The sequence below is a fragment of the Canis lupus genome, chromosome 23 (assembly GCF_011100685.1).
Source record: "Canis lupus familiaris isolate Mischka breed German Shepherd chromosome 23, alternate assembly UU_Cfam_GSD_1.0, whole genome shotgun sequence".
NCBI lineage: Eukaryota > Metazoa > Chordata > Mammalia > Carnivora > Canidae > Canis > Canis lupus.
Window position 1 is genome coordinate 14,479,373 of NC_049244.1, and position 144,179 is coordinate 14,623,551.

Below are 144,179 nucleotides of genomic sequence, written 5' to 3' on the forward strand. Positions count from 1 at the left end.
TGCTCATGGCCATGAGTTCAGACCTGGGAAAAAATGATGGAGAGAATGAAACTCCTATCTACTGAGAAATAGCCAAGAGGCAGAGGTGAGAGCACAGGTGGAAGTAAGGGTAGAAGGATGGCAGGAGGGAAGGCATAGGGAAACCCAACGGTGTGTACTTAGAGACGGTTCTTTCTTCTTACTCCTTCCCATGACTTGCTTCTGAAATGAACACATTCCTTGTAGTTGCTTAAACTGATTTATATTATACATCCTGACCCATATATCATTGGGATTCAGCATGTAAAGCGGACAGCATTTGGAGCCTCAGCTGGGGTGCTTGGAATCCTGACTTAGGGCTTATTAACTGATTAAACTTAACATCTTGTAGCTTTGGTTTTCTCATCTGTTAAATTTTTTTTCTCCTATGTTATTGAAAAGATTGCACAATGTAATGTACTTGGTATATTTGGTAAAATGCTCACTGACAAAGGGTTTGATGCAATAGACTTTTTTTTTTCTCTATAACCCTCAGTAGCTTTTTCCTGTGTCCCTCGCAGCTTTCCACCATCCTTTCCAATTGGCATTCTTGAAAAACATCTGTTTAGCTAGAAGTTACAGAGTGACTTTAAAAGTTTCTGTGCCAGTGGTGACCAGGCAGCTTTCCTTAATTCAGACCACAAGCAGCAGAGGTCAGCTACATGCATGAGAATACACTGTGATATTTCCCCCTCGCCATCTTTCCTGTTGGCCCTTATTCTCCCATTATTCGTGAAATTTTACAGGAAACTCCACCAGGAAAGCCAACTGAATATAAAACATGTTTCTGACAATATGAATCAGCTACCATAGAACTATAAAGTTGGAAAAACCTTAGAGAAACAATGGCCAACCAATAGGCAGTTATTTTACAACGGAAGAAGAAAGAGGAGAAAACACTGAGCTGAACCTTTATATATGCTTGTTCCTTCAACTCCTCACCATGAGAAGTAAATATTATTACCTGATTTGGTAGGGGTGGAGACTGAGGGTCAGAGAAGGGAAGTCATCTGCCCAAGAACACAGCGGAGGCATGTCTTACTCCAGAGAAGGCCCTTCACCTAGGTGTGTTTTTTCCAATAACAGAAGAGCTGATGAGTAGGAGTAAACAAGCCTTAGGATAAGTCTCAGAAAAAGAGTTTTTGTTCACAAAGGGGGCTCTGAAGGAGTAGGACTTTTTAGGATAAAAATAAAACCTGAAATTTCATTTTACTCTCTCTGAGCCATGCACTCACTTTCCACATGTGGATTGTTCTTTTTCTTTTCCTTTTTTTTAGGACCTGATGTTCTATCGTTATGCCAACTTCTTTGAAAAACATTCCTGCACACAAAAAACTGGAGTGGAGGAGGGCTGAACAGACTCTTCAAAGGAAAGAACTAGAATTTGGTCTTTTAGCTTTTTTTCTCCCTCTTCCTTCCTTCTCTTCTTTAACCAAACCCTCCCCCAGAATACACACATTCATACTTTTCTATAAATTATAACTAATAATAAATTTGATTATGCAAATTCTCCAATGTATCTCAATATTTTCCTTATAATCTGTTTCAACTCCTTCTTGTGGGGACAGGCAGTATTCCATGGATAGACCTGTAACTGAAATGTTACGCCCATATCTCAAGCCAAGATTTCACCCTCCTTTGAAAATTGAAATGCCCTCTCCGTGTATTTAGTCTTGTTAACAGCAATAATCATCATCATTTAGATGCTTTTAGAATATAGAATTTTCTTTGTATGTTTTTGAGACGGATTTCTTTTTAATTGGCATAGTGTTGTAAAAGCTTAGGCTCTGGAGTCTGATTTTTCTGGGTTTGAATTCTAGCTTTCCCACTTCTAGCTGTGAGTCCTCGGGCTAATTGTTTAATTGCCTTAATCATCAGTTTTCTCATCTGTAAAACAGGAAAGAGTAATATAGTTCTCATAGAACTATGGAAAAGTTAAATGAGCCTATGGTTGGAAAATATTTAGTAAAATGGATGGAACATGGTACATGCTGCATAGTTAGCTATCCTCCATCATTATCTTCTTCTTCATCCTCATTTTAATGTGGGATATTGATGAAAGAGCTACATAAAATAAAAGAATAATATGTACAAATCATTGTGAGGAAAGTTTCCCAATACTGACTTTTAAGTAATTTAAAGCAGTCATAGGGGCAGCCCCAGTGGCACAGCGGTTTAGTGCTGCCTGCAGCCCGGGCGTGATCCTGGAGACCCGGGGTCGAGTCCCACGTCCGGCTCCCTGCATGGAGCCTGCTTCTCCCTGTGCCTCTGCCTCTCTCTCTCTCTCTCTCTGTGTGTCTCTATGAATAAATAAATAAAATTTTTTTTAAAAAAGCAGTCATAGGGATCTATGTTATAAGACTGCAAATATGGCTTAAAACTGGTACCCAGAACTTCTGATTCAAATAATGCTGCAGTGCAAATGTTTTTGACAAAGACATGGATTACCTGGGGTATGCCATCCCTTTCAGAAATAGAGCATGTCAAACAATGGCCAAGTCAAAGCATGTGTTGGATATTTGAACAGGATATATCCACACTATAAGTTCAACTTTTAAACACCACTACTTTGGCTGTTGAAGATAGAGGAATTGAAACCTTTCTAGAGCACAGTGGGTTGTGAGCAGGATTGAGAAACCATGATCTCCACACAACTGTTGAACAAACAGTATCCTTAGTATCTTCTCCATTCCAGCATGGTGCCTGGTTATGACGGGGCAGTGGAGCACAAGGCAATGTTCTGGCTCTCCAGAACATTGTGATCATGACAGGGTGGGTGGAGAGAGGCCTTTAAAAAAGGCATATCAGTCAGGTTCTGCTGTAGTAACAATGAGCCCAAATCAACGACTTAGGCTAAAAAGTATGTACAAGGGAGATAAAGAAGCATGTAACCCAGAGTTCCTCAAAATTTTTTTCATTAATGCCCTCTTAAGGAGAATTTTTATATGTTTTCTTCTAATGCATTCCCAAAATGAAAGTTTCATACCACAGATAAATTGTATGTCTATGTACTATATGTATATCTGTACATATGTACTATATGTATATCCTTATATATAAAAATTGTAGGAGTCTTTTGCCTACCGAGAACAAATTTTCATCCTACTGTGGGCATTATCTCCCCCATTAAGAATTCAGGATCTAACCCACCTTGGAAGGTTTACAAGACACATCAAGAGTCTATAATACTTGGGTTTCATCTCAGAGGTAGCAGGAGGTTCTCCAACAAAGAAGAGGGAATAAGATTCCAGTCAGTGGGAAAGGCAATGGTACCAAAGGTTGAAAGAACCTTCTGTATTTTGGAAACTGTTAGAGTGCCTGGACTTTTGGGCTGAAGTCAGGGCATGGTGTGACAGAGAGCTGGGGAGGTAGGCATGTAATGATTCAGAGCTATGGTAAGGTGGTGAGGACCTCACCATAAAACCAACATTTCAGTTTTTCTTGACCTTCCTTGCCTGCTGACGCTCTAGTCATGGAAACAACTTTATTCCCAAGGGCAACTGTCCCTCACTTTAGCCTTTAAAATACTCCCACAATTGAAGGGGAGGGCTCCTAGCAGCAATGAGGCTAGCAACTGAGGCTTGAAACCTGCTGTTCGCCTTCCGAATGGGTCAGCTGGGAAATCAAGGGAAATGAATCATTGAAAACAGCTGTGTGGGTTGACCATGCTTTGGCAGTTGGCCATTGTTTGCCAGTAAAAGTAGCAGCAGAAGTCAACCTGTACTGAATCTTATTCACACATTTGGCTCAACCTATGGTGAATTTCTTAAAGGCTGATTTAAAGATTCTTTCTGAATTTCACTATTAACAAGAAAGCCATATCCTTATATCACAGAGGCATATTCAGATTGCCTATCAATTTGCAGAATTTATGTCAACTTTTCTATCTTCTTCTATCTTTGCAGCTTTAGCAATTAAAAAAAATCATTCCAGGAAGTAAAGCACACATTATTTTTTGACAAACTTTTGTGTGTTCATATTTTCAAACCAAAGACTGGGTCACAGTGATGTGATAAACATGAACCTCCCTAGGGGTGGGGAATAAGACAAAAAATTGAAATATGGACTGTTTCAAAAAAATCTGGACATAAATTCACCATGTTTAAGGCTAGTCTGGGACTTAGTAAAAATGATCATGTTACAAAACATTAAAATAATTCCCTGACCTATACCTAATTACTTTACTTCAATTTCCACTGAGACATTTTTAACCTCTATGGACAGCAAAAATCCCTCCACTGACTATTTGCAAAATTGAATTCCAAAGCCTGTCTTTTAGGCTTGGTTTCTATAATCTAGCATGGATTACATTTGTGGAATGCTCTGATTTGTCTATATTTCTGTAACATATGGAGAAACAGGAAGCCCAGAACTGCTAAGTGCAGGTCATCATGCAGATACAATGTAATTGTGTTCAGATGTGATATTATTCCTTCTTCTGGGTCTTATTAGAGGCACTCTAATTAATTAAAGGATGACAGATGTCCTTGTTGAATTCTTTTATCCCTTATAGTTAAGGCTTCATTTTTGGAGAATGGTACCATCTGAGTGAAAATAATCCATTAATACCAGGTTAAACAGAGACAAATAATGAAAATATAATTAAGAAGAACTGAGCCTCACTATGATTCAGAGGTAAAATTAAGTCCAACTTGTGACACTGAAGTTTCCCTGTGTCAGAGGCCCCAGTCCAGGTGGGTGCTCCAGCTTTCCCAGCATAGTCACCCCCTCCTGGAGCCAACATCATGAGCATTATTTAGATATTAGCACTGTATCCAACTTCCCCTTCACTATTAATGCTCTTTTGACAGTGGGAACCTCCCTCTAGTTCCAGTTCAAGTGGGTAACTTTGCAGCTGTAATTCCACAGCTGCTGAATGTACTAAAGATGTTGAATGCACTAGAAAAAGAATCACAGAATCATAGAAACTGAAGGAGGCTGCAGGGACAGGCTGGTCCATATCCTGTTCTTCCCCCTAGAAAAGATGTAGCCACACAGTGAATCCATTTTTTAAATCAAGACTAACTTTAATTATATTGAATTCTGAAAATTAAAAGATCTGTTCTGTATAGTACCATATGGATTTTTTTTCCCTCTTTGGCTTGTTTTTGTCAAGAACCGAGGTGGATTTATGAAGAAGCTAATGAAGCTTAAACATTAAGACTTTTCCAAAATGATGGAAAAAGTTTTGGAAAGTCCATGTCTTTAGTAATGTTTCTGTAACAGGACTCTAAAAGTGCTCTGTTTTAACTAAAACCTCACCACTGTCTCTTTCCACTCTGACATCTCCATCATATTGTCTCTTATATCAAGTGGCCACAGATTGGAGTTCCAGCTAGAAAAATGTTAGGTAACTCATATTTATATAATTTGCTGACATAGTTGTATATTTATTGATAGTGGTACCATTGTAGGAATGGCCTCTAGAAATAACTCCCAATTCAACTGTGCTCACTTATCCAGAGCCATGTCATGCAGGTGTACAGGCTCCAGACGTTGTATTATGAACTGAGGCTATCTCATGGACACATGGCACAAGAAATAAGTAAGTAGTGGAGCAGAAACAAGGCTTAAAATGTCCAGTGCTAGAAATGAGTCTATATAAAGAAAAATCTTCCAAATCTTACATGTCATACAAGAAGAACACATACATTTTCTCGAATTTGGTGTCCTGAAATTTGATGACTTTGCCAATACAAAGTTGTATAAAGTTGAGAAAAACTTTTCAAATACCAAAAATAAAAAATAAATAAATTTTGATCAATCATGCCAGATGAAAGACATTATTTTTACTTTCTATCTATAGAAAGATATATAATAAAATTACTATCATAAAAAGAAATGATCAAAGATTTTACCTGTCAAAAATGTAAGGAAAAGTGCTACAGTCTCCAGCAGTTAATTGATTAAATGTATCATTTTTTTTAGATTTTTGGCATTATTATAGTTGCCCATTTTATTAGATTTATAGGTTATTGTAATTTATCTTCTTATTCTAAATGTTTATTTTTGTTCCTAATTTGTGTTTGTGATTTTGTGCTCTTTTACTTTAAAAGGGCCTCCAAATGGTATAAGTTTCAGCATGTGTGGAGGTTTGGAAACAGAAGAGGTTGGGTGTGATTAGCAGCATCCAAAGGGCCCCTGAGAAGTCCTAGTCCCCTGGTATTCATGTTTCTAGGGAAGGAACTTCTTTCTCTTGAATGTGGCTTGGACTTGATGACCAACTTCTTAAAAATAAGGTAGGACAAGGTGATGGGATGTCACTTGGAAATTACAGTATAAAAAGAAAAAAAGACTATACTTTTCTATTGGGTGTCTCTATCTCTCTGAAGGAAGCAGCCGACATGTGACCAGCCATATGGAGAGATGCACAATAGCCAAGACCTGATGTCCCCAGCCAATAGACAGATTGGACTCAAGGCCTGCCAACAGCCACGGAAGTATGCTTGGAATGGAATCTTCCCCTTCTGAGAACCTTGAGATGCAGCCTGACAAACAGCTCCATCATTCAACCTTGTGCAAGACCTGAGCCACAGGCATCCAGCTAAACCATACCCAGATTCCTGAGGAATTTGTGAGATAATAAATGCTGTTTTGAGGAGTAAGTTTTCAGACAATTTGTTATGTACTAATAGATGACTAATATGTTGGGGAAAGATAAAGATAATTTAATCAACTTATTAAATCCTTCTCAGCATGGAAGGAATATTGTCTTGTTTAATGAAATATCATTTCCTGATACTGTTGAAAATCCATTTCCTTGCTTCTTTCTATGTTCTGATACAGGACTCTGGTGATACTCATGAATTAACATAATATTCATGTTTGCCTATTGGAGTTGATGAGCAATTCATAATATTAAAAAGTTTGTATTATTCTTAAACCTGTATGTATGTGAGTGTAGGTGAAACATGTGAAATGTGATAAACTTGTTTTCATTGAAAATTAGACAGATATTGAATGTTAGAATTAGGAAATTTTACTTTTTATAAAATATTTTACATATTTAAGAGGGAGAGAGAGAAGTAGACTCTCCACTGAGCAGGAAGCCTGATGTAGGGCTTGTTCTTAGAATCCAGAGATCAGGACCAGTGCCCAAGGTAGACACTTACTCGACTGAGCCACCCAGAGGCCCTGGAAATTTTGTTTTTTAAAAAACATTTTAAAAGATTTTGTTCTGTATTCAATAACATTTTTAAAATTCAGCTTTAAATAAATTTCAGGGTAAAATCAATATTCATGATTTCTAATTATACTTTGCTTGTTAAATTAGTATATAATTTTTAATATTTTATAATAAAATATCTTTTTAAAAGCATTTGCATAATCATTTTATTTTTAAAGTTTTTACGTTTATTTTACTTTACTTTTTTGATGAAATAATATTTAAATGTGTTTATTTGGAACACAAATACTCTTAATTTTTGCATCTTGTATTTTATTTAAGCATCCATAGATGCTTAAGATTATGTTGGGGCACCTGGGTGGCTCAATTGGTTAAGCATCCAACTTGAGATTTTGGCAGATTATGATCTCACGGGTCATGGGATGGAGGCTCTGTGCTTAGCAGGGAATCTGCTTGAAATTCTTTCTCTCCCTCCCCTTCTACTTCTTCCTCATTTGCACCAGCATGTGCTCTCTATCTCTAAAATAAATAAATCTTTAAAAATTATGTCAAAATGTGATTATTTACATAGAGATTTTGCCAAAATGAAGAAAAATATGATAAATTTCATGGAAGAAACATATCAAATGTTATGAACTACACATATCTCTATTTTATCATCCACTTTAACATGACTGGTCTGTCAATAAAACACACAAAACTACATACTGATAATTAAATTCAGTAACATTTGATATCATCTGTCATATAAAAACCATAACTTTATATATAATTTTCAAGTTTGTCATTATGAAGATAAGTTTCAGAGTAAGAGGATGGAATATAGTTTAATTAACAGTTTGTTATTTTGATTTATAATTTTAGAGTATTTAGCTGTATAGCATGTGGACATCATTGGTACTCTTGCTCCAGGTCCTGCAAATATTAGGGGTAGGTGTGTCCTTTCTGACAACTCTATTTAAAATTTCAACATCATCTGTACCCCCCAAGTATACTTCTTCACCTTCTTAGATTTACTTTTCTTTAAAGCTCTTATCAATATATTACATGCTATACATTCTACTTTTTATTTATTGTTGTCTTTTTTTTCCTTACTGGAGTGTAATCAAGCTTGATAAGAGGAGGGATTTTTGTTGTTTTCATTGCTATATTCTTGGCACATATAATAATGTCTGGAACATACTTGGTACTCAGTAAATTCACATATTCATTCATTCTTCAATCACAAAAATATTTATTGAGTATCCCTTATGCTTCAGACATTGTTGAATTCTATTAGTTGGCACTTGAAAAGCAAAGATAAAAAAGGGCAGAAGTTGTACTGTGCTTTTAATTAGAGAAATAAATAAATGAGGTTATCTCATCCCAGGGCTACACCGTTTTCTTGAAAGGCGAGAGAGCATAAGCCACCAACCACTCCCATATCTCACTATGGGATTCCTTTCAACTACTGGTTTCAATTTAAAAACCATGACATTATTTCTTTGTCACCTGTTTTAGAATACAAGAAGTGACTCATAAATTCTTTAATCCCTCTTGGCAGCAAGGTTGTTTCTGAGTCCACATAGTTAATTGTTGCCTCAGGAATCATCCCAGAGTAAAGATGGATGTGAACCAGCCTTAAATGGTAAGTTTTAGGCTACAAAGGCTTTTATGTGGCTCAATTCTTTTTTCCCTACAAGGGGAATTCACACACACACTGCAAACATCAAAGGCTACCTGCAATTAAGATCTTATTGTAAGGCTACTCATGTACTTTTGTCAAGCAAAATAAAAACTGAGCTTGTTTCTGAAGCTAAGTACAGTTTTGTCATCATCTCCTGTTTTTACAGCAATGCAAGTAATACTGCTTTTAAAAACAACGAGCAGACTTAGAATCCTGAGTTTTATTTTCTGCACTGCCACTAAGCCATGTGACCTTGGGAAGGTTACTAGAGGTTATGTATGCCCCATAAATGGTAGAGAAATTTCAAGAGCTTTCAAAATTGAAATACATATTTACAAATTAACTTATACTTTTTATTGAATATATCATATATTTAATATATTTATAATTCAATATATTTATAATTTGTATTCAGTATATTTTTTTACATATATATTTCCTACTTTATGCAGAGAAAGGAAAGAGGGAAGATTTAAGGAAAGCAAAGTCTGCTTATAAAATGAGAATCAATTGTTTAATCCATATTGATTGATAGTAAATCAAATAGATGAGAGGAAAAAGCCAATCTAATTCTGTATCTAATTGTCCATTCAGTTTAGTCAAATATCATTTGACCCCCACGTATGGACACATAGAAGACCATCTGCCACAAGGTCTGTTGAATTCCCTGATTGCCAGTAGTGCCGGGCAACAGCCTCTGCCTAAGGACAGAAATATGTGCAAAGAAGGGATTTGGGAGTCTGATAGTTAATCAAAGGCCCAGATGAACGTGCAAGGGTTTTCAACTTAGATTGCTTATAACAGCAAGAAATGGAGAATAAACTACCTACCTATTTAAAAGAGTTGGTTAAATACAATATAATAATGAGATATATACATATAGGTTGATCATGAAGGATGATGTGATAGAAATAAATGTGTTTACATGGAGAGATGCTTATAACATATCAGATGAAAAATTAACATGAACAAGGGTTTAGCTGATGTGGTTCTGTCTTCATAGTAAAAAATTATATATGAATACATGTAAATATATTTCCTGTCTTCTTCTCTCTTATTCTCTTTCTCTTCTCCTCCTCTTTGCATGTGTGCATGTACATGCACACACATGCACACACACACATCTACAGAGATATACTGAAATCTTTACAGCATTTATCTTCAGGTGGTAAGATTATGGGTTATTTTAATTTTTTTCTCTATGTCTATAACATGAAATTTTTAAATAATGAAGATTATTATTTATACACTAATATTTAAATAATAAACAAATAATAAAAGCAGTCAATTGCTCTGCCCTCAAGCCTTGAAATTTGAGAAATCTTTAGAGTTTTCCAGATCAAGATTTACAACCCTAACAGAGAAGACCTGATTCATCCTCTCTTGCCAATAAGGTGTGACCACTTAGGGATTCTCCTGGTAATCTGGTTACTGGAGAAGTTCAATACTACCTATATAATAATTATTCCTTGACATCTTGTTGAATAATTCCAAACACTCATTCATACCTCATTCCTGATTCAACCTTCCAGTAAATATCTATTAGACACTAGGCATGTATTTTATTATCATTTTATTATTTTTATGACTTATATAGTAATATTAATAATCCATTATTTGATTATTATTATCTGATCTTTATGTATTGAAAGCCAGGCACCTTATTAAGCACAAGCCTGGCTCTGTGCTAAGCAATAAGGTTATAAGGGATGAGGAAAAAAAAGAAAAAAGCTAGGCATGATCTTTTCTTCTATGGGAAGCTAACAAGGTCATTCTTCATTTTGAAAAAGATTAAATTCAGTACAGGAAGTTTAGGTGGGTGACCTGCAAAGTTGTTCAGCATTAACCAGATCACAGATCTTCTAAATCTTATGTCAGGACATTTTCCTTTATACCACACTTAAATAAAACAAACACAACCAAGATAAAATCCAAATAGTCAAATTTCTTCTACTGTAAATTGGAATAAAATTAGGAAAATAAGAAAAATAATTCTCATCCAGAAGTTTACCACCTTGTAGCATTATCAACAATAGCTAAACTATGGAGAGAGCCCAAATGTCTATCAACTGATGAATGGAAACAGAAGTTCTCCACCCTAAGCTTACTGTTGACAAGGTAGCATACCAGAAAATTTTTATACTTCTATATAGACAGTGTGATTTTTAAAAAGAAAAAAAAGCAAGCAACTAATTAATTAATCTTAGGTATACAACAAAATATAGGCCAATTCACCTTGTTTCCATTAATTTTAGACTAAGTCTTTTTTTTTTTAATTTATTTATTTAATCATGAGAACAGAGAGAGAGAGAGGCAGAGACAGAAGCAGGCTCCATGCAGGGAGCCCGATGTGGGACTCCATCCTGGGTCTCCAGAATCACTCCCTGGGCTGAAGGTGGAGCTAAACCGCTGAGCCACCCAGGTTGCCCCTAGACTAAGTCTTAATCATAGATAATCCACTTAATTTTAAAACTTAATGAATTATTAATAGTTAAAAAGCAATGATAGTTACTTCTCATACATAAGAGGGTTTCATACATAAACTATGAAATGTATCATTTCACTACTCATATTTTTATAATTAAGATGAAAGATAAATATTGCCCATAAACCACACAAATTCTTCATTATAACTGGAATCATATTTGGCATCTAGGTTTCTCTCTACACTCTTCATGTTGACAAGGTTATGAGATCTTCATTCTTATAGGAATCAACTTATTTTGTAATAAAGAAGCCATAATAGTTTAAAAAATTAAAACAGACCACCATCTTCTCTCTTCTTCCTCCTCCATCGTTTCCTCAGTACCACTGACAAGTGAATTTGCCTCCACATCAAATAATAAAACCAAAGGGTAGATGCATGATAATTTGAGAAAAGTGACAAAAATATAACCCTTACTCCAAAGGAGATATAACATGCATATTTATTTTTAAATGCCATCCATATGTAGTATGTGTTTTTATGAGCATTTTATTAAAGACAAGAGGTTCACCATAATGTTCTAAGACAGATGGTAAGCAGCACACACACACACATACATACATGGATGCCATATTTCACTTGGACCTATAATAATAGATACAACTGGCTCAAATTGCTTCCAGTTCCCTGGGTTAAGGAGGTAGAGTCCTCACTGCATCGCTGCTGTGGGCTCTGAGGGTGGAGTTGATAATCTCAGGGCCACAACAGGCTCCCAGGTCCTCTGACCTCATATACTTTCTCTGTTCTACTTCCAAAACCATTTGACTTCCATCTCAGTTCATTTTTTTTTTTAATCTCAAAAAAGAATTCAAACTCATCAAAGTATTTGTGAGCATAATAGACTTTCTTGGGGAAGGACATCATAATTCAGAACACCAGAGTAGGACTTCGCTTTTCAGCAATAAAAACAGCTTTGCCAGGAATAAGAAAGCATCATTCCTCTATAGTGGCATTTCACTGGCCACACCAAGTCTCAACCTCTCTCCATCTATTCCACTCCTGTCTTTCCTTCTCAAATTTCCTTCTCAGGTGCTCCCTATGTACAGCCTTGGCATTCAAATTATATCTGCTATCACATGGAGCATCCCACTCTGGTTTTAGTATCTGGCCATACCCACATCACACCCAGTCTCCTGTTTCACTCAGCCTTATTCAAGTATTTCCCAGATGAAGATACTTCTCTCCCCCCAAAGACTTTTGTTGGGCAAACATTTTTAAAAAGGAAAAGAAAAGCATTTCTCTCTCTGCAGAGATTTTCCCCCTTTTTATGCTAAGATGCACAATTCTCATATTTTAGCATTTCTGAAATCCAGATGAGTGTGTTTATATAGTAATAGTCAACTATTTTGAGACTCAAAAGAATATGGGCCTGGGATAGAAGGTTGTGATAATGACTCAAATAACATTTTTCAAAGAGAAAAATAAGTTTGCTTTTGTCCTCTCTGCCTCAAAATGGCCAGTGAACTTTGTGCAGACACAGTCTGGTTTCTCTGTCCCAGGAAGATAGTTACTTCTTATGTCAGAGGTTCATCAATGGTAGTCTTGTCAACTGCTGAATCTTCAGTACCAACAGGTCTGATGGGGCCACTGCATCTGTACACAGATGCTCAAGCACTATGTCTTGATAAAAATATGAGACCACTTGGACTATGGTTCAGATTTCCAGCTGTCTGATAACACAGGTTTGACACACCTTAATGTGTCCTTTCAGAGGAGAAAGGGGATTGGACTTCAGGACAGCAAAGCTTCTGTAAAACTATCAGAAATATGGTGCAGAAAATCATTTTTTAAATGTCAAATAGATTGTAGAATCCTGTTGGAGGTCATCGAGACGACGTGACTGCTGGTTGATACTCAGGCTAGATCCAGGCAATCAGAGACCCCTGACTCCCTCCGTCCTTAGAACGTATGTTCCACCTACTGTTTCCACAATAGGAGCTGTTTCAAGGACACAGCGTTGAGAGAGCAGTGTGGTGTTGAGAATACCTGCAGAGTATAACTGGCAGAGCACATGTAACATGGTTAAAACCTCTTTTTAAACTTTAAGATCCTAGAAGTGGTTCAGACATCTACACATCTTGCGGTCACTCAAGACAAATCTGATACATAAGTTTCTTGACTTGTTCTACCTGCCACCTACCAATCTGGAGTGGCTGGTCTCTTTTTTCTATCTCTCCCTGCTCTCAGTGAATGGGAGCCAGTTTGTGAACCAACAAATCCACACATGCCCAGAGCTACTGTAAAGAGATTTTGAGTCTCTACTGCCAGGCAATTTGTAATACTGACAATAACACGGAAAACTAGTAACGATATGGTCCATGGAGTAAAGAGATGGAAAACCAAGAGGTGAATGTTGTGAGAAACTTTTACAAATGGTGAGAAAGTAATTTGCTATATGGCAAACATGATCAGTGCTCTAGCCACATCCCTCATACCGGCCAGTTGCTCATGACAAAGTTCATCAGTGTCTGCAGCTTTTACATGTGGGCTTATTTTTCACCAGACCACAGAAGACTGCTCTGTCCAGAAGCATAAGTAACAAGCCAGAAAAGTCAGAAAAATTAACAATTCCTAGGACCAGTGCTCAACCCATAACTCTCTGGAGTGAATGTAATTCCAAGGTATGTGTTTTTCCACACCCCAATGTTTCCTCATGGCATTAAGTTTCAGCTGCCCAAGTAATGGGTAGCTCCATAACCACCCCTTCCCCAAGGCCTGCTAGTCCTCCCTGCAACTCCTTGACAACTACTTGCACTGAATTCTTGCCTCATGTCTGCTTCTGGGGAACCAAACTCTGGCACCCAAAATCAGACTTGGAAATTTTTGGTCTCTGTACATATGGTTAAGATTCTTTGTTGATGATCTTGGCTATTAAAAGTGATTTGTCATTAGTCTTTGAAATTCCCATGTGCAATACCAGACAGCCATGTTATGAAGAAGTGAAGTGGAAATTAGCTGCTGATGTCATTTTTTGTCACATTATTTGTACTTGGCATTTGGGTTGGTTTAAGAACATTGTTAGGAGACTACAGCATTTAAACATATTCATTTTTGGTTATTTATTTCAGTGTCTGTGGATTTATAACTTTGGCAAGTGATTTGTGTTTATTTTTAGTGGCAGATATCCATCTTAAAGTTAAAATTTTTAAATGTTGACATATCCACATTGTGTAGAAAATGATCATTAACTTGTAACCAAGGTATGATCTCATATTATTACTTCTCCTTTTATTGAAAAAAAAAAAACCTACATTTTTATTATTTCCTCCAAGAACAAGTCATACATTTGGTTGAGATAAAAAATAATATATAGTAATATAATAATAGTGAATTTTTTTAACTAAAAAGCTCTTAACTTTATGGTGCTCCTATAATCAATGATGTCTTAAAATTCAGGAAATACGTACATATATTGTGTTAATAATATGTGCTCATTATAAAATTTCCTAAAATAAAACCTCAAAAGTATAAAGAAAAAAAAGCCATAATCTCAACAAATATAAACCGTATTACCATTTTAAAATGTATTTCCAAACATCTCCTTCTCTGTGTTTATACTCATATATTTTGGCATAAATAAGATTATACAATATGTATTGTTTTATTGAATACTATTGTTATGTGATAATGCTTCACAAATGTTTTTCCACTTATTCAAAATGCCAATATCTTCCTTGACAAGAACAGATGCTATGCAGATGTTGACTACGTGACCAGTGTATGGTACCGATTGAGAGTACTTCCTACTTTGAAGTAGCAATATTTGCCAAGAGCATTTGAAATGGCCTTCACTGTATTAATTATTTTTAGTTGCTACCTTTTGGGAGACTATCCAAACATGTATATGAAAATGATACCCAAAGATGTATATCTAACTAACTCATTAATGCATCAATCCTGATGAAGAGAGCAGGATTGTAGCGAGGTAAAACAAACCTATCCTGAACTTGGGGGCAAGCAAGGCAGGCTCAGGCAAGTCACCCAAAGTGGGGGACCTACAACAGATAGGAAACATAAAAAAAACAAAGGTGGGACCGTTTTTCCTTTAAATTACTGTGTACCGGATGCCTGGGTGGCTCAGCAGTTTAGCGCCTGCCTTCAGCTCAGGGCGTGACCCTGGAGTCTCGGGGATCAAGTCCCACGTCAGGCTCCCTGCATAGAGCCTGCTTCTCCCTCTGCCTGTGACTCTGCCTCTCTCTCTCTCTCTCTCTCTCTCTGTCTCTCATGAATAAATAAATAAAATCTTTAAAAAAAATAAAAATTAAAAAATAAATTACTGTGTAAATCTGGGCAAATTTCTCAACTTCTCTATGAGTTAGTTTTATTCACTGCACCTGGAGGAGACTGATTCTTCTTCTATATGACAATTTTGCTGGTTAAGATTTTATTAATTGATCACTTTTTGAGTTCTGGCACACTGTAATAGACATGTATGGTTTCTATCAGCTTCCCTTCTGCTGTTAACAAAACCCATCCTTTCCTTTTGGGGAACCACACCTTCCCCAATGTCCGCCAGAAAGCTTATGTGGGGCTGACCCCACCTCTGGATCCATAAGTGGGCGAGTCAACCAGTCTTGGCCAGTTAGGATACCAAATCCCTTGAATCATAATGATGGGTTCAGAAATCAACATATGATTCAAGTCAGCCAATGAGAATCCTACTTGGGAAAGTCTCCCCTTGTGTTGCAAATCTGGTAGAAGATAAGTCTGGAGCTGCTGACTGGCTATCTTCTTTATTGCTTGGGGGGAGTTTATAGAGGATAAAGCAAGCAACAGGAAAGATAAATAGGAAAGCAGATCCTTTCTGTACTTGTTTCTGAAAGTTTTTCAACAGAGGAGGTCTAGGGGCTCCAAGAGCAACAGTGATTCATGAACCACACTGTGGCAGTCATACAAGGTGGTAAATAAACTTCAGGGAGGCAGAACCCTGGGCAGGAAGTTTCCAGCTTCAGTGATGATTCCCATATTTCAAGCCTGCCATGGAAGTAGAGATCCACCACTGTGGCCTGGATAATAAGGGTGTCAGTACATTTGGGAACTGGCTATTAGAAGTCCTGCTTCTGCTATCCAGACACCACAGAAACCTCTTGGTTCTGGTGGGAGCCTGAGAGAAAGGAAAGACTCTAAAATGCCCGCATCTATATTTCTTATCCATTTCAGTGCAGGCTTGATGTTAGACTTTATTTAAACTTTAAAAACTATAAAAAATATTGAAATGTGATATGTCTCGCAAACGTGAATTATTTAACTAGAACTCTGCGAACTGCAGGGCATGCTCCTTTTTCTCTTTTCCCTACATTGCTTTTTTTGCCTCCGTACTTGTGTGACAAGTTGTCTTGCATAAAGTTAGTCTCAGTGCAGGGCATGTGTGTGTGTGTGTGTGTGTGTGTGTGTGTTTAAAGGAAATGAGAAGAGCTTTGCTATTGTTAGGAGCAAGCTGCTAAGAGAGGAGAGCATGGGTGTGACAGAGCCAGGGTTTCTACTTAATAGGAGGAGGAGTGGTGCTTGGCCTGTTTCTTAAAGCATTTGTGGGACCCAGGCAATGATGGTGGAAGAAGACACTGCGTGACAAGAGTCATGACACTGAGAGATCACAACACTCTGGGGAAGGAAAGTGGTGGAAAATGGGTTGATTTTAAAGGGTCTTAAAAGTTGTTCTAAGATTACGAACTTTGTTCAGTAAGTAACTGGAGTCCATGAACGTTTCCTAAGGAAGGAGTCACATGAATAATCTTTGGCTTATAATAACTTTGATCATGCAGTAGAGGATAGTGGTTCTTAAACAGTGAGCCCAGACCAGCAGTATTGCCATCACCTGGCTACTTGTCTGAAATGCAGATTCCTGGACCACACCCAGGCCTATGATCTGGGTGTTTAATAAGTCCTTCAGGTGATGATGATGCACACCCAAGAAGCAGTATGTGAAGGGGAAAGCACCTTTCTTATGAGTCACCTGACGAAAGTTGAATGTATTGCCTTTAGATGTTTTAATCCAAAGGTAAGTCAGGCCACAGCTTATTAACAGGCTGTTCACCCCATAAGGAGAGAAAGTAGAATTTATTCCTTCATGTAAGGAACATATTAAAGTGCTGCATTTTTCTCCTTCTTTGCTGAATTCCACACAAACTATACAAAACACACCCCAACCTCAACTATTGTCTAGAGAAATACAATAAAATAAAATTTAGCCACAGGCTCCTCCCCTCCCCAGATTCTCCCACTGGCTAACAGGATTTCACTATATTAGCCCCTGTTCTAGAGATGGGTGGATACCTTCGAGATAGTGTTCATTCATGTGAATGTCACACCTCAGAGACATCAGCTTTGAATTTCTTCAGAGCTGGATCCAAAGCTATTTCTCAAACCCTTCTCAAAATGTTCTTGATTTAATGCCCAAGAAATATTGGCAAGGATAAGGGAGCACATTCAGGGCTGTTGGGACTGCCAGCAGGCAGACAGGCTTACAGAAGACCCTTCTTTGGGTCCTGCCAAGCCTTGAACATGCTTTCTGGTGCACAGTGCTGCTGCTTTAGATCCAGGAGCCTGGAAGTCCTCCTACATGGGGAAACCATTCCATGCTGTAGGGGATAGGACCAAGGAAGAGAGAGCCTCTATTCCCTTGATAAGAGTCAACCAGCACTGTGGTCTCTGACCACTGGTTTTCCAGCTCGTTGACTCATGCACATTTTGTTTCATAGATGTCTTATGAATGCAATGAGGAACTCCTGGAGTTTGGAGTTTAAAGGGATTCCCTAAGCCATGAAGGTCTTTTCTTACTTTCTTCCCTGATGGATGCTCCTGTGGTCTCTTGAACACTTCCAAAGATGGGCCTCACATTATTTTGAAGACTGTAAAGTATCAGAGCGTGAACATGTCCATGGTGTTAGACCACCAAAGCAGGACTGCAAAGGAGTTACCCAAGAATCAGTCTTGAGATGCAAGAGATCATCCATCTCACCCTATAAAAGGGATTAGAGGTAGCCAGAACGATGGGGAGCATTTCTTTAGAGAGGATTGGTGTTGCTATGCAGGGAGTCCCACCTCCCTCTGTAAAATGGCAAAATATATTAGTGTCATTGTGAGTAGGATTCTTTGCAGAGTCAATTATATTATGTGTCTAAACCAGGGTTTCTGAACCTCAGGACTGATGACATTTTGGACTGGGTAATTCTTTGTTGTTTGGGCCTATGTGTACATTGTAGGGTGTCGGGCAGCATCCCTGGCCTCTCCTGTAGATGCAATAGCACCCTATCCTCAATTGTAATAATCAAAAATATCTCTGGACATTGCCAATGGCCCCTGAGGACAAAATTGCCCTTGGTTGAGAACCATTGAATTAGACTCTAATGTCCCTGAAAATTATTATATGCATGTATGTAGGGTGTGTGTGTGTGTGTGTGCATGTGTGTTTGGTAAAATAGCTACCTCCTTACTGCCAGGAAAATGAGGAGACCTATCTTGACTTCACACAACTCATGACTCATGATTGAAAGACTTTGAAAAGCTAGTTGCTGGGTTAGAGTATCAAAGAACACTTTGCTGTGTTTTCTATACTGCATCCTTTGCCTCAAGCCCCAGCCCTTTGTTATGCTAGGTTTAACTCAGACATTCAGAACCACCTTGCCCAGGAAGTATGGGGAGCTCTGTGATCTACAGATTATACCGGTGAGAGTGGGGGAGAGAAGACAAGACTGTAGGGCCAGACCTCCTGGTGGCAGACAATGGTCTCTAAAGTGAGGACTGAATTCCACATTATAAAAGTTTTTAAGGGGGATCCCTGGGTGGCTCAGTGGTTTAGTGCCTGCCTTTGGCCCAGGGCAATCCTGGAGTCCCGGGATGGAGTCCCACATTGGGCTCCCCGCGTGAGCCTGCTTCTCCCTCCTCCTGTGTCTCTGCCTCTTTCTCTCTCTCTCTCTCTCTCTCTGTCTATCATAAATAAATAAATAAAAAATAAATCTTTTTAAAAAAAGTTTTTAAGGGGAGACATTCTATGGGAACAAAATTGAAGGTTGGGCCTCCACTCAAGGGCCAGGTACAGTAACTGGAGGCCTGATGAAGAATTTAATTTTACTTGTCTCTGAATTATTTCTCCTTTGTTTTGGGAACTGTCAAATTCAATATAAACAGTACATGTTTTCTATACCTTAGTTCTTGTTGGTTACCCTGTTCTCCTAGATCCATTACCCCTATATGGCTTGTAGGTGGTGCTGTGGGGAATTATTGAATGAAGCAGGAAAGGGTGTTCTGGTAAACAAAGCCATCATCTCTCAACTTCCTAACCTCCTTTCCTCCACGGCACTGAAGCTGAGATCTTACTTCTGCTTTGCCAGCTCCTTCCTTGTTAGCCTCTTAACAATAGGGGTCCTAGAGGGATTCAGGGAGAGTGCAAGACTGGAGAAGGGAGGAAGGGCTTGCTTCTGTTTGCTGCCTCCTCACTGTGTCACCTGGGCAATGGTTCACCATCAGCAATGGCTGACTTCAGTGGTAGCAATTGGGTTCCCTCTGCAATTTTTCCCTTTTCCTGTAGGGGAAAGCTCCTAAGGTCTTGGTGCTGGTGGCAGTGTCTCCTCTTCAGGACTCTGAACCTCAAGCTTCCAATAGTCTGATTCCCTTGCTTCATCCCCCAGTCCTAAGAAGGGGGCAGCTACTTCCTATGGGCACTATATCTGTGTGGCTTAGAGGACATTTTAGTCCTCTGTACATATTTAACCAACTCCTTATATTACATTCTCTTTATTAAAGCAACTGGTAGGATTCCTGTTTTGTTGGCTGGACCTCAACAGAGGTAAGGAAACAGGGGTTTGTCTACAACATCTCTCTGATGAGATCAGAGTAGTGACAGCAGTTCTGCTCTGAGCCATTTAGTGATTCAGAGTGTTTCCAGCAAGACCAGCGGCAGAGCCAGCAAAGGACTTCAGAGATAGGCTGACAGTGGCAGGAAGAAGGACATGATGCCCAGAAACAACTCCCAAGAGGACAGACTGGGAGTACCCGTGCAAAAATCCCCCTTGTATCCCAAATCTGCAAGAAATTATAGGCTAGCTTTTCTGTTTTTCATAACAAAATAGAATTTAATCAGGTAGAGATGAAACTATCAGAGCATACCACATATAATCAGGAAAGATAGTACCTCATGAAACTTTTGTTCAGTTTTGTATATATGCATGCATGTGGATACTGGTATGTAATATGAAACACCTTTTTTCTGTGGGTCTGGAAAATAATTAAGAGCAGAAGGGAGGCTGACATTTAGGATTCATGTAAAATCATGAGATTTCTGTGCTTTTTAAGTTCCAAGACAACTGACCTGGGCAAATGACTATACCATAATTCAGTCTTAAGGACTCTTTATATACCTAAAAGACTCTCAGTAGGTAATCCCAGGACTCCCCCAAACCTGGGGAATGGAAGTCCCAGGAAGGCCTAAGGATACATGGTCCCTGGATCCTGCCTCCATTTCGTGAGGCTGCTATACCAACCCTGGCTCTCCTGATCTCTTCTCATTCTTGCTTTACATTGGAACCATCATGTACTCATCCCACCCCTGCTCACTAAAATGAATGCAGTCAGAACCCATCACAGTAACTGAAAGTTATATCAGCTTTTTAATTTAGAGACATGTTCTTTGAAATGCTTTAGGCCCTGTGTTAAATATTATTAGACTTCACCCAGTCCAATGTTTTCTAGACTTTTGGGATTAGTATTCTCTTTCTAAAACTCACCGTAGTTCTACTAAACACACACACACACACACACACACACACACACACACACACACACACGCCTTTTATTATAATCCCAGGGACTGGTATCTGAGATTATGATGCAGATAACTCCTCAGATACCAGCACCAGCTGGACCACACTCCCTCACCTCATGGGTCTGAGTCTTGTCTAAAATGTCTATTCATAAACTGGCCATGTTTGGAGAAGGAAATGAGAGGGAGGTCTCAGAATAAAAGGGCCCAGACAAACCTAAAAATTGGGAATGGGCTATTCTTCTAAAGTTTATTTTAGAGTAATACTGTGACAAAAAGACTAGTGGCATCTCAGGATGCAGGCTTCTGCTGTTGTATGATTTTTTTTTTACCAACAAGCTCCTCCTCAGGGAACCTGCCTTAACTTACCAGCATCTGGCCCTTTGATTATACTGTGCATTCCTTGGAGAGCTTCTGTACCTCCTTGGCATTCCATCATGCACTCTTCATTGTGGGGCTGAGTCACACTATGTTGCTGAGCTTTTAGAAGCTCTTTCATGCTAGGGATAAGAAAAGAAATAGTTACCTTAAGTGTAATTAATGAAGGGCTCAGGAGATTCCACTCACAAAAGAATGCAGGGGGAAAGATATTACTTGGCTGCAAATTCACTTTGTTCTTCCAGACTCTCTAACTCTACAGTAACTTTTAAAATTCCAATTCTGGTTGAAACTTGGATGAGCTACATAGAGATTACCTGATCTAAAATTACAGGCAAGGAAAATAAGAACCAAGGCATTTAAATGACTTATCTGAGCTCATTTTAACTGGTTATCAGTAAAGCTATTTGACATAGCATTGATTTCCAATAGATAATTTGTCTTAGGAACATCAAATATAATCCATTGTTAAGCAGCACACCATATGGCAGGAGGGCTGCAATTTCACAAGCACTGACTTGGCATTGAACATTTAATTTAAAAGTTTGCATCAACTGGAAAGCCCCTAATGGAATATCTGGCTCAAGCTTCAAATGGCTTACCCCCACAAAACACCACACTAATGAAAAGGGACATTGTTACCCAAACAGGTAGAGACACACAGCATCATTTCCTTGCTTAGGCGGTGGGCAAATAGGCTATTGTGGATACAGTTGTATTAGTATTAAAAATGTTATTTTCAAGAAGTGAAGATGAAATTATAGAGCTTAAACCTGCATAATATCTGAAGAAATGGCGTGATCTCTGCTATCCTATTGGTATTTCACATACATGATTTCAAATGTCATGTGTGTTAATATGTTGTTCAGTTGGAGAAAGGAAATGCTATACTTGTAAGTCACTGGTACAGTGCTTCTCATACTTCAATGTCAACTAGAGATCTTGTAAAAATGTAAGTTTGGATTCAGTAAGCCTGGGTAGGGTCTGAGACTCTGTCTTAGTAACAAGCGCCCAGCTGATGGGGATGTTGCTACTCCTCAGCCCTCACTTTGAGTAACTCAGACCTAGAAAGAGTGTATAGGAAGATGGAAAGATTACAGGCCGTAGATACAAAACTATAAGCACCTTGTTTCTACCACTCATTAGATGAATAATTTTACAAGATCCTTGATCTATCTGAGCAGTAGTTGTCCAGTGAATAAAATGAGATAATAGAAATGATACTCATTCTAGATAACTGAGAAAATACAGTGGTTTTGAAAAGCCAGGCTGTATATGTAGTTACTGGCTGTGGATATCATCCTACTATGTACTCTAACCTGAAGTCTTAAGGGAAAATATGGTTACTAGGTCAAGAAAAGTTCCTCAGAAAAACTCAGGATGGATTTCTCTCCATCTGTACTTTATAATAAAATTTCCAATAGCTTGGTGGAGAAACAGTGTCCTGCAGGAAGTGGCTAATGTGCCGACAAGTACAAGAACACCTTTAACTATCATGCGTCGTGTTTGGTCTTGTTGAGATTTAATTCAACTGGTGACATTCATAGGCTGCACTATAAAATCAGCCTGGCAGGAATGGCTGTGCATGCTGTTGACTTTATTATAGAGTCAGGACTCTGATGGGCTTTCCAGCCGACGGTGGGTTTTGAAAAGCTGCCACTGCGGGCTGTGCAAACACACAGTGTGCCCAGGCGAACCTCTGTTTGGTTAATGGGAATCTCACAGCTGAGCAAATGCGAGAGCTCTATTTGTAAGATCTTCCTTCCCTTCCATGGCAAACCAAGCAGGAAAGTGAATTCCTTTGGGCTAACCCGCAAGATGCCTCTCTTAGGTAAATAGCAGATTTGTGAAAAGCTGTCTGTCCACTCCTAACCTATTTACATCACAGATAGCTTTCCTGGTGCGTTTTCAGCTGCCAATGAATGCTAATCTAAAGGATAGATTTATCTGTTAGACAGTGGTCCCATTTCTACTCCCTTTCCTTCCCCATCCGCCTACCCCTGACTACACACTAGGATATAGTCTAAGTAGAGACAACACAATCATTTCGATTTACAATCTGTCCTGTTTAAATGGAGTGGGAATGATTTCATAGTAATAGTTTTCAACAACCCATATAACTAATGGAACCGAGGCTATACTTTATTCTGAGTATCTAGATAACAATTTTTTACTCACAAGAAAATAGTGATGCGAGCTCACACTCAGTGCTTATTCTATAGAACTACACAAAGACTTAAAGTAAGAATGATAATCTCCCTCAAATTAACAGAGATTACCTCTAGCAAGGGCTTTACAAATATTTTCTCTTAGACCTTATCAGGGAAGAGAGTATCCATAGAGATTTTTAGCCCTTTGCTCCACCTCTTTCTAGTTATGTGATCTTGGGCAATTAACTGGTGATTATACTTCAACCCATTCATCTGTGAAATGGGGATAACAATAGCTCACAGAGTCATTGTGAAGCTTGAAAAGATATTGTGCTTGTACGGTATTTAGCGTAGGATTTGGTACATTAGTAAATGTTCAAAAGTACTAATATTTCTTACCATCATTGTCTGTATGCTAACCTACTGACATCACAATATTACCTAGCAGGCACAATATTGCTTAGCAGTACATATTTTCTGGGTCCAGGAGTCTGTAGAAGTGATTTTTGTCGTCTTATAGATGTCTGGGCTCTGTCAATGCTGATGCTCATAATCTTATCAGCCACCATTATTTGGGCAACACAGAGCCCATGTATGAATTACAGGTATGAATTCTCAAGGTAACCCTAAGATGTATTATCTTCACACGCAGATAAGGAAACCAAGGTTTAGAGAAATATTTGGTAAGTTATAGAATTGGCATTTGAGCCCCTGGGTGTCTAACATTTGTGCCCCATGATCTGACATACTGATTATAACTAGCATGTGTGCTGAAGTCCAGGTGTCTCACACCTCCTTCTACTCACTCATATCCAACAACTGTATATATACTGCTGGAGCATTTGGGGACTTTTTAGGAGATGCATAGTTTTCTCCTCAAAAACAGTAGCATTTGGGAAAAAATTTTAAAAATCAGTAGAATTTGAGATGGTTACAACATTTGCATATGCAAAGAATTCCTTCTTTCTAAAAGGGAGCTTTCTAATAGTCTCTCAGATATGCCTTGACTCGTAAGAATAAAAATCCACAGGCAAGTTTCATTTTGGCATGGAAGATGTCTCTGTCTTCTTCAAACACTTGTGAGTCTTACCTTCATGTATCAGGGTAAGTATTCATATACCCATCTTGGAAGGCTCCCATGGTCCCGGGATCAGATGACCTCAACCTATTCATCAATGTCCAAGTCCCTTCAAGGCAGTGAAAATCCATTCTGTCATTGTAGATTATGTCAAATATAAATGCTCCTGGAAAAGCAACAAAATGACATGTCATAGAGGCAGCATTTGTGAAATTAAATGAATCATGGATTTTGAGTTCAACAGACCTCCATATGCAATCTAGATAAGCATGGGCAAGTTTCTTTCAACTTTTCTAAGACTTTAAAATAAGTGTAATAATAATCATCTCACGGACCATTGCAAAGATTGGATGAAATAACATTTCTAAAGCACTTAACTCAGCACTTGGAGTGTACTAAAGGCAATAGAGTAACTACTGTTATTGCTAGTTACTTTCCAAAGAGTAATTTGGAATGAAACATAAGGACTCTGGATACCTGTGAGATATAGGGCATGCTGTGGGGTGGATGAGATAGGAAGTGACAGAAGGATAACCAAAGGGACAGGTAGGGTTCGGAAAATAGTTCACCTTCCTCCTAGGACAGCTTAGGTTAGCCTTGCTTTATATGATCCTCAACTTTGCGAACATTTTCACAGTGTGCAGACCTGATCTCCCTTCAGGAGCATCTCTAAATGACCAAGAAATATTAATCTGTTTAATGAATGGAAGTTCGTCTTGCTCAGCTTCTGAACTGACATTTTCCAGAAGTATTAGAAATAAGAAAACTTGTTTTAAACACAGATGATCTTAAAAGAAAATGGAATATGTGGGCCCTAGAAAAGATGGTAGGCATGAGCAAGAATTCCTTATAATTTAAAGAGTGGCTTTGCTTGTTCTTGGGTCTGCTGCTATGGACCCCATCAAGTGCTTAGTAAATGTGCACTAGGTGAGTGATTAACCTAGTGGGTGACTCAAAGTTTTCCTCAACAGTCAATGATGTGGGATGTTAAATTTTGGATTGTTCTCAAGCTTTCTGTAAAATTCCTTTCCCAGATGGATGCATAGGCAAATACCTCTGACATCAACTTTTTCTAGTAGAATTTTTTTTTTTCAAAGCATGGTTTAAAAGCAAGTATTCCCTAAAGAAAAACACTCTAGATCATTCTTGGTTATTGACTTGGTTGTTTTTCTGGGAGTATCTGCTAATATCATGTTGGGACTCAGAAGAAGGTCATTTCTGATTTGGAAGGTAAGAAGGAACTGAATTAGAGAACACGTGTCCCTAATTCCAAATGTTTTCAGTGGTGGGTACTGGGAGGGGCAAGGGAGAGATGAGAAAGCCCCAGGAGGCATTGTGTTAAGGAAGACACTAAGTTCGCTTCTCAAACTTTAACTTCATAAGAGTCACCTTGAAGTTTTGTTAAAATGAAAGTTCCCAGGCACTATACTCAGAACTTCTCATTCAGTAAGACAAGGATGGGGGCCAAGAATATGTACTATTAAAATGCTTCTCGGTGATACTGATGCTATTTGTCTGAGGACCACAATTCAAGAGGTACTGATGAAGATATCAGGGAGGTGAGTGAGAGAGGGCTTATGATGGGGGGAAGGAAGGATTCCAAACACTAAGGAGTATGTGTAGAACCAGACTTTAGTAGAGTTGGGGACAGATTTATACATCCTATACATTCAGCAATGAAAATCATGCTCTCCAGATTTTGTAGATGCCATATCCTTCACCAGAAATGCCCTGAGGTCCTGAATCACATGCTGAACCCCAATCATCTTTTAAAGATCTGTCCCACCATCATCTCTATGAAATATTTCCTGACCAACTATGACTTATCATGACCACTTTTTAGCATGCTCTCCCAGTACTTTAATTGGACCTTTGTTAACACTGCTCTGTAATCTCTTATTTGCATTGATCTGACCTCAAAAGCAAGTGCTCAGCAAATTGGAGTATATATTTTTTAAGATTTTATTTATTTATATTTTTTAGAGAGAGAAAAAGAGAGAGAGAGCGCAAGCAGGGGGAGAGGCAGAGAGAGAGGGAGAGGGGCAAGTAGACTCTCCACTGAGTGTGGAACCCAACCCAGGGCTCTATCTGAGAACCTGAGACCATGACCTGAGCTGAAGTCAGATGCTTAAGTGACTGAGCCACCCAGGTACCCCTGTATCATATCATATTATATTTGTCTTAGTACCCATTGCACCTAGTGTCATGTCTTTTATATAGTTAACATGAAGTAATTTTTGTGACATCAATGGAGACAAATTAGTGACTAACTTGGGCTTACTTTAAAGAGCTAATCAGCTATCTTCTCTACTTTATTGTAAAACTCTCCAGGCAGTCACCTATACTTGTGCCTCTACCTTCCTCCCATTCTCTATTGAACTAACTTCAGTTAAACCTTCATCCACATGTCTCCATCAAATTAGCCCTTGAAAGGTCACCAGTGACGTCCACATTGCTTAATCCTTGGTCTTTTGGGAATTCTCTACTTCCTCAACCAATCAACAGCATTGAAACTTTGATTTCATTGGCTTCTAACTGAATTTGTCCTTGAATCATCTCCTTCCTCTCTGGCCTTCTCAGTATTTTTTTTTTTTTTTTTTTTACTGATTATTCCTTATCTCCTTGACCCCTTAATGTTGGACTGTTCCAGGGCTCAGTCTTTAGACTTCTTCTTCTTCTTCTTCTTCTTCTTTTTTTTTTTTTTTTTTTTTTTTTTTCCCTTTTCAGTCTGCGTTCATTCTCTTGGTAGTTGCATCTAGTCTAATTGCTTTAATGCAATCTCTATGGTGGTGACCCCCAGTAGATCTCCAGCCTCAACTTCTCTACTGAATTCCAGATATATTTCTCCACCCAAATGACTAATAGACATTTCAAATTTTCATTTCAATTCAAAACCCACTCCACCCTGAATTCCACAAGCCCGACACCTGCTACTCCCATAGACTTATTTATATCAATAAATATCAGTTTATTCTACCAGCAGGTCTGCTTGAAACTTCAGAGTAGTCTGCCTTTCTATTACATTGGAACTTCAGCAAATCTCTCCTTTACCTTTGAAATATATTCAAAATACATCCAATTCTTACTAACTTCACTGTATCTACACCAGTCTATCATTTCTCACTTGGAATATTGCAACAGCCTTGGGATTGAGCTCTTGCCTTTCTCATCTATGGTATATACTCAACAAAGCGACACAAGTTTTAAACACCTGACTTTTTATCATTCTTTTGTTCAAAACACTCCAATAGCTTCACATCTCAGAGCAAAAGTCATAGTTCTTATAATGGCCTACATCTCTGCCCAGTACTTCTACCACTTCCAGCCTTGCTCACCCTGCTCTGACCACCCCAGCTTTCTTACTATTCTTCACACAAATGAATCCTTGTCATAAGGCTTGCACTTTTTGCCTCTTCTGTCTGGAATCCTCTTTCCTGGATGTTCTCACTTCCTTTAGGTTTCTACTCAAAAATCACCTTAATCAGAGAGGCCCTAACAAGTCTAATACTCACCCACATGAAATCTCTATCCCTATACACTACTTTATTCTTCTGCATAATACTGACGAATTTTACATTTTTAAAAATATTTATTTATTTATTTTAGAGAGAGAGCTGGGAGGGGGGGAGAAGGAGCAGAGGGAGAGAATCTTCAAATAGACTCCCTACTGAGTGCAGAGCCCGATGTGGGGTTCAATCCCATGACCCATGAGATCATGACCCAAGTCAAAACTAGGAGTTGGACACTCAACTGACTGAGCATCCATGATTAATTCTGATTTTTTCTATATTTATTTTATTTGTTTGCTTGTTTTATATCTTTCTCCCCTAGAACAAAACTTTCCAAAAGCATAAACTTTGTCCATTTTGTCCACTACTCTAACTCCAATGCCTAAAATAGTGCTAGGGATATGAATAACTGAATGGAAGAATAAAATGAGAGCATGTGACTAGAGACCCATGGATCCTATTTCTTTGTTCTGGCACTATGATTAGTTTAACATTCACTAGCACCTTGAGTCTAGGTGGTAACCATGACTGGATCTTACCAATGGGACGGGTGTATTTTATTGTTTAGTTTTATTGAGATCATATTTTGAAAATGACAAAGCCAGGTACAAAGTCACCTCCATCCCTGAATCACCTGAATCACCTATGGAAGGCAGACTGTTGAACCCACTGGATGTGACATGAGCAAAAGATACCACAGGTTGTATTAAGCTTGTAACAAGTGGGGAGCACTTGTTATAATGGTTAGCCTTTCTTAACCATGAAAAATCATATTAAAGCTAGAAAGTATTTAGATAAAAGTTAATCTAATAGGGAAATGCTAGGCTCAGAAAGATTATGCATATGATTCTCTGAGAGAGAGTTGCCAGATAAAATACAGGATGGTCAATTAAGTTTTTAAATTTCAGATAAACAGTGAGTAATTTTTAGTATAATATTGCATGGGACATACATATACTAAAAAAACATTCAGTGTTTATCTTAAATTAAAATTGAACTGAGCATCCTGTATTTTCATTTGCTTAATGTGGCAATCTTAGTCTAAGGAGACTTTGTAGCAGAGACCTGAACCTAATTTTAATTACCAATCCAATTCCTTTCCACTAGTCTACCTAGAAAATCACCAGTACAGAGATGTCAGGAGGCAAAAACTCTCAAATTTTTATTTCCTATCTTTCATTTACAAAAATACCTAACAATATTCAGAAACCTTGAGAAGCCATTCTTCTAGCTCCTTCTCCCCAGAGATAACTGTGGTTTGAATTTAGGATGTGGCCTATGGCTATATCTAATTCTGTGTTCCGTACAGCTCCACTGAAGTATTAATATCCAATGACTTTTCATTACTAGCAGAAGTAATTATAACTAGATAATCCCAGTGATAATAGGATAGGGTCAGTTTAGAGGTTAGTTCTGAAATTTAAAAGGGCTATAAAAAATTCATTTGTTCTTGATGCTCATTTCCCACCAGAAATCACAGACCTCAGTGGAGCTTTGGTAATCATCTCCATGGCAACTAGTTATCATCTTCATCATGGAATAAAGATTGTGGAATACTCAAGAATAGATCCAGTATTTAAGAATGCCTTGCTATCTAACAAATAAACAAACAAAAATGGAAACAAATACTTGCAAAATATATATATCTGAAACTGGATGGCTTTCAAAATATTTTCTATTTTTATGAGGCCATGATCACTAGGACTAATGAATTGCTTTATGAATCTCAGGGATCCCCAGTTTTCTTTTATAGCAACCTGCACTCAATAATGATGATTTTAATTTATTAAAAGTAAAAGAGTGTAAAATATGATACATAAATTAATTTAGAGTCAGAGGAGTAGAATTTTGAAATGACCAGTTGCTAGAACATACATTTCTTTTTTAATTTCAGAACTTTTCTTGTATACATTTAAGAAGTAAATGTTTTACTTGAATTTTCAAGTATCTTTAAAGTACTGGGTTGTGCTTTAAATCAGCCATTGGCAAACCACAGTACACAGGCTAAATGTTGTGTACTACCTTTAAAAAAAAGTTTTAAAAAATATAACCACAGCCACTTACTCATGCATCCTTTATAGTTGCTTTTGCTCAAGAAAAGCAGAGTGGAATAGCTATGACAGTGACCACAGGGCTTGCAAAATCTAAAATATTTACTATCTGGCCCTTTACAGAAAAAGTTTGCCTTCTTTAGAAGCAAAATCTGTTGCAGGACACTCTGTTTAAAGTAATTTCACTTCAACCTTAAGGCCTGCATTTTTAAGGATATGTTAGATGTGACGAAATACAAAATACCCCCCTAAAGTTGTTTTGAACCTACTGAAGCTGCTGGATGACACAATCAAGTGCTGTTATGAACTCCTGAGCTAAAGTGGGGAAGGGACTTTTCTCACAAGGATTCTGAAAATAGATGATTAATTCTGAAATTTTAGAAGTGGGAATCACCAAGAGAGGATGGAAAGGGACAAAGATGGTGAATGGGGAAACCGAATACACAGGACTATAGTGAACCTCCAAGCAATGTTTCACCACTTGTGTTGAATCTGCTACCATCCCATTAACCAAAGCAAGTTTCATGGTTGAGCCTAAAGTCAAGCAGCGGGAAGGTAATGGGAGGAAGTGCTAAATTACATTGCAAAGGCACCATAGAGAGGGTGGAAAAGAAATGAAGCCAGTAACAGAATCTTCCAAACTAACACAACCTGTTTGCTAGTGAGTTCTATGGACAGATCTCTTGCTGAGCTCTCTGCTCTAAAACCTCTTAGTCTAAGGAGACTTTGGATAGATCTCTATCCAATCACAGGGAGATGAGAATTTCCATCTAACTCTTCCTAACTGGATAGAGAATAGCAACCCTCTGATTATACAGTAAGAATTTATTGACTCACTGACAGCGAATTTGCCAAAAATTCAGTGTTAGATTTAAGTTTTTCTTGACTTTATTATTTTTTAAGTCTGAACCTAAAAGCCTTAGAAATTTTGACTTTATTGCACCTTTGCCAGAGCTTTAGGAATTCAAAAAGTAAGTCACATGGCTTATACATTCCTGCATCATGAAATTGTAAAGACTGATACACCAGTGGAGGTTACTGTAGAACACATTTCAGATTTGAAAATGGAGCTTCTTCACAAGTACTGTTCCCCACACTTGTGAAAATGTCAGGCTACATGTGGAGGGGGGAAGGGGAGGGGAAAAGAAGGGAGGAGAGGGGATAAAGAAAAGGAATACCTACCTTCATTTAGCTTGGGTGAAAATGCTAATTTTTACATGCCTCCCAGGCAGTGGCAGTCTTACAATCATAATTTACTGTGGGACTCCTACTGGCCTGGCCAAATGCCAAATGACTCCAAAATTATGTAGTTATCTTATCAATTTATCTCTGCTTTGTGCAGTTCCTTTCCATCAGCTGCCATGCTGCATTGATTCTCATTTGGAATCAAACCAAAGGCGATCATCTGTCTGTTGGGTTTGTCCAAGTTTTTGCCCTTTCTTGAGCTGAGAGCTCTGTGGTCTAAATTGTAAGTATCCCGCCTGCCCAGCCAGGAGGCATGACACAGCCCACCACTCTCTGCGTAGAACAAAGGGCAGGAAGCTGCTTGAGTGGCCCTGGCAAAGTGAACCTGAACGCTGAGAAGCCAGGCTAGATGATTCCTCTGCCTGCTGTCAAGGAAAATGAGCCTTTTGTTGTCATTTTAAATTACTCATGTAGTTCAAGTTCAATAAGCCTTTCGCTGTCCCTGTATAACCACAGTATTCCACGATTTTACTGGCCCTGGAGCTGAAATTTAATCATTTTAACTCTCTCAGTTCTTGAATGGCCCTCTGGCAAAACTACTGCTGTTCAAGTGAGCAGCAGGTAAGGACCTTGCCGAATGCTAACATGAGATTTCCTTGAGGTTGAAACAGAATTAACTATTTTTTTCACCACCTCCTAATCTTTGGGATTCAGCTGCTGATGCTGACTGACTATATTCAGGGCAAATGAAGTTAGGTCCCCCTAATTCTTCACTGATTCATTCAAAGCCACTCTTCTGGGCACCTGGATGGCACAGTTAAGTGTCTGACTCTTGAATTTGGCTCAGGTCATGATCTTGGAGTGATGAGATCAAGTCCCAAGGTGGGCTCCATTCTCAGTGCGGAGTTTTGCTTGAGATTCACTCTCCCTCTTTCTGCCCCTTCTACTCATGTGCTCTATCTCTCTCTCTCTCTCTCTCTCAAATAAATAATAAGTAAAATTTTAAAACAAAAGCAAAACCCCTCTCCTGTGTGTGGTGAGGGATGAAATGAATCTAGTATTGCAGACCTTGTCTCTGGGGAGCTCAGAATCTCCCACAGGGTTAAATGCATAGTATACACTGAAAGAAAACCGACACTACAGAGGCTGTCCACGTGAGAACAAATAAATACTCGGGGAAATGACTTTGTAAAAGTTGGATTATACCAAAGTTTTTCACATACTTATTACTTTATATTCTGTAACAGTGTTTTTAAGTGTAATATTGTGGGAAAGCACTAATACAAAAATAGATAAAAATAGCTTTCCTTGAAATATCTTTAATCTTGCCCTTCAAACTGAATTATTGAGGCACCCTCCCTTCCAGGGTCCAGTACCACTTTGTTACGCTCGCTCAACTGGTTATAATCCACAGATGTTATGACTACATTATGAGTTCTAAGAAGGCCAGCATTTTCACTTAACCTGTACTCCTAGGGCACGGATACAACAAATAGGAGACATATGAATTAAACCCCCACCCCCCGCCCCAATCAGGAACAGACATTGCTTACTGACCCCAAAACTTTTTAGTCTGAGCCCAGATTTAGCATCCCAATGCTCCAGGCAGCTGTAACCAATCTACTGTGTTGGCAAAGGAGAATAAATTGACTTGCCTTTCCTGTCCTATCATTGAACACAGTTCTGGAAAATGGTAGGAGCCCAGCAAATGTTAGGTGAAGTGATTTTAAACAATACACTTGTTATTCATGGAACTGTAAGTAAAATAGAGCCAAAACTTACAAAAGATCTAATGTGATAAGAAATAAACACAAAGCATTGCTATGTCTCTATACTTTCTCTGCCTCTGAGACCTTGCATATCCTTCAGATCATTTCTCCTGAATGCTGAGAACTGGAATCATCCATCTGCATTGAAGAAAGACTGCATATAGATGCTTGTTCACATAAATGCTCCCAACATCCATTAAGAGGCTTCTTTGCATAATTATAAGTGTGCACAACTTTTTTTTTCAGTGTTAAATCCAAAGCCATGTCAAACTAACAAAGCAATGGGTTTCTTTTTAAAAATTTTTTTTTAATTTAAATTCAATTTGCCAACATATAGTATAACACCCAGTGTGCATCCCATCAAGTGCCCTCCTTGGTGCCCATCACCCAGTCACCCCATCCCCTACCCTCCTTCTCTTCTGCAACCCTTTGTTTCCCAGAGTTAGGAGTCTCTCATTGTTTATCTTCCTCTCTAATTTTTCCCCACTTAGTTTCCCTCCTTTACCCTATAATCCCTTTCACAATTTCTTATATCCCATATATGAGTGAAACCACACGATGATTGTCTTTCTGCAATTGACTTATTTCACTGAACGTAATACCCTCCAGTTCCATCCACGTTGAAGCAAATGGTGGGTATTCATCCTTTTTTATAGCTGAGTAATATTCCTTATATATATAGACCACATCTTCTTTATCCATTCATCTGTTGAAGGACATCATGGCTCCTTCCACAGTTTGGCTATTGTGGACATTGCTGATATGAACATTGGGGTGCAGATGTCCTGCTGTTTCACTACATCTGTATCTTTGGGGTAAATCCCCAGTAGTGCAATTGCTGGGTCATAGAGTAGCTCTATTTTTAACTTCTTGAGGAACCTCCACACTGTTTTCCAGAGTGGCTCTTCCAGTTACATTCCCAACCAATAGTGCAAGAAGGTTCCCCTTTCTCCACATCCTTGCCAATATTTGTTGTTCCTTATCTTTTAATCTTAGCCATTCTCACTGGTGTGAGGTGGTATCACATTGTGGTTTTGATTTGTTTTTCCCTGATGGTAAGTCATGTGGAACATTTTTTCATGTGTTTGTTGGCCATGTGTATGTCTTCTTTGGTGAAATTTCTGTTCATGTCCTCTGCCCATTTCATGATTGGATTTTTTGTTTCTTGGGTGTTGAGTTTGATAAGTTTCTTTATAGATCTTGGAGCCTACCCCTTTATCTGGTAAGACATCTGTGAATATCTTCTCCCATTCTGTAGGTTGTCTTTTAATTTTGTTGATTGTTTCCTTTGCTGTGCAGAAGCAAACCAATGGGTTTCTATATGCTTTTGGATACAAACAGTAGTCGGACATTCATATTACTGTTTGGTTGTAAATTCTGGCTAAGAACTCAGACCCAATCAACACCAATTTATTGAGCAAGTATTATGTGCCAGGCACTTTGCAAGTTTTTATTGAATGAATGAAAGAAAGTATAAATTGTACCAAGCTGCATAATATCTTTCTTTTTTAGAAAGAACCCATAACTAAATATGGAAAATATGATTAAATATCTAATGTCTGTAATGTACTTCTTTACATCTTTTGTCTTCATTCATGCTACTCTCTTTCTTGGTCTTAGGTGTCTTTTTCTCACCTCCCTTACCCACCTGGTACAATGTTTTTCATTCATTGAGGACTAATTCAATGTTATCTTCTCTATGGTATCTTTCAAACCCATGCCTCCTAGCAGAGTTTGATGTCAATTCATCTGTTCCCTTAGTATGTTGTTCATATTTCAATTACTGCGGTGCCTTTAATTGTGGTTAATAATTTATGTTTCCTTTTCCCAGTCAGATCCTTTAGAGTGGGAGCTACATTTTTCTTATTTTTTTTTTTATTCCCAGCATTGAGAGTTGGCACATATCATGGCAGAGTCTGGGTTTCCCAGAAAGCAAAGCCTATGGCAATGGCTTATATACATTTTTATTGGAAAGTAAAATTTCAAAAAGCAAGAAGGAAAGGCATTGTGGAACATTGAAAAGAAAAAGAATCTAATACAGAGCTGGCTGCTACCTGCTATCAAATGTGAATGATTACTTGATCTCACAAGACAGTCTTTTGGGAGGTCATCTGAATGATGGTTTTTAGGACAATCTTTCCTTGAGGAAAGGATGTAAAAGTTTATTTATGAGTTTTTGTCTTCCATTTGGTAAGATTTGCCCCATATGGCCTGAAGTGGCTCATTCTTCTGGATTTTGCACATGTTGGAAGCCACCTAACTTCCTATAGTAATTTATGCCTGATCATCCAGAGGGAAAACTCAGTGCAGAAAAAGATAGGACTCAACATGGATATGAAATGGGGCACTGGAGTGTGCCTGCTGGAGTGTGTCTGAATCCACACAAAGTTGGTCTACACAGCAGTGACTGAACCAAGGGACAAGGACACAGAGGATCTGAAAGGCCTCATAAGTGATATGTGATTCATAGCATAGAAGTAATAGTATTTATAATTTGAATACAAGGTAGTCTTTGGTGATAGTCATAATGGAGGAATATATCATGTGTCGTGGGACCAATTAAACTGCTGAGATGGCCCATGGCAGGACATTTCAGGCAGAAGAAATTTTATAAGAAAAGTAATGTGAAAAACACATGGAAAGTTCAGGAAGTGGAGAGAAACTCATTGAACTTGGATTATAGCTTGATTATAGGAGGGAACAAGGTTAGAAAGCTTATAAAAGTCCTTGAATTAATTCATTTGGCAAATATTTTACTGAGTACCTACCATGTTTTAGACACTTCTCTAGGCACTGGAAAAAAAACAGTAATGGCCAAATCCTTGGCTAAAGGGTGTGTGCTTAATTCAGGAGAGAGAAGGGGGCCAAAGAAATTTCTCTTTCAAGCTAAGAAGTTAAAACCTGTATATAGTAAGGTACGAAGCAGTGAAATGGTAATGGTCTTCTCTATGCTTCACCTGAAGAAGGACTAAGAATCCTGTTACATAGAAAATTCTATGCAGAGAGATACTTATTTTCAAGTCAGATATTAATCTGGAAGTGGCTTTTCCTTCCAGGGAGCATATATAATTGTTCTACTCTCCGCTGCTTGGTAGTAAGCGCTCTTTACTGCAGAGAATGAACAGCAAACAGACAACTCCATTTAGCAATAAGAACTCCACAAACAGCAAGCAGACATTTGAAATAAGGATGAACATTAAAAAGATCACCTGCTTTTAACAAAGAGTATTGAAGATATAATCTTTTGATGAGCATACTGATAAATAAAAAGGTATGTATTTAAAATAAACTTGGAGCAAATACAAACGCAAACACTAAGATTGCTCCATACATTCAATAATGGCCTTTAAACCAAGAAGAGCTAACGAATTGTAGACCAGATAGAATGAGATGAAAACAGTATAGATTACAGAAAAAGCAAAACAGCACATAAGGAAGAAGCTACATTGGACCAGAACGCCTAAATAACTCTTATGACTCAACAATTAAAAGAACAACAGACCCAATTTAAAGGTTGGGAGAAAATTTGAATAGACATTTCTCCAAGGAAAATATATTAATGGACAATAAATACAGGGAAAGATGGTCAGCATCATTAATTTAGGGAAATGCAAATCAAAATCACAGTGAGATGATTATAATGGTAACAGTAATAAAAATGGACAATAACAAGTGTTGGTGAGAAAGTGAAGAAGTTGGCCTGCTTATGCATTATTGGTGAGAAAGTAAAGTGTTGAAGTCACCTTGGAAAAACAGTTTGGCAGTTCATCAAAAAGTTAAATGTGTCATTATTATAAGCTTTCATATTTCCAGTCTTAGGTATATATCCAAGGGAATTGAAATCATACATCCATAGAAAAAGCTAGACACAAATGTTCATGGCAGCATTAATCATAGTAGCTGAAGAGTGGAAACCAGAAAAGCCAAGAAGTGGTGACTGATAGTGTATAGCCATACAACAGAATATTATTCATCCATAGAAAGGAAAGAAACTTCAGTTCATGGTATAACATGGATGAAACTGGACAACATGCTAAGTGAATAAAGCCAGAAACCAAGGAATATATATTGTAGGATCACATATACATGAAATGTCTAGAATAGAGCAAATCCAAAGATGGAGATACTGGCAATTGAAAGTAGAATGTGCACACCCTGAAATGTATGGCTGAAGGGGGGTTGGGAAGAGCAACAACAGCATTGATTACAGTGGGTCTTCTGTCTACCTATACACTCTAAAAGTCCTGCCTCCATATGTTTATATCTCTTGAGTAGGTTATCCATAATGATTTATTCTTCCAAATCAATAAACTCTTGAGAGTGAGAATGGATGTTATCAGAAATCATGTCTGTATTCAGTGGTGGCCATCATTGCCCAGTTTCCTATTCCCATTCTGACTTAGAATTTTGCAGGGACCCATGTGCGCACTGTGCACTGTGTAAACCCAAGGAGTGCTATTCACATTTAAGGCACCATAAATTCATTTACTTAGTAATGAAATTTCCTGATACCTGGCAGTAAAGTACTTATTAAAAATAAAATTAGTATACAATTGACCCTTGAACAATGCAGGGATCTCTATCCCCCCTGCCACAGTCAGAAATCCATGTATAATTTTTGGCTCCCCAAAAACTTAACTATGAAGAGCTACTCTTGACTGGAAGTCTTATCAAGAACTTCAATTATCATATATTTTGTATATTAGATTGTTATATACCACATTATTAAAATAAGGTAAGTTAGGGGAAAGAAAATATTAAGAAAATCACAACAAAGAGAAAATACATTTACTGCGCTGTACTATAGCAAAATTTTATAAAATCATGTGAAAGTGACCCCACAGTTCAAACCCATGCTGTTCAAGGGTCAATGTATTTTCACAGTGTTTTCAGCAGAGTGGAATAAAGGATGCTTCCTTCTGATTTCCACAGGGTATATGGGCTGGCAGAGGTCTTGTCAGTCCCTCCATTTGATCTTGTCACTTGGAAATATCCTTTTCTTTCTTTTGAATCTGGTTAGGTACTTAGTCCAGAACTTCTGGGTTGAGGAAGGGTTTAGACTTCTACTGTGCCAGCTCAGTGTACCATCTTCACCAAGAGTCTACTGCAGTTCTGTCAAATTCTTTAATATCATAATGTAATTGTGAACTCCTAAGAGAAGACATAGCTGCCAAGTTTCTGAAATATAAGTGCAAGTGATTCAAAAGAACTTATGTTTTTCCAGGGGTATAAAGTCCGGTGCCTACAATGTCTTGGATAAAAAGTTCTCTTTAAAAATTTACAGATGACACCTTGAGCCAGAGCAAAGGCACACATATTCTGCTTACTACCAAGATATAGGCTTAGGAATTGTGTGTAGAGAGTCACACTGGATATATAAACAGATGGACTTAGGAAAGAAGCTCTTGGAATCAAGCTTCTCAGCAAATAGGGGATTTCACGTATTGCAGAAAAGAATTCCTTGTGCTCTGGTTGCGTGCTTCAGATCAACTAGGATGACAGCAATAAAAACTACTCCAGAATAACCTACTTTTGTAGTATTTATAATGAAATAAGAATTAACATACCCTCAAACTTCTTACATCTTATCTGAAGCCATATTACGAGGGAAGGGTAGTACAAGCTTGACTCCTTTTTCTGTTTTGGGTTCATTTTCAACATCTATCGTGAATATAATCAGCTATCAGTGAAAAGTGATGTATTTTAAGAGTCTGGTGATTGAAAGGCTGATATTGTAGAGGGAGCTTTGAGTTCACAGATGTGGATTCATAAACAATATAAAGCTATTTCTAATGGTGCTTGATGATAATTTTGTTCAGAGATACTGAAAGTTTGCTCTTAAGACTTGTTTATTTTAACTTGCGAAATAAATGAACACATTTCCCAGAACTCTTTAGATATTAACAATGAGAATGCTTTGGTGGTTTTAAATTATTTCATACTTGACAGCGCCAAAGCCACTTCCTGAACATGATATCAGATCATTGCTGACCCTTATGTCCATCCGTTTGTACTAAAATTATCAAATTCTACAACTTAAATAAACTTGAGAATGTGTTCCATTCACTTATTCTAATGAATTCCTTCCTAAAACAGAAATATTATAAGTCAATTAAGTGTAGCTACATTAAAACGAGTAGTGGTTAGGAAGAAAGGCTGTTTTGAATATTTTTTTTTCCTGGTACCTTAATTCATTCATCAAATATTTGCAGGGTGCTTATTAAGTGCCAGGCTGTTTTTGTTTGCTTGTGTTGTGTTTTATTTAAAATTAATGACTGAAAGTAAAATATGTCTGTGCCACCATCAGGTCACTTTATTTTCCTTCTTTTCCATGTGGTCACTATTACACTGTTTTTTCATGATGACTTCAATATTGCAAACAAACAATTTTAGCCTGGTGGATTTTGTTTGTTTTGGTTTGGCTTTTGGTCAAGCAATGCCACTGATTAAATTAGAATACTAAATCAAAGCCAAGATGAGGTTAAAAATCTAAATGAATACATATTATATTGAGATACCTACAAACACAATCCTTCCTATAAATATTCCTGTGACTTATGCATATATTTGCAATAATAGATCTGATGAGGGAAACTGAAGACTTGCAAATTGTCTAATGCAGCACTATTTTAGTGGTTTAGAGGGGTAGGGGAGGTTTAGACACTTAAAAGAAGGACACCAGCCCCCTTATCCCTCCCTCCACCATGCACTTCAGGAGGATTAGACTAAGCCTGCACAAGGTTCCCATCCACATCAGAGCAAGACCAAGTTAAAACACATCCCGCAATATACTACTAATGTGTATATTAATTAGTATATGAGTTAATGACTTAGTACAGTAGACTTAACTGGAGACCCATGAATAGAATTCAGGGGTGTTTGTTAACTTGGTTGGAAGGAAATCATATCTTAATATTTACTAATTTCAAACTAATATTTAGTAGTTCGTTCAATTATGAATGCTGGTAAAAAGTCACTATAGTATTAGCAGTATTTATGAGTTTGTCACAGGTATTTTCATATCACATTATAGTTGTTGCAGATATCCTCAAGTATGGTTGACATTTATCACTGCTTTAGAATTATGGGTGGATTAGCCCTGCCTCTGGATTTTATCTTTCAATGAATGCATATAAAAGTTACATATATTACTACATCTCACATATTCTAACCCCCTCCAGCTTTGTTGAGGTATAATTGACAAATAAAATTGTAAGGTATTTATTTAAAGTGTAGGAGCACCTGGGTGGCTTAGATGGTTAAATATCTGCCTTCAGCTCAAGTTGTGATCTCGGGGTCCTGGGCTCCAGCCTGAGTCAGACTCCCTGCTCAGCAGAGAGCTTGCTTCTCCTTCTCCATCTGCCTGTTGCTCCCCCTCCTTGTGGGCTTTCTCTCTCTCTGATAAATAAATAAATAAATAAATAAATAAATAAATAAATAAATAACAAATAAATAAATAAATAGATCTTAAAAAGAAATGAAGTGTATAACATGGTGATTTGATATATGTATATATTTGGAAATTTAATTAATAATTAATAACACACCTCACATATTTACTTTTGTGTATGTGTGAGAACATTTAAATTCTACTCTCAGGAAATTCAATCACACAATACAGGGTTATTAACTATAGCCGCCATGTTATACATTAGATCCTTATACCTTGTTCGTCTTATAACTGATAATTTGTACCCATTTATCAAGCTTTCCCTTTTCCCCCTATCCTTCAGCCCTTAACAACCATCCTTCTACTCTGTTTCTGAGAGTTAGACTTTTTTCCTAAAATATTCCCTAAAAAAGTGATACTATGTAGTGTTTGACTTTCTCTGACTTCCTTCACTTAACATAATGCTTTCTGAATCTGTATCTTATAAGATAAGAGTCTTTTGCGTGTAGCAGTCCAGTTTTCCCAGCATCATTTATTAGAGACTGTTCTTTCCCCATTGGGCATTCTTGGCTCCTTTGTTATGAATTAACTGAGTTTATTCCTGGGCTCTCTCTTCTGTTCTGTTGATTTATGTGTCTGTTTTTATGTCATACTGTTTTGATTACTATAGCTTTGTAATATAGTTTGAGGTTAAAAAGTGTAATGCCTCCATCTTTGTTCTTCTTTCTCAAGACTGCATTAGCTAGATAGTATCTCCATAAAATTGTAGAATTGTTTATTTCTGTGAAAAATACCATTTTGATAGGGATTGCATTGAACCTATAAATTGTTTAGGTGGTATGGACATTTTAACAATATTAATTCCTCCAATCCATAAGAACAGAATATTTTTCCATTTATTTGTATTTCCTCCAATTTCTTTCCCCAATGTTTTATAGTTTTCGCTAAACAGATTTTATGCCTCCTTGCTTGAATTTATACATTTTATTCTTTTTGATGCTATTATAAATGAGATTGTCTTCTTAATTTCTATTTCTGATAGTCATTGTTGATATATAGAAATGCAACTGATTTTTATATATTTATTGTGTATCCTTCAACTTAATTGGAATCATTTATTAATTCTGACTTGTTTTTTTTGGTGGAGTCTTTAGGGTTTTCTGTATATAATCATGTTATTTGCAAATAAAGTCACTTTTGTTTCTTCCTTTCTGATTTGGATTTCTTTTATTTATCTTTCTTGCCTAATTGCTCTGGCTAAGATTTCCAGTACTATTTTGAATAAAAGTAGTAAAAGTGGGCACTTATTTTGTTCCTGATCTTACAGGACAAAGTTTCAGGGTTTCTCCACTGAGTATGTCAGATGTGGGCTTGCCATATATGGCTTTTAGTATGTTGGGGTACATTTCCTCTATAACAAGTTTGTTGAGAGTTTTTATCATGAAAACATGTTGAATTTTGTCTGATGCTTTTTTGCTGTGTCTACTAAAGTGATCATATGATTTTTAATCTTTCATTTTAAAATGTGATGTATCGCATTTATTGATTTGCATGTATTAAACCATCCTAGACTAGAACCATCCCTAGAATAAATTCTACTGCTTATAGTAGGGATCCTTTTAATGTGCTGTTGAATTCAGTTTGCTAGTATTTTGTTGAAGGGTTTTGGCACTCTTGTAATTTTCTCTTTTTAAAGTGTCCTTATCTGACTTTGGTATCAGAGTAAGGCTGGCCTTGTAAAATGAGTTGGAGATTGTTCTCCCACCTTCTCTTTCTCAGAAGAATTTGAGAAACATTGGTGTTAGTTCCTTTTTTTTTTTTTAATATTTTATTTATTTATTCATGAGAGACACACAGAGAGAGGCCGAGACACAAGCAGAGGGAGAAGCAGGATCCATGGGGAGCCAATGTGGGACTCAATCCTGGGTCTCCAGGATCATGCCCTGGGCCAAAGGCAGGTGCTCAACCACTGAGCCACCCAGGCAGCCCAGTGTTAGTTCTTTTTAAAATGTTTGGTAGAATTCACATCTCATTTCCTTTTATTATCATTTTAGTAACTGTATCTCAGTGTAATTGGCTTTCTTTATCCTATGTTTTATTTTATTTAAAAACTATTCTCTAGAAGGATTCATAGGCTTTACCAGACTGCTGAAAAGGTTCATGCATACTTATAATAAGTAAATAAATAAGAGCCACTGCCTTAGAGTAAGACAGAAACCAAAACCAATTGGTTAGAAGTCTAAAAGGAAAAGAGGCCACTTAGCTACTTTTACCCTGGCCTGTCTTCGAAATCTCCCATCTGGCTCTCTAAAGGACTACACAGGAATCACCTAGATAAGCCTGTTAAAATGCTAATTCTAAATCAACAGGCTTGGGGTGGTGCCCAGGAATGTGCATTTATAAGCTTGCAGGTGAGGCTGATCTGCTGATCAATGATCAATGGATCATTCTGAGTAGTGAGGTTGTAGGTCTTAGCAAGTTTTATTTTCTTGTCTTTCAAAATGTTTACCTATTTTCTTTCACTCACCTGGCTCTAGGGTACAAATGGTACCTGTAAATGCTGATAGCAGTTTATGTCATCAAATACTGGAAATGGTGCTTTTTGGTTGGCCTGCCAGATTACAAGCATTTTTCATCAGAAGAAGAATGGATATCTCTAAGAGTCGGGCCTCTAGCCCAAATAATTAGCATGAGAATTATCACCCTCTTCTTTGGGCTGGGAGGAGCGGTGGTCTGGTGGATTTTCCTGGTAAGAAATTTCGACAGCAATATAAGGCTAGGGGGCACCTGGGTGGCTCTATCGGTTGAACATCTGCCTTAGGCTCAGATCAGGATCCCAGTGTCCTTGTATCCAGCTCCATGTAGGCCTCCCTGCTGAGCAGGAGCCTGTTTCTCCCTCTCCTCCCCATTTGTGCTCTCTCATGCTATCTCTGTCACTGATCTCTGTCTCTTTGTCAAATAAAAAAATAAGTAAATAAAATCTTAAAAAAAAAAAAAAAGAATATAAGGCCTGTGTTGTGTAGTGAAAAATAACCACATCCTTCCACCATCCCAGGAAGGTCACAGGATCACAACAGAGGCTTTGAAAATGCTCTGTGTGTTGTTTTCAGTTTAGCTAAGCATTGACTTGATTAGGCACATGGGTTTTTATGTTTCCATTTTTTCTATCATTGGAAACTTTTGTGGAGAGGAAAGATCATTATCAAGGCAATAGACCATTGTCATAGGTTAGTGGTCCCTGGTGGCTTTTTCTAAACCTGTCTCTAAGGCTTTGGTTTCCCAAAGCAAATTGGGAAACATCTGGTCTATCCAACTTAATCTCCTTATGTTGCATTCACAATCACACTCATTTTGGCCTTAGCTAATCACTAATTTGTTCATGCAACAGTCCTGGAAAAAAAGGGTCCCGGGGCTCCTCTCCCAACCCAATCTCTGGATGTCTAATTTCTCTGGTTGTTCATTAATGCTTTCCCAACTCACTCAACAGTCCAGTCTCATAGGTAGAAACAATTTGCCTCAAGCACAGAATATGAGGTAGATTCGGAATTGAAAACAAAATGGAATTAGACCCCAGAAATTTAATGATGGCCTGGGCAAGGGAGACCATTTTCAAAAATTAACATGGATCATCCACAACTCCTTTCATTCAGTTACCAGATCCTTAGTAACTCAAATCTTTGTTACCACCCTCTCAGTCCAAACATCTTGTCCTGCCACTCTCCATGTGAGCCCAAATTCCTCTCTGTTATGTTCCCTGATTGTGTCAGAACCCTGCTAAAATCTTACATGGTCCTCCTTGGCCTCTGTGAATAGGTAGGCCCTCCCTTAATGGGGCATCTAAGACCCTTGGTAATCTGACCTTTCCATTATTTCCTTCATTCTACAACTCCAGTCAACCCAAACTGCTCACAGTTCCCCCCAGATTCCCTGTGTTCTTATGATCATTTGTATCTTTGCCCAGACTGTTCTAGGCATTACCTGCCTAAAAATATCTATATCTCTAAGTTAAAGGATGCTTGGTAAAAAGCCTTTGTTCATTTTGGAAAAATTTCTTCATGTCTGTGTCTTATTTATAATACTTCTTGACTCTTATTATGATGCTGCAGTTGTCTCGTTTGTAGGATCATTCTGTTTAACTGAGCATTAGAGCACTGGGCTTGGGTTTTATTCCTCTTATCCCCCTATTCTAGCACAGTGCCTGACACATAAGAGGCACTAGATTAATGTCTGTTAAATAGTTGATTAATTATTTAGCTTATTTTGTCTCTCCTATTTTTTTAATTAACTGAAAAAAGATAGTTTAATGTTGGCCTGACTATAGCTTTGTGAAATAAAGGTCTGAGTCATTGTTAACATAATGAAAAGATGTAGAAATGTTTGTCTGTAAAAGAACATCTGAGCAGTGATTTTTCATTCTCTGACATTACCAGATAGAAAAATTTCAGTTGACTCTAAAACATCATTTATTTTCCCTAAAGATGGCTGGGCTCTATGTGTAGATAAGAGGTAGACTTTTGGATAAGGGAATATGTTCAGATTATTATTATCTGGATGGTTTTGCTTATTATTTTTCTCTATATTCACAGATATGAGTCCCATAGATGAGGGGTGGACTTACTTGAAACAAAGAAACCTAATTATCCATTCTACATTTACAAATACATGCTGTGTTTGTCAGAGATGTGCCTTCCTGGGGAAATAGCTCATGGGATTTCCACATTTAAGGCTCCTCCCTATTCTGGAAGGTCATTGGTATTTTCTCTTTAATTTCCTCATTCTCAATGTATCTGCTCTTGTAAACCCTAAAGGAAGAAAAGAAAACTGAGTAAGGATTATCCCTTTTTTTTTTTTTTTAATTCAATTAGCCAACATACATTACACCATTAGTTTCAGATGTGGAGTTGAGTAATTCATCAGTTGCTTATGACATCTGGTGCTCATTGCACCAAGTACACTCCTAATGCCTATCACCCAATAATCCCATCCCCACACCCCTCTCCCCTCCAGCAACCCTCAGTTTGTTTCCTAGAGTTAAGAGTCTCTAGTGGGCAACCCTGCCTATTGCATCTTCAGCTCAGCAGAAAAGCTCAGAAATTTTATTAATAAGTGTTTTGATTTGAAACATCATCCTATTGACTAATCTACAGACATCTGTATTTGACATGGTTACGTGACCCCAGCAAACTCATCTCTTCATTTGTGACCTTCCAGACTCTTCCAGTGTTACTATTTCTGTACTTCTCTGCTCCTGTTTATTTATTTCTACAAATTAATTCTATAGGATGTGTCACTTAACCATCACAATCAAATTACTATGCGGCAGTAATAAAAAGCTATCCATACAACAGAAGAAATATGTTATAAAGTCAACCATTTTAAGGAGTTTTCCCTGGGAAAGGGGTAATTTTGCAACTACCCCACAGATTTTGAACTTCTATGGACCCAGTGCTTGTTTTGTTACTCAATACATTTCTAAAGAATGGTACCTGCATATATTCCCACCATTCTTTCTCCTGAGGGTTGAATTATTGTCTGTTTGGAAGATAGGAGTGACTACCAAGTTACTACTTACTCATCTCCCCAGGAAAGTATCACTTGCCTTTATTGCCATTGACCCTCCATGGGAGAGATCAACATCAAATTTTAGCAATCTGTTATATTAGGAACAGAACTAGAGAGGACAGAACAAAAATGCAGGTGGGTGGCATTATTACCATGAAGGCACTAGAACACACGGCTATAAAGGAAGATCAAAGCAACTGGAGTTTCTGTGTCTGATCGAGTCAAGGGAGAACAGGGAGACCATTCAAAGAAATATTTCAATAGACTTCTTGGGAAATTGGAAACATGGGGGAAGAAAATCATTAACATATCTAGAATTACTGACACTGAAGAAAAATAGACTTGACAATTTTTCATTTGCTTAAAGGGTGATGCTAGGTCAGACAGGAAGATCAGCCAGGCTCTATTTTCACAAAATATCCAATGAGAAGAATTTCATCTTGTGCCGCAGTGTGAGACATTTAGGCCAATTCTTGAGATCATTTCAGGACACTAGGGTTTGTAAGCATTGGATTAAAACAGTGAATCACAGCTTTGTTTATTTACTATCATTTGCAGATTACAGGAAAAAGGTAAAAACACTCTCTGGAGTTTGGGGAAGAAGTAATATTGTCTTTAGTCTGAAGTGATAAAACGTGTCCTACTCACTGATAAGAAGTGGCAAGAAAAGGTACAACAGATGTTCTTCTTACTTGACAATTCTAGGTAGTCGGTGAAAGTGGGTGCTGGCAAGGGAGGGTCCCAAAAGAATCCCAAGCATTGCACATAGTTGGGTTTCAGGAGACTCTAGAAATACCTAGAATTTTGGTTGGAAGAACTGTTGAAATTATATTTGCCTCTGAGAAATTAGGATAGAGAGAGAGAGAGAGAGAAACAAATTTGGCTCATAAGCCAAAACTTATGTCACCAGACACCAGACATAAGAGAAGTCACCGGAAATGAAAAGAAGATTCTATATAAGGCATGATGATTACCTCTCCTAAGTGTTCCTAGGCCTTAACCTTAAAAAAAAAAAAAAAAAAACCTTAAGTCTAGAGAAGTGAGATAATATTAAAGGGCTAGCAGACAGAGACAGGCCAAAAGTAAAGATCTAAAATGTATTTTGGGGATGCCTGGGTGGCTTAGCAGTTAAGCTCCTGCCTTTGGCCCAGGGTGCGATCCTGGAGTCCCGGGGTCAAATCCCACATCGGGCTCCTTGTGTGAAGCCTGCTTCTCTCTCTGCCTATGTCTCTGCCTCTTTTTTTGTGTCTCACGAATAAATAAACAAAAATTTAAAATTAATTAATAATTAATTAATTAAAAATAAATAAAATGTATTTTGACTAAAGTTCCTTTCAAATATTGGGCCACAGGTAAAATTACCTTCAGATCCACATGCCTAATATGACACAAAATAGAGAGGAACATGTGATCCCTGCTTCTGCACAAAGCAGGCCATGGCTTTAGTACCTTCAGGAATTCAGCACACACACCCTGGCATGTTGAGTGTCCCAGTGTCTTCATAACACCAGAGGTGTTTGATGGAGATAAGGACATGGAAGTGGCAGTGCCAAGAGGGAGGTAATCATAGCAGGTAGTGGTGGCAATCATTCTAGGCTGCTTATCAGTCAGCTAAGTCTTCACAGCTGACATTGAGGAAGGTCAGAATTTTGGGGGGAAGCACAGGTGAAATGCCCTGGAAGATGTCCCAAATAATTGGGAAACTGTTGACAATTTATCAGTAAGTAGTATGTGAGGGAAGCAAAAGATTTCAACTACTCCATTTGCACACTGGGCTGTTGTGGCAGAAGATATATTGATGTATATACACATTAAACATGTTCTAATAATGCAAACTCCATGAAATCTTAAGACAGAGATGATCCTTGGAGCACTTAGGTAGCTCAGTCAGTTAAGTATCTGTCTTCGGTTCAGGACATGATCTCAGGGTTGTAGGACTGAACCCCATGTCAAGCTCTCTCCTCAGAGGAGAATCTGCTTCTCTCCCTCCTTCTGTCCCTTCCCACCACTCATGCTGTCTCTCTTTCTCTCTCAAATAAAATCTTTTTTAAAAAGTATAAGACAGAAGTGATCCTGACCAGTTGTGATCAAATCAGAAAAACAGTAGTCAATATTCATGGAGGGGGGAAAATTTCAGGCTGGAAAGAGTGTTTTTTTTTTTTTTATTGTTATTATAAATATTATTCTCTAGCTATCTATCATCTATCTAGCATTATATTTTGATGTACTGCATTTTAAATGAATTCTCTCCTCTAACCTTCGTAAGAACCTTATAATTAGGGCAGCCCCGGTGGCTCAGAGGTTTAGCGCTACCTTCAGCCCAGAGCCTGATCCTGGAGACCTGGGATTGAGTCCCATGTCAGGCTCCCTGCATGGAGCCTGCTTCTCCCTCTGCCTGTGTCTCTGCCTCTCTTTCTCTCTCTCTCTGTCTGTCTCATGAATAAATAAATAAAATCTTAAAAAAAAAAGAAAAAAGAAAATGTATTAAAAAAAAAACCTTATAATTAATTATTGTATCTGTTGTGATCCATTCAGCTATAATTATAGAAGCACTAGCTAAAACCGCCCTAACTTTAAGAATGGTTATTGTCTCATAATATATGACTGAGAAGCAGAACCTAACTGGAGGAAGGGAGGGGCTATCACTGGTGTACTGACTTCAAAATATCAGTAAGAACCCAGGGTCTTCCCATCTCTCCATTATGCTATCCTTTGTATATTTGCTACTTTCTCAGTCTTGTCTGTCATGTTGTAAGATGACTGTGGTCCTGGCATCACCATATGATAAAATTACTGGCCAAAAAACAAGAGCATTTCCTGCTTTGCAACTCAGAGGTCTCTAAGCAAGCTTTCCCTGAGATCCCACTGGATTTTATTGGATTGAATCATGTGCTCAAGGTGGTAGGTGCAAACAAAGCTGGGAAATTGAATAATACATTTTTCATCTGTACTGTGGGGGCAAGGCTCTGCTAACAAAAATGGGGGATTGGGAGAGACAGGAGGATAAAAATCTTGCCCCAGATAACAGACCTCCTAAGAGGCTAAGTGGAGTCTTTATAATCATGCTGTATAATGTACTACTACGGAGAGTCAATCTGGGATCTAAATATCTCTTGGACTATTTTGGGGATATAAGATAACCCAGTATGGCCTGAGACTGAGTTATGCTTTACTGATGTTTCTACAATTACTTTCTGCCCCTCTACCTAAGCACCAGGCAGACTTACAGAGTGCAGAGAGTGAGTTTGCTGCCTGCTCTAACTTCTCTCTCCAGCTTTCCATTTGACATTGGAATATCTCATTTCCTTTGGGTAAATGGAAAAATCCATCATTGCCATCCTAAAAACCCATTCTGTATAAGTCCCTCTCAAACATCAAGGAAGCTTCTTTGATTTTAATACTTATTTAAGTCTCTCAAAGGCTACAAGAAGGACATTTTGCTAAAGAACGAAAGAGCATCAAAAGCGATCAGAAGAATTTCCTTTGTGGTTGCCATTGCAGATTCCTTAAGTCCTCATCACTGCACTTGGAGCATCCCCTTAGTTTTCAAATGCTCCTTTTGAGCACTGATAATTTGCCAAGACATATCTAAGAGCCGAAGGAAAAGGAGATGGAAAATATAGTATTGGTGATATGGTGTATGTCTCTGAGTACTGAAGAAAATTCTAAAATCCAGTCTGCATTCAGTTGGTAATATTGTACTTACACCTCATGTTTTCCAATATTATCATCACAAGACTGAGCACATTGACAGTCCAATAACCCGGCAAATAAGACTTCCAGTTTGGCCTGCCGTGCCATAAACACTCTGGCCATAAAATAGAATATTGACAATCAGTCAAAATAATCCATTTTTTGTATTTCTTTTAACTCTCAGGCTGTGTTTGGCACTTTACTTTGTCAAGAAAAGTTACTCTTAGTAAAGTGAGCATCTGAGGGCTTTCAAGCCCAAGAGAAATCACTTTCACTCACTGCTAACTCTATGACCTTGGACCTATCACCTATCATCTCTGAGAATCAGTGTCCTCAGTTGACAAATGAAAATGTTCATGTATTCACAAGGTTTTTCTATAAGAATTAAATGAAATAAATAAATAAGAAAATAGTAGTAGCAAGAACACAGTAAATCTTACTTCACTTTCCCCAGAACAGTTTCCTATTTTTAAGATTTAACCATCATTCATTCATGTATTGTTTTTCATTCACTCATTCATTGAATATTTATTGAACTTCTATTCTTGCCAAATTCAAGGCTAATCTCTCAGTATACAAATAACAGTCAGTGTATCAAAGGTCATTTGGTATAGTCTGGGAATTGAATAAGTAAACCAGGGTTTGCAAATTAGCAAACAGATTAGCAGACTTTTTTTTTCCTTTCTTTTTTATGTCTATGCACACTGTTTTGGTTTCTTTTTTTTTTTTTTTTTTTTTTTAACATTTTACATGTGAATACCTTATGAAGGACACTTGATCTCCAATTAGCCAAAAGCCCTCTGTTTTCTATGCTTTACATCCTGTTTCTTTTACTTTTTTTGGACCCTAATGAGGTTTTTGTGTGTGACCTGGATGTAAACAATTATTATGACAGAGTAGAAACAGTATTAATGGACACCGGTTCAACTTGTTAAAAGAATATCAGGATAATGTTGCTAACTTTAGAGTAAATAAAATTATGTGAATGGTCCCAAATGTACCATACTGATGGGATTTACCTTGACTTCCTGACATCTAGATACAAATTCTACAAGAGAAAAAAGCAATCATGTTCCACCATCTCTGTGAGAAACATCTGCCTCTAGTATGCAGATACAAGAAAACTTGGCGTGAAATCAAATTTTCAAGATGAATAATTCAAATGTAGTATATTTTGAATGATTTTAACTAGAAAATTCATTAACTGGAAAAGAACTTTAAAACCACTCTAATAAGGGCATTTCAACCGTCCAGCAGCTTTTGTTTACATTTTAATTTCATTTTCTTTCATCTGTCATGTATCTTATTTGAACTGCATAGTGATTTTTTTTTTTAAGTAAAAAAAGGACAGAGTTTGCCGAGGTGTGGGCAGAGTCTGAATAGGAGTCTGAATGCAAAATGGAAATTCATGCTAGTTCTGTGTGCCAGTGAGATGGGTTGTCTATTCTGGCATAAATGTCAATGAGGCCAAATCTGGGTCTGGCAGCTGGCTAACACATCCAGGACAGTGACAGCAATACCACAAATTGCATTTTAGTAGTTCCCTGTTCTCACTGGAAAAGTACTTGGTAAGCAGATGTCCTCTGCATTTCCATATTTGCCAGACCATCTCCCTGACTAGTTTTGCCAGCCTCTCTATGTACACTTTTGCTCATCCTCACTTATGAGAATACATGATAGTTGGAGAAAAGGGACCAATGGCTAAATAACATTATATGAAAATTTTTATGGCATATTATCACAAGATTTTGCTATATGTATTTCCTTTTCCTTTAAAAGTTAGATAGGCCTTTCTAGACTTATATATCTGAGAAATGGCTACAGTTATGAGGTCAGGAATTCAACTCTGCATCTCTTATGCCTTTTCTTCTTCAATGCATTAAATAGTGTAGATATTCAATATGTTGGTGGTTTATAAGTAAGTTGATGAATGATCAATGTGAAATTAACATTGGAAAAAAACAGTCAGTAACCTTACATTTTTAATAATAGCTGCACCCATGACTATCTTAATGACCTGAGAGAAGCTACTAAATACCCAGATTTTTCACTTAAAAAATAGGGAATGAAATAGCAAAAGTAGGGATCATAACATCTACTCTATTCACCATATCAGGCTGTTGTGAAGATAGACTCAAACAATTGGTAGAAAAGCACAATTACACTAATAAGAGTATAGAAATGTCATGTGAACTAATAATCTTAGCCATTATTGACAAAAAAATGAATTCTTGTCAGACTGTGACAAAAAACAAGCAGGAGGCTATCCCCTTTCATTGGGGCAACACCATAGGCATGACATATATGCAAGAACTTACCCAGTGATTTGTGCTCTCTAGGGGTAGAACATATAGATGTTCCCCATACTGATCTTAGCACTTCAATATATGCTTTCTTATGTTTTAAAGGTTGAAAGCTCTTCAAAAAATAGAAAGGGGAGGAAAACTTTCAAACTCATTCTATTTGGCCAGCATTATCTTGATCCCAAAGCCAGACAAAGACCCCACCAAAAAGTAGAATTGCAGACCAATATCCCTGATGAATATAGATGCAAAAAATCTCACCAAGATACTAGCCAATAGGATCCAACAGTTCATTAAAAGGATTATTCACCATGAACAAGTGGGATTTATTCTGGGTTGCAAGGAATAAATATGATACACCTGCAAATCAATATGATACAACACATTAAAAAAGGGCAAATCAATATGATACACCACATGAAAAAGAAAAAAAGCAAGAACCATATTATCCTCTCAATAGATGCAAAAAAGCATTTGACAAAATACAGCATCCTTTTTTGATTAAAACTCTCTGTAGTGTAGGGAATAGAGGAAACATACCTCAATATCACAAAAGCCATATATGAAAAGCCCAAAGCAAATGTCATTCTGTTTTTCCCCTAAGGTCAGGATGTCCACTCTTAACCACTGTTGATCAACATAGTACTAGAAGTCCTAGCCTCAGCAATCAGACAACAAAAAGAAATAAAAGGCATTCAAATCAGCAGGAAAGAAGTCAAAATCTCCTTCTTCACAGATGACACGATACTTGATGTGGAAAACCCAGAAGACTCCACCCTGAAATTGCTAGAACTCATACAGGAATTCAGCAAAGTGTCAGGATATAAAATCAATGCACAGAAATCAGTGGTATTTCTATACACTGAGATGGAAGAAAGAGAGATTAAGGAATTGATCCCATGTAAAAACTGCACCAAAACCCGAAGATACCTAGGAATAAACCTAACTGAAGAGGTAAAGGATCTGTACTCTGAAAACTATGGAACACTTATGAAAGAAATTGAGGACAGAAATTGAGGAAGACACAAGGAAATGGAAAAACATTCCATGCTTATGGATTAGAAGAACAAATACTGTTAAAATATCTATGCTACCCAGAGCAATGTATACATTCAATGCAATTCCTGTCAAAACATCACCAACATTTTTCATAGAGCTGGAAAAAATAATCCTAAAATTTGTATGGAACCAGAGAGGAACCCAAATAGCCAGAGGAATGTTGAAAAAGAAAACCAAGACTGGTGGCATCACAATTCTGGACTTCATATTACAAAGCTGTAATCATCAAGATATTATGGTACAGGCACAAAAACAGACCCATAGATCAATGGAACAGAATAAAGAACCTAGAAATGGACCTTCAACCCTGTGGCCAACTAATCTTCAACAGAACAGGATAGAATATCCAATGGAATAAAGACAATCTCTTCAAAAAATGGTGTTGGGAGAATTGGACAGCCATATGCAGAAAAATGAAACTGGACCATTTTCTTACACCATACACAAAAATAAATTTAAAATGGATGAAAGACCTAAATGTGAGACAGGAATCCATCAAAATCCTAGAGGAGAACACAGGCAGCAATCTCTGTGACCTTGGCCACAGTAACTTCTTGCTAGACACATCTCTAAAGGCAAGGGAAACAGAAGTAAAAATGAACTATTGGGACTTCATCAAGATAAAAAGCTTTTGTACAGCAAAGGAAACAGTCAACAAAACCAAAATACAACCGGCAGAATGGGAGAAGATATTTGGAAATGTCTTATCACATAAAGGGCTAGGATCCAAGGTCTATTAAGAACCTACCAAACTCAACACCCAAAAAAAACCAAATAATCCAGTCAAAAAATGGGCAGAAGACATGAACAGACATTTCTCCAAAGGCATACAAATGTCCAACAGACGCATGAAAAAATGTTCAACATCACTTGGTACCAGGGTAATACAAATCAAAATCACAATGAGACACCACCTCATACCAGTCAGAACAGCTAAAATTAACAAGTCAGGAAACAATAAATTTCGGTGAGGATGTGAAGAAAATTCCCACACTGCTGGTAGGAATGCAAGCTGGTATAGCCACTCTGTAAAGCAGTAAGGAGGTTCCTCAAAGTTAAAAAAAGAGCTACCCTATGACCCACCAATTGCACTACTAGGTATTTAACCAAATAATACAAAAACAGTGATGTGAAGGGGCATCTACACCTCAATATTTATAGCAGCAATGTCCACAATAGCCAAACTACGGAAATAGCCCAGATGTCCAATAACAGATACATGGATAAAGAAGATGTAGTATATAAATACAATGGAATATTACTCAGCCATAAAAAATGAAATTTTACCATTTGCAACAACATGGACAGAACTAGAGGGTATTATGTTAAGTAAAATAAGTCATTCAGAGAAGGACTAGTATCATATGATTGAACTCATATGTGGAATTTAAGAAACAAAACAGAGGATCATAGGGGAAGGGAAAGAAAAATAAGATGAAATAAGAGAGGGAGACAAACTGTAAGAGATTCTGAACTATAGGGAACAAACTAAGGGTTGCTGGAGGAGAGGGAGTTGGGAAGATGGAGTAACTGAGTGATGGGCATTAAGGAGGGCATGTGATATAATGAGCACTGGGTGAAGCACTGATCTCTACCTCTGAAGCTAATAATACACTATGTGTTAATTAATTGAATTTAAATAAAAATAAATAAAAACTGAAAGCCCAAATTATTCCTGAGGGATTACCCGTAATAATACACAAATATTACTTATGGCGCAGACCACAGATAGATCAGTAGAGAAGAAAGCTTCATAGGACAGACAGACAAAGTTGATATGCCTCAATCCAGAATTACTCTGAGGATGAAAAAGTGCCTCTGAAAACTTACCCTGGAGCCACATGATGAGCCTGTCCATTCTTCTCCCACTGAGGCTAGTTCTTTGGATGTCCCACCTACCTCCCACAAACTCCAGAGCTCCTTCCCCTCCTGTCTCTCTCTCTCTGTCTCTCTTTTCTCATGCTCATTCACTCTTTTCTGTCTTTGGCATTTAGGGGTAGAAAAAGAGTGTTGTAAGAGTACAGTATCTTGCCTCTTTTCTTCATCTTTGGATCATTATTAAGTTATCAGCTAAAATTTCCACACTAGGTGTATCAGTTTCCTAGAGTCATCGTAGCAAATGACCACCAACTGGGTGGCTTAAAACAACAAAGATTTATTCTCCTATAGTTCTGGATGACAGAAGTCCAAATCAAGTTGTCAGCAGTGTAGTACTCCTCTGGGGCCATAGGAGACAATCCCTTTTATGCCTCTTCCAGCTTCTGGTGGCTCCAGGCATTCTTCAGCTTATGGCTGCTGCATAACTCCAAACTTTGCCTCTATCTTGCATGTGCCCCGCTCTGTTTCATCTGTATTTCTGGCTCTTATTAGGACGTTTATTGGATATAGGGCCCATTTGATAATCCAGCATGATTTCATCTCAAAATCCTTAACTTAATTATATCTACAAAGACCATTTTTCTAGGAGTTCATATTCATAGGTTCCAGAGATTAGGATGTGGACATATTTTTTGGAGAGCCACCATTTAGGCTAAAAGGCATGTAGAGGCCAGCCCTCTACATTGGCCAAAGAACATAAAAGTGGATTGGAATTCCTCGAAGGCAAGATAAACCTGCTAACCCCTTATATTGCATACCATAGATAAAATGCTCTGAACATATATATGGCAGGAAACCCCTAACCTTCTTGTAATGAATATAGATAATTCTTGCCCCAACCCTTCTGATAATCTTATTTAGGGGATATTGTCAATATTCAGACCATATTAAAAATATTTTCTGGGACAATTAGTAAGGTAGAAGTCTCTATGAGCCCTATTGGCATTAAGCTATTTAAAGAATACAGAGAATTCATTCACTAAAATGAATGCAATTACAGTCCAAGAAACAAGACTGGTTTTCTCTTTTCCAAACTCCATTAAGTGAGCAGCATATTTTAGGCAGTAGGAAGGCTGGAAATATTTACACTCAGGTCGACCAGAGCTCAGATTCCTACTCTGCCACTTACTTATTGTGGGCCCTCAAGGCAAGTTATTTGACCTTCCCAAACCTCAATTTCCTTGCCTGTAAAAGTAATGATAATAAGAGATAATATTTATAGAGTGCACACTATGTGCCAGACACTATTTTGAATGATTTCACACATGTTCATCTTAAATCTTCATAGCAGCATTATGAAGTAGTGGGGTGAACTTCTCACTGCCCACTCAATATCTCTCCTTCCTAGTTCTCCAGTAATAAAGTTTTAAATGGGTTTATGGCCACCCAGACAGGGGCTACATTTCCCAGGCTATTTTGCAGAAATAGGTGACCACGTGAATAAGCTCCCTCCAAAGGAATGAGAGCTGAATTGCTATGTGCAAACTCTGCATCAATTCCTTAAAAGATAATTTCTTGCTTTGGATTCTCACCATCATCACCTTGACACAATTTCTGCCATGTCAATACTCAACGTGTTGGTAGAATCACAAGTTGGAACGTGTTTTGTGGATAGAAACGTGGAGCATGATTAGTTAGGATGGTCCACTTCAAAGGATGCTATGAAAAATAAATACATGCACTTATTATTTAAGTCATATTTTAGAATATCTTTATTCTAATGATATTTAACCTATATCCCAATTAATACAGGTGTTTTAATTATTCTCATTTTAGGGATGAGAAAACTGGAGTCCAAGTAATTATGTAACTTGCCCAATGTTGTACAGCTGACAAGTGGCTTCCAAACCAGTCACATATCAACAGTTATTCTAGCTCTTAACTCATATCCCTAACTTATTGGAAGGCTGCACTAATAAAACCTTGAATGTTAGTAAAGATTAAACAACATTATGTAAATAAATCACCTACTTCACTGTCTTCCTTATCTATACTTCATAGAGGTATTCATTCATTCATCATTCTGTTACAGATATTTTTAAGCAGATCCCTTGGACTGAGCACAAGAAACCATGCCTATTCTCAAGGAAATATTTTAGGGGTGTTAGATACGTAACAAATAAATCACAATACATTACGTTACATACAACATGTATCAGGCATTATTATAACATAGAGCAAGTGATTAACTTTAATAGTTGGGAAAAGAATTTTTAAAGGAAGTTTTTCAGATACATATGAGACACAAAGATATGAACAACTCATGCAAAATATGGAAGCATGAAACAGCCTGGGTAGATGAGGAAGATATGGAAATGACTCAATAGGGTGTGATGCTTAAAGTGTGTGTGTGTGTGTAGCATGTACATGAATGTGTGTGAGTGTGTGTAGTGAGGAGGGTGAAGAGATAAAGTTGGAGATGCAGAAAGGCAAGATCTTGAATGGTTCTGAATGCCATATTAAGTGATTGGGCCATTACCTTGTAAATGATAAAAACCCACTGAAGATTTCCAGGTAAAAGAGACATGTTATCAGACTTAAGCCTCGCAGTATGTGGGTAGCAAATTTGGGAGTTGGCTTAGAGTAGAATGTGCCTAGAGGCAAAGATCTTGGTAGGGAAACTCCCAACAGTTGAGTCAAGAATGATAAGAACCTACTCAACAGCAATAGTAGAAAGGTAGTAAGGCGAAGAAGATTTGAAAAATTATTTGGACCTGGAGTTGAAAAAATACATAAATGAATTGGATGTAGGGGATTCAAGTGAGAATGGAGTATGACTCAGAGTCCTGACTGACCAGGTAGATAATGGTGCTAACTTTTAATATAAGGAAAGCAAGAAGAAAGGCTTGGACTTATGAGGAGCCCTGAGGTGGAGGAAAGAGTTGAGTAAAGAGATTGTAGGGATAATTAAAGCCACAGCAATGAATGGCAGAGGATGTCTGGTTGAATGACAAAGGACTAAAGAAAGAAAACTTGTCAGGATGCGTTAGGAACAAACAAGAGGAGATTGTGGAGAAGACAGCAAGTTCTTGAAAGAAATCTAAAGACAATATACATCAAGGGTTCAAAGCTCAGAGTCTCCAAGTAGGTCAAGGAAGTTGTCAACAGCATTTAAGTTTACAGAGAGTTCAAAAAAGATAAAAACTGAGAAATACTTTTAAATCAAATATTTATTAAGTATTCAATATAAATCAGAGTGTCAGGTAACAACATTTTGGTGAACCCTGTTGAAGAAGTGAACTTTGTTTAACCTGGTAAAAGCCAGATTGCTTTATATTCTAAGATCCTACCGGTGGAAAAACATGTTTGCTCACAGTCTGTGTCCTTAGTCATGAGATAGAAAATAAATCTTGACAGGTGGCTAAAACTACATCAACTCCTGAACTAATTCACACTATTGTATTTTTACTCTCCATTTCATTGGATTAGGAGCACTATCCTGTCCATGCATCAAGTTAAGAGCCCTATCGCATCCATCAGGGCAATACTACCTGATTCTTATTTTCATAGTGACAAACTTAAAAAAAATTGCAAACTCGGTGTTGAAAGTTAATGTTGAATCAATTCAGTTTTTTTTTTTTAATTCAAGACAATTTCATGAGTTAACATCTGTTTGGGAAAAGATAACAGATCATCTGAGTACATGATTTCATTTTATACATAACATCCGTCATTTTATATCTCCTCCATTCAAGTAGATAAATACCTAACATGTTTGCTAGGCAAAAGAGTGGAAGGTACATATAGTTGTGTGTAAAACAATCTTTTCCACCATCAACGTGCTCTGGTGTTCTTATTAATGATACGATGTGTGGGTGTGCACATGATATGAGTATATATGTGGGTGTGCACACTTACATATGCTAAAAACATTTCTTGTAGTATGATCTGATTATGCCTCATAATGACTACTGCCAGTAGGATGCTTCATCTGTAATAGGAACTGAGTTATCCACTGAGGATCCAATCTGAAAGTGACTATTCTCACCCAAGCAAAGGGAGTATACCCTGCCCTTTCAGTGGGCAGTAGAAAAAGTGCTGACCAAGACAAAATACACGAAGATCCCATGAAATACAGAAAAGTCATTCTTTGAATAATAATGATGTTCATTTGCCAGAATATATAAAAAAGAAAAAGGAGAGCCTATGAAGATATCAATTTACAGTAATACCACTAAAACAAACTTTCAGCAATACATACCAAATTCAAATCAGTTAGATATAATTATTTTGTTTAATAAATATTTGTTGAGCACCTATTATTGGGAAGGTGCCTATCTATTGGTGAAATATATTAAGATGTCCATCTTCATGAAGATTATATTAGTTATCTATCGAATTAGGAAAGACATTTGATAGCTAATGCTTGTGGGTGTGAATGAAAATCACTATTAATTACTAAGCTAAAAAACATTAAGGAGCAGGCTATTCTGTATAGTGTGAGGGTTTTTTTTTTTTAATTTTTGTTGTGAAATATAAACCACATACTAAAAGGTAAACAAAACATAAATGAAGAGTTTAGCAAATTTCTAAATTGAATGCCCACACCATCATCAACTGATCATTACCTGCATCACAGAACCAACAAACTCAACTCCCTCTCTTTCTATTGAGGTAAACACTATCTTGAATTGCACATCAATTACTTCCCTGCTTTTCATGGTGACTTATGAAAAAATATACCCCAAACAATATAGTTTAATTTTGTCTATTTTTGAGTTTTGCATGAATCTAATCATACTGTAAATATTCTTTTGTGCCTAACTTCTTTTGCATTATATTTGTAAGATTTGTTTATGTTCCTTCATATTCATAGCTGAAATACATTGTGTAAAAAAAACCATAATTATAGTATCTATCCTACTGGTAAAGGGCATTTGTTTTGTTTCCTTATTGGAGGCTATTGCAAACAATGTTGTGATACACAATTTATGCATTGATCATGTTGCTTATGTGCATGCTTATCAAATTTGCAAAGTCTTAGAAATGCTTTTTTCAAAGTTGTTTGATGAATTTTTTCTCCCACCAGCCGTGTATGAAGATACCTATTATATAATATGTAGTGTGACTACACACACATAAATCACTAGGGATTGCATCAAATTTATACATGAATTTGTTGATATCTCATTTTTGTTTTATATTTACACTGGATGGGAGTATTTTTATTTCTATTATTGAAATGAACTTGAAAGGAAGAAAAGAAAATCACAAGCATTTAACCACGACATGAAGAAAGAGGCAAGTTTTGTTGAAGGAAGTGGAGAAGTTGAGACCAATGAAGCATATGAGAGCTGCTAATGGAGGAGAGAATAAAGGAAAGGGATGAAAGCACCACAGCAAATCTGAAGATGAAAGTTCAAAGTGAACAGAGAGGGAGAAGAAGGAAGAATCAAAACTCTTCCCCACGCACATGTAATGCATGTGGGAGAGAACCATAAATCATGGAAGCATGAAGCATCAGAGCATCTTGGCTTTGGACTCCCCTATACATTGGCTATTACACAGCACACTAAACATTCTAACCTACCTTGTAGTTAGTTATTCACAGTCTGAGAAAAGGAGAAATGCAACAAATCTTTAGGTTACTCAAAGTAGTTAGTTCTATGTGCTCATATCATAAGTTCCAATTGATAACCAAAGCCTTATTTTTTGTATAAGACTGAAATTTTATTATTGTGATTGTCTCAATGGACAATTACTTGTTTCATGGCTCTTACAACATATTAACATTTTGGATCATTCAAAAATATTTAACAGGGCAGTCCAGGTGGCTCAGCAGTTTAGCACTGCCTTCAGCCTGATCCTGGAGACCTGGGATCGAGTCCCATGTCAGGCTCCCTGCATGGAGCCTGCTTCTCCCTCTGCCTGTGTCTCTGTCTCTCTGCCTCTCTCTCTCTCTCCCTCTCTGTCTCTAATAAATAAAATCTTTAGAAAAAAGTATTTAACAGAGCTGTAGAGATGTAGTTGACATTATAAACTGCACAAATTTAAAGTGTAAAACTTGACAAGTTTTGACATAGGTACATACTAATGGAACCATCAACACAATCAAGACAAAGTGCACGGTTTCTTCATTGGCCCTTATAATCCTTCCCTTTTGGCCCTTCTTGCCCCTTCCCCATCCTCAGATAGCAGGTTATTTATAGTAACCATTTCTGTTACTATAGATTACTTGGCATTTTCTAAAATTTTATATCAGTATGATCCTACAGCGTGTGCTCTATTTGTCTGCTATTTTCATTCAGTATAATTAACGCTCCATCCTTGTTTTCCAATATCAATACTTCATTCCTTTTTATTGACTAGTTCTCATGTATTGTATAGATATACCACAATTCTTTTATGCATTCATCTCTTGATAGATGTTTAAGTTTACAATTTGCATCTAGTCAAATTAAACTAGTAGGAACATTTGTGTACCAGTGTAGGTTTTCTTTTCTCATGGATGAATACCTAGAAGTGGAATAGCTGTGTTAGATAATAGGTGCATATTTAACTTTTTAAGAAAGTTCCAAGGTGTTTTCCAAAATAATTGTACCATTTTTGCATTCCTATCAACAGTGTATGAGAGTCATCCCACATCCTCACTAACATCTGCTATGACCCATTTTTTCAATTTTAGGCACTTTGACAAATGTATGGGCATACGGTCTTACTTGCATTTGTCTAATGAGCAATGATGTCAAGCATATTTTTAATACCTTTATATATGTCTGTATAGGCGAAATGTCTGTTCAAATTGTCTATTTTTTATTAGGCTATTTGGGGGTTTTTTGGTAATTTTTGAGAGATATTTATATATTCTGGATGTAAGTCCATTGTTAGATATATGATTTATGAATTTGCTCTTTCATTATGTAATTTCTCTTTCATTAACATAACAGTGTCTTTTGAAGCTTAGAAATTCTTAGTTTTGATGAAGTCTAATTTTTTTTTGATGGATCATGTTTTTGATATTGTATCTAAGAAATCTTTCCCTAACCCAAAGTAACTCTTTCTTTTATATTTTCTTCTGAAAGTTTTATAGGTTTAAGTTTCACATCTATGCCTGTGATCCATTTTGAGTTAATTTCTGTATATGGTTCAAGATATCAATCAAAGGTTTGTTTTATTTAGTTATTTTTGTATATGGGTATCCAATTATTCAGTACCATTTGTTGAAAACACTATCCCTTCTTCACTAAATTTCCTTTGTAACTTTGATGAACTCCAATAAAGCATATATAATATATAAAATTATATAATTAATGTTAATCAATTACATTATTTATGACATAACAAATTATAATATTAATATTATTTGATAATTAATAAAATTTCATATATTATATATGCTTTATTGATTTATATATATAAAATATAAAGCATATATATAATTTTAATTCTGGACCCTAAATTCTGTTCCATTAATTTATTTATCCATGTTGACAACAAATTTGCATTGTATTGATGATTTTATATATATATATAATACTCGATTCCAATATTACATCTTGGAAAGTCATGTACTATAAGTTTTCCAAATTTATTTTTCGTTTTCGAGGTTGTATTATTTCACTATTCTAGATCATTACATTTTCATATGATTTTTAGAATCAGCTTATCAATATCTACCAAAAAATGCTTATTATTATTTTGACTGAGAGTGTATTAGATGTATAGATCAATTTGGAGAACTGACATCTTAATGATAATGTCTTCTGATCCATGAACATGGCATGTCTATTGACTTCAGGCTTTCTTAATTTCTTGCAGTGATTTTTCAAAGTTTTCAGCATACGAGTGTTGAACATTTTTGTTGAACTTATTTCCACGTATTTAATATTTTGTTGTTATTGTAATGGTAATTTTTAATTTCCATATCCAATTTGTTGTCATAGAAATGCAGTTGATTATTCATATTGGTATTATATCCTGCAACATTGATAAATTCACTATTAATTCTCATAATGATTTTGCATATTGCATTAAATTTAATACATAAGTGATCATGCTATCTTGCAAATGAGACCGTTTCTTTCTTTCCCATCTGGGTGCCTTTTATTTTTCTTCTTCCTCATCTTCCTTCCTCTGTTATTCCACTGGCTAGAGCTGCAATATAATGTTGAATAGATGTGATGAAATCAGACATCCTTTGCTCCTGATTCTAGATGGAAAGCATTCAGTTTTACTACTGAAAAGGATGTTACTTAGAGGTATTTTTCACAGATTTTTATCAGGTTGAAGAATGTCACTTCCATTCCTAGTTTTCTGTGCTTTATTTTATTTTATTTTCTTCAGTAATGGAATTTGTATTTTGTCACATACATCTTGTGGATCTACTGACATTTCACCTGAAAGCTGTTATACTCATGGTTATAGTTCATTAGAAAGAAAGGATGCATATTAAAATCAGCCAAGGGAAGAGACACAGGGTAGAGTCCAGAGAAGTTTCATGGATCTTCCAGTTGTTGTCTAGCAGTGCAATAATGGAAGATACTACTCTCCCAGCAATAATTGCCCACTATGGGAGCTCTCCCCAGCCTTGGTGTCCAGACTCTTTATTGGAGCTCTGTCACAATTTCCCAAATGGCTGACTTTAGTCTCCAGCCTCTCCAGAGGTTGAACCAATAGCACATAATCAAAAGCCTCCACAGTAAATCATATTGTCAGATTGTTTGGCATGACCTAAAGCCCCCAGGTAAGCAAAGGCATTATTATCAGGTAGGACTTAAAGATTATTACCAAGGAGTCAAGGATAAAGGCTAAACCTCTCTTTGGGCAAGGGTAAATTCTTTTCTATGCAACTGTGCTATATTATACTCTTTTATATTTCTAAATTTGATTGTTAAATCATTGTTAACCATCTTTGTATTTATGATAATGAGTGTTACTCGTCTATATTTTTCTTTTCTTATAATATCTTTGCCTAATCTGGATATCTGAGTAATATCCCTTGCCTCATAAAATGAATTAAGTATAGTAGTTTGTGTTTTTCAAAGAATTCATCTATTTCATCCAAGTTGTTGAATGTATTGGCATAAAGGATTTTTTAAATAATAATATTTCTTATTATCCTTTTTAATAGTATAGTAACTTTACCTCTCTCATTCCTAATACTGGTAAGTTGTGTTTTTGGTCTCTTTTTCCTAATCAGTTTGGCTAGAAATTTTACCAATTTTATTGATGTTTTCAGAGAAACTACTTTTGGTTTCACTGAGTTGCCTTATTATTTTTTTTCTGTTTCCTATTTCAGTGATATTTTCCCTGATAGTTATTACTTCCTTTCTTTTCCTTACTTTGTATCTAATTTTTTAATTGTTCCAGTTCCTTAAGGTATAAAATGAGGTCACTGGTTTGATACTTTCTTAATTTCAAAAATAAGAATTTAGTACTGTAAATTTCTATTACTTCCTTCACTGAATCCCACATATTTTGAAATGTCTTGTTTTTATTTTGGTTTAGTTCACTTACCTTCTAATTTCACTTTTGATCTCTTATTTGACCTATGAGTTATTTAAAAATGTGTTATTTGTTTCAAAATATTTGAGGATTATTCAGAGATCCTTTATTACTATTTCTGACTTAATTCTATTGTGATTAAAGAGTATATTTTGTATAAGTAGCATACTTTTACATTTACTGAGACTCTTTTTTGTGGTCTAGAATGTGGTCTGTCATTAAATATTTGATATACACTTGCAGAGAATATCTATTCTGTGATTTTGAGGGTGAAGTGATCCATAAATATCAAATATATCATGATGGTTGAGAGTTTTATTAACATCCATACTCATACTGACTTTTTTGGTTTATACTATTACTAATTGGGAAAATCTTTTTGAAACCTTGAACTATAATCATAGATTTATCTATTTCCCTTTAAAGCTTTGTTAGTTTTTGTTTTATATATTTTGAAGCTTTGTTATTAGTTGCATAAACATCTAAGATTTTTATGTTCTTGATTAATTATGTTCTCTCTCCTGGTTATGTTGTCTCTCCTGGTTTTTAAAATTAATGCTAACATAGTCTATTTCCCCCCTATTCTTTTACCATAGAATTACTGTCTTTCCGTTTAAAGTGCTAGTCATGTAGTAGCCGGTATTGAGCCTTGATTATCCTATTTGACCGTCTCTACTTTTAATTTAGATATGTAGGCCATTTATATTTAATGTGATTATCAGCATAGATGTGTTAAAATATATCAACTTGTTATCTATTTTCTTTTGGTCCTACCTGTTCTTTGTTAATTTTTAAAAAGTCTGACTACTTTTGTATTAATTATGATTCTACTTCATCTGTGGCTTATTGTTTTAGTTTGTTATTTTAGTGTTTGCTTCAGGATTTATAATTTTCATCATTAACTTATCAGGGTTTATCTTTAAGTAATATTATACCACTTCTCCTTTTGTATTAGGATCTTTTATATTCATTTCTCTTCTCCTCCATTTTATGTTATAGTTGTCATAAATTTTATTTTTACAACTATTGTAAACCTTATATATAATACATTATTATTTTCTTTTCAACCATTAATTATCTTTTACATAAATTTAAATAACAACAAAAGTTATGTATATTTACCTGCATAGTTATCATTTATGTATTCTTCCTCATAGATTCAGATTTCTGCCTGATACCACTTTTCTTCTGCTTGAAGAACTTCCTTTAGCATCTTTTTATAATTCAGGTCTGTTAGAAACAAATTCTTTCAGCTTTGGTATGTTTTAGAAAGTCCTTCCCCCAAATTTTCTGATCAATATTCATCTGAAGACCCAAGAGGGGCCCTTTACAGATCTCTGGAGATCACTCTGTGAAACTCTTTTCTACTTTGTACTCTGTCCTGCACACTCTAGACATATCAGCCTTCCTATACACTCACCTATGTCCATCACTCTAGTAGCTTATCCACTAACCCATCTACCTATCATTCATCCATCCCACAAACATATAATAAGAGTTCAATGGTTGTCAAGTCTTGGTGTACAATACATAGGTAACAAGTGCATAGGACAATTCACATTTTTGTGAATTTTTAACAAAAATGATACACATTTTTTTTTAAAAAAGCAATAAACATGACAAGATGATGATGTTGTTGATGATGTCATCTATATAGAGCACTGGAAAGAGTTGTACATGTAATATGTTTCAGCATTGATTTTGGTATATGAGAGAATCACCACATTGCAGTGGGGTGCAGCAGTGTAGAGCACACAAAATTCTCTACCCTTCAACTTTTTGTATACTTTGTATACAGAAAACACAGACCTTGAGTGAGATTACTATGGATACCACTCATAGATAATCTTTGCATCTCCAGTATTTAGCACAGTGATAGATGTACACTTAATTTTCAGGGAACATTTATGGAACTGTGTATGATAAAAATTTGAACTGTAAAAAGATCTATCAGGATATTATATTAGAAAACTCATGGTCTATGCAAGGAAGACCAAACTGATCACAGAGTTACAATACAATGAGTTTCATGCTCATGGTAATACATATAAGTAATAAGGAAGCAGAGTACAACTACACAGGACAGAGAAGTTCCATGCCTAAAAGCTTTAGAGAAACCTCCTTAGGTACAGTGTTAATGGAAATGGTCCAGTGATGGGAGTGAAGGACATAACAGGTTGGAAGAACTGACTGTAAGTATAGACAGTGATGCCAAAGTCAGACACATATATAGCAGAAAGGAGTAAATTTTTAAGGGAACTGGAGGTGTTGATCCAGGAAATAAGGTTGACTAAGAAATCTGAGCCAAATTGAGAAAGCTTTTTTTTTCCTCTCAAATTGAGAAATCTTATATGCCATGCTGAGAATCTTGGACTTTGTCCTTGTTCAGTGGTGTCAAGCAGAGACATGGCATGATTTAATTTGCATTTCAGATAGATAAAGCTGGTGCCAGTATGGAAAATGGATGTGAAGGGAAAGAAATTATTTAGGAGGCAGTTCCTTTTTTTTTTTTTTTAAGATTTTTATTTATTAATCGAGAGAGAGAGAGAGAGAGAGACAGGCAGAGGGAGAAGCAAGCTCCATGCAGGAAGCCAGATGTGGGACTCAATCCTGGGGACCCTGAGATCACTCCCTGAGCAAAGGCAGATGCTCAATGCCTGAGTCTCCCAGGTATCCCATAGGAGGCTGTTCTAATGCAATATGTCACTTGTGCTAAGGAGTGATAGGGGAATGGAGAGGGAAAGGCAGATTCAGAGATATTTTGGAAATGGTGCAATCTCCTCAAAGGAGAGGGGGAATTATTGACAAGTCTTCTAGTTTGGGCAGTGAACCGAATGGGGAATTAAATTGGGGATCCATACTCATTTCCAATATCAAGTCCTTAAGATCACTTTGTAGGCACGAAGACACCATTCAACTGATCCATTTTTTTAAAAAGATTTTATTTATTTATTCATGAGAGGCACAGAGACAGAGAGAGAGGCAGAGACACAGGCAGAGGGAGAAGCAGGCTCCATGCTGGGAGCCCTACTTGTGACTCAATCCCGGGACTCCAGGATCACACGCTGGGCCCAAGGTGGCGCTAAACCGCTGTGCCACTCGGGCTGCCCCAACTGATCCAGTTTGAGGCAATCTGCTTTCTTTCCTTCCTGAAGCTTCCACTACTCACCACCACATACCCTCAAAACTGACTAGGAAGCAAGACCTAGTCTCCCAAGTTCTCTTTACTACACTCAGGAGAGAAGAGTAAGCATTATTTCACTTTAAAGAATGTACTGCTAACCACTAATTAAAAAATAAAATGAAATAAAATAAAAAAGTGGAGCTAAGTTTCTTTCATTTTGAAAAACTGCAAAGTTCTAAAAATTATTGTTCCTGGTAGTTATTTCATGACTTCTGTCCCAGATGGTGTTTACAAGCCCTCTCGGACTCTTACGGTCTTCCTTTGTCCCAAGGGTGCCATACACTAAACTTTTTCCCTGACACAACTTGTCTGTGTTATGATGACCCATTTCTCACTTAAGTAAGTTTCCATCCCTTTCTGACAGGCCTCGTTAATATGATTGGATAGGAAAGTGGGTTGGGAGTTGTCTCTGCATTTGCTCTTGGTTGTCTCAAGTGAGCAATTAGCATCTCAGGCAACCACAACCTAGGAATCCTGCATCCCAAGGGAACCATAGCCTTTCATCGACACAGTGGGAAGAAAAATGAACGAATTGCTGAGAAGAATGAGAAAGGAGAAGAAAAGTCATTCTTTGGCAATTTTTGATTCTGTAAGCGTCGTAACAATTAGCGAATGTTTTTGATAGACAGCTAGAAATAGGGGTTATTACTGAAATTGCTTCTCTAATGGTGTGAATTTAAATAAGTAATATTGTGAGAACAGCCTCTGATTCTCAATAGCACTCTATTAAGAATAGAGAATATAAAGCTCTCTTAAAATGCATTTTCTTAAGGAAAGTCATCCAGAAGCAACCTGAACTAAACATTTGAAGAAGTGAGTTATAGTCCTAACATGTATCCCAAGCTCATTAGCTCTGGGATATATAATGTTCTAGCATCTTGGTTTCTTAATATCTACAATGAGGAGTTATGCTATGATTTAAACACATGTCCAGTTCTGAAAATCCTGCCACTCTATCTTTTCATTTTCTTCTTGTACTTTATTAAAAGTAAAGTGATAGTATTTAGTAATTACTGCATGGCCACCTGGAATTAAGTTGCACCATACATTTTCTAAGGATACCTTTTTCCTTTTCAGCTCGAGGTTTAACTTCAATTTGATCTCCACATACTCTGCTCTCCTGTTTTTAATTTTGGAGATAGCCTCTGTTTTTCTTCTGAAAGTTTAGGACTCTGTGATTTGTGATTATTAACACAGCAGCCAACAGGTGGCACTGCAGGTCCGTGCAACTTAACTCTGCTCCCGGACTTCCCTGCCTGTTTAGGGCAATAGGAATCTGCTCCTCTGTATTTTTTTCAATTCAAAATAAAAAGGGTCCAAAAAAATAAATAAATAAAAAGGGTCCAGTGAAATAGCCTAATAGTCCTCCAATTTGTATAAACCCCAAGTATCAATAATATATGGTAACTGCTTGCAAATGAATCTGACTGTGGTAGAGAAGACATTCCCATGGGAATATACTACCAGAAAAATTTGAGTCTTATGTTGCTTGTGTATATTAAAAGGGAGAAATCTGTGTGCATGAAAAGGCAGTAGTCCAGCCCAGGAACGTACAGCATGATTCCATGTGTGTCATGATGACAACCAGGAAAGGTCATACAACTAGGTGGGTATTACCTTTCAGGTGAATTTGCAAGGCTACCATTTTTAATCAAAGAATCCTAGCATTTTGATCTGGTGGTGTCCTCAGTGACAACTGAATCCAAGTGAACTCATGTTATAGGTGGGGATTCAGAGACCTAGAAATGCTGTGTGACCTCCAGGAAACCATGAGTATTTAATAGTGCATCTCAAATTATAACTGAGGTTTGGCCAAAGTCCACACAGTCTCTGGAGAACATCAGATGGTTCTGGGCAATTTCTGGATTTAGGCACATCCCTAAACCTCAATTTTCCCATTCACTGAAATCTATCTATCTATGTATCTATCGATCGATCCATCAATCGATCTTTGTAATGTACCTGTCTCATGCATTTCATATTTACTAGGATAGGTTAAGAGCATTGGAAACTTCTTTTGTGGTTGTCAGAATAAGAAGTCAGCTTGGTTTATAATTCTGTGAAACAATCTGGCAGACTTCCTCTTATGACATATTCTGTACCTCTTGGACACATTGTACCAAATAAAGAACTTGCCTAGAATTCCTTTATTCAAGATCAATAAACTAACAATGAGCGCAGCTGTTTCTGCCTTTAATCTACGGAGGAGCAGAGAGTGGTGCAGGAGGAGGGTGAGCACACATCTGCTTTTCGTCTCTGTGTCATTAAGAATAGGGCCTCTTGAGGGAACTTCTGGGCTTTTCCTTGCTACTTTGGATCTGGAGCCCTGACTTCCAAAAGAGATCGGTTCTGACCTCCCCTCCACCTCTGACTCTCAGCCTTGCCAACGCCTTTGTCCCTGAAAACAGGGTAGCAAAGATCGTCTTCACTCAGATGAATATGTCTGTTTTCTACATTTTTCTTGTTCAAAATGGCTTAAGCAGCTGCCCTGGGGATGTTAGGAGCATGGACTGAAGCTCTGGAGTAGTAGTTCCAATAATCCTCCTTCTCCAGTCCATCCCAGAAAAAAATGACTCAGTGAAAAGTTCCTGCAAGATGTAATGTAGAAAGAAATAATATTTCTCTGTTAAGTGCTAATTCATAATGATAATAGCTGATATTATATATCAAATGCATTTCTCCACTTTTTACTGCAACCTTGATGACAGGTATTAGCACTTTTTTTTTTCAGCTGAGAATGCTGAGATCTGAATAGACTAACTAAACTCATTAAGTTATAATCTTAATGAGCATTCAGTGTACTAGCTGCTACTGTCTTGTACAACTATAGATGGGAGACCTAGGATTCAATTTCAAGTTTGTTTGGCTCCAAAGCTGGTATTCTTCGCTTGTATGCTGACACAAATATATAAGCACAGCCTGGAAGCATCATGGTCCAGATGAATAGGAAATGTTTTAATATTAAGCCCAGCTGTCTTGGGCTAAACCAGAACTCTAAGATGTATTATTTCATTAATAATTTTCTCTTTTGGTAAATCTGCTGTGTTCGTAATGAAGACATATATAACAACTTAAATATGTAAAAGAAATAGAGTGCATAGCTCCATTGTTGCAACAAAGCAGCTTTTCAAAATCAGACATCTGGGCCTGTGAAATCTGAGTGGTGAGCCAGCATCATGGCTTGGGGCACTGGGCACAGAGCAAAGTTAGACACTTGAAATTTGAATCTTGGCTTTTTCTTCTCTATGGAGAATCATTTTTCTGTATTTGTTCCTGAACTCACAAGTAAAAATCCAGAGCAGCCTTACCCTTCATCTTCCCTGTCTTGAGCACCTGGGGAAAGTATCATGCAGATGTGAATTATAAATGTTTATATTGCAAAAAGAAAAATGGTAATTATTTTCCAACTCCGATGTGAATTTCCATTGGGGTGATGTAGTTTCAAGATATTTCTCTGTTTCCTTACCAGATAAATTCTGTAACAGTCAAGAATGTTAATGGCTCTATGTAATTGAAAACTCCTATTAGCTTAAGCTGTTAGGGGTTTATTTTTCTTATGTGGCCATAGGGATAGATAGAGGCAGTTGCAGATATTGGTTTAGTGGCTGAAAGGTGTCAGTGCTGACAATCGGGGCTCTCTCAGTCTTGGCTTCAGATTTGGGTATAAGATGGCTAGCCAAGTATTAGACAAGTTCTGCATTCAAGGCAGGAAGAAGAGAGAGAGGAAGCAGAGCTTATGTCTGTCATTTTTATTAGTGGAGGAAAATCTTTTCAAAAAACATGACAGCAGACTTCTGCTTACCTCTCTTGGGCCATCAATGAGTCAGTCACATGGCTACCCTGAGGAGCAAAGTAGGCTGAGAAAGTGTGATTTTATCTTTTGTGGCATCTAGGTGAAAGGGGGCATTGTTAGAAAATCTGCTGCACTTCCCACCACATGAGTGATGATGACACAGGCAGTACGTGCCTGCAAATACAAACAGGTATTCGCAATTCCCGATTCAGGAGCTCTTAAAGAATGGGCAATACATGCAGGTTAGCATTCGTGCATGTTACTCAACAAATACTTATCAGGCACATGTCACACACTGAAAACTATGCATACAGTCTGCTTAAACTCGGCTACTTAGCAATGTCCCTCCACTCAGGCCTTAACTCCTTGGCCCACTTGTGCAACGACATCAGTAGCCTTGGGCTGGACAGGTAAAGAGTAGGAGGAAGGAAGGTGCAAGTGTGGAGATGCCAGGAGCATGCTCAATATCTTTCTCAATCATGGGTCTCCAGATGCCTTTCAAAGCAAATGCCCAAAACTCTGGTAGGGAGAAAAGACATTTCAACCTCTTCTCAGGCTCTGCTGCTCACCTCTTTCCTAGTTCCTTGCAATTACTAGCATAATTGTTCAGAACTTGGAATGTTAAGGGACCATGATTTCTAGCAGGAAAGGAAAGTGTATCTTATTAGGTCCTGCAAAGGAAGTGCAAGTTCCTCTTTTTTTTTTTTTTTTTAGATTTTATTTATTCTTGAGAGTCACACAGAGAAATGCAGAGACATAGGCAGAGGGAGAAGCAGGCTCCCTGCGGAGAGCCTGATGTGGGGCTTGATCCCAGGACCCCAAGATTACAAGCTGAGCTGAAGGCAAACACTCAACCACTGAGCCACCCAGATACTCCAGATTCCTCTTTACCCACCTGATGCATATGGCTGTGTGGGGAATTTTCAGCGAGATATTTAGTAAAGACATGGCCATATTATTCTCCAGTATATTTAATTTCCTTTCTCTGTATGACCATCCAAATAGTATAGTCTCAGGATGTAGATTTAGAAAGAGATAGGAGGCCTTCAACCTAAATTGGATGTACCAACCCAGCTTTTAATGTGGATGCACTATACCATTTAATACCACTATAGGTATTAGGTTCTTACATAGCTCTAATAAAGGAATCTTGGGTCGCTTTCTTGTTATCTTTCATGTGGACTGAGCTCCTTTGAGAATCCCATAGAAAGAAGATTGATACAGAGGCAGGATTTGGGATTCCTAGGTCTCTTAGAAAATATCAGTATAGCCCCAAACCCACAATCTCATCCAGAGTAAATTTGTACAGAGGATAGAAATAGCAGAATGTCAGGCTCAGGGAACTTGGCAGTGTCCTGTCCCTGTTTCATGCTTCTGCTCACCCCTTTCTTAGCTTCTCCTGCAGAGCATGAGAGTAGTGAATTTGGTCAGAGTTTCAAGACTTTCATTAGATCACAACTACCAATGGGCAGTCCCTGTGCTCTCAAATAAAACAAGCAAAACAAAACACTAAAAACTCAGTTTCCATGCTGCTTTTGCCTAATTTCCTCTTCAAGTGGAAAAAGATGCAAACGTCAGCGAGAGTTCTCCTTAGGAGGGTCTGCAAACTCAAGTTGCCTCCTCTGATACTATGTATCTGAGTGGATAAATGAACTTAACTCTTCTCACTGTTTTCCTGGGACTTTCTTTTCTTTATTCTTTTCTTTTTTCTTTCACAGAACGGCCTAAAGTTCATGCTCCAAATGTGACGTTAGACATAGGGCCTGGCATTGGTACACAGCGATTAATAAAATTGTGTTTCTCATTTCACTTCTGTTCTTTGTGTTCACAGGATTCAACTGTCCCTGTGTTCCTGATTACAATTCCACGAAAATCTCATCATTCTGACTGCAATCTGTGATAATAATAACAACTGCTATTTACTGAATGCTTTTTGTGGGCAAGAAACTGTGTTAAGTGACTTACTGTTTTTCTTAATTATGCTGCAAGAGTCATCCCTCCACCCCCACCCCACAACATGGCAGTCTGCTCTTGTGGTCTGAGGGGTGTTTGACAGCATGTAAGTGAGAGGAATTCAGTGAACTTAAAGGCTCTTGGGAAGCCCCAGTGACAAATATGTAAATAGACATAGAGTGACTCCTTAATTGTACATCCAGAGCTCATGGTACTCTAGCTTTAATCTGTCCACCAAAGCTAAAAATCTCACACTGTCAAATATAGATCTTCTTCTCCTCCTTGTTCTTCACAAATTTCACCATCCATGCCTCCACTCATATTCTTATTCCTTTCCAATCACCTTACTGCTTTTGCCCATTTTTCTATATCCTGCTCATTTTTCAAAGCTTGCTTTAAGATATCATATCTGAACATCATTCTCTGATAGCCCATTACTGAGAGAAATTTCCTGGAATTTCTCTGGATTTAGGAGGTATAACTTGCAAAAATAACTTCGTATTTACTGTGAGTCCAAGTTTGGGTCTAAGTGTGAGGTCTGAGAACTTGTGTCAATATCATTTGCGTAAGATTTTTTGGTCGCCTATGTCAACATGACTTAGAAATTTTTTCCAGGAAAATTTTGCCTGGGAAAGATAAAGCTGTAAACTAATAAATAACTTCAATGTTTGCTTAAAGAAATTCCTACAGATCAATTTATCACGGACAACAGTCTCCTCACCTCAGCAAACAGCTTGCTTAGCAAACAAAAAGGTGCCTATCAACACATGCTTCAAGGGTTGCCTGATTGACAACCAGTTATGAAATATTATAGCATAAATTGTGTCCAGTTCTAGCCAGTTACCCACCTTGCAAGGCCCAGCTTATACCACTTGAGCCCGGACCCCAGACCCAAGAGCCTCAGAGTGCTACAAATATCCTACTTCTGACTTTCCCTTCTGAGTTGCTTCTGAAATCCTACCAAGGAGTTCTCTCCAACTACAATAAATTCAAATAAGCTTAGTTTTGCTTTATTAGCAGATTTGTGATGATATTTTGAGGAAGGCAACACTGGAATTGTACGTATTGGAGTATATATGACAAACTGAGAAGGGCTGTATACCAGAAGCCCACGTGAATGAAGACCAAGAAACTTTTCCTTAGAATTTATAAAGAAAGAAGGAGTTTTGAATGACATATAAACACAGTAATGAATTCTTCATCAGTGGAGAAGAATAAGTCCAACTCTCTGAGATGATTCCCCCAGCCCATGAGAATCATTCCCCAGCCTTTGTCCCAGGAGAGAAGAATACTTTTAGATGATATGAGGATGTGCAAATAGAACAAAAGAGGTTGAAAAATAGCACTGTTCCAGAGATCCATACATATCCTCTCCTCATTCAAAAATGTGAAATGAAAAATATTTTCTTGCTGCATCTCGGGTGGATCCGGGATAGACCTACTAAAACGTATGGAGGCAGCCAGCTTCAGAAGAGAAGGGATAAAAACTGTTTCCCATGGCACAAGAGGTGGCCCTGATGGGGGGACCTGAGAAGGCCTCGTGGACAGTGCAGAGGGGTGATCTGCGGGTGCTGGCAGCTGGAGACTGATGGGAAAAGCCACATCTCCATGGGCATCAGAGTAGATGACAACCTCAGGCCAAATATCCCCTTCTCAAAACTGTCACTGCTGTGCACACATGTACCCTATAGAAAGGAGTTGCAAAGCTCAGTAAAAAAGAAAAAAAAGGGGGGGGGAGTGAGTGGAACCGAACACTTAACCGTGACTACACTGAATTGACTAAATTTAAGTTTCTGTTACTAGGTGCCATGGGAGTCAATTGGACATTGATTTCCACTATAGAATATTAAAACTACCGAAAAATAACTTTACATTTCTTGTAAACTTAAATGTATGGCTTTGAATTTAGTACCTATAGAAGAAGGAAGGAAAAAAAAAACATGACTGAAGGGCTGCTTATTCAAAGCTCTGTCAGCAGGTCAGTTTGAGAAATTCTCAAGTGGACTATAATCCTTGTGCATCTGCAGGGAAATGTCATCCAACTGGGGCATCTGTAGGTGTCCAGCCCTGCCACTATGCTGGGCAGCTGCCTGTGGAAGTCTCCCAGTAACTGAGAGTGGGTGGAAGATGTTTAACAGAGGTGGAATTGTTTGTGAGCTCATAGAAGACAAGAGAAGACAGCCTTGGAAGACACTCAGAGTGGATAGAAAAGGGGAGAGGTGGAATTTGGAGTCACTCTATGAATCACTAAAGGCATAAGCCAGATCTGTCTGCTTACTATCACTGTGACCCTTGTCCAATCTAAAAATGTGAAGCTTGGGGAAATCTGAGTTAATAGTATGTCTTCTCTGAAAATTGTGATAGCCATACAGTGGAGTTCTACTCAGGAAGAGAAAACGAAAAAGTTGGGATGCCGGAGTGGCTCAGTGGTTGAGCATCTGCCTTCGGCTCAGGGGGTGGTCCTGGGGTCCTAGGGTTGAGTCCCGCATGGGGCTCCCAGCAGGGAGTCGTCTTCTCCCTCTGCCTATGTCTCTGCGTCTCTCTCTGTGTCTCTCATGAATAGATAAATAAAATCTTAAAAAAGGGGAGAAAGTTATTAAAATGTGAAATAGCATGGCTGGATTTCAAAATTCTATCCTGAGTGAAAGAAGCTAGACTGTCTCCCCCTATCCCACAAAAAAGAGAAGACTGTATGAGTCTATCTATATAAAATCCTTAAACATGCAAACTAATCTATATAAATTCCAGAGAATGCAAATGAAGTAGATTCTTGACTGCCTAGGGGGAATGAAGGGAGGGATAGATTACAAAGAGCATGAGGAAAGCTTTAGGGGTGACACATATGTATATACCTGGGAATATATGTATCACATATATGTGATATATGTGTCAAAATGTATCAAATTTTACACATTAGACATTTGTAATTTGTTATGCACTTTCATCATCAATAAAGTTCTTTAAAATTTATGTTTTTGCACTTCGATTGTCCTTAGAGCTCAGTACCCATTTACTATTTTTTACTGTTTATGTACTCCCATCGTATGTGGCCCCTGAGACAAAGATTTGGTGTGATATTTGAACCCTTACTATGTTAAAAGAAGAATTATGGGTGTTGCTTCAGAAGGTCTTTGTTTATTGATCAGATAAAAAACTGGAAGTAGTCTTTCAATTTTGATTCTGTCTACTTAAAGAAAAGAAAGATAGCAATAATAACAGACAATAAGTTGAAGGCTTGGCATGAGTAACCAGGAGGGCAATCCTGCCCAACGAGGTGAAGAGGTGGGGAAGCAGGCACATAGCATACCCGGAAAGGCTTCGATGGGGACCTTCTGGTCTGGGGAATGTTTAGGACAAGGTTATGCTGAAAGGGCAAATGTCAAGAGAACACTTCTTAAAATAAATATTCAAATCTCAGGCATTGTTGTCCTCTCAAAATAATCTTTACTTATGTATTTATAGCTTGGCAACAGGAATCAAACTCCTTATGTGTTAACACAGGGCAGTTAATCTGAGTGTCCCACTGAAATGAAATTTAATCAATGCAGTCCAGTTTCCTAGTTTAAAACATATCAGAAAGTTTGAATATGTGAAAAGTGCCATCAGATAGACTCGTTATCTACTTTCTTTGCTGTGTATATTTTGAAATCTGTAATTTAGATAAGGTTACATATACCATATACGTATAATTTAAACAATAATGATAGAATGAACATGGTGAACCAATAACCCAGGTTAAGAAAACATAGCCTCAAAGATCTGTGGGTATCTGTACTTGATTGGTTCCTCCTACTTTTTCCTTTTAAAGATAATTAATATCCTGGATGTCATTAATCATTCTCATGTTTTCTTCATAGTTTTTTTTATTTATGTAGGTTCCTGTACACAAAATATTAATTTTCACCTTTCTTAACGTTTTTTAAAGCAGTAAATCATAGTAACTATATTTTTTTCTTTTTTCATATGGTATTGTGTATTTGAGATTCATTTTTATTGATAAGTATAGCTATGGCTTCCACTGCTTTATAATAGTCCATAAACTACGGAGTATTCATTTGTATTAAGTCTATAGAGATTTAGCCTGGTTCCATGTTTTCTTATCATAAAAAGTGCTATTACACATATTTTTACACATCTTTTTGTAAAGCATGCCAAAGTTATGTCTGGAGAGAGAATTGCTGGGGTTATAGGATCCACATATGTTCAAATTTACTAGATTATGTTAAATATTTTTCCAAAGTGACTTCCTTATTTACATTCCCATTGCCATTATACAAGATTTCCTTTTGGGTCACTGTCTTGTCAATACTTGGTATAATTAGATTTTACTCCTTGCCAATCCAGTGATTTAATTTGGTGTATTGTTCTAGTTTTAATTTTGCATTATCTGATTACAAATACAACTTAGCACCTTTTTTTTTTTTTAATTTGGTCGTATGTGTGATCTTTCCTGAGAAATGTTTGTTTCTATCTTTTACCCATTTTATAGTAAGTTGTCTTTTATTGATTTTAAGGGTCTATAATATATTTTTAATTATAAAGCTTTGTCAATTCTATTTGTTGCAAATGCCTTCTTGCATCTTGTGGTTTGGGGGGTGGGAGTTTGGTTGTTTTTGTGTTTTATAAAGCTGTCGATTTTAATGTAGTTGAATTGATCAATCTTCCTTAAATTGTATGTTTTTTGCATCCTTTTATAAACCTTGCCCCTAAGGTCATAAACTTTTTCATTTTTATTTTTGTCTATATGCTTAAAGTTTGCCTTTCAATCTTAAGTAGTTAACTCATTTGGAATTAATTTTTGAGTATTAATTTAATTAATTATATGAGATATAAACTCAATTTCTTTTTTTTTGTTTGTTTGTTTTGGATAACCCATTGTCTCAGCATAATTAATTAGCATTTTATACTTTCCCAATCATCTACAATGTTAGTTCTGCCATGTTTTCAGTTAACTTATATGTAATAGTCTATTTAGATACTCTCTGTTTTGTTAAGTTTCTTATTTGTCCATCCTTGCACTTATATCAAGTTGCCTTAATTTAGATTAATATTGAGTTTTTATTTCGGGTTAAACTTTTCATCCCATCCCTATCTTCCTATTCTTCATTCATCCTATTTCTATACTTCAAAATAATTCTTGCTTTAAGAAACTTTTTTTCTTGGGGCACCTAAGTGGCTCAGTGGTTGAGCATCTGCCTTTGACTCAGGTCATGATTCCCGGGTCCTGGGATTGAGTCCTATGTCCAGCTCCCCACAGGAAGCCTGCTTCTCCCCATGCCTATGTTTCTGCCTCTCTGTGTGTCTCATGAATAAATAAATGAAATCTTCTTTTACGAGAAAGAAACTTTATTTCTTGAGGAAGCCATCACCAATTTATATCCCCATTTCCCAAGAAAAGGGATTACTTCTCAACTCTGAGAGGCAACAGCCTTTGAAGAAATTATCTTATATTATTTTGAGTTATTTCACTAGCACCAATAAATCTTAAGTACCACTTTCATCTATTAGATAGCATTTTGCTCCCAAGAGTAATTAACTCATTGTAGACCACATCTGAGACTTCATAAATCAAAAACACTTGGCCTGGATTTCCTTGGTGAGTTTATATGACACATATTCTGTGTTAATGGCAGATAGCCAACATAAAGAATGGTGCTTCTTCCTACAAAAACATGTGCCTGATTATGAAGAGATTGGGCTGGTTCACAAACATGAATAGGCTCCGGAAAATAGTGTTTGTGACTCTGCCTCCCAGGATAGTCTTTAAGGACATATCAAAGTTATTTGTTTTTTCACTTCTTTATCCTTACATCGTGATTTATTAGATATGAAATTATGTGAAGAAAAGGAGAAAATTGCAGTTGAGATTGAAGTCATCCAAATTCAGGTATGAAAGGAGAGACTTATTTCACTACCAAGTACTGAAAGGCTTGGATCCATTACAGTGGTGAATTTACTATTCTTCAGTTTCTGGTCCTTTCAGATTTGAAAGTCCAATCTGTTTAGCAATAGACAATAGATTTTTCTTTGAGGAGCTGATTCACATTTAACTTGTTCACAAAGTCTAATGTATAGATACAGAATGCCAATTTATTAACTGAAATTGTTACAGGATTTGTAATATTTGCCAAACTAGATCTGGAAGTTCTCTGTGAGCATGGAATAGATTCAATCAATTATTAAATAAGAATTATTGAAAATCTAGTATGAACCAAGCATGATCATAAGTAGTTAGTTGATAATTCAAAAGCTTAATGAGGCCAAGTGCAACAGTCATCTGCTACGAAGTAACAAAGCACCCCAAACTTAGTGGTTTAAAACATCAATGGCCATTTATTTTGTTCACAAATCTGTAATTTAGGAAGGACTCATCAGGAACTACATGTCTGTGTTCTGCATGGTATCAGCTTGGCTGGAACAGCCTGAATGCTGGAAGAGATGTGATGCCTGGGGGCTGGATGCATCTGCAGGTTCATTCACTCACGTGTCTGACAGCTGATGCTGGCTTTCAATCATGACAGCAGCTGGGGTTTCTGGCAGAGACACCTGTAGGTGGTCCCTTCACATGATTGTTTGGCTTTCTCATAGTATGATGGCTCTGCTCCAAGAAAGAATAAGTATCCAAGAGTAAAAAGGCAGAGATGCATGTCATTTTTATGAAGTAACCTTGGAAATCACACACGTCACTTACACCATGCTCTATCAGGCAAAGCGGTTGAGAAGGTCTTCCCAGGTTCAAGGGGAGTGATATAGACCTCATTACTCTTTGAGATGTAAAAAGAACATACAGGATGGGATATTGGTGGCAGTTATCTTTGTAAAATACAATCTGCTACATCAGGCTGTCAGAATCAAATCCATCCACCCTGATATGTAAGCATTACTTGGGTAAACAGCTGACATTCTTAGTCCCATTTGGGGAAAACCCCAAAAGAGTCATTAATTTTTAATGGCTAAATTTAACATTACTGAATTATATCTTTGGATGTTACTCACATTTGAAAAAATTGACTAGTGGAAAGGGCAGTAGGTACATAGTTAAGACATGTTGAGTATCAGTCCCAAATCTGCCATTATCTGTGACCTTGGACAATATCAAATTCTGAACCACAGTTTGACAATAATTTTTCTCTTACCCTAAAATTAAATGACTCACATATACATGTTGATGATTGAGTAGTTTGTTCATTTGATACAGTTCCTTTCTATTTTCTTTTAAGGAAATATTTACTTAGGGGAAGATTATTAAGAAGGATGGTGTCACAACTGTTGGGAGATGTAAATTTTCAAATCTATGATCCATTACAGGTCTGAAAAACCCTCAAATGGTGTTTCAGTGTCTTTGTATTGGTATTTGGAGAATAAACTGATTTCCTGTTAGCCAGCTGAAGAATAGATTGAAAAAAATCTGGATCATATCCATTTTTACTAAAAACATCTTCTCTTAGAGTGTATGACTATATGAAGATAAAGACATCAGCAGGGTCCCTTACTAATTACTCTAAAAAGAAATGTACTGAGCCTCATTTGGGTGAACTTTGAATTTTAATTCAGTATATCTTATAGACAGGGTCCTAGTAAAAGGAGAAGGTCACCTTCTCTTAGAGCAGGTTTTCACAACCTCAGGATTATTGGCGATTTGGGCCAGATGATTCTTTGTTGCAAGAGGCTATTCTGTACATTGTAGGCTGCTTAATATTCTCTCCCTGTACCCACTAGATGCCAGTTGCATCTTCTTCCCATCTTGTGACAACCAAAAATGTCTTCAATTGTTACCAAATGTCTGCTGCAAAGTCATTCCTCATGGAAAATCACTGATTTAGTATGTCATGCAGGGACTTTACAGATTTGCTCTACTTATTCATTTCAATAGGTAATACAGCATTTGCAAATGTGGTGAGTCCTGTGCATTGTGACTACTTAAAACTGTAGAACTGTGGTTTTCCTTAGTCATGGGTTCAGTCCTCAAGATTCTGACTTAACTGATCTGGGATGTTACATAGGCAGGGTTTTGTTATTCCTATTGTTATTCTTGTTTGTTGACTTGTTTTTAGCTCCCAAGGTGGTTCTAATATTCCACCTGGGATAGGAAACACTGCTTTACAAAAAAGCAAGCATCTTACTCTGAGCCCTCCTAGGTTTGTGGGCATATACTGCCTGCCATCAAAGTACTGAGCAAGGGGAAGCTTTGACAGAATTCGAATTCTTTTCATATGAGCAAAAGTAATTCCTGGCCAGTCTTAGGAGTCATCTGCCCTCTGTCCCCAATAGGAAAGGGTACAATTGGAAAAAATTATCTGTGGATTCAGAGATCACTCCTAGGTCTGGGGCAAAAACTGGAAAGAGCTCTTTATAATTAATCTGACAAAATGGACTAGTGGAGGAATTGAAACGAATAACAAATAAATGACAAAGATAAATACTGATGATGGTTGTTCTTTGTGTGAGAAGATGCTATTACTGACAGTGATATTGATATCTATTGTTATAGGCAAAGTTATAAAGGACGATGTGATGTGTGCTTAGTAACGGGGATTACTTTCAATGGGGCTATTAATAATACTGTGAATTTGTATGCCCATTATTATCAAGTAAGACTAAGATGGATTTGATAAGAAGTGGCCTGGGAAAACCTCACAGGTTTCCTAGTGTTTAAACTTTCAAAACAAGCGTTTTATTTGCCATAGATACTTGTACTAATTTTTCAAGTGCACATCAACAAAAGGACGTGTTATTTTTACCACGAGATAAGCTAACCTGATGCCAATTCTCCAACCAAGTGGAAATCTCAAAGAACTGGCTGGATTCTGACTCCCAGAGGCTACTAAAGAAGGGGAAAATTTTGACATTTAGAATTCTGAAATCTTTTGTCTAAGAAGTGGAATGTTGACCAAAAGTTATAGAGGTAAGTGGATCACAGTGGCAGGAACAGCAGCATTTCAGCACTATTCCCTGGGAATAATAAGTTGTTTCATGTTTGTGTTTAGGTTATCTGAAGTTCAAAGGGATACAGCTATCCTAACCAAGTTGTTCCATATTTTCCTCAATACTCTGCCCATCTTCTCATGGCACTGGTCCCCACCACAGTAATAGCAGCACCAGATTTTTTCAGAAAAGCCTGAAATTCACAAATTCCTCAAAGAAACAGAACATTTGTGTGATAAAAAATAAGCAGAAATACCTCCCTCTTTTTCACACTTTCCTAAGGTTAAACATGACTCACACACCACCATCACCCTTGGCAAGAAAAATAAACACCTATGTTCATGTTTCAGTGGGTTAAGACACAAGTCAAAAGAAAATTATCCCTAAAGTCGGAATTCTAAAATCACTTCCATTATCATAAATAGTATACTGAAATTACTATCAGATCATTATCAAAGATTTAATGGCACAAAAGAATGGAGATAAAAATTGTGTTGAGTTCAAGTTCTCCCCCAGAAATTGCATGCTTATAATTTTTGTATCAGATTCAAGACTCAATTGATGCTCTCTCTACTGATAAAAGAAATCCTATACACCTGATCCTCTTGTCTCTGAGGGGGAGGTTCTCTATTCTGCATTAGCCTGTTTTTGCTACATTGCCCTTTTTTTATTTACTTAATTTTTTTTTTAAATTTATTTATGATAGTCACAGAGAGAGAGAGAGGCAGAGACACAGGCAGAGGCAGAAGCAGGCTCCATGCACCGGGAGCCCGACGTGGGATTCGATCCCGGGTCTCCAGGATCGCGCCCTGGGCCAAAGGCAGGCGCTAAACCGCTGCGCCACCCAGGGATCCCTACATTGCCCTTTTCACTAGTCTGGGATGGAGAAGAGTATGTGATCCTCAACACTGTGGTCTGGGAAGCAAAATACCCAAAATCTTTCTCCTGCTTTGGTCTGGTTGTCCATGTGCCATTATATAATTAGCTTCATCTTGGTGTCCATCAGTTACTAAACTGGGATTGGCAGGATGCTCACCTATGTGTTCTTTCTAAGGGTACTGTGTTCCTAGAACTGAAAGAAATATCTTTAAATTCAAAGGGCTATGCATCCAGGTATACTGAGAGTTTAAAATCCTGATTGCAGTAAATGTGTTCCAAGGAATTTTTGTTACAGTGTGTATGATTCCAGTAGCCTAATCATAGTGTTAAAAAAATGCCTTAGAGGGCAGCCAGTGTCCTTTCTAATTGAGCATTTTCATATAATAATAACTAGTATTCAGTTGGTCATTTTGGGATACAAAGTACTTTTAGAGATATCTGATCCTTGTAGCCACATGTGAGAGAGCGGGGACAGATATTATGATAAGTGACACCTGTGGCTTTTGCCACTTAGGATCCACTACCCAAGAATAAGGAAGGCATCACAGGGGAAATTAGAGCCAAGAGATGGAGATACTGATATTATTCATTTACCCATATCCAATTGTGCCTGAAGGTCTACTTACTTTGCTACTCGTTAAATTAGATGAGACTATAAAGTCCTCTTCTGCTTAATCCAAATTATATTGGATTTCTGTGTCTTGCAACCCAAAGTATCATGACCAACACATTGTTATCCCTACCTAAAACATAAAAAGGAAACTAAAGTCAGAAAGGTTAGTAATATAAACAGTGCCACAAAGACAGAGGAAGAGACAAGGTTTGAATCAACTGACTCTTGTGTTCTTTTTACATAGACCTGATGGAGCTAATAATATCTGATACTGTCCGATAAACATGTAACACATCTGTTCAGGAAGTTCCTCCATTAATCAACCACCAAGTATTTCCTGAGCTTCCTCCCATGATGATAAGCAGTGTTGCTAAATTTAGGTTAGGCTACCTGCCCTCATATCACACAATCCAGTTAGGAATGAATAAGCCTATGCAAAAGAAGCCATTAGTCTGCAATGGGACAGTGCAGGAATAAGTGCTAAAGGATGGTGTAGACCATTTTAAAAATGAGATTTGTGGAAAGGGACTGATGCATACCAGGACTCCTGTTTGTAAGTGACAAACACTCAACCCTAAATAGCATAAGGAAAAGAGTTTCTTTGGTTATACAACTGGAAGAGTGGGAGTCAAGTTGGCCTCAAGAATTCCTGTGTGTCTTAATCTTACTTATCTCTTCTCTTTGCTTCTAGTTCTATTTTCTTCTATTGCAGATTGCTTTCTCTGCAAAGCAGAGTGACTTTCCCCAGTGACTGGCAACTAGAAGGGGCTTATCTGCACAGCTTGTGACCAGGAAAGAAAAGGCCCATCATAGCAGTTGACAATTCCTAGGGAAGAGATTGCTGGTGGGCTAATCATTGTGATGAGGAGCATGTGCAAGTACCATATGTTTCCAGCTAAATCAAATATCATTCACTGTGGTCATGGAGCTGGAATATTATTAGTTCCCACGATAATAGAGTGGTGGGAGGCAGGAGGTGGGAAAACAAGGAGTTCCTCAAAAGGAAAAGATTGCTGTTCCCATTAAAAAGAGAAGAGTGGTGGGTTTATAGAAGAAAAGAGAGGGAATGCCTTGGAGAGGACCAAGACAGGTTGTAAAGGAGACAGAGAATTTGGACATGTAAAAAAAAAAAAAAAAAAACAGGGTGGAGAGTGGAGCTAGCTGGTAGCTTTACAATCAATGTTCTGTGGTGTAGAAGAAGAAAGAATCATAACTGAAGGGAAAGGAAGGATGGAACCTGGAGAGAGAGCCTTGCAGGAAGCAAAAGTTTCCTATAGAGAAGTGAGGGATGTTACTAGTTACTAACTCCTCCATGGAAGAACAATCACACATGATCGCTGACTTTGGGTGAGAGGAATTCAAATCAACTGTTCTTTATTCCTTAATCACACAGTAAATGAATAGATGTAAATGGCATTTTCCTTTCATAGCCATAAAGTTATAGAACATTGTTTTATTTGTGCACTTTGGTGAGGTATTAAGTTACTTTTGCCTGGGAAAAATCTCTGCCTTTCCCCACTTAAATTCAAGTCAAATCCAGTTTTAAATCTCACAGCTACTAGGAGCATCATGGCCACCTCAATGGTGTTGGCAAGGAGTGAGGGATATATTCTTTACATTTCCTTTTTAGTTTGAAAATTTAGAATTGCTGCATAGCATTGCTTTTAATCTAACTCTCAGCTCCCAAGAAGTAATCCTAGTGAGTAAGAAATCCATTTAGCAAGCAAAGTGAGAACGCTTATTGATATTTACTTACCATGGGGGGCAAGGAGGAAGGGAATATGTTGCGGAAATAGTATGAGTACCATTAATACATTTATAGTTTAAGTGACATCTTACAGGCTGGTTTGGCATCTCAGCACTTTGTAAAATATCTTTTCTATGAGAAAATAAAGTTTGAGTTATCTATTGACTGAACTACAATTCCCTAAGTAGGGGACTGTTTGTAGTAGATGACGAGGTTGCCAAAGGCGGCTGTTTATGAAGGAGCCTCTGGGCCAGGCAGAAGGGTGTGATGCAGGGGGGGAAAAGAGCAATTGGAAGTGTTCAATGACAGAAATGACAGAATGAGATCAGTAGGATGTGTCTCTCAGACAAAGCAACTCATGAAGACAACTGGATGGAGAAGCTGGTGTCAGAATCAGCAGCACCCAAGCAGTAGCCATTAGTCATGCAGCTTTTTTTAGGGGAAGGAAGATAAATGTGCAGGAACTTCCTAGGATTCTTCACAAAGGCCATCAGGGGTCTCTTTGAGGATACAGAGGCCCTTTATTTCTCTATGGCATGATAAAAATCATGTTCTCTAGCTTATGGATAGAGCTCTGTACTTGAAAACAGACAGCCTTCCCCCTGAGTAGGGAAAAACACAAGCATAAACAGAAGCTTTCTGGTGGGGTCATGCTTCAGTCAAAAGCTTTAAAAGCTCAGTGGGCATTTGTGCATGCAGAAGTAGAAACAGTGGCAATTTGAAATGAAGTATATCTGTTCAATACAATCCAGCAAGAAATGGTTATTAATAATTCTTGTGTCCCTTAAAATTATTTTCTACCAGTTCTTGAAAAGTATTGGAGGCACTTGAAGGAAAAGAGGTCCTTATCCCTTCAGAAATGATTCTTTCATATAACTTCTAAGGGACACTGGATTTTATTATAAGGCACCAGATCTGTTTACCTCAGAGTTCCTATAGTAGTCATGCTTTATTATTCTGAAATCAGCATGTCAATAATTGAATCATGAATTTGTGCATTTGTATGAGTTTTATATTGCTATTGTAACAAATTACTATAAAAGTAATTATTTAAAACACCACCAGTTTATTATCTTGCAGCTCATGAGGTCAGGATTCTGAAATGTGTCTGTAGGGCTGCATTCTTTCTGGAAGCTCTGGAGGAGGGTCCATTTCCCTCTCTTTTCCAGCTTCTAGAGAATGTCTATATTCATTATCTCATGGCCCCTTCCTCTATTTCCAAAGCAAGGAGTGTAGCATCTTAAAATCTCTCCCTCTGACCTCTGCTTCTGTTGTCTCATCTCTTTCTCTGACTCTGATAATCTTTGACTGACTCTGCTGCCTCTTTCCCTTATAGGGACTGTGGGGGTTATATGGAGGCCACCCCAATAATGATCCAAGATAATCATCCATCTCAAAGTCCTTAATCACATATGTGAAGTCTACTTATCCCAGTGAAGGGATACTGGCTGAAGAGTATATAAATTCTCACCTTTGTGATTTAAGACAATCCATGTGATTCAAAAAAAAAAAATATTGTGATACTCAGAGGGTGAAGCATACCCATAAACACTTGGCTTGCGGTCATGACTTCAAAGAGGGTGGAGTGGGAGAAGGATGTTTAGAAGCATTTGTTCTGTTATGCTAGGTTTTCCTAGCTGAGAAGGAATAAGGAAGGGACTCCTATGTCTTCCTCCTTCCTTGGAAGGCCCCCAACATCCCCCTTGCTTTTCTCCATCCCTAGGCAATACAGCTGAACATTTAGATCTATTTCTTTGGACATTTTCAATCAGCTCTTAAAATTCACAAGAGCAGAAATCAGTTGGGTTTCTACTTTTATGACTAAAAGTATGTGCTGAATTTTTTAAGAGACACAAACTTGGCAGTCTGTAAGCCAGTATAATTCCACAGTAAGAAGGGAATGTATTAACTAACAGAAGTGGGGGAAAAAATGCCCACACCTCTGTGCACACTAGTGTTTGATCATCCATGGGAGACTGATTACTTGATGTTGGAAATTCACAGCCTGGGTCAGTGGTGGGCCTCTACAATGCCTCACCATGGTTTCCTGCCTCAGGATTTGCACAGTCAGGAGGTTAAGTGTGATGATTGTTTGTTTAATATATCTTGCCTAAGGAACAGTTAAAAGATACAGTCCTAGTGCTAACAGGAGCTCAAATGATGCCTCTATAACTATCTGACCTTGAGCAGGATACTGCAATTGTGCATCTGCTTTCCTATTTGCAGAAAACGGAAATGCCCACTGACAGTGCCTCTGGAGCCCTCTGATATGCTTACACTTAAATTGGCAGTATTTTTGTTGCTATAACAATAAATAGAATCATCTTACAGTCCCAAAATCCTGTGTTAGGTATTATAGCAACAAATATTAACCAAGAATTGGTTTTCATAGCTAGTTTTTACCTGCAAACATATAGTTTGTTTTTTTTTTTAAATAAGTTTCATTATTTGTTGGTGAAACCCAGTATCTCTGGAAAGTTGAGGAAGATAACAAAGCTGTCACTCAGCAACAATAAAGGAGAGGAATTAAAACTTCCTGATGAGGGCTTATAGGTAATTATGGCAATTGAGTTCCCCCCACTTGAAATTACCTAAAGAAATAAATAAAAGTGAAAATAAATTTTTGATAAACAAACAAAAAAAAGGCCAAAATTCAAATTCAGTCACAGCCCAGTATTGTAAATACCATAAAATTTGGAAAAGAAAAGAAAAGAAAGAAGACTCTGAAATGATTAAGCATTGTTCCTAACCTCCACCCAAAACTGTACTGAGCCAAACAAACGTTGGAAGTATCCTGATTGCCCCAAAGGTAGAAATAAAGAGAATATGAGGCAATATCGATATATTTTCCCTCTTTTAATCTGAGGAATAACAGAGGAAGTAGAAATATCTACTGGATAAGGATGGGATAAAATTAGAAAGCAGATAATCACAGTGAACTCTGACCTAAGTACAGACTCTGCAATTCCATGATCAGTTGATAGAATAATCTGAATCTCAAGATAACTGTCAACCATGGAAATAAGAGACCTTTTTACTTCCAGCACCACTACTATAAGGTAGAAAGTTAGTAATTTCCATTAATGGAAACTAGTTCCAGTTGATCTTACCTTACCCCATATCTCAGAATATGAAAAATGAATTGAACCTAAAATCCCATCCTCAACTGTAGATTAAAGGGGAAGATAGATATATATGTCTTGGATAAGGTAAGAGTAAGAGGTCCAAGAAAATCCAAGCATACTATATAAAAACAACTAAGACAGCTGGAGAGTAGACCCTGCATGAAAAAAGAATGAGAAGAAAAGTTATCTAATAACAACTATAGAAGCATTTAGCAGAAAAATGGGAAAAAGGAAGAAAAAAAAGAGAGGAAAGGAAGGAATAAATGGATGAAGAAACTGTTCTAGAAGAAAAAAAAAATCCAAAAAACAGAAGTAAGTTTTCATGAATATTTTATGGTTCAGAATAATAACATGAATTCCCAAAGACCCAGATAACAAAACAACGAAATAAAATAAGAATGAGATCACAAAATTGAAGCTACAAACTGAGAAGAAACAGAATTCTATTATAGAAACAATAAATCAACCGAACATAATGAAAACACAATAAACATGATTAAGCATAGAATGACAAACTTAAAGAAAGTCTTGAGCCTTGTCACAAAGGAAATGACAGGATGATCAAAAATTCTAGAAAGAAAATATTGTGGAAGATGAAGAAACTGAGCACAAGGAAAATCGTTAGCCTTGAATGTTTCTGATAAGGTAAGAAACATGATAAATGAAACAGAAAGGCGTTCAAAGAAATGCCTTGAAAAGGAGAACCTGACCTGTGAGTTGAAAACCAATTTGTTTTAGAAGAAAAAATAGATTCACAGAGATTGACGTTCAAGCAAACCTGGACAAGCTTTTAACATTTATTGAAAATGAGAAATTCTCCAGGCATTCAGATGGTGGAAGGGGAAGATATTAACCTTTTATTAAGTTTTTCCACATCAACGTTCAAAGCTAGAATACAGGAGTGAGGTCTATACAATTCCTAGAGAAAAAAAAAATGGGACCCACAAATACTATGCCCAATCAAGTTGTTATTATAGAATAAAGGTCATACACATTTTCAAACATGCAGAAACTATAATCATGGAGTACTTACAAATTCCTCATGAAATACAATTCCTTTGTGAGTTTCTAATAGTTGAGGATTTTTTTAATGAAGGTGGAAATGCAGAAGATGAAGCTAAAAGATACAAGTACAAACTCTGCAAGTCCATGAACAGTAAATTCATAAAGAATGGATCTAGGAAATAGTGGCAATTATGATCCAAAAATAGAACACATATGTGCACACATGTACATAACAAACACTAATTGCTCAGAAGAGGAATTAGGAGTAACTAGAAGAGCCTAATCCCATCATCATTTGTAGCAAGGAATTTTAAAATAGAAACACATTTTAAAAATACAAAAATGACATCAAACTCTTAATTGTCCTTATAATCTTTTTCATAATCTTCTGCTACATTAGATAGAGTGTAATTTCATCATTTAATTTATAGATGACTACAGAAGGTAACATCTTTGTAAAAACCCACTCTATTAGACCACTGCCTAGGGTGTAAGAGCAGAAGTTATTCAATAGGACTCCAACACAAAAGGTCAAACTGGGAAGGCAGGTGGCCTTTCTTCTCCATAATTTTTCAAAAAATAGAATACTTGTGGCTCTGATTAAGTAAAACGTAGATTCTAATTCAACACATATTTATTGAGCATCCACTATGACAAGCTATTACAATTCTATGCTAGATGCTGTCACTGTTTGTTTTAATAGTCAAAACAAAAAACCACTTACAAAATTATAGAGACTATATATATATTTTTAAGATTTTATTTATTTATTCATAGAGATGCAGAGAGAGAGAGAGGCAGAGACACAGGCAGAGGGAGAAGCAGGCCCCATGCAGAGAGCCTGACGTGGGACTCGATCCAGGGTATCCAGATCACGCCCTTGGCTGCAGGCGGCGCTAAGCCTCTGCACCACCGGGGCTGCCCTAGAGACTATATTAAAACAGAAATAACTCTTGTAAGTAACTAGGAGCACTTCATAATTTTTCACCCTTTCTTTTATATCAATTGAATGGTTTAAATGACTTGACATATGTACATGATTTTCCTTTTTTTCCCCCTTTAGTCTAGTTTTAGAAAGTCTCAAGTATACTGTTCATAAGAATTAGTGAAGCAGCATTTATACATAAAATCAAGTATCTTGTATGAGTGTTGGAAAAATCTTTAGGGAAAATAATAACTTTATACACTGGTTTTAGAATCAATTGCAAGATAAAACACAACATCACTAAAAATTCAAATTATTATTTAGAATGTAATTTGTATACTATGAATCTATTTACATAGATTGAAATCTACCCATCTTGTTTGCAATCTATCACGCTAGTGATTCATCCAAATGGTTGGAGAAATAAGTAGAATAACCCTGACCTAAAAGCTAAAGTTATGTCTGAGTCTGGGTAGAAAGTTAGATGATTTTTTAGAATTTTACTCTCTTGTACATACGTTGATATTTTGTTAGAATGCTCTATGATGATCATACATTGTTGTGGAGTGAACTGTGTCCCCTCTACAAATGTATATGTTGAAACCCTAACTCCCTATGTGACTGTATATGAAGATAGAACCTTTAAAAAATAATTAAGGTTAAATGAAGTCGTAAGAAATGGCTCTAATCTAACAGGATTGGCATTTTATAAGAGGAAGAGCTCCAAGGAGTGTGTGCTCACAGAGGAAAGATCATACAGGGAAGCAATAAGGCAGTCATCAGCAGGTCAAGGAGAGAGGCTTCAGAAGAAACCAACATTGTCAGTACCTTGATCATATATTTCCAGATTCCAGAACTGTGGGAAAATACATTTCTGTTGTTTAAGCCACCCAGTCTTTGTTATTTTGTTATGGCAGCCCAAGAGGACTAATAAAAAAAGCTCGTTTTACAAAAGCTCCCTCTCTCTGTCTGTCTTTGTCTATCTGTCTGTGTCTCTCTGTCTCTGTGTCTGTCTGCCTCTGTCTGCCTGCCTGTCTGTCTCTCTCACACACAAACACACACACACATCGATAAAATGCCTGAAGGCCTTTTGAAAAAAAAAATGCTCTGTAAATGTAAAGATACAATCATGCTAAAGCCCTAAAGAGTCTGTAAGGGACTTCACTTTATCCACACTTACCAAGACTGCAAAATTGATCTCAGAGTTTCTTAAGAACAGGCTCTCTTTTGAGATCATTCTGAACTGTAAATGCCCCGTCAGGACGCAGATCACCAGGAGAGCTACTTCTTTTACAATGGGTTGGCACTTTAGCCATTGGTCCTCTCAGGACTCAGAGTATAGTAATCTATTCCTTATTTTTAAAGTTTAAAAGTGTTTTGGGCTGTGTGAAGGTGATGCTTCAACTTCATATTGAAGGGCTTTCCCCTGGTATCCTGAGAATATAAACCCTCCACTAGGTTATATCTCCAGTTGGCTAATCTATCCTGGAAAAGAGATACAACAAACAGAACTTAACTCTTGTTATGAATTTAATTTAATTTGAATTGAAGTATGTTCAATTTAATTTGTTCTGAAGTATGTTCCCACTGGCTACTCCAAAAACACATGGTTTTAAAGTCAAATGCATTTGAAAAATATTGTCTATTAATTATTTACAAATGGATTCCTCAGTATACTTGGACGTAATGGCAGAGGTCTGGGAGTTCTCTATAAAAGTTTTCTTTAACTTTATGTTTTTATTTTTTTATTTTAATAATCATCAACAAATCACATTTTCTAGATTAGGTATATGACCTCCTTATAGAAACTTTGTCACAAGATTTCAATGCCAGTGTTTCCATTTGTATTTATTAATTCAGGCCTTTGCCAGGATTGCATGATACAATAGGATCAAAGTAAATTACATTTTAGCAGCATTTCCAGAACAGGTAAATAATCAGAGAATTGAGACATTATAAAATACATGATAGTAGATGATGCTAATCTCAGATGAATCTGCCTGCAGGAAAGTGTACAGTGCTCCCCTGAGAGATTTGGTGGGAGCTTTTCATTTTAGTTTACCATGTTTGACTGGCATATTAACAGTATATATATGGGTCTGTTAATATTCAATATGTTGTATAGTAATGGTATTAAATACACAATGAAAATTTTTCTGTTCCTGTTTCTAGCAATAATTAGATTGGAACCCAGAAAAGAAATAAGTAATTAAGGATTTGCATTTTGAGAATTACCTTTTCAATTTTCTCTTATAATATCATTTATCTTTTTAAGACATCTGTTATTTCTACAGCTCACACATGCCCTCATTTTATCTTGCAGTCTTCTTTTACTTTTTTCTTTTTTGGGCATTATAAACATCGAACAAGAACTGTGGGAATGTGATAGACTTGCAGTTAATTTGAAACCTCTGTGCTTCAGAAGAGAAAGGTGAAATTTTACCTAGGACACTATTTGGACATTGGTTTTGTGCTTCTGTTTCCTGAGAGTTGCTCATTTCGTTGAATTCTATGAAGCTCAAAAGCTAATATACTGAGGTTATAGGTAGGAGGACCATCTGTACCTATTTAAGGTTAGCTTGGTTCCTCTTCAGCATCTCTTTCTATTGATAATTTATTTTTCATCAGCATCTAGAGAAACTAGAATATCTTCTGCTAGGATAAGTGCTTTTTAAATTTTTGCCACATTTCTTGGAATTCTAGACGACATAGATCAACCAAAGGTGTTTTATTCAACTTTTTGGTTGTTTTGAAAGTCTTATAAGATCTTTCTCAAAACAGCTTCCTCATCTTTGTGAAAGATCTGTTCTCTTTGACTGAAAATATGGGCTCCAGTCTTCCATTTATTTTTTGCCCTCTGCCCTTTTGGGCCTGAGGTTGGCAAACTTTTTTTTATAAATGGCCAGATAGTAAATATTTTCCCTTTTGTGAATCATATGTCTTGATTCACAGTTAACTTTGATGTTGTAGCAAAAATGTAGTCATAGATATGTAAGTGAATGGGCATGACTATGTTCCAATAAACTTTTGTTAACAAAAAAGAGTGCAGGGAGATTTGGCCAAAGGGCCAGAGCTTTCAATCCCTGTTCTACATTTAAAAACATAATGAGAAAGGGAGACAGAACATGAAGACTCCTAACTCTGGGAAACGAACTAGGGGTGGTGGAAGGGGAGGAGGGCAGGGGGTGGGAGTGAATGGGTGACGGGCACTGAGGGGGGCACTTGATGGGATGAGCACTGGGTGTTATTCTGTATGTTGGCAAATTGAACACCAATAAAAATTAATTTATTATTAAAAAATAAAATAAAAGGAAAAGGAAAAAAAGATAAATAGATACCTACTCAAGAAAGATTTGTCAAAAACATTTTAGAGAAATAAAAAAAGAACATAATGAAGGAAATGCTAACACTGCAGACTAAACCTAAAAGTATGCTGTGTCTGTAGCTGTTTCATTATCAATAACACAGAAAACTGAGTAAATATCCTTCTGTTATTTGAAAACTATTGTTCAATTTGGCAGAGAACTAACTCACATTATTGATGAATAATAAACAGGGATTCTGGGTAGAGGGAAGTAATCAAAACCCCAGAATCCCTGAGGGCGGCAGAGAAACAAAGCATTGTGGGTGTTCGGAAAGATCATTTTCAAAAGTGAAGCAGAAGCCTTAGGAATTGTGAAAAAGGGACTTAGAGGAAGTTGGGGAAAAGACTTAATTTCTATGTAAAGTGTATAAGGTCAGACAGAAATCAGAGAACATTTGTTTTCTAATAGGCAAATGATTCAAGAAGTATGTGGGCTTTGATCAAGGATTTTTCAAAGATACTAAACCACAAAATGAAGCAGCTCCTGAGATGTGTATGGCTATCTCTTCCTTGTGGCTATGGAAAAGAGGAGTTTGGAGTATGACGACAATCTTCCAACTTGGCATAGCACCCACCCCCCTACACACACACCTGGCCTCACTTCACCTTTTCTCTAATACATAACATTTTTATTGGCTTCATAAATAATTCAGGAGCTCTGGGGAAATATTGCTTAAAAGAATGAATTGTTATATGTGAAAACTACTAGATTGAACTATGTGAAATTTCCTTTTTTTATAGGTCAAAACATTTTTAGTGGAAATTTGGCAATTTCACATGGTCTAACTTACTGTAAGTTAAGGAATAATTTTTATTATTCAGAATTCACCTAAGTTTACAACTTGGACTGTCTAGGATAGTGACAAGAAGGGTGTTAGCTAATAAATATTAGCTTTAATTTCAGGATTGAGCTAGTCCCTAAGAGGGGAAAAACATGTATGTGCAATGTTAAGAGCCCAGAACTTTATGTTTATTCTCTGTGTGTTTTTAAGTAGCCACAGATCAAAAATAACTATTGGGAAAGAAAAACTGGAAGAACTCAAGTAATATTTCTAAAATTCAAAATCAATTCAAGGGCAAGGAATATTGTAGGGATAAAGAAAATTCCTAATAGTGATGTGAGATAAACAAATGACTGCCTAATGCAAAATATTACTATTAAAATCTGGACATATAACTTCCACATGAACTCAGAGCCAAACAAAACAAAACAAAACAAAACAAAACAAAAACATAGTTTCAAGGTAGCAGAGCTCTGAAAAGTATATCACTGGATCAGTGGAAGTGTCTTACTTATATGGACTGCTATAACAAATAATATACGTTGAGTGGCTTAAACAAGAAAATTTATTTCTTACAGTCTGGAGGCTGGAAGTCTCAGATAGGATGTGGGGATGATGAGGTTCTCCTGAGAGCCCACTCTTTGGTTGACAGAGGGCCTCCTCTTTGCTGAGTCGTCACATGGTCAAGAGAAGGAGCCCTGATCTCTTTGTTCCCTTATAAGGGCACTAATCTCATCAAGATGGCTCCACTCACATGACCTTATCTAAATCTAATTGCTTCTCAAAGACCCACCCATATAGCTTCACACTATGGATTAGGGCTTCAATATATGGATTTTGGGGGGACATAAACATAGAGACTATAGCAGTATCTTTGGTTTGATGCAGAGGGGGACTGAAGGCCCATGGTGGAATAATCTCTTTATACATCAGATAAGGCCTCAGTCAATCTCTGTAACTTTTGCATGCAGTAGGGAGTGGACAGGAGTGGTAATGCTTCCTTAAAAAGGAGAGATATCAAAGAAAGAAAAATAATCATCTTAGAATAAAACATCAATATCAATCCTTATGGGTCAGAATCCAAGTATGTAAAGATTTCTCAAAAGGGACATTCTCGCTTTTGAGATTTCAGCCCTGGAGAACTCCAATGGAAGGTATTACATCCATCAGAAAAGAAAAGATTTGCAGGAAAAAAAAAAAAAAAAAGAGGTTCTTTGTTTTTGTTTTCACCCAGATGGCCAATAAAAGATGCATAGATATATATGTTTGCAATGTTCACTTAAGCATCGCCCAAGAGAAAAGATTCGTGGAGATGTCAACCTTCTTCCCAGTGGCAAGCCATCTAAAGCTATCAACCATGCAAATCCTTGAATCCTGGAGCCCACCTCAAGTTGTTTAACTTACTTGCTCTTTGGTCACTTCCTGATTGTAATTTGGCACTAGGGATTGTATAAATTCAGGGAGAAATTCTGAACTTAATTTTCCCATCCCTTCTGTAGTTAGAATCCATTAATTTAATTAATTGATATTTCTGTTCTATATATACTGTTACATTTTATATGTTCATTTTCATTAATGTGAGTCTACCTTATATGTAGGGTAAGTGTATAACCTACACTTCGTATGATTTCTAAAATTATAAGTCTTGAAGCTATACTTTGAACTGTGGGAACATTAACATGGTTTTGCTCTCTGAGGTTTTCTAGGATGATTTCAGGCTTGGTTTTTCTAAGAAAACTCATCTCTAAGCAAGCAAACAAGTAAGCAAGCAAATAAGGAATAGACATTGAGTTGCCCATTTTTATTTTTCTTGGTAAAAACATTAAGGGCAAAATAAGAGAAACATAAACATCTACATCGCATACATGCAATAATGCATGTTAACATGAAAGAAAGTTGGCATTACATAGAAGCCTTTTTTTAGTACAGTTAACACACAATATTCCGTTAGTTTCAGGTGTACGACATAGTGAGTTGATCAGTTCATATTACACTGTGCTCACCACAAGTGTAGGTGTCATCAGTCACCATCCAATGCTATCAAATACCATTGACTATATTCCTTAGGTGGTGCCTTTTAATCTCATGATTTATTCATTCCAAAACTGGAATCCTGTGTTTCCTACTTCCCTTCATTCATTTTGCCCACCCTACCACTGTCCTCCCCTTTGGCAACCATAGTTTGTTCTCTGGGTTTGTAGATCTGATTCTGCTTTTTGTGTATTCATTTTTTTAAATTCCAGATATGAGGAAATTACATGGTATTTGTCTTTTATAGTCTGACATATTTCACTTTGCACAGTATCCTCCAGTTCCAACCACATTGTCACAAATGGCACCATATCATCTTTTTATGGCTGCATAATATTCCCGTGTGTGTGCATGTTTATATTTACATATATTTATCTATATTCCAGCGTGTATACACACACCATATCTTCCTTATCCATTTGTCTATCAATGGATACCTAGGTTTCTGCCATATCTTGGCTATTGTAAATAATATTGCAATAGCACATAGAGATGCATATATATATTTTTAATTAGCATCTTCATTTTCTTTGGGTAAATACCTAGTATTAGAATTATTGGATCATATGCTATATCTATTTCTGATTTTTTGAGAAACCTCCATACTGTTTTCACCGTGGCTGTACCAATTTATATTCCTGCCAATAGTTTACTAGGGTTCTATTTTTCTCCACTTCCTCACCAACACTTAGGATTTCTTACCTTTTTTATTTTAGTCATTCTGTCAGGTGTAAGGTGACATCTCATTGTGGTTTTGACTTGCATTTCCCTGATGATTAGTGATGTTGAGCATCTTTTATGTGTCTGTTGGCCATCTGTATGGCTTCTGTGGAAAAATATCTGTGCAGGTCCTTTGCCCATTTTTAAATTGAGTTGTTTGGTTTTTTCATGTTTAGTTATATAAGTTCTTTATATATTTTGGATATTAACCCCTTATTACATATATTACTTTATGTAAATCTTTTTAAAAACAGAAACATTGACTTGTGTGTTCATATTTGATCATATAAAACAAAATGGAGTTTGACTATCCAATTTATTCATGTAATTTATCTTTATTACAATCATTGCTAAAAATCCAGCTTCACAAATTGTAAGTTGACAGAAATGGAAATCAACACAACTAACATGATTTCACTCAATGTGATAAATCTCAGGTGAAGTGAGAGAAGTTGAAAAATAGCCCCAACCTTCTAGCTCATTCCTGAGCCATTTACACATCTTTGGACTGAGGCCCACCTTGGGGGCAAGACTACCTCTCACTGACAAGGTGACCTGTGCTGAAACCATAAGTATAGAGTCAGAGAAGGGTGATTTCCACCAAAAATAGGAAGAGTAGGAAGAGAATATTACACGTGTCTATGAAGAAAAATTATCCAAAGTTTGGAAATAAAACAAAAAGATTGTGACTTGTAATGTCATGCTAGAACATTAAGCTTGCCTAAGGATCATTTGATTCTCCAGAGGAATGTAGCTTCATACTACTATTAATTAGGGCACATACATATTATAACTGTAAAATTACAGTTCTGTAAAAATGTTAATTTTAGAAAATGAAAGCAAATTATTTCTATCTCATAGGTATGCAAAAGAGTTTTTTTCCTGATAGCAATGCAAATGACTTTGTCTATTAGAGAAGATAACCACAGAAGCTGTTTTATTGTGCTGTGTGACATTAATCAGCTTAGTATTTAACATATAAATATTACTTGAACATTTTTTTCATTCAATGACTATACATTTATTTTCTCTTTTGAAGTAACACATGAATTCATTCCTTTCATCTGCCTTTGAACTGGCTTTGTCATCCTGCTGGTTCCCTCATTAAAACTTTGACATATGTTCCCTATCTATTTGTATAATTATGTGGGTTTTTAAAAACATTCTGAAAATTATATTTTTAAAAGTCACAATAGGTGTGTACCTCTCTTGATGATAATTCAACCTGGAGCTATGAAGGAGGTTGGGGCCATGAGCACTCAACACAGGAACAAATGACTTGATCTGAGCAGGATGACAGAAATTAATAAAAAAAAGTCATCTTGGGATCGAACTTGGAACTAATTTTCCAGAGGACAGCTTGCCCCCACATGAATCACTATTACATTTTTTCAGTAACTTAGGCACCTAATTGTGAGTTATCTTAATCTCCTCCATCTCCCTATTATCCCATAGTCAACAAGTCACTACACTCTGTCTTTTTAGGCTTAATTATTTCTCTCTCATCTATTCTGTTTAAATTCTCCCTGCCATTTGCTTTCTGCTTAGGCTTCCTTCTCTTTACCTATTTCCAACTTCAGATTATTTCCAAAACTACTCCCAGATTCATCTTTCTAAAGCATAGCTGGAATTCAGTATTCTACCAAAAATAGAAAAAAAAAATCTTTAACGAATCACCCACTATCTATAAAATAAGGCATATGGTTCTCAGATAAATCACATCCATATTTCCAAATTATGTTCTTCATCATTCTCATGGTTGAATGTTGTACCAAATCAAACTTCTTACTTTTCTCAGACATACCGTGGACTTCCATAGCTCTGTGCATATGGGAGGTACACCTATGCTGTGGGAAGAATATGGATTTTGGCAGCAGACAGGCTTTGGTTAGAACACTAGCTCCTCTAAGTGGACAGACCTTGAGAAATTTGTTTAATCTCTTTAGATGTCAGTTTTCTAATCTATAATCTGGTGATAATATCCCACAGGGTTGGTAAGGATTAAAATAAGTCACCAATTCATTCATGCATTTATTTATGCACTTATTTGTTAGTTAGTTTAACAAATAGAGAATAGGTAACCCACTGTGTGACAATGTGCAAAGCCCTACCTAGGGTTACAAATCCAATGAACCAAGGTCCCTGTAGCCAGGTTCAAGATATGAATAATTGTCTTTAAAATAGTTTTGCATGGGAAGAATGATATCCTATGAGTGTTAGTTGGATAAAATTTCAACCCAGGTCCAGACTGCATTCTACTCAAGAGTGCTTACTCCAGGGTTACTCAGCTAATGGGCTAATCTGATAGCCTATTATCATAAGGCATTATTGTTAAAGTACATCTGTTATCTTTACCTCAACCAACACCAAAGGCTTTCCAATTACCTTGGTGACTATTAGGAATGAGTTTCTAGATGTGGTATTAGTACCTTGATGCCGTGATAAATATTGGGAATTGATTTGCGTTGGTGAAATTAAAGGTATTCCACGTCTAAGGCTGTTTAGTAGAACTATTCCCCATGCTTGTGTGAACAGGATATGGGAACACAGTGATGTGTGTACCCTTTATACTGAGGAATGATATCAAGAGTCAAATGGTTCTGTGAAATTAGAGGACTCTAGTTGCCAGAAGCCCACTGAAAGGGTAGCATCCTGCTGGGTCTGGCACATTGGCAGGGATCCTCAGTTGAATCTTCCCCACACAAAGTTAGAACACCTTTGAAAGGCTTGTGTGGGTTTGTTTTTGTTTTTGTTTTTGTTTTGTTGTTGTTGTTGTTTTGTGAGTACTTCTTTATCTATAGATATCTAGTTAGTAGCCATCTGCTTTTTACAATATTGTGAGTGAATATGGGTAATATGATGTAGCTAAATTTCACCCATTTCAAACTTTTAGTTGTCTACCTTTATTTGCCAAAGAGTACACAAAACATGTGCACTTATGAAATTGGCTGGATCATTTTGCCTCATCAGTATACTCATGATCAGGAGAAGAAGACAAGTGAGTAAACCAGTAAACACAGTGAAGTATATACAGATGTACATATAGGGAGATAGGAGAGCAGAGATAAGGAATATTTGTGGGGTTTTTCCTAGTTCTTTTGTTTCATTTGTTTTTATTGAAGTTCAATTTGCCAACATATAGTATAATACCCAGTGCTCATCCCATCAAGTGCTCTCCTCATCGCCCATCACCCAGTTACCCTAACGCCCACTCACCTCCCTTTCCAAAACCCTTTGTCATTTCCCAGAGTTAGGAGTCTCTCATGGTTTGTTTCCCTCTCTAATTTTTCCCACTCAGTTCCCCTCCTTTCCCTCATAATCCCTTTTACTATTTCTTATATTCCCCATTGAGGGAAACCATATGATGATTGTCCTTCTCCGATTGACTTATTTCACTCAGCATAATACCCTCCAGTTCCATCCACGTCGAAGCAAATGGTGGGTATTCGTCCTTTCTGATGACTGAATAATATTCTAGTGTGTGTGTGTGAGTGTGTGTGTGTGTATCTCACATCTTCTTTATCCATTCATCTGTTGAAGGACATCATGGCTCCTTCTACAGTTTGGCTATTGTGGCCATTGCTGCTATGAACCTTGGGGTGCAGGTGTCCCAGCATTTCACTACATCTGTATCTTTGGGGCAAATACCCAGTAGTGCAATTGCTGGGTCATAGGATAAGAATAATTTGAATCAAAGAAGGAAGTATCCTGTTATGAACCAATGCAATTCTGTTTGGGTTATTCATAATTATTAAGTTCTTTTTTGGTAAATATTTGCATCCTCCAAAAGTCAGAGCAGGAGAAAGCTATAGTTTTTTTTTATGTACAATTTCATTAATAATTAGCATGTTAAAAAGATGGCAACTCTGAGACTCAATTCTACCAAACATTTGACCATTTGTTAGAAAGGCAGCACAAAAACTGGTCACACAAATGTTTTACAAGCTCTATGAAGTCCCAGTTCTCCATTCTTTCAGGCCTTCTAACAAGCTCCTTTGTGTGAAGGAGTCAATCAATGACATTTCAATACTGGAATTTGGCTAACCTTGATCTGTTTGGGCCACAGAATTCCTGAAAAAAAAAATAGAGACATAAATGACAATGCCTGTAGGCCTCACAGAGTATAATTTGCAAGGTCACAGTTGTCTGTGTATTATTTCTAATCAATACACTTATTCTGAACACCATTTTTTCACTGATGAAAAATAATCTCTAACATCCATTAAGCAAATTAACAATCCCCAACCTCCGTGGTATTGATCTGAGATAAGTAGTTGATAAAAGCAGTCCCTAAAAAGTGGGTTTCTGAATAAAGCCTTAAATGCTAACCACCCATCCCTCGAGAGTCTGTTTTCCAAATGAAAGCACTTCAATTGATAAATAAAATTGATTAAGCTAACAAAGTAATATGGCACCAGTTGTGATTAAGTATCTAAAATAAAATGCATAGGATATAACAAAGTTGGAAGATATAAAAAGTAGTGGGCAGCATTTTAAGAGGGTGCTCCAGTTAAAATGAATTTTGAATGCCAAAAAATCACTTTGAAGTACTTGCTGTGATGATTGTAACTTTGCTGGGGGCACTTAATGAATGTTGCTCTCCCTCCATTTCTTCTTTGCTTATGTCTATTCTTTCAGGCCAGCACATCCTTCTCATTCTTACTCTTCTCAAATCATACCCATCTCTGACAGCTCAACACAAACACCGTTCCTTCAGCTGAGCTCCCATGATGCTCATCCATAGAACTACATCAACCCCTACCTCCCTGCTTCTCTCCCAGAGCTAGAATTGACCTCTCCTCTACTGCGGGGCCACAGTGCATGCTCACTTCATTTTAGAGTTGCTGTTCAGGCCCTTTTCAGAAAAAGGTCTTCATGTCATATTTTCCAGATACCTTCCATGCAGTGGGTGCTCTTCAAATGTCTGTAGAGCAAATAAATAGATGTACAAGGAATTATTATAACCTTGACAGCTTCTTCTCCTTCAGAATATTTTCTTGTGTCTTTCAAACTTTCCAACCACATCCTTTTAAGGGAAGGGAGGAGTACAAAAGAAACTTGGAAGCATACCTGAAAATAGCTTACACAAGCAAAGATTATTTTTGCAGGTTCTTGTTTTATCTGAGAAAGTCATGCTAGAGTTGCACTCTCTTTAACATTTTTAAAATAAAAAATTTGTAATGGTACCAAGTTAGACTACTTTAAAAGAGAAGAAAAATTGGGTGATGCTCCTTGTTTATCCTGTAGTTGCATGCATCTGAGGGAAACAAGAACCCAGCTTAGTGAAACATGAGTTAAGGTAGACCTTGTTTAAATATCAGGGCTTTTCTGACATCATCTTTTATATCAGCTGAGAAACCATTTAAAATAAAAGTGCCAGGCAGGGCCTTTGAAATTTTAATTCAGGATGTCCTGAGGAGGCCCCAATTACCACTTTTGATACATAATTTAGGTGATTCTGATCAAGTTTATGTTTTTACAAAAGTCTCTCTGCGAAGGGAGACTTTTTGTCAATTAACTCTCAAATTACCAGACATAGATAGATTGGTACTTTCCTACCTGTCATGCTCTTTGAGAAATAGAGCCCTCAGGTATAATTTTGCATTGAGTTTTAAGTAATTTTTTACTGATTCTGGCTTCTTGGAAATACATGGGTCTTACCACTTTGATAAAACCAAACATGTACTCTGGGCTCATGTAGATTACAAATTATATGGCTCAAACTGGCCTAGAAATGCTAAATAATTGGTCATTTAAGTTACTTTCTTCTTGTTTTTTTATGATGGAAAAAAAAAAGACTTCAAGAAGTTGTGACATTTGTCTAGTGTTGCACTCTGGGTCTGGGGCAGAGTACATGCAGGTCCTCTGAACTAATTTTATTCATCTGAGAGTCCCCTCCCCACATTATCACCTAAGGATTGGCAGGTATACCATTTCAATGACTCAGTGACCTAGAAGCTACCCTTCTGTGGCCAGTCAAGCTCCTTTATCCCCTGTACTTCCTTCAACCTTGGTTTTGACACAGTAAATCCCATAGGATATTATTGGGATTGTGGCAAGATTTCTACTTAAAATCATCCTGAGACCACCAGCTCATTTCATAACTGTCAGAAACTGAAGAATTGCCATCCTTCTGCACAGGTTTGAAACCACATGTGAACTGAAGTTGCACCTTCTCTTGCTTATTACAAATCTCTTGAATCACTCGGCAGGCAAAGCCACAGGGAAGAATCAAGGAGAGGCTTTTGTTCCATTTATAGAACAATATGGGCTTCCTCTAGGGCCAAAGTCACACCTGTGTATTCACTTAATAAAAATGGCTTATGACCAAAGAGTCAGTTGTGCCCAAAAATGCATTGTAATTTCACATGTTTTCTCCATCATGTTGAAAAGTAAGTAAAGAGAGACATAATTAGCCTTATAAGGTAAGTAACAACTCAAGGCATAGAGAGATCAAGAGATTTGCAAAGATCGCTTAGTATATTCAAGGAAATGATTAAACTGTAAATATTCCACCTCCCTAATCACTATTCTTTGCATTATTTGTGACTTTCTCCTTCTGTATTCCTGCCTATTTTCAAAAAATACTTATGAAGTTTGCAATAAAAGCACAAAGAGAATAAGGCAGATTTCATAAAGAGCTTACAATCCTGCAGAGGGAGGAGAAACATGCAAAGAATCTGGAACATCATGGTCTCAACTGAGCAATATAGTCGGCTTTGAGCTTTGTGGTTATGATGAAAATGGGTAAAGGAACCCTCATAAAAATGGAGTTGGGAAACTGAAGGGGGAGCTCTCATGCACTCACTGCAGCATGCATAAGCAGAAAGAAGGAAGATAATTCTTGTCTTGACAAGGCAGGACACTTTTCTCATAGGAATTTTATCTCCTGCTTTAAAGAAAAAGAATGAACCCACTGGAGCTGGTGAGAAGTCGTCATAACCTCGAACTGTTCTTCTCCAATGAATTTTTGTTGAAAACAACCCTTTTTAATTTCCACCTGAAACCTAATAATAGCTGAGTTTCCCTTTGTCTATTGGACTCACCTATGGTTTGCCATAATTTACTTGTCCTGAGTTGTAATTTCTCTACTATTCTTGAATAAACTTATTTTGCAGTAAAATAACTGACTTTTACTTTTAAGATTGGTGTTAGGAACGTGAAAAGGAATCAAGATGAGCTACAGATGTCTAATTGTCTGATAAGAGCAACTATATTGTTTTTCAGAAAACCATATTAATGTCTGGTTGAAATTCTAAGAAGAAGTGATAGTAAGGATCCTCAGTAAAATAAAAATAAAGTAAAATAAAAAAACATATCTTCAACAGTGATAATGCAGAAAAAGCAAAAATGCTCTTCATATGACCTTTTGTTCATACTGTCCTTATAGAAGCATAGGAGCATACTATTAAATTGTAGTTCAATAAAGAGCCTTCTGTAAGATTGGATTCTTTTTCCAACAGTTAATTCTCACATTTGCCATGTAGCTATACCTACTAGAGGTGTTTCCTTCTCAACCCCTTGAATTTGGGCTAAGTCGTTGACTTTCTCCTGCCAAGGGTACTTTAATAAGTGGAATAAAAGCAAATAATTTGAAATATTCTTCTATAGTTGGAACTTCTGTAGTTGCTCTGTAGTGCCTCTACTGTCAGCATGAAAACAACATGCCTCAGCCATTTTGGAGGTTCAGGATGAGAAACTTGTTCAGATCCTGACCCGCAGATGTCCAGCAAGAAAAGCTGCCACAGCTGTGTCCGGCCAAATCAACTGTCTACCACCACACAGCCAACTCATAGGGCCTTGACAATAAGAAGTATTTTTTAAGCCACTAAGTTTTGGAGCGACTTGTTGTATAGTGCTCTTTTATTAAAATACAATACCTAGGAAATACAATTTACCCATTTGGGTACACTGTTCTATAAATTCTGAAAAACGCACACTGGTATGAAAGCAACACCACAATCAAGACAAAACATTTTCATCACCCCAAAAAGTTCCTTCATTCCTCTTGGTAGTCCTTTTCCTCCACCACTCCTAGCCAATGTTAATCATGAATCTGTTCTGTCTATATAGGTTTGCCTTTTCCAGATTATCATACAAATAGAATTGAGGAGTATGTAGTACTTTGTGTCCTTCTCTACTTAGGGTAAAGAATTTGAGGTTAGTTCCACATTGTTGCATGTATCAATAATTTGTCCTGCCTATTACTGAGTAGTATGCTGGTATGTGGCTGTACCTGTCTATCCATTCACAGCTGATGGACGTTGAATTATTTCTGGTTTTGGTGATTATGAACAAAAGTGCTACAAATACTCAGATAGAAGTTTTGATGTGGATTTATGCTTTTATTTAACAGATCACTGAGTTATATGGAAGTGGTATATTTTATAAGAAACTGCCAAACTGTTCCCCAAAATGGCCATCCCTGTTTGTATTATCTCCAGGATTGTATGAGAGTTCCAGGTGCTCCACATTCTGACCAAGACTTGATATTGTCAGATTTTATGATTTTTAGCCATTTAAATTAACATACCATGGTTTCTAACTATAATTTGATTAACGTGTTTGTGCCAATGCTTAAGCGATACAAAAGAACTAGGCCATTATGACCCAGGTATAATGTTTCCTAGTGCTCTGGACTTCACAATTACTAATGCTATTTAAATAAAAATAGCAAAGTGAATCTATGCCTTAATTATTTCTGATTCAACCTGTTAGAAACATCTGAAAACCTGTTAGGACTTCCAAAATGTCCAGTGGTACTTTCTGTAGCCTCCAATGTTAGAGGGACAACATGTCAGCCCTTTCAAATGCAGTAAGTTCTGTAGATTATTGTTCTTTCTCTTTTTCCCCCTCATTTTGTTTTTCTAGTTATAACTCAGGCCTGTCTGTTTCACCAATTGCACTTTTTAAAAAACAAGCTATAGTCATTTCACTACTTCTCCTTTCTAAATAGGAATAAAATCCCAGCTAGAATCAAACTTCTAGTACCAAAGGCATAAGATCTGAGGTGAGGAGGAGAGAAGTCTTCTATGTTCTAGTGCTTAATCTCTCCTTCATAGTTCCAGGGAAATGAGGTTTCAGAAAGGTTCTTTTCATTTAAAATGGTTGTAAAGGGGGATCCCTGGGTGGCGCAGCGGTTTGGCGCCTGCCTTTGGCCCAGGGCGCTATCCTGGAGACCCTGGATCGAATCCCACGTTCGAGCTCCCGGTGCATGGAGCCTGCTTCTCCCTCTGCCTGTGTCTCTGCCTCTGTGTGTGTGTGTGTGACTATCATAAATTAAAAATAAATAAATAAATAAAATAAAATAAAATGGTTGTAAAGGGAAGGTAGATAGTGTTTCCATCAACTCCCTGCAGCATGTAGTATTTTAAATGAAAACCCTAATTACCCACCAAAGGTACCATTTAGCGTATCTGTTTTAATTATTGTCAATTCTAAAGGAAATCAACCTAGGAAAAAAATTAAGTGGGACTTATGTATTACCAATTAGTTTCTGGTTTAGTAGGTGCCAAAGTCAGGTCTCTAGTACCTGGAATCACAACCCTGCAGCGACCTCTTCTTTCTGCTGAAAGGCTGCCACAGACCTATGATCATTTCACTTTCGCTCACTCGCACATGCTCTGTCTCTCTTTTCACGTGGATAGACTCCAATCAGCCTTGCCACTTTAATACAATATTGGTCTGACCTTAAGCAAACATCCTTTCCACCAACCCCAATGACTCTCTCATATCCTAAATTTTATCTCTCAGTATTGTTTAATGGAATGCTTCTAGTAGGGCTGTTTGTCCCAAGGGGCAAAAGACAAGGAAATAAAAACCGTGTTCAAATATTGCAATCTTTTTTGATGAATAGGAAGGAAACTGATAATCTTCTAGAAGGAAGGACTAGGAATGACAAGGGAACACTGTCAGGTTTGCTTCATGAGACAGAATTGCCTTCATTACAACTATTGATCACCTCAGAAAAAACGGCTTCCCCATGTCATTATTGTCTAGGCAAAGTCTGAAATCATATCATGTGAATGAGATCCAGAAGGTAATTCTTAGCTCTGGGACCCTGTGATTCTGTGACTTGCATGTTTGGGCTGTAGAAGCAATCCAAGATTGCATCTCCTCAGGTGTCTCTTTAAAATGATCTCCACATTCCTTACACCCCGATCAGTCTCTCTCTCTCTCTCTTTCTCTCTCTCTCTGCTCTCTCTGTGTGTGTGTGTGTGTGTGTGTGTGTGTGTGTGTGCTTGTGTCTCTCCCTGCCTCTGTCTGGCACAAGTTGGAGAGAGAGAGGGTAGGAGCACGGGGCGTTGTATTTTCCAGTAAGTATCGGTTTTTTCCAGTAAATTTTGTTTTTGATTTTTTGTTGTTGTTATTGTGAGTGACAAAAACCAGTTTGAACTGGTTATGTCCTTCTTCCTGTCCCAGAAAGGGAACATCTTAATTCCTATAAACAAACTGCAGAAAGTACATGGACATAGCTGGCTTAGCAACCAATGAAACTTGGAACAGGAACACTGCTATAGGACTTCCCATCTCTTATCTATGCTTCTCTCTGTGCTGAGTTCATTTATCTTATTGATAATGAGCTTTCTTCACATAGTAGGTCACATGGCTTCTGCAAATATCTGGATTTATAACTCATAGCCTTACCCTTAAGAGACAAACTGACCATCTTTCCTTTGTATCCATTCAAAAAATTCAAAGGAAGAACTTGGATTGATAATATATCTCCTGTGGCCTGGGGGCAAGAAGTTTCCCATAATTGGCAACCCCACTGAACCACATGGGAAGACAGAGCAAGTAAGGTTCATTGCTGGTTCGAGATTCTTTATATAAAAAACAGTGCACTTTTTATATGGAAGGGACTATTGTAAATGCTTTGCAAATATTAATTCATTTACCCTTCATATCAATCCTACAGTATCCTATTGTTTTCATTTTGAGATGAGGAAACTGAGGCATGGAGCATGTAAGGAATTGCACAAGGAATGCTGGGGAGAAGGGGCATATATTCATATAGAACAGCTTGCTTGGTACTCACAGAGGATGTGGCACTCAGTGCTGCTTTCTCACTCCTTTTCCCACTTCTTCTTCCTTTTTTTTTCATGTATTTTTCCCTTCTTATTGTGTACTTTCCCATATAACACCCAGTATGGTAGTCTTTTTGCCCATTTCCCTGCTTTTCTCCCTCAATTGATAGAGGAGTAATCTCTATCTGGCTGTGATGTCAAGTGCTAAATATATTGGCATGACTTAAAGAAGCAATTCATTTTCTTTTCTCAAATGTATCACATGCACTTAAGTGGCACTGACTTGTGCCCTCACTGACCAAATTTCACAGAGATGGCCTGACAGAGGCTAGAGAGCCTTTTGAGGAATGGGTATCTTCTCTATGGAAATATCCCAATTACCATTTTTTTTTGTGGGAAACCCAGCATCACCCCAGAGATCTGTGGCCATCAGAAAACATAACCAAGTTGAAGGGGCATCCATCTTCATTCCCAGTGGGAACCCCACCATTTTCTCTAACGTGTTCATCTTGAACGATAGAAAACTCTAACTAAATAAACGAAAAAAGATGGCAGAAAATAATCCACAGTGACTTATGCATCTTTCTCCATCCATAAATAACTTTATATTTCACTTCTGGCAGCTGAGCTGAGCCAGAAGGTAATGAGCCATTGTGGAAAACCCATCTGTTGCTCATAAGGGGAAAGGCCGGATTTATTGAGGAAGAATCTGGAGTGTAAGTCCTGTTATTGTTAATGGGAGTTGCACATCTAATTGGTCATGCTGAAAATATGCCCTATTATATTCTTTCACTGGCCAGATGGATGTGCTCAGCTGCAATGCTGAGAAGAAAAATGTACCTAAAGAATTTGAGAGTGGGAGTGGACACCACAGCCAGTAGGGAACTGACAGTTCTAATGAGGATAGATAGTACTTGTCCATGTGCCTGATTTAAAGATGTTTTCAAAAGAACTCCAATGGCCCAATACAGGTATTTCCAAATGGGGTCACATAGTCCAGTCCCCTGGAGTGGATGGTGTTGAATCATTTTAGCTAGGCCCCACCAGCTCCGTAATTTGGAACACCTCTACCTCTCATTCTTTTGTAACTTTGCCCACTGATACTTAATAATTGCATTGAGACTTTCTTAAATGGTGTTGCATAATGGCAATTGAAAGCCATTCCTCCCAACGTCCTCTTTACCATGGTGGTGGGAAGAAAGACTGAAAAATCAAAGGCAGGTTTTGCTTTATATGCTGAATTTTCCCCAATCATGTTTAAATCAGATTTGGGGCAATAAGTCTCTTGACAGAGATGAGGCATTCTATCTTGACACAGTTTCTGGTATGTTGCAGGTGCTTAATAAATGTCGAATAAAGAAGAATAAGATAAATTAACAATGATAAGTCAAATCTTAGCACATTATGGCTGGAAGGGATCTGAGAGATTTTGTTAGAGTACACTAACTCCTCTAACTAACAATCCCTAATTCTTAGTAACTTAATATAGGTCTAGTGCTTTCCTGGAATGTCCCAACATCCCAGATGTGGAGAAGGGCCATGTGGTGGTGGGGAGAATGCTCCACACTATTATTCTCCATCTTGTCATACTCTTGACTTTGTGGCCTCCATGTTCACCACAAAAGGGGAGGAAGGCTGAAGAGGATGGATTCCAACCAAGCCTTGGGTGAGCTGCCTCACTGCCAACCCTTGTACTGGCCCAAACTCAGTCATCTGGTCTGAAGCAGTAGAGCAGAAGCTGGAAAATGTGTCCTCCCATATGCCCAGAGGGAAAATGAACAGAATTTGGTGAATGCACGGAACTGTCACCATCTCTGAGACTCTTTGATCTGATCCTTCATTTTGCAGATGGGGAAAATGAAGGTCGAGACTGGGTAATGTTCAGCACATCACATGGTGGCTTGGAGACAATCAGGACGAGAACTCTAATTTCCTACTCTCTGACATCATTGTATGAAGGGGACAGTGGAGAGGAGAAAGAAAGGAGAAGAAGAAAGATGGGACAGTTTATAAAGAGCCCTAGATAGGACTCAGAACAACCAAATCCTCATCCCTGGCTCTGTCATCAGGCTGGCTAGTCACTCACTCCTTGATTCCCCTTCTACAAAGTAAGAGATTTGAGCAGATGATTGTTCAAGTTCTTTCAAGCTCCAACAAACTCTACTTCTATGGAGATATTACAAAGAAGAAAGAACAATTACAAGAAGAGGAAGGCTGTCAAAAATAAGCAAGTCAGTGTGAGACAAGGAGTGTCAGTAAAACAGGAGAATGAGGTAAGGGGAGACTTATGGACATCACAATGTATGAAGACTGAGGACAGGCCTGTCATCCTACAGTGACCAGAGATCATGAGTACCTTCCTGGAGTCCATGCTTCCTCCCTCACAGCTATAAAAGTCAGCTATAAAAGGAAACAACAGTGTCCTGTTTTGGGTACTAATGCAATCCCCTTCCCACCACTCACATTGCCTCTCCCTACCCTCACACACCCCAGGCTGGTTACCATACTGTCAGAGCCCCATGGTGTAAGGACCGACTGCCTCACTGTCACAGCTTTGAAAGCAGCCAGATCAGAGAGGGCCAAGGGAGCTGACAGTATGCAGCTAGACAACTGCCCCTTTCCTCCCTTCTTGGGAGCTCATCTCTCACACCCACCTTCAAGTGTGCAAGGCGTAGCAGGAAAGAGATGAAGGTGATGCTACAGGAGCCTTCATTAGCTGCTCAAGGCCAGCCCAGCCTGGAAGACTGTCCCCATTCAGGGTGATAACAGGCCTCTGCAACAAAGCTGCCAGCAGCAGCCTCAAATCTCTTTTCAATTCTGCCCACTTTGGCTCGCTCAAAGGGTAAAGGAATCAATTTCTGAAATCAGCCTTTCCCTTAAACATGACCAAGTGGCAGCCAAAGCATAAACAGAGGTAATCCTTCAAGGAGCGGCCCTTCAGGCTCACCAAGCTCTTTCATCTCAGGATTCTAAAGTCCTTTTCAATCATGAATCGCTTTCTCTAAGCCTCTACTCTCAGAGCCAGACAGAAGCCATGTGGAGGCTGTGTACTGGAGAGGGAGTGGGGAGGGGTGGGGAGTGGGTAGGGCTCTCAAAGGCACCAGGGAGCTCCACTGCATTTCCATCTTCTACAGGTTTCCATAAATAGCATAAGCAGAATAAAACATTGCTTGAAATAATGGATATCATGTTGAGACAGTGTTTTTCAAACCTAGAGAGGGAGCAATCGTGAGTGGGAAATCTAGAATTACGGATTTCATGTGTCTGGCCCCCGCTGATGGTGGTGCTGGATCAGTCTCATAGTATCTCTCAGGGTCTCTTTGGTTCACTTCTAACCAGCTTAATGCGGCAACATTTTCTAATCATTATGAGAAACCTGAATACTATGACTTCAGACTGGACAAATCAGTTTGTGTTTGTGGAAGGTAAAAATTTGTAGATACAAAATTAGTCATGGTAGGCATCATTGTAATTTCTTAGCAATCAACCTAAATCAGACTTCAGCCTTCATCCACCAAGCTGATGGAAAACTGGCTCTTAGCAATTAGGAATGCTACCCTCCATCAGAGTTTAGGAATTCTCAGAGTCTTAATGTAATGCCAAAGGGACCTGCTTATTTTTGCTGATTCACAGTGAGATGCCCACTGGCAGGGTTTACTCAGTTCCTCCAGGACTGCTGGCTGCTGCTTCTATTCATGGTGATTTTGGCTGATTTCAGAGACCTCACTTTCTGCGGGTTCTCTAAGTCCATCAGGCAGTCCCCTCTGAGGCCTCACTGTCTCCCTAGGGCTGCTCTCAGCAGAGGAAGCAGTATGTCTTCTCTGCTTACAGGATCACTGACTCCTTCCCAGACTGGAAGAAATCTTTCTTCTTTCCTTTATTACCTACAAAGCCATTTCAGTATTTCCCTTCCTCCTTCACATTTCATTACCTTTTGGTCAGTAAAAGTCTAAGGAAAGGAAATTGTAAAGGCCTCAGCTCTGGGTTTAAAAAGGAGAAATGAACATTGTAGAATGTCTTAAAATTATTTTAATAATGCATCATCCTAGGGATGCCTGGAAGCCTCAGTTCGTTAAGTGACCAACCCTTGATTTTGGCTCAGGTCATGACCTCAAGGTTGTGAGATTGAGCCCCAAGTTGGGCTCCATGTTGGAGCCCTCTCCCTCTGCCTCTCCCCCTCCTACTCCTTTCCCCCCTCCCTCTCCCTGTCATGCACACAGGCCCTCCCTCTCTCAAAATAAAATAAAATAATAAAATAAAATAAGACCGTCCGAGATGCTGTCATTATGAAAACTAAAACCACCAGCCCTTCAAATTAGAAAAGAAACAAAGCTCAGCCAAGAAGATGACCAGAAGCAGACCGTAAATAGGACATGAATCTGTGATGCATTTTCTTGTGACTATTGTTTGCTGTGAACAAGGTTGATGGATCCTGAGATTTACTAAAAACTGCTTGTGGCTTAAATATTTTCAAGAGAATTTCTGAAGGACTATGTAAATATTTTCTTGGTTCTATGATAAAGATTTAGAGGTCAAATAGTTCACCCAGCCCATCCCTCATCTGACATACTTAGTCAACTTCCTCCATGAACCAGAACTTTCTTTTGCGGAAACTTGTCCAGATAATGATTTTGGGGCCAAATCTATACTTTCTCTGGTTGATCACAATTCCATTCCCTAGTCCAGAAGTATGGAAGTTGATGAGAAGGAAATTAATCTCTGTAAGGTTTCCATTATGTGCCAGACATTTTTTAGGTCTCTTTCTATATGTGCTTCATACAAAGTCTGAAAGGTAGCAATTATTGTCTCCACCATAGAGACACAGAAAGAGATTCAAGGTGGTTGAGTAATTTGCCAAAAGTCAGCTATAAAAGGAAACAACAGTGTCCTGTTTTGGGTACTAATGCAATCCCCTTCCCACCACTCCATGCTGACTGCCAACTTACACGTAACCACCTATAAGAGTGTTATTTCCAAGACCACTGCTGTGTCCTTCCTAAATTATATTCCCCACTAATCCAGGTTAGTCATTCTGTCACCATTGTTCCATTCATAACAGCAGGCAGCATTTATTGAAGGCTTTCTTATGGTCAAGATCTCTGGTCAGCACTTTACATGGGTCATCTCATTTAAATAGCTTAAGAAGGTCATGAAGCAGGCACCCATTTTATAGTTATTGGGTCCTTCACCACTATGTGCATGAGGGCATATGGCTTGGTGTTTAGGAGCACTGGATCTGGTGTCGGACCACTTAAGATTGAAAGTCAGCTCTTCCAGTGCAAACTTCTTAAAAAGAATACCCAAGTTTCTGGTCCATATAGGGATCAAAGCCACAACTCTGGTGTTTTAAGCTCCACGTTCTAAGTAACTGAGCTAACTGGTCAGCTGACCAAACTCAGATCTTCCAGCTCTAGCCTTTGGGGAATTAGTTTCTCTAAGCCTTGTTGTGTGGGAAAGTATAGGCATAATAATAGTAACCACCTCAGGGGTTATTGGGAGGTTTAAATGCCATCATTCCCAGGGAATGTCTGGTATGTCATAATAAATGTTAGTGACTATTAGTGGGCCTCTCAAGATCTCTCACAACCATGATCAATAGCTCATAAAGTTACTCAATTTTGTTAATAACTATCTTACAACAAGACACCAAAAATTAAATACCATATAGCAGGGGCAATTTGACCAACATAAAAAAGGAGCTATTTGATCTGAACTTTGTCTTCTACCTCCCTCTGGTAAACCAGCCCAAGAGCACTCTAGCTTTTCAGAACATACTATTATCCTTTAGATGCATATAGAAGTCACAGTTGGCTGGGTTTTCCTGTGAAAAATTTAGGAATACAGGGAGATGAGGAAACATAGCTAGAGCTACTAGGTTTGTGCCCTTACCCAGTTTGTAAGTAATCTAAGGGCTTGCTTACACCTCTTTGGAAGATGGTTGCCCACTTCCCCTAGGAAGTCTACTTCCTGGAGGGATTGCTTTTGTAATTTCTAGTGTCTGCACATTTTAAGTTGTCTATTTCTCTTATAAAGGCAGGTTCAACCCAGCATGTCGCTACTTTGTGAGCAAGGATGATGAAGGTCCTGCAGTTTTACCACAGCAGGGTAGAATTTATTAGTAAAGATCACTAAATTAAGGTTATCTTTCTGCATCATTTTTTTTAAGGCACTGACATGTTTCATTCTAGGAAAGAGTTTCCTTCATCCTTGGCCCCAAATTCCCAGCCTTAATAGAGATGGTGAGCCCAAACTCTGATTCAAATGCAAGCAAGTAAGTATCATTGGTAGCACTTTGAATTTAAACTTCAGCTTTTACATTTCTAATATAGAGTCATACACAGAGACTGCATAACGACATTAATCCTACCTTACAATGGGAATTGTTCAACTTCAAAATTAGGACATCTGAGGACAAAATCCTCTGAATGACTAATACACTCCCTTTCCTTTGTCCTTGCCAGACTTCCGGAGGAAACACTAACTGTAATGCAATGAGTTTCAGAAAGTTGTTTTTTTTCTTTTTTCTTTTTCTTCCTAATAAAGACTTTCCTGTTGGAAAGCAGAATGTCAAGATGTGAGATGATAACTGTGAACTTCTTTTTTTATTCCCAGTGAAAAATACTTTAATAAATAGCAGTTAAAATCAATCAACATAAACATCTACATACAAGATGTATGAATCTCAGTAAATTACTGTTGAGCTAAAGAAGACCCAAGCAAGTATCTATGGTACGAGTCCATATGTACAGTGCTTAAAACAGGGGGTGCTAATCTATGGTTAGAAATGAGGATAGTATTTGCCTTTGGGGAGATAGTGCCTAGAAACAAGCTCAAGAGTTTCTGGGATGCTGGTTACATTCTGTTTCTTGATCAGGGAATTAGTTACATGAGTGTGTACAGTTTGTAAGAAATTATTAAGCTAAAATGATTTGTGCACTTCCCTGTATGGTATACTTAATAAAAAGTTTACCTAGAGTCAAGAAATCAAAAACACTAGAAAATTTATCCACACAAAGATATGCAAACAGAAGAGTTTGCTAAATACTGCAGAAATTTCTAGAAAAATTAGGTATTATAGGGGGTCAGAATTTTAGCTGAAGAAAGTAGTGTTTCACAAAGCTATCATACTCAGATGGAGAGCCAGAGGATAACGATGGTTTTCTATTTCCCCTTCTCTATCTTCAATTTTTGGAAAATGATACATTTTTAAATTAAGTGTGAATTTACAGAATTTCAGTATGAAAAAGCATATACTCTTCACTCACTACTCACCAAAACAGCAGAAGTATCCCTCCCTGTCTTAAAGATAAGCCAGATCATAAGATCAGTTTTATACAGGCTGACACATTGTTCTCTCAGAAAAGGAAGCCAGTAGTGATCATGTGTTTAATTGCAACCTACCAGTATTTTATTTTTAGTCCCAAATAATGCTATCCTAAAAACAGATATCTTTGTAAATGTTTTTCTCCAAAGGAGTTTGACATATTAGAGAGGTTACCAATTTCTCCATCCCACATCATAAACCGCTCCTTTTAACTGTTCTTTTGGGAAACCTTCTCCTACCTTGAGGTCAGGGGTAGGAAGCTTTCCTTTGAGCTGGGTTGCTCTATGCTAACCCTGTCATTGGATATGGCATATTTTTAGCTTATCAGGTCACCTATTTGTCTTTCACTTGGTCACGTGTGCAACCTGATCAAAGCTGAGGTAGATGTGGTGTTGCTCTGCCCCTGTGCTCTTAGTCCACCTCAGCACCCACCCATAGCTGCAGGGGACAGGGACAGTACACTCTGACATCTCCCCACTTTGACTGCCTAAATGTCATCCTTTTCTGTATGAGGGCTTTCTCCAAGGTTGGAGGCATTTGCTCAGCCACACAGGGCACATTCAATGTGCTGAGGGCTTAATACTTGACAATCGGCGGGGCTGCCTATTGATGGATAAATGGCCCAGTGTATGGTTATCTACTTCTACATAACAACCACCCCCAATTTTAGAGCCATATAACAATGTTGATCTTAACTGGGAGCTCACCAATTCTGAGAGTCGGGTATTTACAAGAAGCAGAGTGAGGGCATCTTGTCTCTATCTCAGGACATTTGGGCACCATTTAAGAAGATGCAAAAGCTCAAGTGATGATGACTAAGGGTGAGAATCATCAGAAGGCTTGCACACTCACTTTTCTGGCAGTTAGTACCTGCTGTGCTTTGTCCTCAGCTGGCTCTGGCTGATGTGCGTTGCCCCCACATAGTTTCTCTGTGAGGGCTAGGTTGGGCTTTATCACAACATGGATGTTGTGTTCTAAGCACAAGCATCCCAAGGCAAACAGGAAGAGGCTGTATTGCTCTGTCTGTCCCAGCCTCTAAAGTCATGTAGCACCACTTCCACTAAAGTCACAGGTCCACCTACATCTGAAAGGAAGAAACATAAAACACAAGCTCTTAAATGAAAGAACCTCAAGATCACATTAAAGAAAAGTATACAGAATGGGAAGGTATTGTTGTGGGTATATTTGGAAGATGACTATATCATACCCAGTGTCCTTGCCCCCTCCCTGGGACAATTCTGATGAATGTCCCCAGTAAACTGACTCTCAACTTCCCATAGCAGTGACCTGTTGTTCATAAATACACACACGACTGGCTTTTCCAGTGTTCTTGTCTCACTTTCCCTATTCTTCCAGTCATGCTTCCTAGTGTCACTTGCAAATTATTGCTTGCATTCAAGTCTTTGTTTATGGGCTGCTTCCAGGAAAAATGAAATAAGAGAAATTAAGTCATTTTATTCTATATAGCTGGAGTTCAACACAGTGGCTAAGGCATAGATAGTGCTTAATAAAAGCAAACTGGATGAATAGATATGCTCACTTCAAAGACTGAGATAGAGCTATAAGGAAAACATTGGCAGAGCAGCCATTCTTAGAGCTGAAAATTACAGCTCATATTGACACTATTTTAGTATTTTCTTTTACCCACAACCCCAAAGCTGTTAAGTTCTTCAAGCATTGTTGAAGCATCTCCCAGGTTTTGGGGAAATAGGATCATAGTTGGTCCATATAATTTGACTCCTACTTTGTTACCATCTTACTCCAACACAGCTATCACCAACCCCCGCCCATGTGGACTTCCTCCTCACTCTCTCTAGGTTCCATTACCACCATTCAGCCATCTCTCACTCCTCACCCTATGTGAATGTTCTTACCATGGTTGTGCTCTGACATCCTGCTCTAGACACCTGTGGCTCCCCTACACACAAAAACGCCAATTTTGCTTGTTTGCTTCTAATGGCTTTTCAACTGAATTATTCAAGAAGGAACAAAAAGGAAGGGAAGAGAAGGGGACTGGAAAGAACAAAGGGGAAAGAGTTTTTATTATTGGAAGTGATAAAGCCTTAAGGAATTGACTCATGAAATGATAGGAAACTATGACCCATGAAATGTTGGTTTACAAACTTACTGTAAGAATTATAACTATCACAGCGATCAGTAACATGTTTTCTGATATGATTGGCACATTTTATTCTTGTTGTCAAACGTCACAGGAAACCAAATCATAATCAAACATCATATTAGTGATTCATCATGGGAAATATCAGCTACAGGCCTGGAAATACTTAAAATTCTTTGGTCATCCCACTTGGTTCATGTGGTCAAAGCCTTACACGGGAACCAAGAAATGATTGGTGAGTTTCACATTAGAATAAGAGAGATTAGATTAGTGGCTCTCAACCTTGGCTGCCCTGGGAATACTTTATAAAATACCAATGCCAAAAATAAAAAAAATAAAAAAATAAATAAAATAAAATAAAATAAAAAATGCCTAGCCTACTCCAGAGCTATCAGATCAATATCTCAAGGTAGGGGGTTGGGAGGGAGGAATAAATATTTTTCAAAAAACTTCCTAGGTGATCATAATGAGCAGAGAAGGCTGAAAACTATTGAGTTAAATGACTCAAATGTTGAAATGCTAATTAGCATCAGTTTATGATACTTTAATGCATCAACTCCTTTGGGAGAATCTGAAATACCTGAATTTGGTTAAGTCTTCTTGTCCTTTCTGCCATGCCAGGAAATCCACTGCCAGTGCTCTTTTCTAATATTCTCATTCTTCTATAATTCCGTACCTAATGAACACCCTTCTAATTGACATAACCTTTTTCTTAGGTATTGCTGATCCATTCAGTCAGGCTATATTCAGAGAGAGTTCACATGTCTGGCTTAGAAATAATGTGTTGGATCCCTGGGTGGCGCAGCGGTTTGGCGCCTGCCTTTGGCCCAGGGCGCGATCCTGGAGACCCGGGATCGAATCCCACATCGGGCTCCCGGTGCATGGGGCCTGCTTCTCCCTCTGCCTGTGTCTCTGCCTCTCTCTCTCTCTCTCTCTGTGAGACTATCATAAATAAATAAAAGTTTAAAAAAAAAAAAAAAAAAAAAAAGAAATAATGTGTTGATCTGAGCATCAACAGTTACCATGTGGGTAGCTTCTATGCTCCTAGCATGTAAGAAGCACTTTTTTTTTTAAACTTTTATTTATTTATTTATTTATTTATTTATTTATTTATTTATTTGTAACTTTTATTTATTTTTTTAATTTATTTTTTATTGGTGTTCAATTTACCAACATACAGAATAACCCCCAGTGCCCGTCACCCAATCACTCCCACCCCCCGCTCTCCTCCCCTCCTACCACCCCTAGTTCGTTTCCCAGAGTTAGCAGTCTTTACGTTCTGTCTCCCTTTCTGATATTTCCCACACATTTCTTCTCCCTTCCCTTATATTCCCTTTCACTATTATTTATATTCCCCACATGAATGAGAACATATAATGTTTGTCCTTCTCTGACTGGCTTACTTCACTCAAGCATAATACCCTCCAGTTCCATCCACGTTGAAACAAATGGTGGGTATTTGTCATTTCTAATAGCTGAGTAATATTCCATTGTATACATAAACCACATCTTCTTTACCCACTCATCTTTCAATGGACACCGAGAGAAGCACTTTTTATATTTATCTAATTTCAGAATCACCACAGCCTTATAAAGTAAGTAAATATGTTCCCAATTTGTTGATAAGGTTGGAAGATATTGAGCAACTTGCCCAAGGTCATTGAACAACCAATTTTGACAACTAAATCCTATGTTAACTCTGCCTCCCATATTTTAATTTTCAAAAGTCAATTACTTTTTTTTTCTCATTTTTATATTTTCTTGGAGAAAGTTCCATAATTGTAGCATTTGAGTACTAACAACAATCACTGAAATATAATTCACCAAAAACTAGAATTTAATATGAGTTAAGGCAATTCTGGATGCCTGCCAAAGGGCCTTACTAACAGTGATTGAAAAGCCAAAGGGAAGCATTCATAAACAAGATTCATGTGCGAACCCAGATGGACTCCTGCAAGAGTTAAGCACAATATGCTAAATTGGAAGAGAAAACAGAGGCAATCTTCTAAATGTGGTTTCTTTGCACTATAAACATGCATTTCTTGAGCAGCTTGAGTACAAAAGCTGAAAAGAAAATCATTTGGCCTAGGACTTGGCATTTGAATTTTCCCCTAAAGCCACATTCAGATATATGAAAGTAATAAATTTAAATATTACTTGAAAATGTCTACTTATGTAATCCTCAGTAGTTCTCAAGTTAAATGTTATTATTAATATCTTTCCAAGAGTCAGTGACTGACTTTTTCTGTATTTCTTCTAGTAATGAGAGTCACCTGTAACTTGAAATACATAGCAAATAGGACAGAAAAGAGAGAAAGAAAGGGAGAATAGGAGATAGAGTAGGCACAAAAAAACAAGAAACTGATCTTGGCCCTAGATGGTTGTCAAAGCATTACTTGTTACAGAGAACAATGCATCTCAGAAATGGGATGGATATACCTCAGCATGAATTTCACTGTTCCAAGAAGATGAAACATCTTTTAGGTCATTAATGACCATGGCATTTTCATTTCTTTGGTTATCCAAGAGAAAAAAAAGCAATAAAAGCAATTGAAAATGAATAATCAAGATTCCTTTTATCAGTCTAAGAAAGGATTATGCAAAATTCTGAATTTGCTTTGTTCTTTATCACTTGAAACTTTTCTAAGCATTGATTTGTGAATTCAACTTGCTTTTGTGTTCTAGGATCAGGTATTAAAAGAAAATAATAAAGCACTTGGGATGACTTAGGTAAAGAAGTTTCCTAGATGGGATGGCTCTATAAGCACTTTAATTAATTTATAGATGCAGTAATTAGTCATCATGACCTTGGGATAACAGACTAACCCTGAAGTCACTCCAGAAGATTAGAATACTCTAAGCTTTATTCTTTCCTTTCATTTCTCTCTCCAAGGACTTGCATGTCAAAGTTGCAATCTGCCAAGCAATGGTCTTCAAAAAATTTTGGTTATACATTTCTATTGATAAAAAAATCAAGTTTCTGAATATATCCCCAATAATAATAGATATGCAGTACTGTAGTAATATAATAAATACATTTTAAAATATAGACAATATTAAAATGGTAAAAGTATGAGACAAAGACAATAAATAAAAATTCTATTATTTTAATTTTGTACTCCACTTTGGAGGCCATTTCTTATACTTTAATGTGTATGCAAATCACCTGAGATATTGTTAAAATGACGATTTTATCCAGTAGGCCAGGAAGTGGACTGAGAACTTACATTTTAACAAGCAAGCAGGTGATGTCAATGCTGTTGATCCATAAACCCCTTTTTTAGTAGCAAGACTCAGAATCAAATATCACATTTCATAAATTATTTTTTTTGTTCAGTGAATTTCAGAAAATTTAAGAGGACATTCTTGGCCCATGAAATCGGCCAAAGAACTCATAGCTATACCTCTGGTTCTGTTGGAAAGATGGTGTCCTCAGATAGGTCTGTGCTTCCTCGAACCCTCTGGAAGTAAACCTGTCTCCCCCCAAAATCTGGGCTTTTAAGCTGATGACCTGTTTTGGCTCTATCATTCTGCCCATAGTTTCCCTTTACGTATAGTGTCTTGAGCTTGTGTTTTGTGACAAACTCCTTTGACTTAGTACCACCAAAACTGGGACTAAAGTGAGGTCCTTAGGCAAAATAAATAAATAAACAAACATGTACATACATATATACATACTTAAAGGAGGTACCAAAAACCACAGTAGTCAAAATAGATAATATTATAATTTAATATTTAACTATTAAATTGGCAAACTAAGGCTGACCATCTGCTTCTGTCAATAAATTTTTCCTGGTCCCAATATTCTTCCTTGCCTGCCCTGTTAGGCAGTGCACACTGCACACCTGTGGGCTATATCAGACACTTCCTAAATGACTTCTTCCAGGTAATTGTTAAAAGCAACAATAGACTAACAATTAAAACAATTAAATCAGAGTACACAATATTTGGAGAAAAATCAAATATTTATAACATCAATACTCTGAGTTGGTAAAGGCTGAGAAAGAATATTTAAACATTTGATGACTTTTAACAGAATTAGCCCGAAGGATTGAATAAAGGCTCCATTGATAAAAACATTACTTAACTCCAATCTTGAATGCTGCCCAAAATCTGTTCCACAATTTCTTTGCTATGAGTGGAATGCAAGAGGTACCAGAGGAAAAATTATTTTTAAATACCTACAAAGAAAGAATGCCTTTAAAATCAGTGCTATGAGATGTCTCCATCTATTAGTGAATGACCATATAATCCACTCAATCTCCTATACTGGAAACTTCAATACTGCCTTTAATTTTTCTCTTTCTTTATTTGTCCACATTCATTTGGTTGCTAAGTTGTTTCAGCTTTATTCCTCTGAGGCCTTTTGGCTCTGCTTTTATCCTTTCCTGTCCTGCTTCTCATCCCTCACTTTCTGCTGCCTGCACTCCTCCAATCCCAACTCATCTCCACATCACCATCAGGTAATCCTTCTAAAACAAAGATCTAGTCATTTCATTTTACAGCTTTAAAATTTCGAAAGCTTCCTGCTTTGAGCAAATTGCAAAGCATTCAGTCTGGTTAGCCTTATCTTCCATGATTTCCCACACATATGCCACGGCTACTTTGCATTATGTCTGCTGAGATAATTTAGAAATATATACTCTCTTCTTCTAGGAAATCATGGATCTTAAGGAATATATAGACCTGGAGCCACTTAGTGTTTTTTGTTTTTATGGAAAGGTAACCTAACTTAGAATAAACCAAAGGAAAAAAAAATATATAGCATTCAATATATGTGCATTATGTGTACTCAACATAATTGAGAATGAAACAAAAGAAAATACATTTTTCAGAGCTGGTGATTTTTCTTGCTCTACTGGTCCTAATATTATTCAGAGGGGGGAAAAAAAGAAAAAGACAAGAATGAATTTATCTTCATTATCTTTTTCCTACTTGCATCTCGGCTGAGTGGCACAGTGACCTTCCTACCACAGATGCTCACAAGCAGCCAGACTCTCAACATCTGTTACTGTTACCACTTTGAAAATTCAGAAATTCAATGTACAGCTGGACTTTGCATTTATTATGGTCACAAGTGGAATCTCCAAAGCCAATGGGATTTATCATCTCAAATGACTCAGCTGAAAGAAATACGTGCCCTTAGGCCATTTGCTCCAGTCTGTACTATTAGGGAGTCTAGGATGACCTTTGACTTTTTTGATTCCTCCCACTTGCTACCCACAGCAAATGCACTTGTGGAAATTCAAGTAGCCATTCAAACAATACATTTGTCTTTATCTTAATTATTTTGCTCTCTTATGCATCAGAATTACTTGCGTTAAAACTATACCTTGTCCTCTGAAAAATGCTTTCCAAATAACCAGCAAATTGACCACAGCTCACTTATTAACAAAGACCATGGTGTGTATTCTCCAAATCTCCAAAAATTAAGCTGAGAGATGTTGGACCAAACCCTTATGTACAATACTTTCTCTCTTTTTTTTTTAAGATTTTTATTTATTTATTCATAGAGACACAGAGAGAGACAGAGAGAGAGGCAGGCAGAGACACAGGCAGAGGGAGAAGCAGGCTCCATGCAGGGAACCCAATGCGGGACTTGTTCCACATCTCCAGGATCACACCCCGGGCTGCAGGCAGCACTAAACCACTGCGCCACCGGGACTGCCCTGTATAATACTTTCATTGCATTTACAAACTTTGTATCACTGTTAACATTTCATCAAGAAAGGAAATAAAGTGCTTTCTTTTGGGCACCTACCACTCAAACCAGAAATCCTTAAAAAGCTATACATGTTTCCTTTCATGAACAGAACATGTCTTCATCAGCAAGTGGATAATATAGGCAATATGTTGGCTGTTCTGACACTATTGAGGCATGGACTTTGGTGGCAGCTGTCAGCAAGTGAGGCTGTGGACATGCTGAGGGTCACCCTCTACATGTCTTCTTCTCTTAATTTCACTCCCATACCTCTCATTAAGATGAGGAGTCTCACCTCCCTACGTGTGGCTTTCTCAGCAGCTTGCTGGCCTATTCACTAGTTGGGTTGATTTATGATTTAATTTTATGGATGATATCACACAATTATCTCCAGATGGAATAATCAGGATGAAGAGCTGCCAACGAACATTAGGAATGAAGCAGGTTCATCCAGCACCAGCCATTTCTGCACTGTAATTATTTTTTGTTTTGACTTCATAAATTCGTCCAGAGACACTGGGTGTTTCTTTCCAGCAGGGCCTCATTTGTCTAACTCAAATGAGATGATCTCACCCTACTCCCCATATTTCCCCATATTTCTCTTATCACTCTGCACCCAACAGTGAGACTCATAAATGATGATTTGTGTAGCTAAAGATATACAAAATCTAATCTGCCCAATTTATGATGCACTCACGGAGTCATCTTGATGAATTGCAAATCTTAAAGTTTTGATTTAGGCAAGTACTTTGATGAGGGAAAGAGGTAGAGGACAAGTAAAGTTCCCTCATCACTGAAATTACCTAAACAAACCTTACCAAGTCAAAGCCAGAAATATGAGGCCAGCTGTAATTACTGTGTCTATCTCTCTCACTGAACCTCCCATTGCTGTGTGATCCCATGATACCAAAAGACCTTTTTTAAAATCCTACACTGCAGAATTCTGAGGGGTCAATTCAGCCAGGTATTCTCCATCTTCCTTGTTTGTTCTCAAGCATAAGAAAATCCTATACTTCATTCTAGCCAAAAAGCATCACCATAGCCCTAAAAACACCTAACTACAATGGTCCCCTAGTTGGGTATTGGTATTCACAAAAATAACAGAATTATAACTGCAAAACACATTCTTAAAGTTCTAGATCCATGCTCATTTGGTTATTTATTTATTTATTTATTTATTTATTTATTTATTTATTTATGTATTTAACAACCATTTATTCTTATGCCAGACTATGTTCAGCCTTGTAGGCCATATTAAGTTTCTTTAGCCAAAGAATATGGAAATTTATTATAGGGTCTGAAGTAGGGATGGTGCAAGGAGTGGGAAATGGCATAATTAGGTGAGTTATGGAGAAAAGATGAGCAAGGAGTGGTTCTCTAAGGGTAGATCCCTGGCTAATTGGTATGTAGACAGGATTTCAGTGAATTATGAATAATACTAAAGTGACTGGAGTGTGGCAAAGAATGATGCTTTTAGATTTCAGGTGAATGTCCTTTTCTACCAACATTATTGTCTTTGTTTTAGGTTGGGAGTACCGCAAAACCTTAAACATCATCAAAGAACACTTTGTTTCAGTTTTTTTTGAATGGTAAAAAATCTCAAAAACAAAAACAAAATCCTGTAGGGGGGGAAAAAAGCCAAAGAATTGTGCCTACCTGATACTGCATTCTGATACCAAATCAGGAAAATCTAGTAGTATTTAACTGTAAGACTTTATTAGGAAAACATATCTTGGAAAACTGCCTCAAAACAATGATCAGGACTATGATGAGCATATTCTTACCTGAAATAATACAAATGTTATTGATTTAACTTATGACATTAAAAATGTGTTCACTATGTATTAGTTTAAGAGTTACTTCAAATGCAGCATAATATAGGACATAGTCATGAGCTTTGAAGGCAAATAGACTTTGGTTCATATCGCAGATAAGATATTTGTTAGTTGGGGAACTTTAGGAAAACTACTTAACCACTCTAAGCTTCCAATTGTGAATGTGATGATAGCAATTGCTGTAGTTTTTAACTGTGAAATAAGAACTTCACTAGTATATAATGATAGTTCAATAAATAGTAGTTCTCCCCGCCATTCATTTTAAAATAATCATAAATCACATGGTATTTTATTTCTTTCCATGAATGATTTCTAAATGCTGTATTAGTATGATGTCACAGGTAGGATTGTCCAAGAGCAGAAATAAGGTAGCATTTGGGAAGCAGGATATTTATTACCGATCAACACCAATGAGTGGCTGGGGGCAGAGGAAGGATTGGGAAGAGGATGAAATTGAACTGTAATGAAGGTAGGGTGGAGTCTTGGGCAAACAGGCAAGGAACTCAACAATAAATATTACAAGCCAGGGTTGTCCTATGGTCAAAATGGCTAGACCTTTATACTCCAATATCACTAAGTCACTGTCTGTGAATGTCCTGGAAACTGTGTGACCTTGGGTAAGAGAGCTTTCTATAACAGAGCTAGTCTCAAGTCAGCTAGAGATGTCTGCTTAGTGTGTTTTCTTCAGTTGGAAAGCAACCTTCCTTGAAATGAGACATGGTCCATGCATCTCTATGTCTACCACATGTGGTTTCAAATCATGCCTTGACTACTTGCTACTGATATAACTTACGAAGATAATAATAATAGCCAATTTCTAGTAAGCTTTACTGTGTTGGAGGCATTATTTTTAAGTGTTCCATATTTTATACATTCACAACCATGTGAGGTAAGTACGATCAGTATTCCTATTTTACACAAGAGGAAGCTGAGGCACAGAGGAGTTAAGTCACTTGCCACAAGGTCACAGAGAAATGGCAGAACCAGATTCCAAGTTCACCTAATTTTACTTTACAACTTGCAATCTATTATAGATCTCTAAATCTAGTTGCTTTATCTGTAGAATAAAATTAATATTGAGGATTAAATAAGATAATTAATGCAAAGTATCTAGCACAGTATCTCAATTATAGCTAGCTGTTAATATTAAAATGAAAGTTGTGAATTAGAAGCTGTAAGGCATGCAGTCTCAGCAGGAGAGAGATTGCTACCAGGAGAGGAAAGAATTGGTTCTTGGGGAACATTTAATCTTCTTTTTGATATTAGGAGAAAAGCATTCAATTTTTCACCATTATATTAGTTAGCTATATATTTTTCAATTACTAGCTCAGTATCTTTATGTTTTGTGACCTATTCAGATTTTCTCCTTCTTTTTCAGTAAACTTCAGATCTTGTGTTTTTTCTCTCTGAATACATCCATTCACATAGGTTATTTAATTTGTTAGCCTATCATTGTTTGTAGTATTCCTTTATAATCCTTTTAACTTCTGAAAAATCAATAGTAATACTCAGGATATATTTAATTCTTAATTTTAGTAGTTTGAGTCTTTTTTTTTTTTTTTTTTTTGCCAATGTAGCTGAAAGTTTGTCAATTTTGTCCATCTACTCAAAGAAACAATTTTTGGTTTCATTGAATTTGGGATCCTATTCTCTATTTCATTAATTTCCACTGTAATCTTTACTATTTCCTTCTTCCTGTTTGCTTGGGTTTCCTTTGTTCTGTTTTTATATTAAGGTGAAAGTTTAGGTTACTGATTTGAGAGGACTGGACAGCACCTCTTCCCCTATCAATTTCTTCTTCTTCCTCTACCTCTTCTTGTTCTTCATCTTCTCTTTCCCCTTTTTCTTCTTCTCCTTTTTCATTTTAATATAGGCATTTACACATATAATTATCGTTCTAAGCACTGCTATAGCTGCATATCATATGTTTTAGTATTTTGTGTTTAATTTTCATTCACCTCAAAGTATTTTCTCATTTTTCTTGTAATATTTTTTTGACCCATTAGTTACTTAAGAGTATGGTTTTAAAAATAGATAACTGTTTAATTTCCATATATTCATAAATTTCCCCAACTTTTTTGTTATTGGTTTTTAATTTCAATATGCTATGTTTGGAAAAAAAATATATAATTTCAAACTTTGTAAAGTTAATGAGACTTCTATTATGGTCTACTGTATAGTCTATACAGGAGAACGTTCATATGCATGGGAAAAAAACGTGGTATTCTGCTGTTGTGGGTGGAGCATTCTACATGTGTCTATTGGGTTCTAGTGTTGTCTTCTATTTCTTTATTGATCTCCCTTCAAGCCTGTCATGTATTCTGGGACCCCCTTATTAGATACATATGTGTTTATAGTTGTATGTCATTCTAATAGAGTGACCCTTGTAGAATTTAAGTGTTCTTTGTGTCTACTAATAATTTTGCCTTGAAATCTATTTGCCTGACTTTGTTATAGCTACTCAAACTCTCTTTTGGATACAGTCTGCATGATATATTATTTTTTCATTCTTATATTTTTAACTCATTTGTATCTTTGAATCTCAAGTGTGTTTCCTGTAGACAGTGCATAGCTGAATCATGTTTTTGTTGTTGTTTTGCTTTGATTTTAATCCATTCTGTCTTTTGATTAGAGTATTTAAGATTTACATTTGCCATTTTGCTATGTATTTTTTGTATGTTTTATATCCTTTTTTTGCTCCTTTTTCCTCCGTTTCTGTCTTCTTTTCAATTAAATAGCTTTTTCTTCATGGTTACTCTGGAGATCACAATGAGCACCTTATAAAAACTTAGTATGAATTAATACTAACTTAATTTCAATAGTATACAAAAACTTTGCTCAAATATTTTTTCACTTCTTTATCTTCCTTGTGCTATTATTGCCATACAAATAATATAGTTTAGGCCCATCAACACAATTTTACAATTATTGCTTTATGCAATTGTTTTTTTAATAAAATAGAATCAAAAAGTTACAAAAATATGTTCGAGTTGTCTTTTATATCTTCCAATATATTTATCTTTACTTGAGTTCTTTTTTTCATTGTGTAGATTTGAATCACTATCTAGTGTCTTCTTATTGAAACTTGAAAACTTCCCTTAGTACTTTTTATAGGGCAGGTCTACTCGTGATCAATACTTGTTTTGTTGTTGTTGTTGTTGTTGTTTGTTTGTTTGTTTGTTTTAAGATTTTATTTATTTATTTATGAGAGACACAGAGAGAGAGGCAGAGACATAGGCAGAGGGAGAAGCAGGCTCCATGCAGAGAGCCCAATGTGGGACTCGATCCCTAGACTCCAGGATCACACTCTGAGCCAAAGGCAGATACTCAACCACTGAGCCACCCAGGCTTCCCAATACTTGGTTTTTATTGATTTGAGAATGTATTAATTCCTCCTTTGTTTATTTGAGAGATAGTTTTGCTGGATATAGAATTCTTGGTTGACAGCCTTTTTCTTTCAATACTTTGAATATTCTGGGAGCCCTGGGTGCTGTCTTTGGCTCAGGTTATGATCCCAGGGTCCTGGGATTGAGTCCCACATCAGGGTCCCTGCAGGGAACCTGCTTCTCCCTCTGCCTATGTCTCTGTCTCTCTGTTCATCTTTCATTAATAAATAAATAAAATCTTTAAAAAATACATTGAATAGGCATCCCACAGCGTTTCTGTATCATGATTTCTGATGAGAAGTCAAGTGTTAATCATATTAAAGATCTTTTGTATGCAATGTAGTGCTTCTCTCTTGCTGCTTTTAAGATTATCTCTTTCTTCTTGGCTTATAATAGTCTATTATGATACTTCTAAATGTAAGTCTCCTTGAATTTATGTTATTGCACATTCTTTGGGCATCTTGCTTATACAGATGAATGTTTCTTATCAACTTGTGGATTTTCAGTCATTATATCTCTAAATATGCTTTCTGTTCCTTTTTTTCTCCTCCATCTTATAGGACTCATATTTTGCACATGTTGGTACACTTGTTGGTGTCCTCTTAGGCTCTGTTAATTTTTGTTTGTTCTTTTTTCCTTATGTTCTTAAATGAGCTCTGAAGAATATTTATCTTACAAATCCCCTCTTCTAGTTCAGTTTTCTACATCATGACTACATATTTAGGTATTCAGTGACAGACATTAAAAGACCACTATTGCCAATTTCTGGAGTTTTCTTTCTGCATAATTCACTCTTTTATCCACTCTGCCCCCAAAATTCTAATTGCCTCAGTTTCTGCTAACTCTGATTTCTGCCTCTTCAATTCAGTGAGACTTGTGTGCTGTATTTGGGTTTACTGTTTCCTGTGAGAATGTATTGTCCAAAAAGTATCTCTAATCACAGAGCCAAGATAATCATTGGTTTCACATTGCTTCTTTACTTTATTCAGGAATCATAGTCTGTATTTCCTGTTTGCCAATATCTGAAAAGCAATAATTCCCCTTCTCTCCCCATCCCAGAATTTTCTAGTTATTTATGGTGACAGGCCAAGTTCAGCATCAGTTAGTTCACCATGGCCAGAAATGGAAATCTAAGTCTCTTTTGGAGTACTGCTATAAAAGCTCATGGCCCCTTCTTTCCAACTTATAAAAGAATGGTCTCCTTCTGCTGGGGTGGAATACTACAATAAAAACATTGTAAGAAAGTTAATAATAAGTAAGTGTTAAGGTTTTATTTCAAATTTGCTGCAAAAAAAATAGTCTAAGCATACAAAGTAAAATTTCTCATTTGTATGGAAAAATGAAAGGTAGAGTAAAAAACTGTCTAGTTAAACATTTTTAAACTTCTAAGAGTTTACTGTGCAGATTGGTAACTTCCCAGAAGAAATCTTAATCTCATTAAACTCTATCTAATTAATTATTAACTAACTCTAACTAATTATTTCCCAGGGGAAGATAGTAAATCATATTAGTTTACATACTTCTACCTACTTTAGGTTGTGAACAGTTTTTCTTTCTTAATTATGACATTTAATCCCCACCTCCTTAAAACCAGTGTCATAACCATGGGAAGAAAAATAAAGCCTGAGGCAAACAGCTGTGATAGCCCCCATTTCCACTACTAAATCAAGTCAGTGGTCATCTCAAGCTTCAAAAGTTTCAGAGTTTATACTCTGTTCTGCTGAATTTCAGAGAGAGGTTGGCGAAATGATGCCATGTCTCCAGTTAAGAACCAATTTGGTAAATTGGAAACTGATGATACATGGCAATTTCAGTGCTGGCTGCCTCTCTCTTCTAGCTCCAATTAGAGGAAAAGCTCGTTTCCATCTGTTGGTTCCCTGACTGTCTCAGATGCAAAAGTCCAACTTCCTCTAGGGAGAGAATAGAGCATCCATGTGTTAATTCAGATTTTTAGGTCTAAACATCATTTCCTTTCTTGCTTTTCCTTGGTGACTAGGTACACATAAGGTAAAGGAGAGAGAGAAAAGCAAAATAACATCAGATAACATAAGTGGTAGAGATTAAGCTTCAAGCAACTGCATAATCATTGCCTTAAAAACCTGTTCTAACCCAGTTTTAATAGTCCTTGTGATTAACTGTGGTATTTTTTAATTTGCTTCCATGATTAGTTGGTTTAATAAATTTATGTTCAGTAAATAATGAGAAAAAAGTGGATATATTCGTCCTTCAACTTTAAAGGGGAAAACATCAGACATATGGAATTAGTTTCTGCCTTCTATGTTTTGTGAGAACAGAAATAGCAGATATGTTTCCATCCTGCTAATTGTAAAGTGGAAAGTTCCCCTGTCTAATATGTTCATCACAGGTAGGGCCAACTGGCCTGATGGAGATCATTAGTGAAAGCATCCTCTAGCTAACTGTTCAAAGTATCTGGCACAAGAGAACTAACTATTGCAGAAATTACTTTGCAGCGTCAACAAGCAAGAAAATAGTTCAATTCCTCATTCCCACATCACAAACCTGTTATAAATTTGTGCCATTACAAAAAGGTTTCTCACCCTCAGCACTATTGACACCTCTAGCAGGATAAGACTTTGTTGTGGAGGAAGAGGACTATTGTGTGCACTGTAGGATGTTTAGCAGCATCTGTAGCCTCTATCTACTATATATCAGTAGAAACCCACCCCTTTTATTTTTTTAAAGATTTTATTTATTCATGAGAGACAAAGAGAGAGGCAGAGACATAGGCAAAGGGAGAAGCAGGCTCCCTGCAGGGAGCCCAACGCAAGACTGGATCCCATACCCTAGGATCACACCCTGAGCCAAAGGCAGACCCTCAACTGCTGAGCCACCAAAGTGTTCCAGAAACCTACCCCCTTTAAATGTTACAATCAAAATGTCTCCAGAAATTGTCCATTGTTCTTAAGGAGGAAGGGAATTGCCTCTGTTTGGAAAGAACTTTTCTACAACATGAGGGTAATCAAATTTATGTGTTTAAATTATGAATTTTTACTTTTTTCCTCCTTGTATTAGTCTGCTAGGATTGCCATAACAAAATACCACAGAATAGGTGGCTTCAAGAATAAACATTTATTTCTTGTAGCCCTGGAGGTTAAAAGGCTGAAGTGAAGGTGTTGGCAGGCTGAATTTTTTCTAAAGTCTCCTTGGTTTGCAGATGGCCACGTTTTTGCTGTGTCCTCACTTGGCGTTTGCCTGTGCACTAGCATCGCATCACTGGTGTTTCTCTTTGTGTCCTAATCTCCTATCCTTATAAAGACACCTGTTAGATTGAATTAGGACCCATCTTAACCACTTCATTTTAACTAAGTTATCTCTTTAAAGATCCTACCTCCAAATATAGTCATATTCTGAGATCCTGAGAGTTAGTTTCAACACATGAATCTGCAGGGTTGGGAGAACATTTCAATCCATATCACACCCCTACACTGAACGATCAAGTATTGTTTAAGTGTGCTAGTGGCAAGCAATTCAATTTATGAAAAAGAATAGGAAGATAGTTTGAGAAAGCTAGTATCATATGCTTTGCTTTCTCGGTCTACCTCCCCCATCCAACCCCTCTCCCCCAGTGGTACATCCAACTAACGAATGTTTCATTATTTCAACTCATTTTAATTATAAATCAGATTTTTCACATGGACTGTGACAGAATAAGGGTGAGATTTTATTATCTGGAGATATTTACTCGTACTAAATTCTTCAAATATATTCCTTTATTTCTTTTTTTGCAGTTCATACTAGTGAAATAAGAACATTCATTTTCACAAATATTTGCAGCAATTTTGGAATCTCAATAAAAATATCTGAAGGTTGATTTGATTATGATGAAATTCTTGAATTTCACTTTTAGAATTTTATTTTAAAAATTTCAACTAACTGTCCGTTAAGCAAGAGACTTACATGTTATCTATTTATTACATATGTTAATTAAAACATATAATATTCTTTAGATAATTTAATATCTTTCTGTGTTTTGTAGCACTTTGCAAAGCAAAGAGTAAAGAAAAGCATTAAGTTATTAATTCAATCTGTTGTGGAAATTTTAAAAAGTTGATGACCATTTAGTTATTGTTATTTTGAATTCTATCTGGAGGCCCAGGTAAATTGAAAATTGAAGGGGTTTTTTAAGTGACATTTTAAAATATGATAAAGACTGATTACAAAGGGGAACCAAAATAACTTTCCCACCTTAACAGAAATCCTAAAATGGCAAAGGCCTTATAAAGAGCAAATAAATGTAAGATCCCCTTATGACAAAGTTTTAAAAAACTTATACATGGGAAAATATATGTTACAACTTTCTAATAATTAAATAATTATAATTAATTATATAATTTTTAATAATTTTCTCTAATTATACTAGAGATTTAAATTTTTTCATCTTTATACTTTTTTCAATTTACTATTTTCAATAAAACTGCATTAATTTTGCAATCAGGAAAAAAACAGTGTCCTCCGAAATGCTTGTCATGTCATAGCTATGGTGGATTGGCATGCTACTTATTTATTTTTAAAAGTAATAAACATATAGTTATATTAGTATCAGGTGTACAATAAAATGATTCAATGGTTCTATACATCACTTAGTTCTAATCATAATAAGTGTATTCTTAATCCCTTTTATCTATTTCACCCATTCCTTACCCACCTCTCTTCCGACAACCAGCAGTCTTTTTTTCTATTGTTAAGAGAGTCTTTTATGTTTGTTTTGTTTTGTTTTGTTTTGTTTCTTAAATTCCTCATACGCATGAAATCATATGATATTTGTCTTTCTCTGTCTAGCTTATTTCACTTAGCATTATTTCCTATAGGTCCATCCACATTATTGCAAATGGCAAGATTTTATTTTGTGACTAATACACCATTGTATATATATACCACATCTTTATTCCTTTACCTATAAATGGATACTTAGGTTGCTTCCATATCTGGGCTATTGTAAATAATGTTGTAATAAATGTAGGTGTGCATCTATTTTTCTGAATTTGTGTTTTCATTTTCATTTCTAAATACCTACAAGAATTACAAGATCATATGGCAAATCTATTTTTAATTTTTTGAAGAACTTCCACACTGTGTTTATGGTGGATTGGCTTTTAACAAGAATATTATTTTTCTTTTTTTTAAGATTTTATTTATTTATTCATGAGGGGCAGAGAGAGAGAGAGAGAGAGAGAGAGAGAGGCAGAGACACAGGCTCTCCTATCTCCCATACTGGGAGCCTGACGTGGGACTCGATCCCTGGTCTCCAGGAACTCACCCTGGGCTGAAGGCGGCGCTAAACCGCTGAGAAACCCGGGCTGCCCATTATTTTTCTCTTGGTATACCCCCAGTATATTCCAGAGTGTGACTAGCTAATAATTATATTTTCTTGCTATTTTCTAGCTAGAATTCCAAGTCTTTAGGTTCAACCAATCAGATTCACTTTTGTGGGATTTGGAACACAAAAGTGAAGCAGGTACATAGTTGAAATTATTATTATTTTTTTTTCTGTAGCAACATTAAGATTCAATGTCTTCGTGGGTGCCAAGAGGCAAGGTAATATCTAGTAGGCATGACATAGCTCTAGAGACATGGTGGGGGCTTCTTGGTCCCTGGAATCTGATCAAATTAGTTTGTTTTTGGAGCTCAAGTTTCTATTAGTGACTCCTTGATGAAGGTTACAGTTCCTCTAGCGAAGTAATTTCAGTGTTGCTCTTAAAGGTATCCATGGCACAGCCCAAGCCTCAAGACCTTCTACCAAATTTTTAGTCACCTAATTCTCTTTATTAACCATTTTTTGCTTAACATAGCTAGAAAGGCCTATGTTTTGTGCAAGTGAAGCCCAACATACCCAAAGTAGTAGAATATCCCTTAAAATAATCAGTTTATAACTAAGTTATAACTTCTCATTGGGTTGCTATTTCTTTTTTCTTTTTTTTAAAGATTATTTATTTATTCATGAGACACACACACAGAGAGAGAGAGAGAGAGAGAGAGAGGCAGAGACACAGACAGAGGGAGAAGCAGACTCCATGCAGGGAGCCCGATGCGGGACTCGATCCCGGGACTCCAGGACCACGCCCCGGGCCGAAGGCAGGCACCAAACCGCTGAGTCACCCAGGGATCCCTGGGTTGCTATTTCATAAGAAAACTATACTGACGAGAAAAAATATAGAAGTTCTTATTTCTTTTTGATCTCAAAAAAGCTAATAATCTGACTGTCTTCTAAGGAGCTAAAGTACAAATAACAATATATATTTGCAATTAGAATAAACCAAATTCTGACAGTTATCAAGAAGTCTGCACTAGCACAGTGGTATGGAAGATCAATATTTAGTGATTTTCATGGTTAGAGAGAGGACAGGGATCAGAAGTTAGAAAGGAAAATAACAGAATTTGGCTGACTGAATGCCTCTAAGTAGTAAAGAGTTAAGGGAGCAAAGATGAATTGAATTTTGCACTTGAAAGATAGAGAAAATATTGACTCCGTGAAGAGAATGAGAAATAGAGACCTGCATCTGGATTTAACATGTTAATTAAAGTCCAGGTTCTGTTAAAGGAGACAGATTTTTTCATTAGAGTAGTAAAAGCTGTTGAGTCAACTGGAAATATCTACCAAAGACTTACCATGTAGGGGTGCCTGGCTGGCTCAGTCAGTGGAGTGTAAGATTCTTAATCTTGGGTTTGCGAGTTCGAGCTGCACATTGGATGTAGAGATTACCTAAAAATAAAATCTTAAAAAAAAAAAGAAAAAAAGAAAAGACTTACCATGCAACTGCTCATCTAAAGAAAAGAGACGAGACCAATAACCAAAATTCTAGAAAGAAAAAGAGGGGAAGAATTCGCGAAGTAGTACATCAAAGAGAAGCATATGCTACAGCATGGAGGAGATCAGAGTACAAACAAGTGAGATCGGGAGTGGGGTGGTTCTTTTTTGTACAAGGTCGCTGAAAGCCTTAAGATTTGTCTGGGCTGGGATCCCTGGGTTGTTCAGTGGTTTAGCGTCTGCCTTCAGCCCAGGATGTGATTCCTGGAGTCCCGGGATTGAGTCCTACATTGGGCTCCCTGCATGGAGCCTACTTCTCCCTCTGCCTGTGTCTCTGTCTCTCTGTCTCTGTCTCTGTCTCTCTCTCTGTCTCTCATGAATAAATAAAATCTAAAAATTAAAAATTAAAAAAAAAGATTTGTCTGGGCTGAAAGCCTTAAACAAGCTAGAAATAGACAAGGTGCTAGTAGAAATATCTTGGAGGAAATACTGGCAAACTATTGACAATGCAGGATGGGTCATTAGCGGTGAAGGTTATAGATTTAGCCTTTGGGGTCATTCTCATTGAAGTGATAGTTGACATCACTGATGGTGAGACACAGAGAAAAAGGTGCACCCTCAAATCAATGGGGTATAGTAGAGAAAAATCAGCGACTGAGACTTAACCAGAGGATTCTGGGAGATAAAAAGACAAACAGAAAAACTATTAATTACATGAAGTGATGTAGAACTGCAAGTGGCTGAGGGTAGTTGACAGCATCAAATTCTGTTGGAAGGTAGAAGATGAGATTGTCAAATGACAACTGGGCATAGTTAACTGAAAGGTCATTTGCCACTAGCAACTTTCAAAGAGAAAATTTGAGTAACATGGCTTGAATATATGAAAAAAGCTAAGGGATTGAGGAGGTCACAGATGGTATTAAGAGAATCTATTTTGGGCTTCCGCTTAATCAGCAGACAGAGATCAAAAATCCAAGCTATTCTAGTTCATATGTCTTGGTAACTGATGCCCTGGATGCCTTCATTTTCCTGCAACACTTTTTTTGGGTCTTAGAATAATTGACTTCGCCTTTTTCTTGGTTGAAAGGTAAAACCAATGCATTTTAAAACAACATCTAATCTATTGAACCTGGATGTGGAAGAAGGTGGAAGACACAAGGAATACCATTTCTGCCAAGGTGATGAAATAGCTGGAATCTTTCAGTGTTTTCAGTGCGTAGGGGCATACAAGAGTTCAAAAGGGGTGAACAGGAGGCTACCTTCCAGGAATAGCAGAGTTAAGAGCAATTTTAGAGTATCAGGTTGACTTTTCTTGTAAAGACTTCTATTTTCCTATCCAATAATATAAGTTTTCATGGTAGTGAGGAGTTAAGGAGATGCAGTTGGCAAGAGACTGTAAATTTGGGGGTCAGGGAAGATTTTAATTTCCTTTTCCTTTATAACCTTGTCTAGAGTGCCCGTTTGGAGCCTAGCCAAGGACATACATTATCCCAGCTCCCACAAGCTCCCTCTGGGCAACATAAAATCAGACAATTCTAAGATGATATAGGCCAGATTAGTCTCTGTCTTATGTTAAATTACCACAGAAACACAGTAGCTGGGCAATGGGTACTGAAAAGGAAGTCCTTTAATAGGTAATGTTGGGAAGTAAAGGTCAAAACAAAATTTTATCTCACCTTATATATGTACAATATATGTATATTGCAGGTGTATGTGTCTCTGTACATGTGCATGGACACATTCAGCTTAGAAGCTTCTTCCTCCAGATCTCCACAAGATTAACTCCTTCTCACCACTTGGACATCAGCCCAAATGTCACCTCCATCGAGCACTTATCATTTTCTGAAATTTACTTATTCATTCTTTTTCATTTAAAGTGTCTTTCTGGGGCACCTGGGTCTTGATCTCAGCTCAGATCTTGATCTCAGGGTCATGAGATCAAGTCCTGTGATGGGTCCAAGCTGGGTACAGAGTCTACTTTTAAAAATTCATTCATTAATTAACTAATTAATTAAAGTGTCTTTATCTCTGCATTTCCAGAGCCTCTGACAGTGTCTGGAACATAGTAAGTGGCCAGTAAATAATTGTTAAATGAGTTTGGTTTATGGGTGATGCTGGAAGGAGTTAAGGAGATAGTCTTTCTATTATGGAAGAAAATGGGATATGCAATGGATGAGAAACAACACACTTAGGATAGAAAAAAGGAACCATGGGTACCTGATATGTAAAGGCAAGAGCACTGGGTTAACTTTAGAAGAAATAAGTAAACTTATTCAGCCAAAGGAACTGATGAGAAGGAGGGTGAAAATAAAGATTAGATGAAATCTGAGATGAGGGGAGTATCATACTGGAGAGTTGTAAGGAAGAGAGAAGTTGAACATTTCAAAAAATATTTTTGCTGTCACACACCCTGCCTTTTCTAGTTTTTATTTCTATTCCTTAGGAAAGAAGCTCTGTAATAATCAGCATTGGTCTTCATAAATAAAACATCTAAGTAGCCCAGAAACCTGATTGCTATCTTTGGCTGAACTTTGTAAAAGGTCCAGCCACCCTCCTGGAATGGAATTAAATGTCTCTGCTGGTTGGTCTGTTCCACAGCTCATTGACTGTGCAAAGACCATTAATCGCCACCAATAGCACCTTCAGGTTGGGATTTTTTAATAGAACCTAATGTGTAACTATTGTCCTGATTGGTAACTTAAACTTGGTGCATATTGAGCTGTGTTCCTGTCCTTCCCCGGTGTAACAGACCCATTTACTACATTCATTCCTTACTAATGCCATACAGGCAACATTCTGTGCATGCATACTTATCCTCCTCCAAATTTCAAGGCCTTTAAAAACACACATATGGTTTTGAGAATTCCATCCACCCTCAATACTCCCCATACTCATAAGCCTAGATAATGCTTTGCATATATTTTATTCTAAAGAAATGTATCCATCTAATGAACTGTCAATAAATCAAGGGTTTTTGCCCAACTATGGTCTCCACTGGCTTGGAGTTGCCAAACTGCAAAGGGACTAGTTCTAACCTTGATCGTAGGACAGACTATCCTTTCATATTACCACCACCTTTAGGGAACCCTGAATCCCTAATAGTATTTATCAAAGATGTATACAGGTAAAGAGAAATTAGTAAGGAACCTTGCAATTTCACCCAAAGCCAGTGACGGTGGAAAATCATTATCAAAAAGGGTAAAGGAAAGAAGTTTTGAGCCCACAGAGAGTGTATGGACTGAGTATGTGGATCCCTTCAAATTTATATGTTGAAACCTTGTCCTTAATGTAATAGTGTTTGAGGTGGAGCCTTTGGGATATGATTAAGTCACGAGGGTAGACCCCTCATGAATGGAATTGGTGTCCTCTAAAATGGGATTGGTGTCCTCCCTACTCCCTTCAGCCATGTGAGGATACTGTGGAAAGATGGCTGCCTGTGAATCAGGAAACAGAATCTCGTTAGTCCCTTGACCATGGACTCCCCAGCCTCCAGGGATGTGAGAAATAAATTTCTGTTGTTTATAGGCCACTCAGTCTATAATACAATGTTATAGGGGCCTGATGGACTAAGATACGCTGTCAACCAGAAGTTGTGACCTTTAGTGGAAAGCCCCAGCCACTCTACTACAACACAGAGAAATATACCTCTGACACTCTGATTTTCTGCTATTGTCGATGTACTGAATGAGGCGAGTCAAAGGAGTTCAAGGGAGTTAATGTGCACGCCCCATTCAGGTCAGCCTCCTTGGGCAAGTGTCAAGATGGAGAAGGTTGAAGACTGGATATAGAGGAGCAAATAGAAAATACCTACCATGTTCATCTTCCATTGAGGGGTGCTTATTCCTGTTCTGGACTGGAAAAAAAAAACTGAAATGAAAAAGACAGAGACTAGCAGAATCATTCTAAATTGGATGATTGACACATGAGACCTACTGACTGTCATTGACATCTTTACAGGAAGGCAGTAAAGAGAGAAATTTAGAGGCAACTCAGCCACTATGGCATCTTAGCAATGGTCTTAGCAATGCTTAGCAAGCATCTTTGGACAATGCTTGTTCTGGAAGTGTGTTGGTGTTATGCTTTCCTCTCCATGTATCCCTTTTCTTCTCAAGTCCAGGTCATTTCTTCACTTATTTCCGAGAAAAAGTAATTTTTCTAAGCAAGCTTGCATCCAAATTTTTGTCTTTCATTTCAGCCAGTATTTTTTGTTTCAGTCACTGGATATTTTTTAGCCTTTGTTCTAAGTTAACAGTAGGTAACCTAGGTTTATGACAAGAGGGCCTTGGGACAGAAAAAAAGGAATTTTGGGGGTGAACAAAAATAAACTAAGACCTCAATGTGTGGCCATCCACATGCATTTTTATCGTAAAAGTAACAAAATGTCTGTTACTATTGGATGTTGAGGACAGAAGAAAGCTTCCCACATGATGACCTGTTCTATAAACAGAATGATACTCTTAAAATTTAATATTAAACAGTGGTCCTCGTGTCTCATGTTTATTAGCAACTCTGCACGAAAACAATAAGACAGGAATATTTTATTTTACCTTTGGAACTCCTAACATGATAAACCATGTTTGAAATTAAGGCCAAAAATAAAACCTAAATCCTTAAATAATGGAAATTTTCTTTCTGTTTATAAATGTGAAACACGGCCATGGAGGTGATTCTCTGACCAGCACACAATTAGTGTGGAAAATAAGTAGTCATATACTGTGTTGAACACAGGGATGCTCCATTCTGTCAACCTGAACCAACATCTGGTTTCCACCATGCTTCTCCACCTGATTTTTCCCCTTCAGGAAGTCTGAGTTATTCTTCATTCTTCCACCTCTCTTTTCTCATTCTCTTCTTCTATTCTTTGAAATTCTACTTCCCATTCAAGATTCAGTACAAATTTCTCCCATATATTTTCACAATGACGATGCTATGAATTTTATTTACAATCAAGCAAAGAAGAGCATCTTTGTATGTAAGGCGTTGTTTGAGTAGTAATCCTTGCCAGCCAAGAACCCAAGTAAATAGTCTAAGGCAGTGATATTGAACTTGTGATCCAGTGACCTGTAGCATTTGCATCACCTGGGAGTTGGTTGGAGAGCAAATTCATACGTTCTACTTGCAGTGATTGTAGAAAAGGTTTGATGATGATTTGCAGTGATCAGTTTTCACACCACTTGGTTCTAGAGGACATTTTCAACTGAGAGATTATTTTCTTTTCTTTTTTGCCCCACTATTTAAGATCTACTTGCAAAATTTACTGCCCAGCAAGCAGTTCAGTAAAGAGATCAGTGATTTCAATACAGCTTGCCTTACCCATGGATAAAATCAATCTGGCTTGATGTTGTTGTTGTCATTTTCCAATTTGATCATAGCCCTAATTGACAGAGAGTACACATAGATCCATAAAATATTAGAGTTACAAAGGATAATAGAGCTTCCATTGCGAATTCTGAAATATAGTCATGCAAAGGGATTTTGCCAGCATTTCTTACTGTGAACACACAAAAAAAATCATCATAATTAATATAGTCCTCATAACAACCCTATTATGTGAATACTATTATTCTATGCATTATACAGATAAATACAAAAAGGTTAAGTAACTTAACCAAGACACATACTAAGTAAGTGGCTTAGGTGACAGATAAGCCTTGGCAGTCTACTCTAAGTTTCTAGACTTAACCATTATACTCTTCCCAATAGGAAGGTTCCAGCTTTCTTTTCACTATTGCTCCTGAATTTTCTAACCACTGAAGCCAAAATAATTAATAATTTATATTCACTTAGTGCAATCACCACTATATCTGAAATTCTGCTTAATGCTGGAATAGACATTTAGCCATACAGGGCAACTTATGTGGCTAATCTGCTAAAGTCACCACGCATTGTTGCTTTCAAGAGTAAAAGATTCAAGGTGGAAAGTGTGCTACAGAGAGAGAGAGAGAGCTGAGAATACAATATGGTGTTTCCATACATGTTGAGTCCAAAAAAAGTGGTGAGCAGCAGACAGAAGTCAAAGGGTGATATTATCATAAGTAACTTTGTGAAACACTGACCATAGATAATGCTTATGTGTTGATGTTTGATGTTTACTTCGATGTTTGACATTAAACAGAGGAACAGTGGCATTTTCCTCCTTCTACATGGATTATTACTCAGCCTTGGCACCTCAGAGGTTTCTAAGATGTCATTCTCAACAGTTTGAAGCAATCTGGAGACAGGAAACTTTGCATGGGCATCATTGGACTCCAGGAACATCCTAGTGGGCACTGGAAATCTTGGAAGTTATATAGTAGGCTTAAGTGAAGAGCAGCATGGCAGGTACCATAAGGCAGAAAATTTTTTTATGGATTCAGTTGGGATACTTGATGAGGATTCATGGATATATTTGGGATACTACTTTCAACTTTCAGTAAGGGTTTAGCCAAGAAAACAGAGTGACCTTATGCATTCCAGACATAACAGATTTAATATAGAATCAGAGATTCATTGGTAGTTAGAAGAGTGACAGCAGAGATACTATGAAAGCCCAGGGGAGATATTAGAGAAATTGATACTGAAAATCTCAGGCTGAAGCACCACATTTGGTAATTAGTCAACATTTTTCTAGAAGCTGCTGTAACTCTTGAGAATCACTGAGAAGTTCCCATGATTTCCTTTAGCTGAAATATGGGTCATATTCTGGAGCTCACCAGAAAGCTGCTATGAAATGCATCTCCCTACACACCTGGCTATACCTGCTTCCAGAAAATAATGGCTTCTGCTTTGCTTTTACTTTCCAAATCAGACAAGTGTTCCTTTCATTGGCAAACACCAACCTGGAACCATAATTTGAAGAGGATTCTGGGAGATATAGTTCTTACCTTTATTTTTTTTTAAGAATTTTATTTTATTTTAAAGACTTTATTTATTTATTCACGAGAGTGAGAGAGAGAGAGAGAGAGAGCAGAAGCAGGCTCCATGCAAGGAGCCCAATGTGGGACTCAATCCCGGGACTCTAGGATCACACCCTAGGCCAAAGGCAGGCTCTAACCCACTGAGCCATCCAGGGATCCCAGTTCTTACCTTTAGAAAGTGATGGTGACGGTACCAAATTAACAAGAGAATTAGTTTTGGAATTTCAATAGCAAGAAGACTTAACAAGCCAGTCAATTACTGTCCATGTGATACCAGTTCTAAGATGTCTGGAAGAAGTCAAAGATCGCATACATAGAAGAACAAACTTAAAAAAAGACAAAATAGTTTTGTTCTTACCTAGGAATGATAACAGTATAGGTGAGTAGGGTAAAAGGTTTATAAATAGGAAAATAATCAAACATAATAAAAACTGATCAGCACTTTAGAGAAAGAAACACCATGCAAATGCCAAAAAGACCAACAAGGATTAGGCATTAGGTTGATTATGCAAAATACAAATAGAATTTTAACTTTAACTTTTAGAGTGTGCGAGAAATCAAAGCATACAGTTTCACTGAATAGACACCAGAAGAAATAAAAAATAAAACTCTTAAATGCATTGACTGAACAGTCATTTGAAAGTAACCATGTGATGAGAATAAATTACATTTTCTCCTAGTCTTGGCTGGATACTAAAAAGAGCAGGTTATTTCAGGAAACAGATTCTTGGTTCAAAAAAACTATTTTTCAGAACCAGGAAAGAAATATTTAATTTGGGGGCTAAAAGTCTTTTATTATAAGCCTTAGGAATTAATTCCAGCATGAGTTGGGGAAAACCCATAATCTAAAACCCTATTATTGTTGGTATTGTTCTCATCCTTGTGCATAATTATATTATCCATATTTAATATTTTACTCACTTTCTATCTCCACTTTGATTTCTGTTGCAAACCAATTCTGCCTTCTGCACCAAGCTGAGATCTCAGATGGATATCTATTATTTTCTTCTAATAAGCCAAATATGTTGTTTCATGAGCAAAGTAGTTTTGGAAATAGCTTCCCTTGGAAAAAAAAATACCAAAAGCTTCCAACTATGTTGCATCACCTCCCTGAGTATGCAAGTGATCAAAAAGTAGCGTTCTTATTTCTTTCAATCAGTAGATCTGTAACATATGGGGTTGGGAAACATCCTCCTAATGAATAATGTAAGAAAATAGTCAAAATTAGGCATTTGAAAACAGCTAAGACTTTTAGAGTTTTTTCCATGCATTGGGTACTATTCTACAAGCTTTCATGTTGACTGACATAACCCCTTTGACTTCTTTTTGATGTCAGGGCTATTATTATTATTCCCATTCACAGATTATAAACCTGAAGGACAGAAGGCTTATATGCTCAAATACACAGAGGTGATGTGTAGAAGAACCATACATGGCGCTTGAATTCCACAGACTGCAGTGTCATTCATGTCTATTATTGTGCTTCTCAAAAAGAAATGAAATCAAATAAAATGTTGTCAAGAGACAGGAAAATAACATACTTTAGTTACACAACATAAAAAGAAGAATGATTTTAAC

General features: G+C 37.3%; 1 long non-coding RNA gene across 1 annotated transcript; it reads left to right on the forward strand.

Annotated features, from left to right (window-relative positions):
* Nucleotides 1-6,126: 6,126 nt before the first annotated feature.
* Nucleotides 6,127-76,857, forward strand: LOC119865301. Its single transcript, XR_005376704.1, has 4 exons — nt 6,127-6,257; nt 6,351-6,619; nt 13,799-13,916; nt 73,310-76,857. It is a non-coding gene; the product is annotated as an uncharacterized LOC119865301 (long non-coding RNA).
* Nucleotides 76,858-144,179: the final 67,322 nt, after the last annotated feature.